The following is a 141,567-nucleotide window of genomic DNA, read 5'->3' on the forward strand; positions in this document are numbered from 1 at the left end:
GTGGATTAGACAAATAATCGTTGGATTATTGGGATGGACTTGTGTTGGGCTTTGCTTCAACATTTCCAATGATGGTTTGAAGTCTCAGTTTTGAGTCTTAATTCAACTAACTACTCTCATTATCTCAAAGATAATCCAATATTAGTTCTCAAACAACCCAAATGCTCAATGCTTATGGGCTTCCTGTACAAATAATAAACAAAAAAAAAAAACGAACACTTAGATAATACTAGTTAAGTGGTTAGTGATACGCTGTTAGTTAAATTTTTTCTAACAAAAAAAAATATATATATATTCAGGCTACACTAATATTTAAAAAAAACAAGAAAAATCTAAGAGTCCGATTATTAACTTGATAGAGTTCAATAAGCTCATTTAGTTTAGTAATATGATTAAAAAAAGCATCAATAATAAATAAAAAAAACAAAATTTTTTTGACAATAATTACATATAAAAAACAAGATGCTAATATCATGCTTAGAAAGAGCTCACCATCTCTTCGCCGTGGACTTCACCCTACCACTAGAAAAAGCTCACCAAGGCGGTTCTAACATTGTTGCAAAAGGTTGCACGACGACATTGAATAAATATTGAATGATAAAAGTGAAAAAACATGAGCAAAAAAAAAAGAAAAAAAGAAAAAGCAAAACTGGACGAACCATCTAAACATGGCCTAATCTCTCAAATTCGCAACCCATGAAATCTTAGACTCGGGTTGAGTCAAGAAGCTCAATTCCCAATCAATTTAATGTTGAAGGATAGAATGAAAAAAAAATCATTTTAAAAATTAGCCAAATAAAACTCAACAAAAAACGACAAATAAAAAGACCCGAGATGACTTAAGTCATTTTAAAAATTAGTGAAAAATTCCATAGTTCTTTAACCTGACTTGAGGTAAGTTTGGGTCACAAGTCAGGTGAGTTGACCCGGGCTAACCTATGTCAACGATTTTTTTTATTTTATAAAAAAGTAAAAATGATATCATTTTGAGAAATTAAAAAAAAATCAACGAGTTTTGATTGAGTTTTGACTCGATTTTCCCTAGGTTGACCAAGTCATATTGAACTAATATTTTTTTATTTTTGTTGAAACACGACCAGGCCTCTACCCTAAGTCACTTGGGTCACGGGTCAACATGCTGGACCAGGTCAGGTTTTAAAACAATAAAAAATTCCATAGAAAACAAATAAATAAAAATAATGGAATCCAATCTCTAATTGAATGAATGTTAAAAGATGAAACTGAAAAAATAAGTTTTAAAAAATAAGAGAACTTGGGCGAACCTCCTAAACCTAGGTTAATCTCTAAAATTTATAACTTGTAAAATTTTAGACTCGAGCTCAATCAAGAAGCTCAATTCTCAACCAATTTAATGTTGCAGGATGAAAAAAAAATCAATTTAAAAATTTTTCCAAAGTAAAGAAAAAAAGAATAATAAAATAAAGATCAAATCTGAAAGGAAAAAAAAATTTAAGAATGATGAAATTATAAAAAAATCAATTTAAATGATTATCTCAAGTAAAATAAATAATAACCAAAAGAATAATAATCAAATTTGAAAGATGAGAAAATTGAATGGGTATGAAATTGAAAAGAAATTTAATTTTATAAATTCTTTAGAATAAAACAAGTAATCATTAAAAGAGTCGAGATCAAATCTAACATAAAAATAAAATGAAGGGCTATTTTGAAATTTTAAAGGGTGAGGCACAAAAATTAAGGAGGAGAGAGAAAAAAGAGAAAAAACCCATTATTGCCAAAACAGAAGTTTGTTGGCCAGACACTCCACACGATCATATAAGGATCATTGAGACAATTTAAATGCCCTTGTGAAAAGCAATGTTCGGTAACAAAATAACATCACACGTGTTACTTATATGACCACACACTCACCAACAAATGTTTCTTATATAACATTTAATATTTATTAAAATATCAAAATATATCTACGTCAACTTAATAACAACCAAAAAACCAGGATGAAAAAACCAATGGAAGATGGTTTTGTAGATTTTGCTTTTAAGAGTAATTAAATATTTTTATTGTTAAAAAAAATGAAAAGACTACAAAGTTCTTGAATGTATTTTTTTTATTTCAAGGGTAATTAAGTTATTTTAATTTGTAAAAAAAAAACTAATCTATCCCCATATAATTTAAAAATAAAAATTATATCATAATAAAAAAGATCAAATTACTTTCAACATATAGTTGAAACAATGGTAATTCTTCATTGCATCATTCCAATTAAAACTAATAAATGAGTAGATACACAATAATTCCACAAGGAGTTTTAGATTTGTTTTTATAATGGAATATAAAAATATTTCTTAAAATTATTTCTTATCTAATTTTAGGATTAGATTAAGCCTATTTCATGACATGACCTTAGCTTGACATATACAAGAAACTAAAAAGTATGGTGTTTTTCCTACAATTTTTTTAACTATATAACTTCTCGTATTTCACCGTTGATTGGAGTAGTGATTTTTTATTTTATTTTTTTGTCATTGATTTCATTTTTTTCAGTTCAAAGATTTTTTTTATGTATTTTATTGAACAATGAAGGTATTTTATTAATTCTATAATGTAAAATTAATCATTTTGGAGTGCATATGGAAATGCTAGGTTCTCAGCTGGCTACAGCTGCAAACAACAACTTGAACCTGACAACTTGTGCAAAGATTCATGGTTTGGATTTGTCGGAAGGTGGAGTTAGCATGTGAAAATTTATCCTCATTCTCTTTGGAAGGCTTAAGAAATTCAGCATCAATGGCTGTAAAGAATGGAAGCTATCCTAGCTTTTTTTAAAATAGCTAGTGGCAGAGCTCTTACAAACACCCCTTTTTAGGCAATTAGCTAGTTTCCACGAGAGGACATCAGTGATTGGGCTGGAATTTAGCAATGCACTCGAAGTCCCTTTATTGTATAAATCATGAGTGAAGTCGTATGATTTTGTGTGGATTGCAATCCCGAATGGTAGATGGTCCTGTATTTTGTGAAGGTATTTTTTTTGGAATTACGGTTTATAATTAATTAATTATTTTTTAAATTAATATTTTTTTAGTTTTATCATTTAATATTTATATCATTATTAATTAAGTTTCGTTTTTTTATTTGTTTTCTATATAATTTTTTTAATTTTTGCTTTTTTAATTTGATCTATATATCAATTTTTTTCTTTACGGGTTTTATGTCCATAGTCATATTCTACAAATATTTTTTTAAAACATGTTGCAATAAATGCCTTTTTTATTTTATTAAAAAAATGTTATGGCCATAGTGCAGGCCCACAAATTAATTATCTAATCTAAATTGTGAATTAATGTAGATTAGATGAGTGTCCAATATATTTGTTTAAAATCATCCTTAATGTGGGCTCTCACACGTTTGATAATTTTACTTCATCCTTGCACTTGCTCAATTGATTTATACAAATAAATTTTAGAATATAATGTGAAAGAAACAATCAAAAACACAATTTTTACCATTTTGGAGGAGAGGTAGTTGAAAGAGCAAGTTCACTGGAGATGGACCCTACAACCAATCCACAATTTGTTCCAATTATAAACCATCTCCCTTTGATCAGAAGTGTGAACATGAACAATACTCCAAGAGCGTATCACGAGCCATTACAAGACAAGCTGATCCTTTACTCTCTCCAGTTTCTCAATATATTTTAATCTTAATCTTCTACGTTTCTTCCTTATTCTGCCCATATATTATTCTCTGCCTTTTAAGCAAAACCAAGCTTCATTTTTTTCAGTCCTAAAAACAATGGCTAAGGAGCACCAGTTCTATTCATTGAAGTTAGCTCTTCTCGTTTCTTGTTCCCTACTTGTCCTTCCCTTTTCATCTTTTTATGTCCAAGCGCTCAACATTGGAGTTCAAACAGCTGATTCGGCTATCTCCCTGGTTTGGTCGTTCGATCATCTCTCAAACTATTACATAAGCCTCATTGTAATAAATATTTGAAAGTTTCTTTGTTTTCCTTAGGGCAAAGATTGTAGTAGGAAATGTGAGTCAGAGTTCTGCTCAGGTATGCAAATTCTTTTCTTTCCAAGAAGTTACTGGTTCCGCCCAAAGGTGGAACTGTAAAATTGGACAGACACAATCACGTCATGAGCATTTTAGAATTATCCAGATTTATTTTTGGTGCTCGTGTTTAGTTATACATTTCATTGTGTTTTAACTAGAATATTGGTGATCAATATATACTTGAGTTTTATACGTTTTGTTCTATGGTCAAACTTTCTTTGATTTATGTGAATGGCAGTGCCTCCATTTTTGAGATATGGCAAGTATTGTGGGCTTCTATACAGTGGATGCCCAGGAGAGAAGCCTTGTGATGGCCTTGATGCTTGTTGCATGAAGCATGATGCCTGTATCCAATCAAAGAACAGTAAATACTCTTCCATGATATCTGATTTATCTAGCAGGAATATTTTGGTATACAGCAAAGTTTAGCTACAACTTTTTGGCTAGTAGTTGTGATTTAGTAACTGGGATAACATGGTGATTAGTGTCGATGGAGGTTTATATATAGAAAATAAGTTCAAAGTGGAAGCCCGATTTTATAGATGGGAACACCATTAGAGCAGGGATATGGGGCAACTATGAATTTGGTTGCCTGTGTGTGTAACTGATAGGAGATTTGCTGTTTTGTGTTGCTTGTGACTGTAGAACTAATAATTTTTTGTTTTGGTCTTTGTGTGTTGATGGTGCAATATTGCAGATAGCTATCTAAGTCAAGAGTGTAGCCAAAACTTCATCAGTTGTATGAGCAATTTCAAAACAGGTGCTCGGACGTTCAAGGGAAACAAATGCAGGGCTGATGAAGTTATTCATGTTATATCTGTAGTCATGGAAGCTGCTTTGCTTGCCGGAAGAGCACTTCATAAGCCATAAGACAGAATCAATATTCCTGCTGTCTTTTCATTGCAATTTTTTTTTTTAAAAGAATAAATTTGGCGTTTCCTTTCCTTGCATACTGCTTGAAGCTGTGCATGCAAACTTAAAAGAGCCATTAGGCATGTTAATCACCTGTTTATTTCATGTCCCAATTGTCTGCTTTCTCAATTGACTTGTGCTCTCACGGGTGGCCATAACATCTAACTTAATTATTTTTTTTTCTCTTAATTATAAAAATTATTTGTCCATTACCTGCAGACAAAAATAGAAATTGAAAACTAATTCAAGCTGCAAAACTTATAAAATTCAGGCCCCTCTTTTCAAATTCACGAATCCAAAGTCGCTTGGAGTATTGTTTTTTAATTCGGAAAATGATCAAGTATTCTGTTCTTTTTCTAGAATTAGTTTATTTTTGGGTGCTTCATCTCCTTCAGAAAGAAAAGAAGAGGGAAATCTGAAATTAGTTTTAAAATACTTTTTTTTTATTACATGAAAAGAGATTTAAATTCAAGACTTCTTAGAAGAAAGGGGGACATTAATGCTAGTTGAGTCCTTACAAAGTTATCCATATATCAAATGAGTCCTTACAAAAATAAACTATCAGATGAGTCCTTCAAGTATTTATCACTCTCAACTATACTCCTCAGTCCAGATTTGTTCATGCATCTCATCTGAAGTTTAGTTTTATAATGCAATAAAAACGATGGTATTTTAGTATATTTGAAGGTTTTTGGTATTGTTTGTTAAACATTTTGACGATTTTAAACAAAAGGGTATAATTGATAATATCTAAACTTTAGAGATCCAATTGAAGTTCTTATTTTTTTGGTTCTTTTGAGAATTCAATTGAAGCTCACTATATAAGTTGAGGGACTAATTTCAGATCTGCCCAAACACTATTTGAGCGACTGCACAACTGCACTCGTATAAAATACCATTATTTTATTAGAAAAATAAATTGTAATTAATAAAACACGAAATCAAGATTCGACATTGATACAAGTTTTATAACTTTTAAGTATTTGCTTATTTGTAAAGCCTAACATCTGACAAGTAAATAAAGAAATCTATATTAGTTAAGTAAGATGGTTATATAAAAAAATTATAAACCAATACAGTTTTTTTTTTTTTAATTATGGTGGGATAAATTATTTTTATATAGCTTAATTTTTAAATTTTTTTTCAGTTTGAGTTTATTTTTTTAATTATTTTTTAAAAATTTATATTTTGACAATGGATTTGTTAAGGACGGCCTTTGCATTATTTTTTTAATGAAGTGATCTAGTTCTGAGGACTCAAGTTGTAGATTTGTCCTGTTTACCTAGATTTATATGGGTTATTTTTATCTCTTTTTTCTTTAAATTATTTTTTTAAATATTTTTTTCTTGTTAATTTGTAATTAAACTTTTAAATCTGTTAGCTTGGGCCAATATATCACCTTCCAGGATAGTATCCAAGAGTATTTTCATGGCTGATAGGTTAATGCCCTGATTCCAGCAATGGATATCAATGGAATAATAATGCAGGTCGGAGGTTTGGAAAGGAGCAGAAGGGAGGGAGGGAGAGAGAATCTATTAATTCATCATTTCTACTTCATTATAGCTGGCAATCGGTCACATATAACACCAAATATGCTACCTCAGACGAGCTAGTAGTACCCTATGCTTAAGCCGACATGTGACTGTTCTCTTGACTTAATAAAAATAACAACTTAGTAAACGGTGTGTTTTAGATGAGTAAACAGTGTGTTTTTGAGACAACCCTACAATTCCTTCAACAGTCATATAATCCAAATGTCTTGATTCCTTCTTCCCCTGTTACTCATCTACTCATCTCCTCTTCGCAAGACCTGTGACATAGAATTTCAATTATGTTTTGACCCATTGGCTTATCAATCAAAAACTGTATAATATGCTTGTTAATGTTTGATAATAATTGTTTTAAGTTATTCTCTCTTTTTTTTTCCTAATAATTGGTGGGGTGATTGTGTTAATAGTCCAGCATAGATCATCACAGAGGGTGGCATGATATTGCTTACTCTTTTTTTTTATATTTAAATCTAGCCCTACAAAAGCAAAGAGCTCTTTGTAGATTACAGCTTAGGAAGTTTTAGGCCGTTTTGATTTCGGAATCCTTGGAAAATCTTCTACAGATCTAGTAGCCTGCCATCAATGTTGATTGGCATTTGGCAGGCAAGACACTGATGACTGATTGTTGTTTTCTGAAATTTGAAGTAGCTATAATCTGCTTTTCTGTGCTCTTGTCTACTTCTATGTAATATTATGATGGTAGAATGCCTAATTGCTGCAGTTTTATAATTAATTCTTAAGCATACCAGTAAGTATTTCACTTTGATGCATTTAACCACCACTGCATGCCTACTGCCATGCTTCTTGAGATTACAATATTGACTCTTCCTTTGGGATTGGGATGCAGCATCTTCCCACTTGAAATCCCAGTTATAGCAGCAACAGCAGATTGCGATATTAGCTCTTTATCTTCGTTTTACTAGACGGATATATGTCTGGTACCTATAAGAAACGCTATAGGATCTGTCAGGCACAGTTGCAGATAACATAAGATATGGACCCCAATTGAAGGGGAAGAGGCTTACCGACGATGAGGCTTACAAGTTGCTCTAGCTTGCGGACCTTGATACTTCCTTTTACAAAAAGATTATGTAACAAATCTAATAATTCAGGTTTTATTGAATTAAAAGAAATTAACTACAAAGATCTAATTAAAAAAATATATAAAAATAGTTTCTGAACATATTTGAGGTTGTCAAATCCTCGCTTAGAAAATCCCAATAAGTTTTTCTATAATCTCAAAATTCTAATTAACTAACACTTAAATAGAAAAGAAATTCAAACAAATTCAAATTTAAAAGATACTAATCTACTAACTTTGAATTAAATGAGTTATCTGTCGGGCAAGCTCAAAGAGTTGCACTTGCTAGGACTCTTAGCGAATGAACCAGAGGTAATGCCTATTGAAATGTACAGAAAATCTTGGCGATTTGAATGAATTCCTTTGCATCGTGTTTTCATGCATCGAATCCTCTGTTATTCCATGTCTGCATTTAATTTGCCAATAAATGCTGTTCTTCTGTGTTTTAAAAGGTTTTGCTGCTGGATGAACCAACCAGTGCATTGGATCCACTATCAACACAAAACATAGATGTTCTTCTGAAATTAAAGAAACAACAAGGGCTGACAGTTATTATGGTCTCTCGCAGCGTCAAACAAACTCAGAGGATTGCTGATGTGGTTTGCCTCCTGATGAATTATCTGAAGCCAAGCATCCCATGGCACAAAGGTTCCTTGAACTCAGTTCTTAAGACTTGTCTTTTGTTTTATGCTTCCTGATGCTTTAATTCAGGCGATTTGCCTACAAATGATAACTAGCAATGCAAGTACCATCCCTTTTCCTTTAAATACTGATGATCATGTTGAAACTATCAAAACATGTTTCTTTTAATTGCTTTTTGATGGATAATATCTTACCAACTAGTGAATTTACTTGGGATAAAAGGTTGAACCGGAAATTTACAGTGCATAGTAAGTAGCAGAAGTCTTAGGAATTCAGTTGAAAACATACCACGAGGGCTTAAACCAAAGTTTTACAGTCTGGATTATCCAGATAGAGAAAGTTGAGGGGTCAGCATTCCATTGACCGTAGTTTTCAAAATTTCAAAGGACAAAAGTTTCACTCACCAGGATCCAAGAGCTACGACTCTTCACAGATATCAGCACGACATGCCAACCTCAAAATCACTAATAATTATTCTTAATGGAAATGTGCGTGCTCAACTGAGTTCAATCCCCAAGTTCTCCATTTTCCAAAAGTTAGCAACTTTCTTTTTACACTTGTCATCCCTGCAAGGTTTTAGGTTCAGAACTCAACCCCCAGTCTGATTCTGAATGGCAAGTGCTTTCTCATCATGGACGTGCAAAACATTCCTGTTCTTAGTTGAAGAAAATGTTGATGGTACTACATATATAGATAGCCAAGGTCCAAGAATTTACCTATAAACTTAAGAATATGTAACCAAAGAAGAAAACTTGAGAGGTTGTAAAATACTGTAATTTTTATAATTCTGGTGAACTGTATTCCTGTGAGCATAAATGTTACAGAAAGCATATACCCCATTTCCCTTTTCTCGAGGAGCAAAAACTAAACTAAACACATGTACCCTACCCCTCAATTATTTCTGTATCCTTTTCTGCTGTGGTAATTAGAACTTGATTAAATGAAGTAAACGAAGCTGTAGTAGTAGTTGTAGAGTTGTTACACCAAAAGAAAGACCTCAAGGAAGGAGGCCCTTGGTTTTGCTTGCTGGTGGGTTTTGAAGTTGAAGTCACCGCTGCTGCTGCCATTTGCTGTCGATTGGATTCAATAAACATATTCCACATCACTTCCACATCTTTATACCCACACATTTGTACATCATCTTGCAACTTCAACAAACCACTAGCACTCCGACTAGTCGCACCACCCCTGCCACCTCCTGAACCTGCTTAATCATAAAACAATGACATCAACATCAATTCTCCTATTAGACTACAATCATGGGTTCAAGCAAGTTACATTTCCATCTACAGTGGACAAGACTCTGGTGTAGTAAAAGGAAATAAACCATGATAAGAAGCCAAAACAAACCAGCTTTATGAAACTTGACTCTTGAAGAGATAGCAAACCAAGCTTTCCTCATCTTATGCCACCAATTCATATTAGTCTCTTGTGCTATACGTACCTCTCACTAACAGAGCTCCAAAAGCAGCAGGGGTTAAACAGCGTTCCACTCGTATAATACTCAATCCAGGAGGATCAGGAGGAGGAGGAGGGGGAGGTTAAAAGCACACGCGGCAAAAAGTGCACCGAAATCCATAACACGTTTCTTGACGACCGTGCCAGGCGTCTCATCCTCTATACATTATATATAGTCCACGAAGAGACATGGAACATCTCCCTTTGCCTTGCCTTGTTAACTTCCAATTTTAACTCTTCTTTTTCCCTTTTGGCTGCTTCTCATTAAATGATGGCTAGAGTACTTTCTCAACGTTTGGCGCAAAAACTGTAAGAGCACACCATTGTAAATGCATATTGTTTTTGAAAAACGAACCAAAGAAAGAATAATGGTTGCAGCCTTTAGTCAACAACAACCTGGTCCCTAATTCTTTAAACTTCTGATAATTGGTTCCTATGTTCTATCTATTTCTTTGGAATGTCACTCCTTTTTCATGGTTGCGTCTATCGATCGGCGATGGCCAAGTTATGTTGTGATCAGTCATTTAAAGGAAAGGAGCCACTGTTTTATTGGTTTATGCACGAGGCTCTGCTAAATCTGTTAATGCATGGAAATTGAACCTTAATAGAGGGGTGCTAATCGAGATAAAAAAGAAGCAAAAGGGACTGAAATAGAAACAATTTAAAGGTGTGGACCAAATAGCCAAGAGAAAGAATCACAGGCTAACAAGCTTACGTTGTCTAATAATAAATGAGCTGCCGTTACATTCATCCATCTACCTTGAACAGGCTTGTCAAACTAGACAGGGATAGCTAGGAAGGATTATTTTGACTGCCTTAAATGAAAAGGGACTTCTCTATTCATGGAAACATAAGAAATTAAAATAAAGAAACAATATTTTAGATATATTAAAACATATAGTTTACCTAGATTCGGCTCTCCTCGAGCTAATTAATTAGGATGACACAGAACGATGATTTTTTATTCTCTTGGACTGTAGGATTTCCTTCTTCGTAGCACACAGAAACCTTTCAAAAAGCTATATATTATGCGTGGATACAATTAATTATTTTTTTCTAAAATTTAGTCAATTAAAATCTTTGATTGTTCTATAATACAATAATTAGTCTATAAGAAGATTTGTTTCTTAAGTAAAGATTAATGATTGTACTTACAGTAGCATTTGGATAATTCAAAAGATTGCCATGTGTTGGGCAACGAGAATTTCTACCATTTTTGAACGGCCGGAAATCATTATTCGATAACATAATCCATCAAACCTAAACCATATATTGATTTTTTATATTAATGGTTTTCCATTCCTTATAGAGAAAATAATCTTTATAATTCAAACCAATGATTTGAACTTCAGTACCAACGTAATAAATCATGTTCATATTCTCAAAACCCTAATTATGATTTAACGTACGAGGGATAGATTCAATTTAAAGCCCTGTGATTAATTTAAGACTTTATAATAGAATACAGTGTATGAAGGGCTCATATCAAAAGAAATGTTACACAAACAAATTATAAATTTTTCAAAAATATCGTATAAACCGATACCCATAGTTTAGAGATCGAAATGTTGTGCCAGAATAAATAATACAATAATATTGCTCATGGTAATGATGCCCATTTAACAACAATATTAAGGAAATAATCATAGCAAATCATTGTTCAAAAAGAAAGAAAGAAAGAAAAAGGCTTCTATCCCTTCCCACTCACTCATCTGCAATTCTTACAATCTTCTTCCCAACATTATGACCATGAAATAGTCCAGTGAAAGCTGAAGGGATGGTCTCCAGACCAACAGATATGTCCTCTAACACCTTAATCTTCGCACTACGGATATAATCAATTGTTGTAGTTATAAAATCTGAACGAAGGTTCGAGTGATCAGTGCCTATGAATCCATGGATTTTAATCCTCTTGTAGATTATGTCTATCATATATATTCGGTGCTGCTCGTTTTTCACTATCTGTATGTTAGAGAATAATATAAATTATATCCTGAGATTTTACCTAATAACTTAAGCTTTTGGGTTGAATTGGTTCTTTGATATGGTATCAGAGCCTTGATGACCAAGCGGTCACGAGTTTGAATTTCACCATCCCTATTTATTTGATAAAAATTAAGCACAAGGTAATGTGGGCCTGTGCAAGTTTCATGCCCAAAGGGCTTTCACTTGAGGGGGTGTGTTAGAGAATACTATAAATTATATCCTGGAACCTCACCTAATAGCTTAAGTTTTTAAGTTGAATTGGTTCTTTTATATTGTATACTCAGCAATTACCCCGCATGCTGCTACACTACAGAGCTTGTTCATATTAGCAACTGCTGCTTCTAGCATTTCTGCCCCAACGTTGTCAAAATATATATCGATTCCGTCAGGAAAGTACCTGTGATGTGTGAGAATAAAAAAACAATCACATGGGAAAAAAATAAATCCTTTAGATATATATATATATATATATATATATATATATATATATATATATATATATATATCTTAACTTGAAAAGCTGATTTAAAGCTCTATAATATAATGCTGACAACATAGCTAAGTAGAGGTCAAGACGCACTTTCAAGTAACATGGATTTATACAAGTTTCAAGTTTAAAAGATTTTTACTTGAAGGAGTGTATTAGAAAATAATATAAAATAAATCTTGAGAAATCAACTAACAGCTTAAGTTATTGGATTGAGATGGTTTTTTGACATGATATCAGAGCTTTGATAACCAAGTGGTCATGGGTTCGAATCTTATCACCCCTATTTATTTAATTAAAATCAAGCATAAGATAATGTGGACCTGTGCAAGTTTCAAGCCTAAAGGGCTTTCACTTGAAAAAGTGTGTTAATGAATAATATATATCTTGAGACCTCAACTACCAGTTTAAGTTATTGGGTTGAAATGGTTCTTTGACATGGTATTAGAGCCTTGATGACCAAGTGATCACAAGTTTGAATCTCACCATCCTCATTTATTTGATAAAAAATTAAGCACAATGTAATGTGAGTTTGTGCAATCATATCCTAAGACCTCATCTAACAGTTTAAGTTATTGGATTGAGATAGTTCTTTGACACAAAAGCTCATTTCTAGGGTTTTTTTTGCAATCTATAATATAATATTGATTAGTGATTTTTTATTCCTGATTTATCTATTTTCCTTGTCGACGTTAATATTGAAATAATTTAAAACTATGTGTTTGCTTTATTTTATGATTTACTAATTTTGGTCAACTAAATCATACTATTCAATCAACTTAATATAAATCTTTGATCACCGATTACAATTTGATCAAATTGAATTTTGTGAGTAATCTACTGTCATCTTTCATTTAATTGTTATTGGTTACTGTTTTTTCATTTTATTATTTTGAAAGTTGTTAGAAAATTATATAAATTATATCTTGAGATGTTAACTTAAGTTATTGGGTTGAGATGGTTCTTTGACATAATATCAAAACCTTGATGTCTAAGCGGTCTTGAAAAGGTGTGTTAGAAAATTATATAAATCATATCTTGAAACTTCATTTAACAGTTTAAGCTATTGAGTTGAGATTGTTCTTTGACACTAACTTGAATCTTTTCTCTTTTTTTTTTTCAGTTCATGAGCACATTTGTTTTTAAGTTTTAAATTATAGAAAAATTTTAATTTTTTTTACTTCAAATTAATTTTTTAGTGTTTTCAAATCGTTTTAATATACTGATATCAAAAATAATTTTTTAAAAAATAAAAAAATATTATTTTAATGTATTTCTAAGTAAAAACATTTTAAAAAACAACTATTATCATACTTCTAAATACCCCTACATCATAAGCTTAATGTTTACAGTCCAACCCTTCCTTACCTTTGGAGTGTGGATTTCAAATCAGTTTCTTCTTTGTAGTTGAATGCATCATCAAAACCAAGCTTCTCCTTTAGCAATGCTACCTGCATTTGAAGCTAAGGTGAGATCCTTCTTTTATCGCATCGAGTATGTTTCGTATTATAATAATTATTTTTTAAAGTATTTGTTTATTTAAAGATTTATTAAAATAATATTTTTATTTTTTATAATTTATTTTTGACATTAATATATTAAAACAATTCAAAAATAAAAAAATAATATTTTTTTTTAAACAAATAAATTTATTTTAAAAATACAAAAACAAACTTACAGTACGTGACAAATTCTAAAAAGGACCCAGACACTACTGACCTTATCATTGCTTCCAGCACTTCCTACCACATAGCAGCCCGATGTTTTTGCATACTGACCCACCAAATTTCCAACTGATCCACAAGCAGCAGATACAAGCACCCTTTCTCCCTTCATGGGCTTACATATTTCAAAAAGCCCAACATATGCTGTGAGTCCATTAAATCGTGTTAAGCCCAAAAGGGAGATCATATATATATATATATATATATATGGAAAAAATATACAATGAGCACAGGCAGAATGCTGGTAGATAATTTGATTACTGCTTCCAGATAAAAGAGAGATTGAGATAGGAAAAATAGAAGGAAGATACATATCTTTTTATACCTCATGTATGAAATGGTAAAAATTTACTTTAAAACTGTGAATTGTTATATGAACAAATTTATTTTATATATCTACTTGTTTTTTTTTAATTAAATATGTTTCTAACTCTTCTATATGTCATTTTTGCTTCGAGATATTATTAATCAAATGCAATACAATAGAAATTAGAGATCTATGATTTTAACAAATATTCAAGAGAGGAAATAACGTAGAACTCCAAGATGATAAGATAATGGGAATTCAATTGTTGGGTCTGGCTTCCTCAGCATTTCCACTTTTTGCACTCTATAATCTCCCCAGTGTATAAATCCCACAACCAGGTCATCTTTCACGAACTCAGGATGACGAGAAACCAAAACCTTTGCTACACCAAGGGCTTGAATATGCTGTCCAAAAGAAACAACCATGCTTAGGAAAGTAAAAGTACTGTGTTGGTTTTAATAACGAGTATATTTTAACTAATCAGACTCTATATCTGTTTTTAAAAGATTGTTAGTCCGAATTATATAAACCTCAGAATCATTAGAGACTTATATTGTCATTAATTTCAGAGTTCGTGAGATTAATCGAGGTACATATAAGCTGAACCAGATATTTATATTAATAATAATAAAAAAAATACTGCATTTTGGAATTTAAATCAGATGAATAATGCTTTGTCTATCAATGGTCATGCCTCCACTCAGCACCCTTTTTTATGTTTCTAACTCTTCTATATGTCATTCTATATAAAAGAATGTTTTCGGACAATTCTTTGGATATTAATTTGTATGATTTGTTTTGTTTTTTTTTAAAAAATGATAATGAAAGTATCAACTTATGCCAACCCTCTGCCTATTGTAAAAATAAAGTTTGAGAGGTTATTTCAAAATATTTTTATTTTATATTAAAAAGACATAATTTTGCTTATATTTTTTAAATCTTTTATTTTCAGCAATAATTTATTTTTAACCTTTAAACTGACACTGCAGTTTTTTTAAACTCTCATAATTAATTTTATTAGTTTCATAAAAGCTATTTAACATTTCTAATAGCTATTTTTCGAAAAAAATGTTGTAACAACAACCAATTACAAAACAACACCTTAATTCTACAATTTATTTTCTGACTAAATAAATTTCTTTTTCTAGATAAAAGCCAAAAAAGGGCATCCATGAAGTGATGATAATAAAGACAAGATGACAAGCAAGTTAGGCTTGCTTGGTGATAGAAAGGAGGCAGCAGGGAGGGCTGTTTGCAGCATCAAGTTGTACTGTGATAATAAACTGATGATATGCCTGACCAGGAATGATGCCAGATTCAGTTTTTACTGATTTCTGTGAGGAGCTGTAACTCTTCATGCTGTTAATCTGGGCAGGATCTATTGATACAAACAGGTTTCTTAGAATAATATCATCAGAACCAGGCTCCGCCGACAGTCCAAGTGATGCCACTTTGAGCTCGAAGTCAGACTCATAAGCTGAGCCCTGTACGTGAGTCTTTATTGTTATAGACCTGCTGCTCACTTCCATTTTAGTGTTCCTGCTGTGCTATCCAAAATTCCTTGGTCACTGCAACAGAGTTCATTAAGTCGAGTGATGACTTTTTTCTGCTCTAGTTTTCAACATAGCATCAGAGACGGTGACCACTTGAACCACTCATGACTTTATCATCACAAAAAAGCTAAAAGAGAGATACTGTGCAGTGTCATTTTTGTAACTTTCTCTTACATTTTTCCCCTTGCATGAGGCCTTTTTGTAACCATAGTTTCCTTTCTCCAACACCATGTGAAAAAGCCACATTCACTCAAGTCAAAATTAACCCCACCCCTCTCAAGAAAATTTGGGAAAAGTGATAAAGACAAGGGGAAGGAAGTAATGCCAGAAATTGCGATTGGAAAACCCAGTTCCAGCAATGATCATCGTTTGCAGTAGTGTTGCTGCTAACCATTTAGCTGGGGCTACTGCAGTTTGAACAGTAAACAGATGTCAAAGAACAAGCCTAAATTAACAAGGAGACAAGGCCAAATTTAAAAACTAAACAAGTCATCTAATCAGATGTGATCTGTGTATTAGGAGTTGGAACAACTAAATGGGATCGTTTGTTTAGTTTTCAAATTTGGCCTTGTGTCATTGGATAGATCTAGTCTTGCTGCTCAAAACTGTTTGAATGTTGATGCACTCCCTCCCTTGAAATGGAATTACATTTTAGAAACGTTCTTCTTGCTATGGAGATTATTGACTTCTATACGTTGTTCTTGATAATGGGATGCCATGCATCGAAAGTCTTGTATATCTTCTCCAAGAATGTTTTGCATTCTTCTCCCCATGGCTGGGCTGTTGTTTCAAAACGAGAAAATAATTTAAGCACAAGAGACACACAATCATAACACTCAAAATCAGCAATGGAATCGATGCCTACCAAAACCCACCTTGTTTAATTAATCAAAATTTCAAAGTTCCAGAGAATTTTGATCAAGATTTCAAAGTTACAATAATTTTTTTTAAAATTTCAATGTTCCAATCAATATTTCAGTTTAGCCCAATCTTTAAAAAATCAAGTTCCAATTGATTTGGGATCTCTTGCGGTTTCCATATAACCTTATGGCTTCACATCATCTTTCATCTTCAATTTCTATGGGTGCATCCTTGTCCTAATCGTCTGCTTCACAGCATCTAGATCTAGAACATGTGACATTCAAAAAACTTCGTTATTTGATTCAATTTACAAGGATAAATTGTTTTTAGATCAAAAGAGAGGAGAAAATATGATTCTAAAGAGAGAAAGCGGAACAAGAAAAAGAGTGCAAATTAAAGTATAATCTATAGGTAATTTCATATATTCTATATGAAGGTCATTTCATCTTTTGAACTTTTTTGCAATTTTTATTTGATCCATGTAAAGAGTAATTTTCAAAACTAGAAAGTAAAAACGTGATGAAACCTTAGGAGATTTTTTGTAATTATCCCAAAAAAATAATACTCAAAATATCATTCATCTCACAGGAGAAGAAAAAAAGACAACAATTAATTTGATCAACAATGTCGCAATATTCTTTGTAGTTTATTGATCATAAAAACAAAATGAGTTTTCTCTTCCTAATCACGCATCTGCAATTTTAACAATCTTCTTTCCAACATTATCACCTCTGAATAGTCCTATGAAAGCTGAGGGGATGCTTTCTACACCATTAGAAATGTCCTCTTGCACCTTAATCTTGCCAGTATGAATGTATTCAGTCGTTGTCGAAAGAAAATCTGAAAGCAGGCTCATGTGATCCAGGGCTAAAAATCCTTGGATTTTAATCCTCTTGTATATAACATCTAACATATTTGGTGCTGCTCGTTTTGCACCATCTGAATACTCAGCAATTGTTCCGCATGCAGCTACTCTACCAGAGGGATTCATATTAGCAACAGCAGCTTCTAGCATGCCACCTCCAACATTGTCAAAATATATATCAATCCCATCAGGAAAGTACCTGTGGAATTAATGTGGAATCAACAAGCAAGCTCAAATAATTTATCAGAAAAAAGCAAAAATAGTCAAACTTGACTATTTTTCAAATTTTCTTGTATGTTTTCATGTATTTGGACTGTCGAAGTGTCCATATTAGACATGGAATGCTCTGCAGCAACGTAGAGCATGCTCAACGTTCAACTTCCAATTTTTACTTGTTATAGTTTTCGCATTGAGTGATTTTCATGAGCTGAAGCTTTTTCCTTTTTCGTTGACATCATAACCTGAAATATTGATTTTGATGTTTCTAACCTTGTGAGAGCGGAATTCAAATCAGTTTCTTCCTTGTAGTTGAAAGCATCATCAAAACCAAGCTTCTCCTTTAGCAATGCTACCTAAATAGATGATGCTAACATAAGATTTTAATCCCAAAATGAAAAATCTTCAGATTGAAATACAAAACTAAACCAGATTCCTAACCTTGTCTCTGCTACCAGCACATCCAACTACATAGCAACCAGAAAGTTTTGCGTACTGGCCCACCAAATTTCCAACTGATCCACAAGCAGCAGATACAAACACTTTGTCTCCCTTCTTGGGCTTGCATATTTCAAACAGCCCAGCATAGGCTGTTAGTCCACTTAATCCTGTAGAGCATGAAAAGATCAGTGAACAAATCAAACAAATGTTCTTGATGATCATTACTATGCTGGTGATTTCTGATTTTTCCAAAAAATGAAGATAGGTGATTGATTACCCAGAATTCCAGCATGATAGGATAATGGTAGTTCAGTTTTTGGGTCCAACTTCCTTAACATGCCTCCTTTTACTACACTATATTCTCCCCAGTGAACAAACCCCACAACCAAGTCATCTTTCACAAATTCAGGATTGTCAGAAACCAAAACCTTGGCTACTCCAAGAGCATCAATAGGCTGGCAAAGAGAAAGAAATAACTCACTGCTCCACCTGAATAATCTCCAACAAGGATATTCATTCTGAAACTATAGTAAATTGATGTACGTACCTGACCGGGAGAGATACCAACTGCAGCTTGTATTGTTTTCTGTGAGGAGCTGTAACTCTTCATGCGATTAAGCTGGTAAGGATCAATTGACACACACAGATTCTTCACAATAATGTCATTGGAACCAGGCTCCACCGATAATCCAAGAGGTGCAACCTTGAGCTCGAAATCAGACTCCTTTGCCGAACCCTGTATGTGTTTCGTTGTTGTGATGTACCTGTTGTTCACTTCCATCTCAATGCTCCTGCTGTGGTGAGTCTAAGAATCTAAAATCAGTGATAGAGTTTAACAAAGAGAAAAGAAGAATAAAGAGAAGCCGTTCAAAAGGTCAATTTCTAAAGGTTACCTGGCCCGGAATGTTTGCTGCCTGTAGTTCTAGACAAAAATCAGATGGCTGTTGTTACTCCTATCATAAGTGGTAGTATTTATGGTAGTTATTAAAGCGGATCAACTAATTTTTTTTTTCAAAACTTATAAAAATGAATAAAATAGCCATGACTGGAGTTGACAGGGCGATTCGATAGCTTGAATTTTTAATCAAGGAAGATACTACACCAGCCGGGCTACTGTGATATTTATTTTGGTTGAGGGATGCGGCTCCATACAAGAAGAAAGGTTATGCTTTTCTCTCAAAGATTCCGTCCTTACAAAGCCCTTGACTTGGTGATGTCCAACCCTTGTCTTGTCTTTAACTGAATATATAAAATGAGTTCAAGTTGATCCGTGCTCGATGATTTCTAGAGATAATTAATAAAGAGCAATTAACCTAGAATTCAAAGGAGAAAGATTCTGTATTATCATATTAATTTGATGTCATTTTCCATGGTGAAAAGGAAAGGTATAAAGAAATTAATCATGGCCTGCTACTATCTTCCAAACTAGTTTCATGTGTATGCTAACTCACTCATCGTATAAGATTCCTAGAATGAGTCGAGGGCGATGGTAATGGGTTGGGTCAGATTTTCATTGCCGGCCTCTGATCTTAATATATTAAATGATTGTTTTTTAAAATATTTTTTATTTAAAAATATATAAAAATTATTTTTTAGTTTTTAAAAATTATTTTTAATATTATATATTAAAATGATCTTAAAAATATTAAAAAACATTTTAAAATTTCATCGACGCAGTACAAATCAGACTTATATATGCTGCTAGTACACAAGTGTAGCCCTGCCAGCAAGATTTTGCCTTCTATCTCATGACAGAAATAAGGCATTCTGTGCTTCTTCTTCTTTTTTGCAATAATATATGGAATTAATTATACTATTTACCAAAGTATAAATAGTCTACACCAAATTATTCCATATAATTAATTACTTCAACAAATTATGCCAAAAAGACTAACAAATAAAAGTCACGGTAAGCTAAAGAAGGATAAACTCGGGGGATTTGAATAAAAGGCCCACCATGATCAGACATGCGCCAACCATAATTTCCTCACTCTTTCAAATATACCCTACTCTAGCACCCAAAATTACAACAATTTCCCAACTATAAAATGTTAGAAAATTATTTAATTAATATGATTTAAATAAATTATAAGTAAATAAAAAATTAAGCTAAAAAAACTCTTGGTTTTTCTACTAAAAAAATCTTTAGTTTTTCTATATTTAATTCTAGATTTATGTTAGTTAATTAAAGATTGATAATGATGAGAATTAATTCTTTAACCTTTTAGCTTTTAAAATTAACTATAAAAAAAAAAAAAGTTTCTAACTTGAATTTTTAGATTTTTATATATTTTTTTCACCTCGTTTTTAGTGCTTTTTTTTCTTTTTTATGCTTTGATTTTCTCAAAAAAAAAATCTAGAGTTTAGGTTTACTTTGTTGAGAAATAATCCAGTCCTTTTAATTTGATTCAATGTAATGTCCCGCAATTTTAAATGCACTTATACTTAGTTACAACGATCTTTTATGTAACAATTTGAGTAATTTTTTTTACATAATGTACATGGATGTACCATTTATTTTTACACAATAGTATGTTTTCCAATATCTTCGATATTTCATGCTAATATCTTGATTATAAACTTTTTTTTTCCATTACAAGGATCTATTTGTTAAAGAGACTAAATAACTTGTCAGTCCTTTGAGAAGAGATAGCCTCCAATATTATTTCTTGATACACATGCAATATTATAGAATTTAATTGATATTCAAGTACTTATAATGTTTAGTATTTATTAATTTACATTAGCAACTCAACATCATTAACCTGTTTATACAAATTTCATAACAAACTTTAATATAATATTTTTTCATTCACTATTGATGAAATCCCTTTCTTTGTTAATATTTATTATTAATCATCATCATCCCACTCCTTTTAAAATTCCTTAAATTATAATCTATTTTCTAATAAATATATATAAATATACACTTCCTATTAGTTATCTTGTTGTATTACTTAATAAATATACATAATTTATTAAAATACAACACACAACTTTGTTTACTTTTTTTTTTATCTCCATATTAATTTTCTATCTCCATATTATTCACTTGAAGAAGGAATTTTGGAGATTTATGGGAGAAAATAAAAAGTCTTCATCTTTGTTTTCGCCACGGCTGTTCAGCCAACTATTATAAATGGAGAGAGTGATGGATTTTCACTTGTTTGCAAAAATGTCCCTCCTTCATGCCTTTAATTAAATTTCATGCATGATACCCTAGTTGCCGACCTATCTTTTTAAACTCTAATGGAGCTAAAATTTTAAACTAAGATAGATTAATATATCAAATAACTCCACGCAAAATTCCAGTCCAATCTGACATTTGAATTAAAATTTATATGTGATAGCGTAAAATTAATTATTTTATGATTTTCTCGTTAAAAATTTAAATTTTCTTATTATTTTCTTTCATAAATCATATCATTCATTGCTCTAAATCTATCATTTTGATATTCTCAAAATATTTTTATTTGTCTTTTCATCATTTATGAATTTGTTACCGTTTCACGATAACTTTATCAATTGTTTTTTTTAAATGGATGCTTGAACTATCACTTTTTTCTGTGCTCTTAAATCATTATTTCTTATTGTTTGTTATTTATTACCATGTTAATTTCTTAGAATCATTTTCTTACCTTTTCTTATTTTTTTATTTATCATAACTTGTTATTGGTTTCACCGACGTTACACATTTTAATTTAAGATATGTAACCCTTATTTTAACTTCAATAATATCATTAAATTTATTCATGAATATCATTCTTTTTATTCCACATCACATTAATTTTTTTTTTGTCATTTATTTATTTATTTTAATCCCAAACTTAAATTTCTCATCAATGTTACTACCTACGATCCTTTTCTTTTCTCCTTTAAAAATTTCATCCTCGAGAATTATTTTCCAGTTCAAATTCGACACCAATCTAAACTTATTTTACACCTATCTTGCCCTTACTAGTTTTTTGTATTCTTCTTCCAACAATGCTATCACGGTTTATACATCCGTAAGAATCTACTTACTCTAACCCTAGAGTCCCAGCCTTTATTGTTCCGTGAGAATGGGAGGAATGACCACCGAGTCTGGCCATGAAATAAGAACAGTAAAGGCTGGGGCTCTATTAATGCTGTACCAAAATTAATGTGGACCATTTTCATTTTCAAGTTATCGACTCTTACATTCACAATTATATCACAATCTTAATTGTGTTTCCAAACAGTGCACACAAATAAGGTTCACTTAATATTGAAGTGGAAAGAAAATGAATCCTCTTGGTGTTATTTCCATGCCTAACAAGAAGCTGGAAAGTCAGGACAGAGAGAATCAGTGTAGAATCCAATTCGAGGTGGATGGACAAGATCTAAAGAAGAGGTCTATTTGGTCATGTAAGGGGAGAATCCCTTGGATCCAGAACAAAGGAAAACTAGGCAATGGTTTACTGCTATATGAGACTTTTTTCAAGTCAAGCACCTGTTTGTGCATATTTTGTAAAGAGCATGTGAATTCATGACCATACATGTTTTGCAGTAGTAATAAAACCCATGTACATCTAACAAAATTCTACTGACTTGCAAAATACAGACATGTTTCTGCACAGCCCAAGAATCAATCAGTAGGAGCAGCATCTGTTTCCTACAACAGAAATCGACACGGACATGAGGGTGAGAGGGACTTCACTGTTGTGTGTGGTCTCTGCACTATGTAAGAAGGGCCGCCACATTAAATTTCAAGAGATAGCAATGGCTGCCTCTTTGTCTTCAAGAGACGTAGTGTGATGACAAATAGTTTGAGATCTGCACAGCAGGTCTCGAGTTCAAGTCAGGACGTGCACCTCTTGTAAGAGCCTGAGATAGCCGGGGTTTTATTCACTTACCTGGACCCACAAAATACGCTTTTCAGGGGATGGGGTTTCCTCGAATCCAAAAAAAAAATGACTGCCTCTTTGAAATTAAAATAGGTCTGCCACTGTAGCGGCAAGAAAAATACAACAGAGAACACGGGAGAAAAGAAAAGAAAAGAAAAGAAGGTAGCTGAATGGTCTGTTTTTATTTTATGTTTTTCAGCTCGTTAACCGTTGGATCGGGTTGAGATTTGAACAGAAGCTTCTAAACACGTTACTTTTCATTTTGAACGGTTGGATCGAAGATTAATGGTGTATAAACTGGTTTTTTTGTCTAACACCGGGGCTGTTAGTATTGTAAGTTTTTCTCAAATATTTCTCCCTTAATCTTGTTAGATTGTTCTTGATGATATGCATGTTATAGCCCTCAGTTAAATCCGAGAAAGAACAATTGTAAACCCATTACTTGTTGATAATGGAAGTTTTTAGGTGGACTACAGTCTCGTGGTTTTTTCTCATATCGGGTTTTCCACGTAAAAATTTTAATATTGTTTTGCATGATTGTTTGTATTATTTTATTTACTATTTGATTCTATTTTTAATTGCTTAACGAGGGAAAAAGATTGAGACATGTGAATTGTGATTTGGCAAAAATTGGTTTCTGGTTGTTCCTGGTTTTCCAACATTCACATCGTAGAGTAATAATTTAAGCAACTCATCCGCATATATACAAATTTCCATCATTGTATAATTTCTTGCTCTGATTTCTATAATTATACATGGAGTTCATTAACCAAATAGCCAGATACAGTTGCAGCTACTTTAAGTAATAGCAGAAGCACTGGAAAACTCTGGCATACCTTGTTGATACTACTGCACCAAATCTCAAACTAATTGCTGATGGTTTAACCTTGAAGCTCGAGCCTTATGATTCTTTTGGTCCACTAGTTTTTGAAGGACCAGCTCTCTCCACCATAACGTCGTAGAGTTGCTTGCCATTCTATTTATAAAAGAAACAGCATTGATCATAAATTTTGGACACCGAAACGTAATAAGCTGCTATGAAAATTGTATGGACCTGATCCAATTAACTCCCCTTATGGAGAAGCAAATAGATGCATTGGAGCTCTGATGTTTATTTTCTATGATATACTTACAAAAATTACTGGGAAGAAGTGCACTTGTCCTTCAGGTTTCGTCTGTGTCTCTTTAAAGTACACCAGAATCGGGAAATTTGGCCACCACAGTTCCCAATTAACAAAAGTCGAATACCTGTAGTAAACTGAGGGGTGAGTAGGCTTCATTGATCCTTCAAATTTGTAGGAAGCACAGAGAGACTTACTTCCAACGGTTTTTTCCGCCCACAAAGACATTTTCACCTGATTCCTGAAGCTGCTCACCTACTTTTACCTCCTATATGACCACAAATATCACGTCCTTGTAAAGCACAATGAAGTCTAGAGATGCCAGCTAAACGAAAAATCAACAACAACAGCATACAATGCATAAAAGATATGAGTTGACACTGACTGCAAGTTGGAAAAAAAAATTCATCGAGTTCCACATCAATCAAATTTCTCAGAAGAAGTTACGTGCATTTCCATTTAAGTAAGCCAAGATAGCAAGATTTATTCCTCAATTCATTCAAAAACTCACAGCAGCAAACCTCTTACACTTGATTTGAGTTTCATAACAAATGAATTCAGTAGAAATAGATTTCAAATATAAGCATCATTAATCCTTTTGCACTACCACTTAGAAACGATTTCAATGGGAAAGCAAAATTGCTACCCCAACAAACACATGCACTCATGTATTAACTATTAGTACAAGTAAGTCAACAAACCAGAGCTTTGTCGTCAAAAACAAATCTCACTCTAGTAGTCTGGAACAATAGTAGCAAGCCAAGGAGACCAGCAGGCGCAGCTGGCAATAGATTATTTGTATATGCTAACCCACCAGCTAAACCTGTTTGAACAGAAATATCACATCATATACAAGACTTTACTTGTCAAAGAAACCTCAGAGTTTCAGACGATGAGAAACTAGGAGAGACAGTGAACAACTTTTACTAATTCATATTTATCTTTTTAATTACACAAATGAGGCATTACAAAAACCTTTGAAAATCCAATCACCCTTGGGCATGGAGCATCAACAGAACAAAGGCCAAATCCAAGTTGACCCAATCAAGAAAAAATAAAGATAAGGCTAGTTAATAGGCATGAATGCAAGTTTCGGTATGCAGACTCTAATTGGTCCAAGCAAACCTTTCATCCAAAGACCACAAGATTAACATCCATACACATACAATTCATCATGTGAAATGCCACTACTATCTATACTGCTTGGTCTGGTTACTTTCCATCTTATCCACCATTAACTAAAAAGAGAAACCGGGATCAAAATACCCCACTTGCAAAATTCTTAGGTCAGTTCAAAGTGGAATCTTAATTGTTAATACCACAATGCTTCTCAAATCCTCCAAGCCATTCTCCTGATGAAATAATTTTCACAAGCAACATACTCTATGCGCACAAAATCAAGTGCTTATATACGTACCAAGCAAGACAACTGGGATTCTGTAATCAGGCTCAGGAACAACAGTCTTTCTCCTTCCAAGCTGTGTCAAAAAAATAAAACCATGGTAAACATCTGAAAAACAATAATGTATCTAAATGAAAGTAACCCATATCCAAGAAACACATCCACTAAATTACCAAGGAGCTAATGAATCAAACATAGAAAATTTCGATAGTATAATCACAAACCACTGAAGCAGCAACAAAAGGGTCTCTCCGTATACTTCCAGTTTCCTTCTTTATATGAATTTGATTAGCTATCACTTTGCCATAGAATGAACTCCTCAGGTTCATCACATATCCATTCACTTCCCTATCTGTTAAACAAAGAATAAAAATGAAAGATTCGAGACAACCAGCTTATAATTCAAAAACCCAGGGGCGTTTTTCAATGGATTTAAGGATAAAGGTTCTTACTTTGCGAAGGGAGAAGGCTCAAGGTCGATAGCGGAGCACTAGCCATCATTTTTTTAAGGAGAAAACAGGGGATTTTGAAAATTGTAAGAAACAATTGCTGTAAAACTGGTGTTAGAAAATATTTTAATGACGTTAATGCACTTGGTTAACGAAGTGCCAACCAACTACTACCTAGGCATGGATAGGAAGGGCATTGGAGTGAAATGAAAGGGAACTATTTCTTACATGTGAGGCGTTATCTGATGATATACACTTGGGCTCCTTACAGCCACCAAATAACTAAAACAAGCGCCAACAGAGAAAAGAAACTTCTTTTAACGAAAACATTTTCCAGCCATTTTTTCAGAAAAAGACACCCGAATTTCTAAAAATTAATTCAAGCCGTTTTAACAAATGCTCTTGCTATTTTCTTACTCTCTTTTTTTTTTAGGAATCAAGATATTCTAAAATAGTTTATATCTCAACTAAGATCAAATTTAAGACATTCAAAAAATTATTACTTTTTAAATACTCTTGAATTAATTATTTTTTTATTTTTCCATCTAGTTGTATAAAGCTATCAAGACATGATTTTTTATATTTATTTTGTTGAAACTTATTTTTCAGATCATGATAATCTTTTTTTCAAACAATATGTTTATAATAATAAAAATATATGTTTTCATCACAATAAAAATAAATAAATAAGGAAAATAAGATTTTGATTAAAAAAATATTTTTTTCTCATGAATTTAAATTATTTGAATTTTTATGAATAATTATTTTAATTACTCTAAGTTTTTATTCAAAAAACCATGTTGTTGATAAAAAAAAAAAAACGAGTTTTTTGTAAAAACAGGAAAAATGCCTAAATAAGAAATGAGAATTTTGAATAAAGAGGTAAATCTTTCTTTCAGAATTTAAATCATTTGAACACTTTTGAATATTTATTTTAATTATTGTAGAATAAATAAAAACTATATTTAACTTGAGAGAATAGCTCTGGTGTTAGCAGTTTTGCACCCGGAAAATCAATGGCAATGGCCTTCCCTCAATGCAAATTTCTGCTCTTCGAAGGACTTTCCTTCCCTGTTTTCCAGTTAATGATAAGAATCTAGTCTCGTTGCCTTCGTTCTTTCTTCTATTTCATAGTTTATTACACCTATTTTACCATTAATTAACCAGCGTGATTTGATTCTATGTAGTCTATAATTATAAAATATTTAGATATGTATTTATTTTTTACTTCTTATTATAAATTTTAACTTTTCATTTTTGTTTTTAATTAGCGTTTATAATTATTTTTTTATGATTTATCAGTTTATATATTTTTTAATTCACTATATTAAGTATAAATATAATCTTTTTACTTCTCAATTAAAATATTTCATGACACTAAATCTTGTATTAGAAATCAAATTGAAATCGTAGCGTGGTCATGTAACTAGTTTTAACTTTTAACTATAAATAAAAACTCCATTTTCTGGCAAGCATGCTCCTCGAGATTTAAAGAGTATTTAAAAAAAAATGCTAATTATATATAATAATCTTAAAAAATGATAAATTATTTTATTATCTTCATGTCACAAGGCTGCTCGAAAAGAGTCCAAGCACTATAATTAAATGAATTTCTTCAATTTACTAAAAATCAGGCTCCCGGTGCTTTTTTTAGAGGATTACATGAAAATAAACCCTTAAGAATAACCATGATCAACAAGGTCTTGGTAACTAGGTCAATCCTCAACTACATGACGAGCCCATTATTAGTTATTATCATAATGTGTTTAACAAAACACAACAACAGTCATGATCATGATCATATTAATCGTCTACATAATTGCCGTTGACAGAGATGCACGAACACAGACATTAAACCCATACCAAACCCCATTCGGAAGGAATTTGTTGTAGTTGAATTTAACAGTCTTGGTGTTTGGACCGTAGATCTTCACGCTCTCAGGTTTCCAGCCATCATATCCTGTTCTAAGCATGTATAGATAGCAGATATCATAAACACATGGTCCATTTATCTGGAATGTATCTGTTGAACACCTCTCAAATGTTCCTGAAGATGGATCGTCAAGCCTCTTCATATAGACCTAATTAAAAGAATCAATCAATCAATCAATCTGTTTTTTAAATCAGATCAGACCCTTTAACTAGAATTTATTTTCCTTTCATGGGTTCATTTTAGATTTTGGTGTCAAGATCTGTACGTAGCAATGAAAATCTGATTAGGCTAGAGATGTTCTGTTCTTGTGCTGCTGGTTTCTTTACATTTTCTTACAGCTCATTAGCAACTATGCAAACATGAATCCAGACCCAAGATTTATTAGATCTTATGTAGAACTAAACTAGGTTGCATACTAACCTCGTTGCCATAGGAATCACCAAAAGCTAGACTGATTTTGTCTCTGGTGTAAGTTGTAGAGGTGCAACTGGTCTTTATAACAAGTGTGTATGGACAGCTCTTTGCAGCCTGAAAAAAAGAAGGAAAAATAAGCAATTGTACAAGCTTTCTGAATAATGTGAATAAAAAATCATGTCAAAAGAAATGCTAATTTCGATTGCTCCATACCTGAATATTTTTGGGATTGAAGGATTTCGGAGCATGGGGCTGCAAGGTAAGAGAGAGAGATCTAGCATGTGAGAATGTAATGGAGGAGAAGACAAAGATGAGCCAAAACAATGAGATTTGTTTGACCATTTTTGTCCAGCTCTCTTTCAGAGAGAGAGAGAGAGAGAGAGAGAGAGAGAGAGTTGCTTCATTTAATATCTTCATTTAATATCTCTCCTACCATATATATGGAGATGAGAAGGATATTGATTCATGAAGTTACTAAACAATAGACAGCAATGAAAAGAATGTGCTAGGTCTACGCCTGAGTTTCTTGTTGAATTTCCAACTCGTACACGGCTACTTAATAATAACTCATGGATAAATTTCCATTTATTCCCTCAAAATTTATGTGTTTTCTTACTTTCATCTAAAACTTTTGATTTACTTTAATTATATCCTATATCTTCCATTTCTTCCTACAATCATTTCCATCAGGTTTGTAAAGTTCAATTTGATCATGAAGTTTATGAAATATCTCAATATCGTCCAAAACAAATAAACAAATTGAAGATATATTGGCGCGCGGTAGTTGTTTTAGTGAGCTTGCACTATATATAGCTAGAGGTCATCTTTTTTCCATCTAGATGTAGTAACAACACCAAATCTATAGGTTGTGCGTGTGGGCTCAGGAACACATGCCTTGAACAACAGTTGAGGCTTGAGAGAGATTAAAATCTTGAATTAATACCTCGCCTTTTTCTTTTTTTGTGGTATCAGGTATGCCATAAATAAAAGTTCAAGTAACGTTCAAAGGATTAGCATATTACTATTTCAGTACCACAGTACTGTTTCTAGGACTTGTTCTAGGTTGTATTATTTGTATAATATATAAGCTTCTCTTCTACAAGAAGCAAGATTCAAAAGGTCACGCGTTACAAAATCTTGATGTTCAGTTTTTTCAATCAGTGGCATGTAATAGATTACTAAATTGTCTAGTCTTAATTACTCATCTAATATCTTGGTGGGTTAAGAGGATCATCTTACGATTGTGATGTTCTGCATACTATGTGGCTTGATCAAGGATTCATCATCATAATTGTATGCAAATTGTACTGTTCAAGAATGCTTTTGATTCCTTCTTTTCTTACACACTTCTGTTCTCTCCCGATACTGTTGGGTACAGCCTATGGGTTCCTGACTCTTTTCTTTCTTTCTTTTTTGCACAGACAATAACCAAATTTTATACAGTCACTTTTTAATATTTGCAGGTAATATGTGAGTCAATATGTGCATGTGTATGTTGTTTGTTTACATGCTTTATTTTTATAATTATGCCATTAATTAACCCCGCAGCGAGGCACGGGCACGAAACTAGTAGAAACCAGAGGATTCGAGTGATTTGTTAGGCACCATAGTAAAGGGAAGCAGACAATGACTATTATAGAGTCCAAATGCATTACTCTCACACTCTCATGCTCAGCCTGCAATGAAACGTGAAATTGGGTGGTCACATGTTTAGTTCAACAAATTGTTCTTCGTCTTAAACATCAGCAACATTAATAAAAACCTAAAAGAGCTCGGAATTTCACTTAAACAGATACTCGACATATTATAAATTAAAATAGTAAAGTGATTATTTTGGCATTTTTTTTAAAAAAAATATTCAACTGACTATTAAAGGTAATATAATTTTTTATAAGGTTTATTAGTCATTATCAGATATCAAGGACAAATCAATCTTTTAAAATTTTTAAAGCACAATACAATGACTAAATTACTTTAAAAAAAATTAAACTAGCATCCAGGGGATTGTTCGTATTTTCATCATAGTTTTTCAATTATAATCAAATTAATTGAGAAGCAATTTGATATTTTAACAAATATAAAATATAATCTAAAAATCAAAAGTAACTAGCTCGTGCAACATATATGTCGGCGTGTGAAGAGCCTCTGCTTTCTTCAAACAATGTGTGGGGCATCATAAGATAGTGAAATGCCACCTTCCATGGTTTTGTTGGAAGTGTCGTAATGTGTTCTTATTGGTTGTTAGGCATATATACACAACGACACAATGATCGGAATCTACTATATATTTTTTCTTCTCATTTCTTCTTTTTTTTCTTCTCGGGTTTTGCACTAACTTGCCAATATATAAAAGTGTCCTATCATTGTTTTCATTCAATTTGGTATTCATTCTTTTGATTACTATTTGTTTTATTTTTTATCTTTTTTTATTTTTTTCTTCAATTTTATCCCTCATCATTTGGTTTCATTTAACTTTTATATTAAGTTTGGTAATCATTCTTTTGATTGTTGGTTTTTTTCTTTTCTTAATTGAATTTTGTTTTCAATTTCGTTCATCAACATCTGATTTCAATTTATTTTTATGTGAAATTTGATCATCATTCTTTTTACTGCTATTTATTTGATTTTGGATCCTTTTTATTATTATTATTTTTCAATTTCATCCCTTGACATTTATTTGATTGAGAATTTTGCTTCATTAATTTTTTTTGTTTTCTTTCCATGAGATTAGTTTTGGGTTCATGACCAAAGTCACGGATTTCGAAAGTTAACATAAGTTGACTTTGATCTTTTTAAATTTTTTTATAAATTAATTTTTTTATCAATTTTATTCTTCAACATTTGATTTATTGAAAATTGGTTATTATGCTTTCATTTTATTTTTTGTATTTTTATTTCTATAGGGTTATCTCAATTTTATATCCATGATCGTCGGCTTAGGTGGTTAACTCAGGTCTTTTTTATTGCTTTTTCAATTTTTTTTTTCAATTTTTCCCTTTAATATTAAGTCATTTGATAATTAAGCATCAAAATTTTATTCGATTTGGTTTCAACAGGGTTATTCTAGTATCATGATCATGTCATAGATTTGACATGCTAACTTAATTAGATTGTTGTTAGGTTTTTTTTCTTTGTCAGTTTATTTATTATTATTGTATTTTTTTTATTTGTATTATTAAATTAACTATATTGATTAAACTCAATCAAAGTGTTGAGTTTTATTTATTTATTTACAATTTCTTAAAAACATTTATGTTAGCTTAGCATTTTTTTCATGGTTAAAAAAATATTTAAACCGATTTGTGCTACAGGTCACCTAACTAGTAGGTCGAAATGGTCTCAGGGTATAGACCTGCTTCAGTAACTTGGCACACTCGCAGTGCAAAGCAAGGTTGTCAATTCCGTTTCGGTAGGTGTTTCGTTTTTTCAATTGGAACGGAATGTTTCAGTTTCGGAGTGTTTCGGCGTGCCGTTTCGGGGTTGTACTGTTTATATATATATATATATATATATATATATATATATTCAACAAACATAATTCAAATTCAAGATAAATTAATTATAAATTATGCAATACAAACACAATGCCAAACAAATATAATTTCAAAATTTAAAATATTTCTAAATAGTTAAGATTAAATAGATCTTTAACTTAAAGTAATTCAACTTAAACAAAATATCAAAATATTATGAAAGTAAAATGTTTTAACACAAATATTTTAAATATAAAGTTAGGTCAATGTTATTAAGGCTAATGAAATCTAAAGCATCTCTTATTTTGCTCAAATTCCTACAAAGTATAAACATGAAAAAAACAACATGAATATAAACCATATATATTAGTGATAAATCTAATTTTAAAAAATTAATATCATTATTAATGAAAATAGTAATAATAATTTTCAATGTTATTATTAATATCATTGTTATAGAAAATAGTAATAAAAAAGAGCTTTTTATAATTGGATGGTTTAATTAATTAAATTGAATAAGGTTCAATTTGATTCAATGGCTTTTCAAGAGCGGAACGGAACATGTGGAATGGAACAGGAACGTTTCGGGCGGAATTTAGCCGAAAAATCCGGAACGGACCGAGATTTAAAATGAGATGAAATTTGTTTCGTTTTGTTCCGTTTTTTGAATTGGTATGGAATGTTTCGGCCATTCCGGGCGGAACGGAACGGAATTGACAACCTTGGTGCAAAGGTCATAAGACCAGCTTCAACATGATGCCATCACCATCTCTTTCCCATGATATTCAAGGTTCGGGACCCGTTTTCAGCAGCAGAATCCAACTATCTCAAAATTCATTGCCCGAGCATCTACTCCACAATCTGATAATCAATTACTTCTACCATTTTTATAACACGAACACCATCCACACTTCAAAGAATTCTTCTGTAACAAAATTTCAAAAGTGAGGGAACGTAGCCCAACGCCAGAGAGTTCAAAAATGATCTCCTGCGTTTCAACACTACGCTTTGGCCAAAGTTAAGGTGATTGAATTTATTATATTGAATAAAGTACAACATAAGTTACATGATTTCATTGATAGTAAAGTTACAATGGAAAAAGAAAAGACTTCATCGTATACACAAATACTTGAGGCTTGCGCCTTTACACAAGACTACAAGTATGTCAAGCAATTATAACATCACTATAATATCAGGCGAAGAATCTCCCCTGAATGCTTGAATGATTTCTCTGTTTCTTCTAAACAGTGGTTCTTCTCCTCTCTGGTCCAGCTCTGAGCAATCCCAACAATCAACACATTATAGTTACGAGGTTGTAGAACTCATAACAGAATGTTCGTAGAAGTAAAGTGAGTCATATTAATGATACCAGGTTGAAATTAGCAACGAAATGAGATTAACAGGGAAATTTTGCGAGAATAGAAAGAAATACCTCCGCAACTTTATTCAATTTGTCCCTGACATTCTGCAACAGCTGGGAAAGGTCACCATCCCATTTATAGAATTCTAACTCTTTTTTCTCAAGTAACTGCTCAGCAACCTGATGCAAAACAAAATGGTAAAAGTGAATATAGCACCTCACAAACGAAAATATTATTGATATTATCTAGCTGCATTTCAAGACACATCTGAAAAATCAAAAGGTTGAGCTCATTGAAAAATGTTACCAGTGCCTGTATCAGGCACCGCAGTGGGTTATATCCACATAGCTGCTGCCAGACAACCTTTATGCAAACCAGACCATAATTGACAAGAGGAAAAGCACATTCCTAATTCATTACAAAACTGCTATCCTGTTGTGTTAACAAAAATTATCTCTTAAATGGATTATGTTACATAAGAAAATAAAGCTTAGGTCGCAGAGAAATCAGTATACAGATAAATGCTCTTGAGGAAAAAGAAAAGAGGCTTCAAAATTCCCTCACGCCCATGCCCAAACATCAAATAGTACCAAATATCAGCTAACCATGAAGCTATAAATATAGCTCCATCCATGTAAACACATATCATGTAGCATGAAAAATATTTTTGGCACATTTTCAAGTTAATAATATTTGCTTACCTTCCTCCCAATCATTCGACCACCAGCTGAGTGGGCAAAATATATATTGTAGAAGTGACAAATAAATGCTTGAGGATCCTTCTCTGACAATTCCTGCAGGATCTGTGAATAGGTAACACCAGGAGAAGAAGGTTCCGGAATGGTATACCCTTGCTCTTTGAACCACTCCAAATCTTTTGCCAACTTTTCAGATCTTTCCAATCCAGTGTTTCTGAACTCAGCATCTAAGGGAAAAGATAAAACCAGATTTAGAGTTTAAGCTCTCTCATAAGTGAAAGTCATTACACATATTGGACACCATGGTCTACAAAAATGTGCACAAGCTACAAAGAGTGCAAAAGGGAACTTGGGGATGCATTGATATAAAACAATAAAACCAAAACACCACCAAAGCGATTCCTCCCCATGCATTTTACAGACATGGAGTGGTAAATGTAAAAGCATGTCCAACTTTTGTTCATTATTATGATCATTATCCACAACAGACATTGATTTCCATCAGTCTCACTTTCTAAGTTCCATAAGGACAATTCGAGATGAAAGTAGTGGGGGGTGTTGGATTGGGAACCCTGCAATATGGCTGTTCTTCTATTCCACATTGCAAAAGGAGCACTCAACCACTAGAACCAAAGCCTTAAACTTAAATGAGAGTCTATGCTTTACCATAACTAAGACGAACCTCACTTTTAGCAGAAATATACCCCACCCCTCATACTAAAGGGCAATTTATGAATTACAAATTGAAAGTCAAACTTCCATAATAGAGGGCTGATTTGCCAACAATAACTTTGAATTCCATAATGCCTAGCAAAAATTACTAGTGCAGACAAATAAAAGCTAAATCAAAAGACTACAGTAACACAATCCTTCAAGCAATTCAATAATAATCACTGAACCAAACGAGATAACCATTCCCACACCTCAGGGACAAACATAAACAATATTAAAAGACAGGCAAAGAAATCATCCAAAACAAAATCAAACTAACAAAAGGATATCAAGAAATTCATAAATAAAAAACTTAAAAAAAGAATCAAACTTACAAAAAGGAAAAACAGCTTTTTCCACAATCCCTTCAAGTGTATCATAAACCAACTTGCTATCAACCAAAAACTTCAGGTACCCGTCAATAGTAGGCTCCCATTTACGCACAGCCTCTTCTTCTTTCTCTTTCACCTCCTTCTCTCCTTCCTTTGCTTGCTCCCTTGTATGCAACTTCATAGCAACAAACCTCATCTCCTCCACAAACCCTTTTGCCTCACCTGGATACCTCTTCTTAGGCTTCTCAGCTGTTGTAGCAGACACAACAGTAGCAGCTTTCAAAGGCATTCTATCAAAGAATGGAACTTTAAATTGAAAAGACAACCTTTTTGACACCAAACTTGATTGAAAAAAAGTTTCAAGACAAGGAGATGAGGATTTGAGGTGGGGCTTGTTAAATAAAAACTGGGTTTTAGAGATTGGAGTCAGAGAAGCCATGTTTGCCAATAAATATTGGAATTTGACAGTGAAGTTAGAAAATTTTATGAAGAAAGAAAGAGTACACGGCACCTTCTTTGATTAAAGAAAGTTTAAGAGAGGGCAATAAAAGAAAGATGTGTTGGCTTCAAATGGAGGTTTAAGTACTCTTGAAGACAAAGGGATAGACACGGACACAGTAATCTCTGTCTGTCTGTCTGTGTATTTGAGTGAGTCTAGGCTATGTGATAAAGGAAAAAAAATGGGAGAATTGAATAGTGGAGTATGGGTTTCCTCTCCTTTCCAGCTTTCCTTGTAGTTGTGCGCATCTATGGAGTTTTATGCTATTGGACCTGTGCTGATAGATATGGTCTGCGGTAAAGTGTGTTTTGGGACCTATAGCTTTAGCAATATTTCACTTTCACTCCTATTCTTTTAATGTTAGTGTGATGACATGCTACTACTTCAGCATATGGGGTTATATTAAAATAAATAAATTAAAAAAAAAAAAAAACAAGAGCATTCGTTAGGTATTCAACAACAAATGGCAATATTAAAATCAGGACAATTTGAAACAATAGAGATTGAAAGAGAAAGTCTCTGAAACTATAAGACCCAAAATACACTTTCCCATTGTTAATTTGAGACTTCGAGTTTTGAGGTTAGCAACGAATTTGGGCCTCTTTTGTTTGTGGCTGTTTGCGCTCCGTGCCGTGGAGAATTGTAGAACCAACACAAATTATTTTTCTTGCCCACCTATAACAGCTCTTTATTATATTGGAGAATGGTGGCCCTTTTTTTTGTAGTTTTCAAACCTTTTTTTCTTATTAAATAAATCTTTTTATAACCTCATTAAATTAAATGAAGCTAGATTTGCAATTGTGATAAACACTTCAAATTAATTGTAAACTACAGAAAAAAATACATGTTTAATCCTAAATTCATTATAATTTTTATTTATTGTAAACTACAGAAAAAAAGTTATTGAGAAATAGCATAAGAGAATGAAAGTTATTGTTTATTATGATTTTAGCAACCAAAATATTCAAATTTGATGTCAAAGATTTCCATTCAAGAAAAAAAACTTAATAATGATGATTTTCTTTACCTTCTTCTTGCTTGAAAAGATGGATTGAGTTTGAGAAAAGTCTTTAATTGTAATTTTAAATCATTTTAGAGTGTTTTGTGTTAATAAGTTACTTTATTGGAGTTTCTAAGGTGATTCTTAAGTGTTTTGTGTTAAAATAAATTAAAAATAAAATTTAGAATTTAAAACACTATAACCTGATTTTTTAGCCACCTTAAATGATTAGAATCTGAGTTTGAAAATAACATTTATTTTTTAAAAAAAAAAAAACAGCATGTTATCTGTTCTTAAAAAAAAACCAAACAGATGGGTCTAGCCTTCACACCGCCTAATATTTTTCTATTTTGGATCCAACACCGACCCTTTCAATTTTTTTTTCAATTTAAAAAAATTGTTGAGCTTGCTTTTCAACTTTAATATGATTCTTAAGTAATATTATAAGATGATAAGTAAATATAGTATCTGTTTTAAAATATTTTTTTATTGTTGAGAAAAATAATTATTAAAGTATTAAATATTACTATCAAAGCAGTTCAAAGCAATTGAAATCTGAATCACGTCCAACACCTTTATCTACAATTTAAAGCAGTCCATTGAACCAAGAAGCAAAATTATTTTTCTTACTAGATTTTCAACATTTTAATACAGTACTAGTATATGTTACACTGATTTTGTGTATAATTGTTTAGGTCACAGCACTCCTTTGATTGATTAATTGAACTTTGAACAGACTTTTCTTATCTCTCCATCAGTCCCAGTTTTCGCTTCAATGCTACTCATTTTAACCATAGCTTGCCTAAACTCAATATCAAACCTAAGTCCCAGTAATCCTCTTATGGTGCCAGCATATTTTTTCACAACATCACGTGTTGCAGCGTCATCCCAAAGTCTCTGGTCCGACTCCAAAACTCCATTGCCATCACGTACGTTCTTGAAGAAGCTTGTATCAAAATCTGCCTGGCTATCTTTGTCTAATGGAACTGGTTTTGTGCCATCGCCATTTTTGGGACATAGAGCTTGAAGTTGTGGTAGGAATGATTGGTTTATTGTCGGGTCTGCGTTGCCTGTTGTTGTGAAGTTGTATAGGCGATATCGAATGAATTGACAGTGCGTTTGGCCAATGGTATGTGCCCCTGAAACATAAACAAGCACCATAACAATATGCTACAAAACATGCGACAGTAAAATTATTTCTTGAAACCGAAGTCCAGCCTGATGGTTAAGAAGATACGTTTTTCCTTTAAAACTCATACTTGGTTACAAGAACTAGGATTTTCATGAGTTCTCTGGCCTCGGCATGAATATGTAGCAAGTCTTGAACCAGATCAAAGATATTGGCTTAGTCTCAACCTCTTAGTACTTTGAATTAACTTAGAATGGGAAAGAAAAGATTTATACCGACGAGGGTTACGAGATCGTGATCGTCCAGTCCTTTATCAGCAAATTTTTGCTTCTGGGCAGCTACGGTGTCTAGAGGTGAAGGTAAATTTGAGGCCTGGGATGATAAAGAGACCCTGCCATCTCTTCTACCTGTTGGGACTGACCAACTTGGACCATCACTCTGAAAATATTGCAATAAGCACAACCCTTAAGGAAACCATGCATACAAATTCACTCTTTCATTCAAGTCTTGGAAATTGAGGGTGAAGGGATCTGAATTACCAAGTCCACAGCATCACGAGCAGCCAAAGCTAGTATGTCAGCACATGAGACCACCCCAGGGCATAAGGCCTCAATCTGTGATTTAGCATCATCAATTACTTCAAAACCTCTTAATCCAAGATTCGGCAAGGCATTTCTCTCGGCAGAAGACCCCGCAATCAATACTGAACCATCGCAGCCCTGTAAAAGAACATTAATGTTATTAGTCCATGTAGATTATTGACAATTATACAAACATGCTAAAGGAGGTGGAGTATATATATATATAGGGCATGCAACCTGGACAAAGCAGTCATGAAAATGAAGCCTGAGCAATCCAGCAGCAATGGTGGGATCTTTTTTGAAGTAAGATTCAACAGTGGACCTAACAATGGCCTCAGCTTTCGAACATGAAGTAGAATAAAACCCTGTTTTCAATTGGCTTTGCACAGACAAAGCCATTACAAAAATCACCAAAACAACCAGCCATAATCCTTCCATTGCTCCACTCTTTCTCACTTATTAATGAATTACCACCGGAATTTGCATTATACATGGTATTTATAGCCAAATTAATAATTGCTCGATGCTTCTCAATCCACTTCCTTTGGTGTCCATTTCATTGAAATTTGGGCTGCTGATCTACCTTCTTTTGTTAGTGGAGACGCGTGGGACCAAAGAAATAGTAGTGGTGCAGCTCCTTTTCATCCTCGTTTGTTAGGAGTAGAGTGGATTTCACTTATGATTGTATATTTTTTGAAGGAGCAACAGGGCTCATCTTTCATCTTTGATTCTTTTGCTTTTTATATTCTTTAACGCGTCTTGTAGGTATTTTTCACCTTTATTATATATATACCCTTCTTTTCCTATAATTTTTTCTTTGCATTCACATGAGCTTAATTCCAACATTGAACAAATTATTTGTCTGCATGGATTAGGTAGAGAGCTTTGGTTAGCTTACATGCAATGGTAACCTTTTTCGTGTTATCATGACATTCCCACTGGCACTTGCATATGATTGTTAAGTGAATGCATGCATAAAAACAACCAATTAATGTGTTTGATTAATTTGTTATTAAGAATTTATACATGATTACTATAAAATTATTCTTAGAATTTCATTAACAGTTTAAATTTTTAAATTGAGATGATTTTTAACATGATATTAGAATCTTACTAATCAAGTAATCACGAGTTTAAATTTTATTATAGTCCATATCTTTACAAGTTTTAAATTTAAAAAACTTTCACTTGAAAAAAAATTAATATAAAACTATTATCGGGATTTTATCTAATAGCTTAAATATTTAGACCGAAAAGATTGCTTGAAAATACAAAGCATAACTTAAAACTTTCTTTGCTTTTCACTTGTCTGATTCCTTCCAAAGCTTGATGAGAAGCTGAAATTCTTTAGTTGTTTTTAAACTAGTAGGTTCATGGTTCACTCTCACGTTTGGCACATCCAGCTTGTAAGTATTTTGTCATTGAGTTTTCTTTGCTTGGCAACGAAGGTATTAATTCAAACATTTTCGCCAGGACGAATCTTCCGAAAATGGGCGTCTAATTCATACTCGATCAAGCAAATCCTTGACCATTTGGGAGACTCCACAGGGTTTTCCTTTGTTTTTTAATTAATTGTCTTGAACAAATATAAATATGATCTAGGAAAGCACATTGTCTTTCTAATTGTTTTCTTTGGATTGACACATCAATTAACCGATAATACTTTTTTGGGGGTAGATGATCAAGAAGGTGTTGGGTCGACAGGTTAGTGGCCAGCAGTCTAATTTCCATTTTTTGCTTGGAAGGTACCCTACCATTACACCACAAATTTATATCCCATGAATTAATCCATGGTTTCAGCAGTTTTCACATGCCTTTAGAGGCAGAATATATATATATATATATATATATATATATATATATATATATATATATTTCAACAACATTATTTGTGATGCAAAGTCGGAATTTCTAGTTCTTGAAGACGTGGAAATCACTTACTAATCCCAACCAATCTTCAGGTACAAGCATATAGTAACAATAAAATTAATGGGCAAAAAGACAACAAATTAAAGGATGGAAAACGTGGAGAAAATGGTTTTTTCAGGAAAAAGAAAAAGGTGCATACCTAATTAACCCAACATATAAGAATATCAATGCACAATTATATTTGAATTTTGATTGATCAAGTGCAGCGAAAACCAATGGAGCATTACATGCATGCATTAAATCCAATACACTTTGCTCAAGCAAAGGAGAAGGCTGATAATCAGAACCTGCTTCCAAAGAAACCCAAAAAGGTAGCTGAAGCAGCCTCAACACAAGGCTGGGCCAGAATCTCAACCCCACAACCTCTGCTCTGTTTTTCAAACATCTCTCTCTCTCTCTCTCTCTCTCTCTCTCTCTCTCTCTCTCCACACACACACACACACACACACACACACACACGCAGCACCACCTGCAGTCAAAAATTTTAACACACAAAAAGATGCTTATATTTATAAAAAAGTAAGAAAAACGAGTTATTAACTAGATTGGATTTAAGAAGTAGTCTAATAATTTAATTTAAACTCCAAGTAATGATGATGACAGATGAATTATAAAAAAAAATATTTTACAACAATCGATAAAAATAAATGAGTTATTGATATTATATTCAGAAGAAAAAGAAAAAGAAAATATTGATAACCCTGCATTATAGATATCGCTTATCACCAAAAAAAAAAAAAAAACAACTTGTTGAAATGGTTCAAATCCAATCATAAAATTTTGAACGGCAACATAAAAAAAGTCACATGCATTGCTAGAGTAATATACAAAAAAAATAAAAAAATCAAGCAAAATAAAATGAAGTAAGCATCAACCAATATCCAATATATAAATTCTATTTAATTTAAGGATAAAATGTATTTTAAAAAAATTGACTTAAGAAAGAATAATAAATAAAAAGATATGAGGTAAATCAATTAAATAAAAAAAACCAAGGTTATAGAAAGCATAAAAAAACAAAGCACAATTTTTAATTAAATAAATATTAAAAATAAACTAAAATACATTAACTTAAAAAATAATTAAAAAAAACTAAAGCACTCCTGGGCAAACTCTTCCGGATTTTAAGGTTTTAACGCACTCTAAATGGGTCCCCGAGCTTTCATCCATTACGTCCATGATTTCCAAGGCAAGCTCAAAACTGTGGACGGTTTACGCACATGACTCAGAACCTTCAAGGACAACGAAATCCAAATGCATGGGATCTCTATTATGCTCTAGAGATCTCTATTATGCTCTAGAAACCAGAGTGTCAAAAAGCAGTGGATCTTAATATTTATATATGTTCATGGAGAAGCTCATTTTGGCCTCATCCACTAAAGCATTACAGCTCGTAGCATTATCTTGGGGATTTTAGTCCTACTTGTGGTTTGTGGGGCTATATACTGGTGTTTTGGCAAAGGAGTTCGTTCCTTCGCTTAACTTCAGAACTGGAGCTCTCACCTGTATCGAATTCCGCACTCCCATCTTCCATCTATTAATTCAACCTCCTGAAGTTTGGACACATGGTTGCTTGAGCTTTTTACTAAACTACAGTTTCTTTTTATACTCAAAGGGGATTTAAAATACGAAAGGGAAAAAAAAAAAAGAGAGGAAATTTTACAAAATGGAGGGGGGGGGCAAGGCCAGTCCTGCATCCCTCCTCAAAATCCTGCTGCTACTTGGCTTCTTGTTCCAGTATAGGAACCTTTTTCCAAGTATCTTCCAAACCACTCATTTGAAGTGGTGGCAATGAAAAAACACTAACAGTGGAACTTTTGCTTCGAATTTCCTTCAGAACCCGCAATGCTGATATTGTGCTCTTCATATATGAACTCTCCATAAGTTCAATCTCTGCAAGTTCCTTGGGGAAACTGATTGTGGTAGTCGAAGAGGTTGAAGGATCACATAAGTCATCCCCGTCGGCTGCTTCAAAAGAAGATGGTGGTTCTCTCAATGGGAAAAGGCGGTCTAGCATTGCCTCGCATTCTTTAACAAGCTTGTAGAGCAAATCAGTGGTGAAGAAAGGCTGTCGCAAAACCCTCTGGATGAAGGGCAAGCGAATGAGAGCACCAGTTCTTTTATCATATTTCTTCAGTATTTTTACCAGTCCTGTTGAAAGCAAGCAAGATTAGCCATGATATATTTTTGTGCCAATATGATATGAGCAAGTTTAACAGCCAAGAGGAAGTATGTGAGTACCTGTATAGTTCAGAGCACTATAATTCTCCAGCAAAACCATCTCTCCATGGAAATCTACGATCTCCTTCCTAATTATTATCATCTCTTCATTGGAATTCTTTGCCTTTGCCACACTATCTTGCAACTCCTGCATCACAATCACAAGTTTTTCAATTTTCCTAGCCAAAGAGCAGATTCTATTTTTACTTAAGGTCCAAAAACAGATCACAAAAACCTAAGGCACTTTAGCATCTTATTCCTTTCTTGTTTAAGTGATCATTCAAAGCGATTAAACAAAGTATAAAGCGAACCCAAGTTTATTATTCTTAAGAATCTCTACCCACCATCCTAAATAAATACAGTCCACAGATTTGAAAAACCAACCTCAAACTCCTCAACTATGACTCTCTAAAGAATCTGTTTAAAATCTCTACACTAAGTCATAGCTTGAACATCTAGCCTAAACAAATGTCTTCTCACATCAATGTCTAGCCCAACACAAAATCTATACATTAGGTAATTAAAAGAAAAAACAATGTTCTTCATTATAATCACCACAAGAAGACATGATTAACAACTATTTAAGTTACTTCCAGGGGCAAATCAAAAGCTACAAATGCATTAAAATATCTCCTAGCACTTGCAGGCCATGTAGCTCTACAAGTGTAAAGCTTCAACAACATGATAAGTAGAGTGTGATATATTCTTCCAAATTTTGATCATCACAATTATAACATAAGAATTCATTGGTTGAAATATATTTTCTTACCAACTAATGTTGCCATCCGATCCATTAGCAAACACCCAATGGGTCCTAATATATATTTATGCTTCAACTTGTAGCGTTGATTAATTAGACGGTACAGAGAATATACCAAAGCACAATTCCCTGACTACCACTACTCCACATTTATTAGGGGGTGCGCGCCAGTTGTCGATACCACCACAGCTGGCAACTTACGGTTTTAACTGTACGTTACAGTATAAACAGATCCCATGCTAAAAACGACACCGTTTCATTAACGAATTTCACTAATCAACGCTGTTATGTTCACTAATTCATCATTAACAGTTTTAATTTTCTCTAATCGACTCGGAAAATAAGAGGTTTTCTCAGAAACCAAACAGATTGTATAAGAAAATTGAAAAAAAAAAAAGGTACCTTTAATCTGATGATGTACTCTTCTTCTTTCTCAACAAAAAAACTGTTAAACTTCTCAAGCTCATCTTCTAACAGCTTAATAAAATCAATCTCTTCCCTTGTCATATTTACTTCCTTGCTATCTGCTCCACCACCGTCCGTACAATCACCACCACCAGCATCAGCAGAGGCGGCAGACAATCTCGGTTTTTTCATTGGCCGGGAGTCTCCATTGTTCTTGCTTGTGTTGTTGTTTGGTTCGATGAGTTTCAATCTTTTCTTGAGTTCTTTGTAAGAGAGAAACTTGTCTCTCCATTCAGGTAATGTTTCTTCAATCTGATTGCTTAAGCTTTTTCCGAATTTCATTTTGAGAGAAGAGTATTTGGTTGCTGAGAAAACAAGAAAGAAAGTGGGAGAATGAGAGAAAGTGAAGGAGAGGGGGAGATATAACGGTAAAGAGAAGAATATTCGAGAGGTTAGTATTGGAATATCCGATTTTGAGTTTACATTTATTTTCTAGAAAAGGTATATCTCTGGTTTTATACTTTATCCAGAGACACCAGATTAATTGTTTATTTTATTAGTTGTGTAAAGTACGTGTTGGTCCCTGAGGTTTCAGTAATGGCCCACTTCATCCTTTATTGTTCCGATTCTTCCAATGCTAAATCTGGATTTTTCAAAAGATTCCAAATTGGTAATTTCCAATAGAAAGTAATGGAATGCCATAAGTTTTAATCATTTTCTTTTAATATTTCTTTATTTTTAGTTTTTTTAATACGAGATTCTATATAATCCATATAAATGTACTGTAATTTGTGAGTGCTGAAAACAATTCCATTTCTCTGCCATTCGTCGCATCATTCATTTTGAAGATAAAAGAAGAAAGATAATAATAATATATATATATATATATATATATATATATATATATATATATAATTGTAGCAGCTGGCTACTAGCCAGCCAGTAGCCGAAACCGTGCCCAAGCTAAGCCTAATGACCTTTGCTCATTTACGACGCATGGTATAATTCCAAGGGATTGAAGAATATCCATGCCCTGTTGATCAATAACTACAGATAATATTCTCTAAAAAGCTCAAAAATAAAATAAAATAAAAGGCCAAAAAATGCATGGCCCAGATCACTTACAAACTGCCACCTTCTATTACATGAGATGTTTTTTAGTGGAAAAGAGTGGGGAAATCTCGACCAATTGGAAGGGTAATTGGCTATAAGAATTTATTATATTTTAAGAGATGCATTTTTGAAATGGTTGGAAGAAAAATTTCCGTCAAAAATATATTTATAATTAAATTAAAACAAATATTACTATTTTTAAAATAAATGAGTATCATTGTTTTAAAATCTAACCTGAAATGACAGGTTGTCTTGTCATCCAGTGTCTAAACCGGATCAAGTTTCAATAAAAATAGAAGGAGAATTGATCCGATATAACTCACTTAAAAATTAAAGTTGATCTATAACCCAACCAGCTCAGAAAGACCTGGACAAACCCCGTTGTTCTTTTAATTTTTACTTAAAATGATATATTTTTATTTTTTTATAAAATAAAAAGATTCAAGCAACTAAAATTAACCAATCTAATTTTTAACTTGGAACTTACCACAGGCCAGCTCTCAGGTTCAAAAACTATATAGGTCATATCAAACATATATATTAAATACGTTTTATCTCAGTTTAAATTTAAATTACCTTTATAACCTGGCCAGTGAAATGTAAATTTAATAAATCAAGAAATTAGTGATTCGATTGGAGTTTAATAACTTGGAAAAATGGGGTTCAGTCAAACCGAAATCAAGAGCATGAACTGGACTCTCTATAGACGTTAAAATTGAAGAGTGTGCACGTGGCCACATGTGGAATTTAAGTTCCTGGACCGTTTAGCCCTTTGGAGGATTCGGATCTCTTAAGGGGATATTCCCGGCTTGGAATCCAAAATGGGTTGGAAGTAGCCCACACAAATGGGAAAAGTTCATTTTTGAAAAATATTTTCTTCTTTTGACCGACATTGATTCTCACATGTTGTCGAGTAAGGCACCTATTCTCTGTGGAATTTATAAAGAAATATCAAAGAATTATCCCAAGTGCGATTCAATTTTATTATATATATATATAAAAAAAAATATATTTCAAACAAGCATAAAATAAAACCCTTTTGTCATATGACATGAAATATATGCGTGTACTTGATAAACTAATAAATAAATAATGCTATGATTAGTTTAATTTTTTATTTATTCAAACTTTGAGTCCATATCAAGATGATTTCATTACAGTCCTTTAGATGCATAGGACTAATGTAAGAGTGTTATTTAAATACTAGTTTATTTCAAAGTTAAATACCTTTATATCTTGGGGCGGAGCTGGAATTACATAATAGAAAGAATCAAAATTTAAAATATAATTTATTATTAAAAAACTTATCTATTTAAAATAAAAATATATTATATTATTTTATATTTAAACACTAAAAATTTAAAATATTTTGTAGGGACCCGGGTCCTTACTCCCCTTCTCTTGATTCCGCCGCTCCATACATCCAACCCATGAAAAAGTACAAAATCTTCTTTTAAAATTAAATGATTAGTAATTTCACACGATTTTTCTCTTCCCTGAGATCGATGTCTCTTGAGAAATTATTCCGAGATAGTAATCAATCTCTTGGTAAAAGTGAAGCGAATAAAAATAACTACTTTTTTTTATTACGTATTTTGAAAGCTTAGGAAATGCCACTAGAAGAGGAAAAAGCTGAAAGCATGGCATATTCTTTCTTTGATGCCTTTGTGCTCCCATGATTCCTGGATTAGAAATTTATAATTGGGGTTGAATGTCCATCCCACCGTTGTTTAAATGGTAATTATTTAAAAGTATTTTTAAAGTGTTTTTTTATTTGGAAATGTATTAAAATAATATTAATTTTATTTTTAAAAAAATTATTTTTAACATCAAGATAATAAAAAAAAATTAAAATAAAAAAATTTTAAGACTTACCCAACCACGTTAAGAACGCAATAACATACGGTCTTGATCTCTTTGTCATGCTCCCTCGATAGGTAGCTGGGGCCTTTCGGTGGTTGAGAGCTGAGACTTAAACAATATTAAATTAATTATTATTATTATTTAAAAAAAAACAGCTTTATTAGTAAAAGTGTTTTTCATGAGATTAATTATCAGATCAGTTTTTGTGCATTCACATGGAATTTACTCTTCTAATCTCGTAAAAACAAACATCTTATTCATTTATGATTATAATTAGAATTAAAATTTATAAAAAATATTTATTTTTTATAATTTGATTTGAGATTTGAATTACAAGGATTAGGCCGTCGTTTGGTATTGTTTTCCATAGCAAAGGTTAATAAAAATATTTTTTTATAATCTAATTTGAGATTTGAATAATGAGGATGCCCTCGTTTGGTATTCTAAATTTTGAATTGTTTTTATTTAAAATTATTTTTTAAATTTTTTAGATTGTTTTAATGTATTAATATTAAAAATAATTTTTTTAAAATAAAAAATATATTATTTTAATATTTTTTCGAGTAAGAATTATTTTAAAAATTAAAACACGTTCCCTCAACCATCAGAAAAACCCATGTTAAATTATTTTAAAAGTTTTTTCATATATTCAAGTTAATTTATTGGATAATAATCGTTTATCAGTAGTTGTCTAGCCAGTACAGATACAACGAAAAACCAGAGCACTTGTCTTTAAGCTTTATCTTCATTTTCTTGTTAATTTTATCGGTTGTATTTTTTTTTTCTTTTGCCTATTAACATTAATGTTTTTCAATTGAATTTCAAAAAATAATCTACATTGAGATTAGTAAAAAAATAAATAATATTTCTCATGTTATCTATGATTTAGTGAGTATTTGGGAGTGTATTACTTTCTGTTAAAACTAGAACCAAATAACATATTTTTTTTATCAATTTTAAGGGATGTAGCTTAATTAGTCAGGTTTTAGGTTTGCTCTTTAGAAATTATTAGTTCAAGTCTTACACATCTTAGAGTCACTGAAGATTTACATGTTTGTTAACTTCAGAACTTGTAAAATTAATTAAATTACACATAAACTGGCCGAACATCTTATTAATAAATAAATAAAAAGGTTATCATGGGATTGAAGACAAACCAGTTATATGTTTTCAGTTTTCATTAGTGCACTCCTTTATCAGATTGTCTGATTATTAAATACCTTAGATCAATCGGTTCATCACAATCATCCATCGTCCACGATGGATTGCTCGTAAGTGATCTTTCTAGAAAATTTGAGATTTACAAGAGAAGATTTTAGGTTTAAATACTGTCAAAGATGGAAGTTGAAATTCAGGAATTGAGATAGGTACATATACTTCTCACTATATGATTCAAAACACATATGCTCTCCGTTGAATTACCAGTATATATATATATTAGTTGGTACATCCATATTAGGCTGCGGGTAAGATAATTTCAAGTAATTTATAACACAAAATAAAAAGAAGGTGACAACCTTTTAAAGGCATTTTTCTAGAATCATATTTTTTTAATTAAGAAATGGAAAGATAGTCGCTAACAATAATTTAAAGATTAAAGAAGAAAATTGATATTCTTTATAAGAAACAAAAAATAGATGCACAACATATATTTTATCTCAGCTATATTTTCATTTTATACATTTTCTTTTATTTATCTTTAGGGTTAATAATTATACTCGTTAACTATATATGATTTTTGTTCAAATAAATAAATCGTGCAAATACAACTAATTTATTTAAAATTTGAGATGAGAAAAATTCATAGATAAATTAAAATAATTTTTTAAGAATATTATAAAATTATATATAACAAAGATTAATTATTAATTAAAAAAAATTTAAACTAAACAATTTTTAAAATGATAAAAAATAAATAAGAGATGTGATATTAATTAAAAAATCAATTAAAAAACAAGAAAAATGAGAGATCACATATTACTAGACCTAGCAAACCAAGTCCACACACTATGATTTTTTATTTTAAAGAATCATACGTTCTATTTCTTTTATATATAGATGAAACGCAAACACTGTGCCATCCATTTCTGCATTTTCTGGTCATTTTCAATGATTAGAAAATCAAAGTCCAAGCATTTAGACATAAAAATAATATCTTAGAAACTTAACTAAATATATTTTGAGGCCTAAAACACCATTTAATTAGTTAAAAACTCAAAGTCAAAAAAAAAAACAAACAAATAGGTCCTTTTCTATTTTTTTACATGTTTATAGGGAGAAACCACCTCCTATGAATTTTCTTCTTTATAACCGACCCATTAACAACAATTTCGACTATTTTGGTTGTTAAAATATGACTAATCAATCATTTTTTTTTATCATTTTTCAATAACTTTCTTTTTTTTTCTATCATATTTAGGGATTGAAACATTATAAAAATAAAATATTAAACTAAAACGTAAATTGCTGACATTATAAAATAAATGCCCAATTGAATAATGAAACAATATCCTAGGTATAATTTTAATTACTTTATTATAATGATTTTTGATTGGGTCATTTGATTTTAAATAAAGTATTTTGTTGGTGTAATTCCTTATTTTTTATTAATATATTTTTCTCAACAAAAAAATATAGCTTTTTTTTGCTACGTTATTTATTTGATAAAGACCAAAAGCAATTAGAATAAATTTGGACAATATGAAATGAGGATAAAAATGGTATCTCTTTAATTAAAACCTTTTTATCTTATTAATGTGATTTTTTGAGATTTTTTTATCACTATAATATTTATTTTTTTATAAAAAAAATAATATCAAAATCATAAAAACAAGTTTTAATTGAAAAAAAAGCATTTTAATAATTCTAATGCAGATGTATTAAAAATATAAGAATAATACATTGCTCATGCTATGCAGTGAAGAAATTTATAGAGTTTATTTTTTTAATTTTATTTGAAAACTAAGTAAAAATACAACGGTACTTTATGCTTAATGTATTTTTAATTAATTTATTTTGATAAAACTTAATAAGGTTCTGATACTGTGTTAAAAATTTAACTATCTCAACTCAATAATTTAAACTGTTAGATAAGGTTTAAAATATAATTTATATTACTCTCTAGTATATTATTAATTTCTAAAATTCAGCCACAAATGATATCTTGATTATATAAGTTGTAAAATGTAAAACGAGCCCCAGCTACCTTCCATCTTGCAAGAATTGAGAATTCTCTGACAAGGCAAATTTTCCAGAAGATTTAAGTTAGATACATCTTTCCATCTACTTAATTCAAATGATTGAAAGTTTCCCATCATCGTACGATCGGTCTTATGAAAATTGGCGTTGGAAAATTGACATTAAATTAAATATTCCAACACAATTGAATTAAGTTATATATATATAAAACTTAATTCAACTGTGTTGGAATATTTAATTTAATGTCAATTTTCCAATGCTACTTAATTTGTCAAATGATTGAAAGTTTCTCAACATCGTACGATTCTATGAGAATTGGCATTAGAAAATTGACATTGTGGTTTATTGAAGACGGAAAATGCCATTCCTAGCTATTTGATTCGATCAAGTATTTGTTCTAACTAGCATATATGACAAGGATGCGTTTGAAAACTGACCTTTGATTTTTTTCGAAAAGTATTGATACCTACAATTCGATGTGACAAAAGGTATAAATATTCTTCTTTAAAATAACAAGATCAACTTAGATTAAAATAGTCAGTAACTATTGATGCTAGATAATTAATCTCGTTGGTGGAATTATTCAGCATTGTTTCAGATTATTTAATTTGAGATTCTATTATTTTGGGATGAAAGAAATAGCTGAATTAATTATATATTATGCTTTTAAAATTAAATGTTGTCTATAAATTCTAAGCTTCATAAGATATCGATCCATTATAATCAATATATAATAATTACGAGATGTTTTTTTTTAATTTAAATATTGCCCTTATATATGGGACATGATCAAGTTCCATGCCATGTCCTTCTTGTTGGAAAACTGTATAATGTCTGAGGTGGACTAATCGTTGTCTTGAAATCTTGTATGTTAGTTAACTCGTCCACATTATCATAGATAGATAGATAGATAGATATATCTTTTGATTAATTATTTTTTAAATAATTATCTTTTGATTAACGCACCTGATTATTATATATATATATATATATATCACTTGTTCTGTATCACCCTCTCCAAGACCGAAAATGATCCATTTGAATGAAATGAATGTGAACTTTTTTTTTCTTTTTAATTTATAGGATTCTATTTCTTTCCATTTAATTAAAAAGGAGTAGATATTGGCTTGAAAATAAGGGTAATCCTATTCTATCTTTAAAATTTTAAATTATGTATTTCATAAACTAAAACTCAAGGGTTGATTTTAATGTTAAAAAAATATAATTTCTTCTCAATCATAGATTCACAACATAAAGGATTCAAACATAAAAAACTGGTATGTAAATATTTTAAACAATTAAAAAAGTTTGAATATATAAAACCTTCATTTTAGAAATTCTCATCAAATATTAAAAACTCAATAAATCCATAGGTTGATAATAAATTTAATTCAATCAATCAAATTGGTTGTGTTTTGTGGAAATGATGTATTTCTAATAAACTGAATGTAGTAATAATTATTTTTAAAGTGTTTTTTTATTTCAAAATACATCAAATTAAAGTTTTTTTTTATTTTTTTAAATTATTTTTAATATAAGTACATCAAAAAATAATAATTTGAAGTAAAAAAAATTTAAACTTTTTCACAGATACTTTTGAAATACAAAAACAAACAAGATCATGTGTGTGCCTAAACTGAAACGTTGGTTTGATGAGTTTCGTTGCCCCTTCCCAATCTGCAATTGTTCTTAGTTGGCAAATAATAAAATCCAACATTGTCTATGGAGAAAAATGCATAGCTACTATATAAACTTCATTGATTTTTTTTTCTTAGTTGGGTACTCTAGCTTTTTTATATATCAATTTACTTGTTTGATGGAATAATTCAATTCTTGATTTTATTTTTCAGTGGAGTATTTTAACTCTTGATTTTCTTCAATCAAGCGGTAAAAATCTTTATAAATAATATTTTGGATATATTCTCTTTGTTCTAAAAGTGCCATGCATGTTATTGTTTAATTAATGGTCAATTGATCAATATTTGGAGAGTTTAAATATTATATTAAAAAATAAATTAAGTTAGAAATTTGATTGTAGAAGTTAAAAAAATAATAATAATCATGTACTGTGCATGCATTTTTCTCATACTTAACGTGATCTTTCTTAAAGTAGTAATGTTATAGGCACACAGTAGTGACTTCCCAAATAGTATATTTTAATAATTAATAATAGCAGTAGTAAAAATAAATATATGTTACAGCGAATAAAGCACTTTTGCTCTCGTATGCTGCTGTCTATTTTGCATTTGCTTTGTTGGGGCCAGGCAACTATATATCAACTGATCGATAGCTGGACACCCAGTAAGTATGATCCATTGATCAATCTCCAACCTTAATTTCATTCGTATCTCAAATCACAGAAAATAAGTATGAATTGACACTCTATAACAATAATCATATATGTTCATCATTTCTGCTTTTTAAAACACACACACACATTTATACGAAATTGAATCCTTTATTTTTCAATAAACACATAACAATACTTGTTAATTAATTATATAAACACGTAACAACTGGTTCTCCAGTACCCTTTCGTAATCTGACACAGAAATATTTATATATGTATAATTATTTGGGTTATACTAATTAGAATAATAATGTCACATGCAATCCTACACACACTTGATCACTTCCTTAAACCAAGCACACAAACTCACAGAAATCCCATGATCATAAAGACCATAGATAGCTAAAGAAAAAAGCTGCCATCTTCATGATCTTGAACCCCAAAAGGAGGGCTAGGACAGTTCCTGTTAAGAAGCTCTTCAACCATTTGCAGTGCCACTCTCTCTTCTTTATCCATTTCTTCTCTCCATTCTGGTCCTGATATCCCTCCTGGAGACTGATCAGGCAATGGCAATGCACTCTTAGAAACTTGGCTCTCATCTCTCTTTCCAAGCTGCACTGTCATGACCCAATTTGAGTCAGACCGCTGACCAGCACGCTTTTGCCAAACCCCAATGGAATTCTCAGTGTCAAGCCTCAAACAAGTCATTGATGGTGATGGTGCCTTGCTGCACTTTCTTAGCTTGGCATGGAGGATCTGGGACAAACCATTTGGTGGTGTTGTGAGTGAAGGTTGATGATCACTTGATTTTGGGTCATCTTCATTCGAAGTTTGAGGCATGGGAAAGTTAGTTTTCGCATTACGGCCACTCATCAAGATTGCAGCTTGATCATAGGCCCTAGCCGCCTCTTCTGCTGTTTCAAAAGTTCCTAGCCATACCCTCCTCTTCCTGTTCCAAACATACCACAAATTAAAAAGCAAGAGCATTATATAATAAGATCTTATAATATTTGAAAGAATTAAACAAAAGTATAAGTAATTTAGACTCAGAGGTAGAAAATATAAGAGAACATAGCTAGATGGGTTCGGTAAAGGAAGCTAGCTTACAATAAAGGGTGTCTAATTTCAGAAACCCAAGAACCCCAACGTCGCTGCCTCACCCCCCTGAACTTTTTTGATGGCACCATGTTGGGGGGGGGGGGGGATGGGATCGGAGAGGGAGAGGGAGAGAGGGAGAGACTTTTCACTGACAAAAGAAGAGAGAGAGAGAGAGAGACTTTTCAGTACTGACAAAAGAAGAGAGAGAGAGAGAGAGAGACTTTTCGGTACTGACAAAAGAAGAGTATGGAAGAGTTCAGAGATGATTGAAGTACAGCAAAGATTGCTTGAGATCCTGAGAAGATATAGAGAAGAGATATGCTATTCCATGCTAGAGAGCACATTGTAGTCGAACTAGAAGCTTTTCACCATGAAGCTTGGAGTATTGAATAAGATCACCTACAACTTCACTCAAGTAAATATACCTACCCCAATTTAATAACCGGGGCTTGCTTTGCATGCAATATAGTACTGTACTAGCTAAGGCTTTTATGCCAAAAGGAAAGCAAGATTGAATCTGATGATGGGATGATAGTACGTCAGTAATTATTTACTGATCAGTATAGAATAATATTTGCCAATTTCGATAAAACATCAATACCAATTAGACTATTATTTAGGATACAATAATTTAAATCCAATTATTTAACCAGCATCGGCATCATTTCACAGCTGCCAATATTAATACGGTGACCATAACGAGTTAATAATTAATATCAGTCATTTTAAGCAACGCAGAGTTCTTGGTCTTCCCTGATTCATATGCATCTGATATATATGATTACTGCAGATTAATGGCTAAAGTTATAGAGCAACATTTGATGCAAATTACAGTGGAGTTAGGGGATCATGGGTACGTACAGTGCTGCCTAGGGATCATTGTCATCCCTTTTATTTTGAACAATTATTGTCCTGCGTGCACAGACCACATGTAACTTCAAATGCACAACTAAAGAGTTAATGTAGGTGGTTAAAAACTCAGTAGATAGTAATGCTTCTGGACCCCTTCGATAATGATATGCACGTGTCCACCATTTATATATACGTGGAGCTAGCTAAATATAGAGCCCTTTTTTTTAAAATGTAACACCTGCCATGTTTTTTCTTTTTCTTTTTTCAAACTAGCACAAATGAAAAAAATAATTGGAAGAACAACATTGCATTATTCCTAAACTAGTTTTTCTTAATAGATTTTATATTCTATTAAAGAAACTTAATTATGTATTTTATTGTAGAAAAGAATAATTAAGAATCGAACTAACCAATTGCCCCTTGATTTTTTTTTTAATTACAAAAGAATAAACAGAAGTTTCCTAAATGTATAAGAATTTTTTTTATTTCTTAAAATAAAAAAATAGATAGATTTTGTTCACCCAAACGTTTATAAATTTTCTTAAAAAATAAAAATAAACATTTATTATCACCTTTATCATTATTACTAATATTAGCATCACCACCACCACTACCTACTACTACAACCACCACCACCATCACTATCACTACTACTATTATCACTACCACTATTACTATTATCATTGGTATTACTATTACTATAGTTATTATTATAAATGTTATTAATATTGTTGTTGCTATTGTTACCCATTTTTTACCCTATAAAAAATCAAGAAAAGAAAAAAGAAAAAAAAAGAAAAGAAAAATCCAAAATATAAGAGGATATACATGAAAAAAGCCTAGAAAATTATCCAAGTTGATGGTGACAGACCAGAATGACAAGTAGAAAAGTTGTCAAAATTAGCAATACGGAGGACCAATATATATAAAATTGACAAAATTAGCAACTCAATTCTGATTAATAAAGAGCCTATTTGGTGAAAATATTTTTATTTAAGGTAAAGAAATATAAATTTAAATAGATAAGGACTCAATGGGAATTTTTAAAGACTTAATTAATTTTATTAAGAACTTAATTGCAAGAAAAATTGATATTTGAAGTCGATTTAGGCTTAATTGGATAATAAATTAAACTCTGAAGGTCGATTTACAATTTTAAAGAGTTAGTTCGGTCAAATCAGGGGTTTAATTGCATAAATATTAAATTTTGATACGCAATTATTGACTTGATTGAAGAAATCCAAAATCAAGAACCAAACTAAAAAAGACATGTGAAAGTAGGGGCTGAAATTAACCAAATCATGGGTCAAATTAAAAAAAATTAAAAGTTTGATAGTCAATTAAGGGTCCAAGTACACAAATCAAAAATCAAGCAACAAGATAAAAATGATGGTAAACTTTGGTGCTAGTAATTGAGTCGGCAAGTGAGCAATCAAGAGTGTGAAGACAATTATGAGTGCAATTAAAAATAATTAGAATAATATTGACTAAAATAAAATATGTCACATCCTAATTTAAAAACCGTAATTTCTAGGATATAATCTTGACGACGTGTCGTTCAACTACTATTTAGCTTCTTCTTCTACAGTTTCGTGAGGTTTCTGACCACTTTTAGACCTGTAACCATCACCATTCAACTAAGAAACATCCCCTCTATAGAGATTAGTTACTCCCATAAATTATTTACATCTCATTTTTTCCAATGAACTCAACAACATCTTATCCCCGATCATCCATCACTGTATTTTCAGATTCTAAGCTGACCGGGTTGACACTTTCAAACGAATGAATATAGAGCTACAAACCTTCAAATCGAGTAAGGTTGAATCCAAATAAAAGATGTGCACCCCCTCTACCAAGATCAGGTGGTCTTCAACGATGATGACATTGTAGTTGCTCTAATGAAGCCTCGAAAGTGATTAACTCAGTCATCGATAGTTGTGATACCTATTTTATAAAACCACTAATCTTTTTCATGTGTTCACACTTCAAGTCTTTTCAATGGGTTCTTATCAAAAGTTGGTTATGTTTCTCTCAAGATCAAAAGGCTAGAAACAAGCTTCTTGGTCTCCAAGTTTGGAAAACCATTAAAATCTTCAAAAACCAAATTTGTTGCAAAACCACCATTGAAAAACAAACATAGGTATAGAGCTCATAATTGTGAAATGTACTTTAGAACCCTCTCATTTTGATCAAAGGGTTAAGCTTTGATCAATCTATGTTTAAACTTATAAAAAACCCTAGCAAAACCCTATAAATATTCCCTGGAAAATAAGAGGAAAAAAAAAGAAGAAAAGGTGGTGAGGAAAAAATTGATAAAAAAACTCTAAATTGTGAAGGTTTAAGAGCCTAACATAAGGATTTCCTCAACTTGAAGAGAAAGTAACAAACTTGGAAAAGAAGGAACCAAAGGGCAATAACCATTGTTTGAGCTTGGAAGGTATAAAACATTCACTTATATGAGAGTCCCTCTACCCTTTTCCAAAGTGAATGGATAGCCCACCAGAGGAATATCAATCAGGTTGCAGTTGTCTACAACATCTCTAAAACCTTGTAACAAGGACATAGGATAAATATTATCTTTCCTTTTATCTTCCAACCAAACCAAATCATTAAAATCTTTAATGCATACCCAAGAAAGATATGATCTTTTATTAAGAGCTATTAATAGGTTCTATGATTCCTTGCACCTATGTCATTCTGAAAACCCATAAAACCCTATTAATCTCTATAAAAAAAATCCATACCCACCACTTCTAAATTCACATGGTTCTGAGAGTATTTAATTAATATAACAGCCCTTGGACTTTTCCAAAACGAAACCAAACCACCACCTTGCCAATCTGTCAACTGTGAAACACCCATCAAACTTAATTTCCCCTCTATTAGATTCAATTCTACTACTATTAACTCTAGTCTCTGAAAGAAAAATAACATCTGGCTTTCTAGACATCATTAACCCTTTAAAAGTTTGAACTACATAAGACTTACCAAGTCCTCATGGCAGGCCTGGTCATCAGGTCCTGCCATTACTTTATGTTCATTAGATGTGCCCACAATCTCCATTGATGAGAAAGTTGGCCCAACAAAAGTAGTCTCATTTACAAAGCCCTTTGAACTTATATTATCATATCTTGAGCCCACTATTGTTTTCTTTATATCATCTAATAGTTGAGACCTAATGTTTTTGGCCTAAATAGCTCCTCTTAAACAACCTTAGCCCTTCCATATATGCTATTAATGTCATCTATAATAGATGTAACCAAAATGACTCATGTAAACATGGAATTAAATGGCATGCTTGATTATTGGTCTGTAACAGATGTAATAATTGTTAAGCTCTTCTCCCCTACTCTATTATTGTCCCTTAACCACTAGTTGTCCTCATCTCAAAACCAAAATAAAAAAGTTTAACCCTTTTTTTATTTAACAAAATTGGACAAAAGGACAACTTAATTTTATTAAGAAATCCAAAATATTAGGGATCCAATTACTTTCTTTTTGAGCTATATGATTCAATGTGATAAAAATCTAAACCACAAGGAATCTAGTGGTTTTGGAATGGACAATTGAATTCCTAATGTTTTGGTTTTGAGATGAGGTTAAACTCTGCCTCTCGATTAACATCTTGTTTGCACTGTTGGTTAAGAAATTTTATTATTATTTCTAGTACTTTCAATGTTTATGATTTTTATCTTTATTATAATGATGAATCCCGTACATATCCAACACGTAGACCCCATTTGTTTTTACATTTTAAAAGTATTTTTTTTAATTGAATTTTTATTTTATTTTACTTTCAATTTATTTTATTTTGGTGTTTTCAAATCATTTTGATGTGCTGATGTTAAAAATAATTTTTTAAAAAGATATTATTTTAATGCATTTCTGAGCAAAAAACATTTTGGACTATTCGGGTGTGGGATGTAATTTTCATTATTTGGATTTGCATCAAAACTATTTAAGTATGTGTTTGGTATACTGTGTTGCAAAATATATTTTAAAAGTATTTTTTTTTCTTGAAAATAAATCAAAATAATTTTTTTTCATATTTATTTTTTATGTCTGTACATCAAAACTATAAAAAAACAAAAAAAATCAATGTAATGACTTTTCTTACCAAAAACACTTTTAAAACGTGCTTAAATGCATTTACAAATACATTGCCAAACAACTCCAAACCATTCAAATATCATCAAATTCAAATTTTTTTAAATCCTTATGTTTTAAAATTATATACGAGGTTAAAAACAAAACCTCTTAAAATTATAAATTCATTGACTGTTATATTCGTAGAAAGTTATGGATTTTAGCTAATTAATCTTATACTAGAATTTTATCTCCCAAGATATATATATATATATATATATATATATATATATATATATATATATATATATATATATATATAATCGTGTGCACAAAATGCAGGGAGACTGCCAATATTGATATCACAATTCTAGGTGCTCTTCATGTCATGTGTTTAGTTTTTTGTTTTTTTTGTAAATAGGTTTAACTTGTAATTGATAGAATACCTTCACAGACAAAATTAATTAGACTTTAATGTTACCTTTTCAAGAAATTAATGATGAAACTTGATAAAGCTAGAAAAAACTTCATTGGATTTGTGTTGTTTTTTTTTTTATATATCAACAGGCTGAGTGGTGGGTGGGTATTACCTCAAAATAACCCTCCTTCTAGTGCTAAAGATAATTAGGGTTTTTCATGTAAATATTATATAAAAAAAGTGAGCAAAGAGAGTTATATATTTTTCTTTTGTATTGAGATGAGAAAAAAAATCTTTATTTTCTCCTTTAAACTTGGAAACATGTAGTTTAATTTAGAAAAAAAAAATTAAAGCTATTTATCTAGTAAAGTTAGTCACTGTTTTATCACATAATTAACTTACCTTGTCACAAAATAACTTATTTAGCTCGCTTATAGCATGTAAATAAAGTTATAGAATGTATAGTTTGATGTGGTAACCCAGAAAAATAAAAAAAGAATAATAAAAACAAAAGAATAAAGAAGAGAGAGAGAAAAAATGAAGGGTCGGGCGAAAATCAAGTCTTATAAAGCTTGGTTGGGCTGGGCTTAACCGATTGAAGAAAATCATACAAATAGTGACATGAGGCCCAGTAGAAAACCCGAAAAGACACATCATTTTCTATATTTCCTTTTATCTCCTCTTCCATCGTTTCCAAGAAGCTGCTAATTGGAGGAATCGAGAAGAAGAAGATAAATATAAGAAAACAAAAAAGAAAATTTCATGGTAGAGGACGGCCTGCCGTTGCTACCTAACTCCACCTATTAATAATATATACTAGCCTACTGGTCCTCACAAGTTTTAATTATAAATTTAAAATTAAATATATATTGAATAATATTTTTATTTAATATTAACACAAAAGTAAAATGAATTTACTGAGGTCAATGTATGTTTACATGCAAAATTTACAGAGATAATTTTGAAAAACAAATTTAGAAAGTTAAATATTTGACTAGTTTAATGTTAAAAAATAAAATTGATAGAAAAATAAAATTCAATCTAAAAAAAAACATATAAACTTTAGATAACTAACCAATCTCGCAATACAAGTTATGTATTCGTCAGTCTCAATAGCTTTTTTATACCATATATTACATTTCATTTATTAGATTTATATTGAAACAAAATGTAGGAGAATTTTCTTGTATGAAATATATATTTTTTTTAAAAAAATCATGATAGATGTGTGAGACTAAGATAGAAAAAATAGATTATTGATAACAAAAATTTAATTTTTTTATTTAAATAAAAAATAGATTATTGATAACAAAACGTGAAATTGTAAAAAAATCAAAGATAAAAAATATATTAAAACAAATAGATTGAATGTTGTGACATAACTTGTCGAATTTATGATATGAGTTATAAACTTAAGTAGGTTTATTTTGTTTAATGTGTTGTTTTTTTCTTTCTATCTTCAAGTACTATTTTGTTTCTTCGCTGGATTACACAAAATTTCTACTCCATGAATATCTTCCTACAAAAATTTACGACATTGGGGTTTACAAGGCATGTGTACAGTGCAAGTGACGAAAACAGGGTAAAAAAAAACAGTGTGAAAGGTAGGATATGATGTGGAAGATGAAGATGATCAAGAATTCCCATCACAAATTATTCTTTGAAAATGAAGAAATAAATTAATCTGATTTATTTCATACAGTGGAAAAATATGAGATCTCAAGTTTTATTAACTGGATAGTAATACCTGACATGGCAAGTTCCCATTGGTTAATAAGATCAACCCACAAAATCTATTATTCTATTGTTTGAACTATCAGTCAACCGTTATAACTTACTTATAACTACCAGTCTTCCTCAAATCCTCAGAAGAGAAAACTGAGTTCAAAACCGGGTTAATGACCCATCAAGACTCTCTCTTTTCTCCTTTCACTCATCTAAAACCACTCCAATGCAACACCAACAAAGACCCACTATCCCAACTCGCTCGGCTCACCCCCACTGACTCAGTCCTAACTCAGCTACCATGCTTAAGAAGGGCAAGCTCAAGCTCCCTGACAGGCTTGGTATTTTGGTTCCTGGTTTGGACGACAAAGAGGAGGAGAATGGAGGGTCCGAACCGGTTTTCGAGTCCGGTGAGGAGCTTGAGATTATGGAGCCTAATGGGGTTGAGTTAGGCCACAAGGAAAATGAGTATGAATTTGATTTGGGTGTTGATGATAAAGTTGGGGATAAAGTGGATGCTTTTAGGACCCGGAAGAGACCCGATAAAGATGGGCCGGGCCAGTTCACGGTTAGGGAGGTTATTGCAGCTGATGAGAAAAGGTCTGATCTTGAATATGAGGTCAGAGCGTGGAATGTTCTTTCTTTATTTTCTTCTTTAATTTAAAGTAGGGTTTTAGGTTTGAAGTTGAATTTTTGGAAGACTCTTTTATGGTTTAGTGAGGTTTAGGTTTTTGGGGAGTGTTTGGTTTCTAAGAAAATGGTGGCGAAAGGGAAGAAATGTATGTGTGGACTGTGATGTTCAATTACGCTTGATTTATTCATTGGGACAAAAATAGTTTAATTAATGGTAATAATTTATTGGGTTTGCATTCTTGAAATCTAATTTGTGAAAATTTTCAGAAATAACTTTCTAATTGGCATCCTTTTCCTGCATTTTGGCCGCAACAAAACGGGATGCTAGGGTTTTGTTGTTTATGCCATTTTTTGGTTTTAGGACCATGTTACTTTTTGGCTTTGTTTGTTAATTGATTGTATATCTTTCCATTTTGTTTTGTGGCTAGTTCTCTCAAAAGGAGATAAATTTGGAAAAGGTGAAGAGAATTGCTAGTATGGGGGTTCCTGATGGAGGAGGATTGAGGGCAACAGCTTGGAAGGTACATTGGTTTTCATTGCTGGATTATTTTGTTTGCACTTCTGGCTTGGAAATTTCATTTTTATTTGATGTGGATTCTAAGCTGGCTTTCAGAGTAGTTCAATAAGCTTTTAGTAATAATAATGTCACTTCTGTCATGTTGGATTGCACTGATTGCCAACAGAACTAAAGAAGTGCTGAAGATTTTTCTTCTGCTAATTCACAGGTTCTTGAAGAGATTTGTGATTAAAACCATGATTATTGTCTGTTATGCAGTGATGGAATAGTTCGATGCCTGGACGAGAACATGTTATTCCAACAACTTAACTTGAAAGAATAAAATTACTGGGTTATTATGAAATAATAGGACCACATGTTGAAGTTGCTTAAATCACCTATATTCTACACATCGTAGTGGTAATCAGTTGGCTGCATATAGAAATGACAGCTTTAATCATTCAATACTCCTTTTTATTTGAATATGACTCCTGAACATCCTTAAATCTTAATTTATGGCAGCTATTATTGGGTTATTTATCTCCTTCTCATGATGTGTGGGAAAAGGAGTTAACCGAGAACAGACAAAAATATGCTAAGCTAAAAGAGGAGCTTCTGCTGAGTCCTGTAAGTTTCCAACTGCTGTAGCCGCTTTGCATCTTAACTTAGTGTTTTAATTTAGTTGCAGGTGAATTTGTCACACTTGTAATCAGTTTTTTTTTCTTTGGTTACTGGTGTCAATGTACTAATCAAAATCTTGAATCTAGACAGTCAGAGTACACCAGGGTAAAAGCTGATGCAATGATTTCCGCTGAGCTGAGCAGTGAAGGTGATGTTGCTGGACCACTTAAGCGACAAGGAATTTCTCATGGAGATCATCCCCTGAGTGTTGGTATGGCTAGTGCTTGGCATCACTACTTTAAGGTAAATCTCTCCACCATTCTAAGGTGCCTGGAATTCCTTGTGCCAAGGGATAGCTGATGTTAATAAAAATGAACACTGCATTTATAGCATACAGAGATTGCAGAACAGATTGACCGTGATTTGCAGCGCACACATCCAGATATGAAATTCTTCTCAGGGGAGTCCTCGTTCAGTAAGAAGAATAGGGTATTTATCCACTCTTCTGCTCTTTCATTTTTATTCAATTTCATTTGGCTGTTGAATCTTTGTTGACACTATGGTTCTCAAATTCTCAGTCACTTGATGAAAATAATCTTTTGGAGAGTTGCAAACAAATGTCGTCATTGCAATTGTAACAGTTTTAAGAAACATGAATGAAGTTTCCCTGAAGAATGCTGTGATATATTTTCACCTGCAGGAAGCAATGAGGAACATTCTTCTCTTATTTGCAAAGCTAAATCCAGCTATTTGTTATGTACAAGGCATGAATGAGGTCCTGGCGCCAATACTCTATGTATTTAGTACTGACACTGATGAGCAGAATGCTGTAAGGAATATTCCATCTGCTTTTGGGTCTTCTATTGCTTTAGATACTTGTGTTCGTTGTTGATGATATGCTTTAGATACTTGTGTTCCTTGTTGATAATATGATCCTGAAACCAGGAAGACACAATGCCGTTTTCGACTGAATCCTTTCCGCATTGGAAGTTTTTTACCATTTAAACTGTCATCTCTTTGTTTTGGGCACATTAATAAAACTTGTTGAGATTTTGTTATCTCATAAGAACGTTCATATTTTTTTTTAATTGAAAGTTTTCTTAGTAGAAGATGAAGCTTTAACAGACACAGAATAGTTAAAATTTCTACTATTACATACAACAATTCATTTATAGGACATGGGACACAAACTTTATAGCATTGATCAGCTATACTTCCATATTTATTGATCTGTCTGATAATAAATAAGAAAGAATCCTGTAAAGGTGAAAGCATATGTTGTTGAGAAGATCAAACAGAGTCCTAAACAGAAGGCAATTTTATTCATGCCCTTGGTCTATCCTGCAGGTAAATGCTGAAGCTGATAGTTTTTCTTGTTTTGTTCGACTGCTGAGTGATTCGGTGGATCACTTTTGCCAACAGTTGGATAATAGTCCTGTTGGCATCCTCTCCACTCTTTCCCGCTTGGCAAAATTATTGAAAGAAAATGATGAGGAATTATGGAAGCATCTTGAATTCACTACCAAGGTAAATACTTTCTTAATGTGATTATAGTAGATGCACATTTAGATTCTTGATGGCTAAATTAAAAAAACTTTTTCATAGTTCCGAGTGCTTTGTGCCAACCATTGTAGTATATTTACTTCTGTTTAACAGCAAACAGTGCTTAAAAAAGGCCTCCTTCAAGTTTTCATCATATTTGGATCAAGCTAAGTGAATCATGGAAGCTTATGCCATCTATTCAAATGGGCAGGTTAAGCCACAATTCTATGCATTCAGGTGGATCACTTTGCTACTGTCTCAGGAATTCAACTTCCAATCCATTTTAAGAATCTGGGATTCTCTTTTGAGTAATCCTTTTGGGGTTCAGGTACCTCTCAAATATCTCGATCCAATCAACTTTTGATGATTTAAACAATGGTGTTTATGGAAACAAAACTGGTTTTGTGCAGGATATGCTTTTGCGGATCTGTTGTGCAATGCTGTTGTGCATGAAAAGCAGGCTATTGAGTGGTGATTTTGTAGCTAACTTGAGGCTTTTACAGCATTACCCTGACATCAACATCGAATACCTTCTCCAGGTAGCACAGGATCTAAGTGCCGATACATCATCCTACAGTTTGTCTTTGTAAATTAACGTGTTGTATACAACTGTTTGCATAACAAGTTTTGTATTTGACCAAACAAGAATTGAGGTGCCGCTGTGAGTTTCTTGCTTGAAGTTTTTCCCTTCCATCCTTTTCTTTCAAGGATGGAACTGATCAGCTGAAATGAACATCAACTATCTCATTTTGTTCTAGTCTTCAAGCTGCCAAACACCACAGTAAAAGCAACACGAATTAAGACATGAAGAATCAGGACTGTTGAATTTGTGAGACCCACAAGCAGGGTCCACAAAGTCAAGGGTTCAGATTGCTACCCACAATCAGGACTGTTAAATAACGACCTCAAAACTTGACAGAGATAACAGAAACTTGTAGGTTGGCAATGTGTTTTTCTTTTCTTTTCTTTTGTAGTTGAATAAAAAAAATAATCACTGCCACAGCAAACATCAAGTCTAATTTTGGGAGTTTTTTGGATTTTTAGCATAGTTAAAATAATAATAATAAAGTAATACAATGAAAAAAATATTTGGGAATATAAGATAGTTTCACGAGTCATAATTGCTATATGACATATGAGTCGCAAATACCACTTGCAACATGCGAGTTGCAGATAGAATCTGCAACTTTATTCTAATTTAATACTCAGAGCTTTCTTTCCATGTCTCCCTCCCTCTCTCTCCTCGTAGCCTCTCATCTTTTCCCTTTTTCTTCTGTCAACAATTTCTCTCTCTCTCCCCCCCCTCCCCCCAATACAAAACACATCCAAAACACCACAAGATCATCCATCTTTCTCTATCCTTCTATCCCAAGATTGCCACCCCTTTCTCTCTTCACCGTGAGTCAACCGATTTCCAGCCAAAACAACCACTACTAGTCATCATCTCTACCCACATTCTACATTTAAAGCTATACTAAACACTCCCTCTCTATCAATTTGATATAATTTATGCTAATATATGTTAATTTAATTTCATACAATGTTAGGGTTTTGAATTAAGAATTTTAGAGAAATTTAGGGGTTTTGTTTTGTAATTATGTTAATTTGAGTTGATAATTAGGTTATTTTGTAAAATAATCAATGATTTTGGGTTGTTGTTGATTATGAATTAACAAAATTATTTTGTTAGAGTTAGTGTTGATTTAGGTTAAATTATGGATTATACCGATTACATATAAGATAATTGGCTATGAAATATATGAATTCAATTAATAATTTTTTTATGGTAGCGAAATTTGCATCAAAACATTGATTTCTAAATATTCTTATTCGATGTTCTATTAAAATTAAATATTAATTAGAGTTGTTGAGATCAGTGCATATTATATTCTTTCTTTTATGAAAGAAAACAACAACTCTCATAAACTGGGGTATAAAGAATTTGAAAATAATATTTATCTTATATAGGAAGTGTTATGCTTTGATCCTAACCAGACGTTGTTCTAATCAATGGTAACAAAGAAGAATATATGGGGTATAACATAAACTTTATGAAAGCATTTGAGTAATCAAGAGACAATTTATCATCCTAAGTGAATTAAAAAAAATATGTCATCTATTCTCAAATAGTTTTAATTGTGAGATCGGTGAAATGAGTTTTGAAAATAATTTTAAAATCATATTCAAATAATCAATGACTATAATGTTGAGAACTAACATGATTTAATAAAAAAAAATATTTCATGCTATAATGTCTAAATAAGAAAATTCATGATGAAGGGATAATAATTACACTGAGAAACTGGTTACTGAAAGGTTAAGTCAAATTACTTATGACTTTCTGAATTTTAGGAGATCATGACAGATTGCTAGACGTTGTAATTGATATTCAAAAATAAATAAATGAATTGATAATAAATTAAATTATTTAATTTATTTAATCTTATTTTATTTTATTTTAGATTATGATTTGTATTTGGATTAACTTATTAAGGAATCTAATAGGTTGAACTCATAAAAAACTATTGTTTAGAAATTAAAATGAGATAATTAATCAAGTACGCGTTGAATGTAAATAAGTTTTAGAAATTAAAGACTAAAATGTAATTAATAAAAAGGATTATAATTTCAGACTTAAAAACAATCAAGTAAAAAGTTGATTGAATAAATTTATGAAATTAGACTAAAATAATATGTGTGATATTATTTAATGGGCAAATTGACATTTTATCATATAAAAGATTTTTAAGTTTCTCTATAAATAGAAAGTTATGTCTTTTATTTTCTAAGAGTAGAGTATAATACAAAAACATCTAAAACACAAAATAAAAGAGATAAGACTCTAAAGTAAAACAATCTCTCTCTTCTAAAATGATTTAGGAGATTTTTTATTAGTGGTTCGTGTGAATTACCGGTAAAGACTGGATATTTGGACAACTTGTAGTTTACGACAACTTAGCCTTAAAGCAATTATTTGAAGCAAAAAAAGACATTTGATCTTCAGGTAATCTTCGTATAAACCCTAAATAACTCTAAATATGTCTAACAAGATACTTGAAACTCTTAAAAAAAAATTAATTTATCAATTTTACTACTTATATGTATTTCAGAAAATCAAATAATATTCTCTCGAAAAGAAGACGGGCCTACAGGGGCAGTAAGGAAAGCTTATTTTCCTGCTGCTGAACTCCTAGATGGAAAAGAAGAAGATAAATGGCTTACATAAAAACCATAGACGTCCACATAAGGGTTCGAGGATTCATTTGGAAGTGCATTTCTTTGATGGCATTATTGGTCTAAAGGGATTACAGGTCCGAAGTTTCCAGGTGTCCCTTGCACATTTTTTTGTCAAAGAAGTGCTTGCAGAGTTGCACTTTACCAAGATGCTCATGTCCCTGATAATTTTTTTCCGAAAATCCCTCTAGCTAGGGGCAAGCATTATGAACCACATCGATGCAGGGAAAACATTTCCGATGCCATTTCTATCGCAAAGCATTTGTTTTACATCACATGTGGTGAGGGGCCCAAGCTCGCAAAATCCAGGAGGAGACATGATCTTAGGAGAGCTACTAAAGAAAAAGGACAACGAAGGTGTTAGGGTCCTGATGCTCGTTTGGGATGACAGAACTTCTGTGAAGTTGCTTAAGAAGGAAGGATTGATGTCTGCACATGATGAGGATACTATAACACAAAATTCCATTGTGTATCATGCCCCCGTAACCCTGATAATGGACAGAGAATTATACAAGACATAAAGATTTCTACAATGTTGACTCATCATCAGAAGACTCTAGTGGTGGATAGTGAAATGCCCTAGCAGCGAATTACGAATTAAGAGGAGGATTGTGAGTTTCATTGGTGATATTGACCTTTGTGATGGTAGATATGACACTCCATATCATTCGATTTTCAGAACTTTGGATACGGTACACCACAATGATTTTCTTCAGCCCAATTTTGCAGGTCCCTCAATTAATATTGGAGGAGCAAGGCAGCGTTTGCATGACATTCATTGTCGGTTGGAAGGATGCTTGGGATGTCTTCGTCAATGTCGAGCAGAGGTGAAGAAAGCAAGGTAGGGAGGACTTTCTTCGTCAAGTAAGAGAACTAGACGACACTTTAAACTTCCATCTCCTGTTATGCTCCATGAAGATCACGAAACATGGAATGTCCAATTGTTCTGGTCGATTGACGGCGGACCTGCTTTTGGCTTCCCAGTAGCTCCTGAAGATGCAGCCAGAGTCGGGCTCGTCTGTGCGAAGGATAATGCCTTCGACAGAAGCATTCAGGATGCTTATATCAATTCCATTAGACGGTCAAAGAATTTCATTTATATTGAAAATAAGTACTCCAAATGACATAAAGGTTGAGGAGGTTGGGTCTTCGCATCTTATCCCAAAAGAACTTTCATTAAAGATTGTTAGTAAAATTAAAGCTGGAGAAAGATTTTCCGTCTATGTTGTCATTCCAGTGGTTCCGTTCAAGCGATATTGAACTGGCGAAAGAGGACAACGGAGATGATGTATAGTGATATAGCTGAAGCCCTCCAGACTAAGGGGGTTGAGGCAAATCCAAAGGACTACTGATTATTTTCTTGCATTGGACATCGAGAGGGAAAGCAGACCGAAGAATATGAACCTTCAGAGAGACCTGAACATAATTCAGATTACAGTAGAGCATAGAAAGCTAGGCGGTTCATGATCTATGTTCATGCCCAGATGATGATTGGCAAGCTTTTCAATATCTGAAATTTCCTTTTCTTGGAAACGTCTACTTCCTTCCTTTTTTTTTTTTTTGCCTTTTAGATATCCCAGGTCCTGCCTCCCTTAATTTCTTGATAATTGATTGAAGTTGTGATGAACATATATTACATGTTTGTTTCTTCAAGGAAGTTGATGGGTGATAAACATGGAACCCTTTTTTGGTAAAAAGAAACTGAAAATACTCATGTTTTCCTGGACTTAACTACAGAATTCCTTTAAATTTCAGGAATTCGTTCATTTTTTATGACAATTACATGCCAAAATTGACCATGCTTGCACTTTGCAGTTGATAACGAATGCATATCCATCGGATCTGCCAACATTAATCAACGATCGATGGATGGGAGCAGGAACGCAGAGATAGGAATGGAAGCCAACCAACAAGCAGCCTGCTTATCACGTTGCTAAAAAAATACTGGCATCTCTAGTCATCCGAGATGTAATTAGACCAGGACTTGCTAGGACATTTGCTTGCTTATTCCATCGGAGTTACTAGTAATGGGGAGTTTACAGAGGTTCCTGGGACAGAATTTTTCCCAGGCAGCAAGGCTCGCTTTTTCGAGTCGGAAATCTGAGTGACTCCCTTCAATCCTCACAGCTTAGATGTTTTCTCTATTTCATGATCGTGTAGCTAGTTAACAGATGCATGCATAGAATTAATACTGAAACCCTGGGAAATGGGGTTGTATATGAAATATTTTCCATTACTTCTCTACCAAAACCAAGGTAAGCAAAGATTTGTGTTTCTTTTTACCGGCCCGTTGGTATCTCGAGGAGAGATATTTGGTGATTCATGTGAAATGTCCCGGTAGGTATAACAACCTTATTCTTAAAAAGCTGCAAAATCAAAGATATCGTTTTTCCAAAAGTTGTGTGCACACGGTGTAAGAGAGTCAACATAAATCAGTTCTCAAAGCTTCGTCTAATAATTTATATTTTCAAGTTAAATATGTTTTTGATATGATAGCCTAACCAAGTCTCGATCCTGGACCTCTAGATTATACGGTCCACAAATTATTCTGGCTATGATCTTGATAGCCATAATAGATTGATGGATACTACGTGTTTCTTTCTTAGCAACCACTACCCTCTGGTGAGGTTTTTGTATCTAACGTAGGGCAGCCCCGACCTGCAACATTTTCCTGGCAACATGTCAAGTGGGAACTTAAAAAATCGTGTGGAAAATTGTTCGTGCGACTCAATTTTGTCTACCCGTTCATTACAGGAATTTAAAGCACTCCCCTTTTCCTGATGTGCCTTTCTATCTATCTCAAAGGTCTCATATTTTCATTAATAATTCAACAAGAGGTGAGGTGTTCTTTCCTCGGATTTAGAAGAGTGCACGCATGAACGAAGCAATTTCCTTCTTCATGGATTATGTGGCTCTAAGTCCATGAACTAGAAGAATCAATCTTCTTTTAACAAAGTGTTGTTATCTTTATGTCATCATCATAATTGTCGGAATTCCTTCAAAGAGAAGAAAGGGACTAGCTAGCATGGTAACGATCAATTACTGTACGTAGAGTACTGTAGAGCCACTTGGATAGAGGATTTTCAGTGTCAATAAAGATGGGATTTTTCCTACTTGAAAAGTGGAAGACATAACTAAGTAATTAGCACTTAGGCTGTGTTTTTTTTAAATATATCATATTAATATTTTTTTAAAATTTATTTTTAATATCACTCTATTAAAACAATTCGATAATATTAAAAAAAAATTCAAAATGGAGTGGCAGTGACTTGATATCCTAATTACATGTTTTCTTCTTGAATCTTCACTTCTCAACGTTTAGGGGTGGCTATGCATCTAGCTCAGGTAGATCTTCGCCTCCTCCACCTCAAACTCAAGTTCTAATATAATAATTAGGTCTGTCCTGGGCCATTTCAAGTTTGGGACCACTCTAAGAATTAGAAAATAAATATTAATGGAATCTAAATGTGTGACTGAAGGGTATTTTTCATATTAATTAATTTTACCACCAGCCTTTTTTTCTTAAAGCATCTTAATGATGCGTTGATTTGGTCTAATTAAGGCAGCGGGTGTTTAACCTTAATGTGAGGTCATGACACTAATTAGAATCTAACCACTATAATTAATCAGTAAAGCACAGTGGGTTAAGGTATGTGAACCATGTAAAGTCAAACTCTGATCCCATTTGCTCCAAAGTTATCGTCCTATCTTCGACAGGATGATCAAGGCATCTAAGGGGGCAAAATAAATTAAAAAATTAATCCCCCTCTTATGGTATGGGATGATGCTCAGACACATCATGGATGACAAGGGCTGTGGCAACATTGCAGTAATTGATGGCTGCAGGCACCACCAACAATCGCTCCCTTTAAAGCGTGAAACCACTCTCTTTGCTTTAATTATTTAGAATATTAAGTCTTAAATTAGTCGTTCATGTTTTTTGTAATGGTCGAATTAATCCTTTATTATAATCATTATTAAGTTCTACTTCACATCTTCTTAATACTATCAATTAACTACTAATATAATTGTTAGAGAATAATATAAATTATATCATGAAATCTTATTTAAGAGATTAAGCTATTGGGTTGAGATGATTCTTTAACATGTTATCAAAATTTTAATGACCAAGCGGTCATGAGTTTGAATTTCACCATCCCTGTTTATTTGATAAAAATTAAACACAATATAATATGAGTCTGTGCAAGTTTCAAGTCCAAAGAGCTTTCACTTGAGGGTGTATATTAGAGAATAATATAAATTATATCTTGAAACCCTAAAAACTTAAGATATTGGGTTGAGATGGTTCTTTAACATATTTGTAAAAAAATAATTACTAGAAGATATTGGATATTGGGAGATGAAAGAGCAACTTCTTACATTCTAAAGGGACCATTATGCACGAAAATGTAATTGTTTTGGAAATGTTGTTTAAATGGGTTTTTTTCTTTATTTGAAATAATGTTGCTTGAATTGAACTTCATTGACATTAAAAGAGAAATAACAAGTGATAAGAAAAAAAAATATTTGTGACTATCATATAACTCAATCCTTAAAAAGAATGAATGTTCAATGAAAAAATGAGTCCGCAAGTAAAAGTAAAAATGGATAATATGCAGTAACTAAAAAGCTATTGTAGTGTAAAAAATGGCGAGACCTTCATACAATTCCGAGGATTTACTAATTGAAATAAAAAATAATAAGACATGATTATGATGTGTCATTTATTGAATCACAAAATTAATGATTTTAGGGTAAAAAGACAGACAAAAACCTACTCCAAATACAAAAAATTTATGGATGAAATCTCACATTCTATGGAGACTTATGAAAATTCAGTGGACTCACATGGAATATGAACACTAATTAAGCTCACTCAGGGACAAAAAGAAGACTAATTAAGCTGTTTCTTGCTGTCATTAGCCACCAATAATTGCCATCTTAAGAAACCCACAATTTCTAACAAATCCTTCAACTCCAAAGACACAGGATCTCTCCAATGTCAACATTAGGTACCACATATTACCTTGAACGAAAAACAAATTGCAACACCCACCACCTGTCTGTGACTGGAATGTGACTTCTACGCGCCGCCCACCATTTCTCCTTAGAATGGAGACCAGACAATAAGATTTTCCTTATCCAGTCCTCAATCAAAAAAAAAAAAAAAACTGACATCAACTGAAAAAACACTTTACACTGAATTTCTGTATTTTCATGAAAACATGAAGCATAACGGAGGCATGACTTTATATCCAATATTTAAATATATATATATATATATATATATATATATATATATATATTTTAATTTTAAAATTATCCAACTAAGACATATTAAAATAAAAATAATTTTTATTATAGTTTTAAAACTTAACTAGAGGGTCGATCTGGGAAAAGTCCGGGCATGATTTGGGACGACCCGGGTTGATCCAAGTCAGTGTAAGATTAAAAATGATTGTTATCATATTTTTAAAACCTGATTTGGAGGTCGACTCGGATCACGAGTGAGGTTTACCGTTGACCAGAGTCAATATAAGAATAAAAATAATTATTATCATAATTTTAAAACTCAACTCGAAGATCGACTCGGGATAAGGTCTAGGTCACGTGTTAGGAGGGTCATTCGGGTTGACTCAGGTCAACATAAAATAAAAGTGCTTATTATTATAGTTTTAAAACTTAATTCAGGGATCATCTTAGGGCAAGACCTGGGTCATGGATTAGAAGTGTCAACCTGGATCAATATAAAGATAAAAATTATTATTATCATAGTTTTAAAACTCGACTTAAGGGTCGATTGAGACAAGGTCTAGGTCACGGGTAGGGAGGGTCAATATTATTTGACCCGAGTCAATGTATAAATAAAAATGGTTATTATCATAGTTTTTAAACCCTACTCAGAATTCTATCCAAGACAAGATTCAAGTCACGGGTCGAGAGGGTTAACCTGGCTGACCCAAAAAAAATAATCAAAACAACCTTGTTTTGACAAAAAAAAATTCAAAAAAAATCAACAGATTTTTTACCCTTGTTTTAACTCAAGTCAACTTGGTTTTTTGATTAAGTCAGGTCGAGTTAATTATTTTTTATTAAACTCGAACTAATTTAAATCTTGGGTCAACCCCTCAAGTTAGTCTTTATTTTATAATTAGAGTTATTATAATATTATTAATTTTAACACTCAATATGAATAAAAATAAAAATAATAATATCTAATTTAAAAAAGATATGTAAATTTAATAACAATACATATTAAAAATAAAAAATTATATTGACACAATTAAAAAAATTATATTACCAATTTAGTTATTGTAAATAACATCTCCTTGTGAAAATGTTGTAAGAATAGGAATCCTCTGATTTTATTTTAGTATGAATATTTTTTTTTATTGAATCACCAAACAACACCTAATTTTAATACCAAATCAGCAGACAAACCTTATTTTTAATATAGGAAAATTGGTCCAAATACAGTATATATATATATTTGTTTAATAATATTAATACTTTGACAAATAAATAATGACCCCTCCCCCTCTCCCCTTCCAATAGATGATCAAAATCGTTATTTATTTTATTTACATCTTAATCACTCACCTTAGGCTACTATATTTTTATTTATACTTGTCATAAAGAGTAAAAACCACCACCTCCTCCTCCTCTTCCCCACCAGAGCATATTCTCTCAAATTCCGCAAGTCACATAATACACTTTTTTCAAGTTTCTTTCTTTCCTTCTTTCCTTTTCTCTCTTGATTCATCAACTATGTCTTCTATGCTTTGTTCACAAGGTGTGGTTCTTGCCACAGCCATGGCTGTTTCCGGCACTGTAATTCTCCTTGCCTTTCGCCTCCAAAAATCTCTGCTTCCTTCTGGTCAATTCCCTATTGATCTTCATCACCGAATTGCCCAGTCTTCACCACAAGCTCTAAGGTCTTGTATCTCATCAGGTAAAGAAACAGCAAGAAAATCTTGTCATGCATTGAGCCTGTGCAATTTCTCATGTATAAATGTTCTTTTTTAACTTACTTGGCTTATGGTTATTGGGGTTTTTTTATTCCTTGAAGAAGGGAAGAAGAAGGGGAAGAAGAAAAGAGTTCACTTTGCAGAGGATGTGGTGGATCCAAGAGGGGATGGACAGGAGTTTAGGAGGCAACATGAAGCCATTTTCCTTAGTCAAAACTCTTGCTCTTCTTCTTCATCAACATCAACAGAATTCAAGAAAAATGGTCAACAAAGAAGAATGCCTGCAAACAGAGCTGCTCTCTACAATGGGATTCTTAGGGATCGTGGGGTTCAAAGATTGGCCTACTGTTGTTGATTGACTCTTCTTGTGTATAACACCTTGTGTTTCATTTGTAATTTCCTCTTTTTTTCCTGTCTTTCCACATGATTTTTTTTTACTTTTCTAGTTCTTACGAATTTTATCAAAAATAGGAGGGGTGGGGGTGGGGGTCCACAAGGCTGGACCTGTTATTGTTTCTGATCATGCTAATTGGGTATATAGAGTGGATCTTCATGTGGAGAGGAGAGCATTTTGTTTGTAGATTTGATGAGGGTAGTAATCTCCTTGGATTTTGTTCATAAGATAAAAAGGAAGTTTCAAGAAAATATTACCTTGCTTTTCTCTGCTTCTCTTTATGATTTTGTGATATTTGTTTGTGTCTCGAAACCATGCACTGTTTGTGGATTTCACGGCTCAAATGGTAAGTTAAAGACCAGGTCAAAAGAACGGTAAATCAAAAGGAGAAACCCATGATTTCTTGACTAAAAACCTGTTGGGATTTTGAGTTGTACTGTGTATGATGAAGATTATTCAAACTCATCCTTATCCCAAATCTTTCTTGAATCGCTTGAGAATGTAAATTTAGCCTTGATTTTTTCTAGGCATCTAATTGCCGTGAAAAGAGATGGGAAAAATAAAAAAAAGTACTCGGCAAAAATACTAGCCAGACTTGTTAACACGATGTGCTCCAAATTTGGAGGCTAAAAAGTAGAATTTCCAATCCAACACCAGCCAGCCAGCCAGCCAGGGCAACACAGCACCATCCCATATGATACAGATTAATTAGCCCTTTGAATTGCACAAGTATGACAGCCCGTCCTGGGGCTGGCTCCGAAGCCACTCGCAAACATCCCACGCCGAACTCTTAATTCGGAAAGGAAGATTCCAATTCAATACCAGCTAGTTTGGTGTATCTAATTGTCAATACTAATCTTGCAAATTGGGAAAAGAGGAAACTTGTGGCCTTTTCGCTAAAATGTATCCTAAGTCAGTAGATGTGATGTGTGGATGTTTTCTTACACTAAGTATCATCTTCTTCTATGTTCAATAGATATTTACCTAAAACACGTATTTGTGCTGGAACTTCTGTTTTCATGTGTTTTTTTTTTAAAGTGTATTTGTTTTAAAATATCATATTTATGTTTTTTAGTGTTTTTTTAAGATAATATACTAATATTATAAAATAAAAAAATTATTTTAATATATTTTGAAACAATTTAAAAACAAAACATCAAGCACTACAATACCAAACATCTATAATCATCACGCATCAAACTCTTATTTTGATATACATGAATTAAATTTTTTTGATCGGATTTCAAATAAGTTGTCTATATGTTTAAATTGATATGTTTAAAAGATAAAAAAAACATGATTTCATGGATGGATTGTGTGGAGATTTTTTTATTTTTATCTTGGTTGAAAAGAAGAAAAAAGAAAACTACGTGTGTGCATAATAAAGTTAACAATCTTTTACAACACGAAGCAGCAAGTGTTACTAGAGATTTTTTTTAAAAAATAAAAATTAAACGTGATCAACACTTTATGGAGTGTGTTTTGTGGCCCTTCACACACTTGAACTAACCACATGTAGAAAAGGGTGCATCCAAGTTCTAGGAAGCTTCCTCCTTTTGATGTCACTCCATTCCTTTATCTCTCTGCAACCCATCAATTCATAGAAAAACAAAAAAAAAAGACCACGCCATTGACCTCGTAATTGCACCAGTTTGAAATTTTTAATTGGCGATGTACTTTGTGTGAGGGGGGGGGGGAGATATATGGAACGCTTGCAATGACTTTTCAATTCTTGAACTTTAAGCAAATAAAAGAAGTCAGAACCCAGATGAGAAAATTCAGCATTAAATAAAACTGAAAGGATAGAAACGAAGTTTGTTTGTGGTAATCTCACCAGAGATTTGTTTATTTCCTTGGTTTTTTCACATCAGCATTTAAGAGAGATTAGCAAATTAAAGATTTGATATGGGTTGGTGCGTAAATTAATTTAAGAACATCATTATAATGTGAAAAGAAAATATAAAGTAGGGCATTGTTGCAATACACATGGCAAAAACTTATTGGAGGTACAAGTAAGAACAGATAAACCTCTAGAAAACAAAAGAGAACATGGGAAACTGGAAATCTTGTTGGGGCTGCATTGATCTTGGAGCAGAATCTTTACATCACATATCAGCTATCTTGTCTTTACAATTTTATTTTATTTTTGTATTTTGGAAGTGCTGTGCCATGCAGATGTCTGGCTGTGGGGGCAATTCATCGTGATATATGTGCGACCCCAATATTTCTTTCCTTTGGCTCCTTTTTTTTATTTTATTTTCTTGGCCCTAGGCTGCTCCTTTGGAGACTCTGCCATGTTGTAGATTTCCAGAAGCATGTTAGCCAACCTACCCTTTGGAGTGTTTTGACCAAACATCCCAGAAACTGAAGGAAGGGGATGACAGTGCTATCATCTTATCCACATTCTCCCCCTACAAGATTGGATTGTGATTGGACAGCCCATGCGAGATCTGTAGTGCTATTGGCTAATTCAAGGACCAGCCATGTTTCTCTCATGGGTGGGAGTTGGACGGACAAGAAGGCTGCACTGTGCCAATGTTGTCATGTAAACCCCCACTCCTCATTTGTTGTTTTCTTTGCATGGGAAGACACTCACGAGCCACTTTCTTCTTGCTTTTACTACTAGAGAAACTACGGGTTTTTGCATAGCGTTTCCCGGATTATCAAATTAACAAAAAGGGGTGATGTTGTTGAGGGGGGTCTTGGATGGCTCTCCTCTCTCTCAAAAAAACCTAGTTTGTGAAGTGAGGTTTTCCTCGCACTCACTACTAAAAAATTAGTAAATATAAATGAAATCATAATGATCGATATTTATTATAAACAGACTAATCCACAGTCTATAAATTAACAACAAAATTTTTTTCAACGAATAATCATGCGTACGAACTGCTATTGTAAATACTAACATATATAAATTTATGCCAGTACAATTGTTAAATCTGGCAGTGACTTGTGTCCCTTTTTCAACCGATGTGAGATAACCTTAACAATCTCTTCTCATTCCTTTCCTTCATTGTAGGGTCTAGATTTGATGGCAAACTTTAGCTTTGCTATTAATATATATATTGTTACTGGTTCTTGGGCCTTTTTTCCCCTGAAGAACTAGCATGTGAAGCGAGATTTTCCCTCGCACTTATAAACTCTCCACCGAATCTTTTAATTTTAGTCTCAACTTGAACAATATAATGATACAAAACTTTTTATTTTTTTTTCAAGTTCATCTAACATATATATAAATGTAACTATTTGACTGCTTATAAGAAAAAAATGTGATATAAAAAGTGTAATGGTAGAAAAAAAAGAATTTATTATATCATTCATTAATTATATATAGTTTATTTTATAAAATATAACTATACATACAATATAAATATTGTAGGTATAATATTATAGACATATAACTATTTTTTGGTGTTTGGAGAACATTAAAAATAAATTTATTTTCTATGGTATCCTAATTTCATAAACAATTTATATGATTTAAAATGTATTATTATTGTATAACATAACATGTTTTGTATTTGAATGTATTTTCTAGCAATATTATTTAAATTAAAGTATTTTATACACTAATACATCAAATTAATATACTTTAAAGGAGATTTCAGGGCTAGCTGTTCTTCAAGGGAATGAGCTGGAAATTTGTTTCGAAATTAAGTGGTATGAGAAAAGATTCATGAATTTGAGACTGAGATGGTTCGTTTTCTTAAAAAGATTTGTAACTGTTGAAATAAATAGCTGTGAATTAGGCTGGGAAGATTTTTTCCCTTCTGGTTTGGGTCATTTTCACTGCGTGTTTGGGGAAGATTTTTGAACCATGAGACTGATCCACCTACCTACCTTTACAATTCAGCAAAAAAACAAATTGGGAAGGGAAAACCATCGAAACAAAGATTTTAATGTCGACGGCCCTCAAGATTCTTTATTCTTGAAGCAAAATTAAGATTTCCAATTGAAGTTGGAACCTGACTCGAAAATCCATTCCCGGAAAGATTTAAAATCTCCGGCGATTTAGGAGAAAAGGATAAAAGGTGGCGATTAAGGCTTTTTTTAAAAAAAAATTGATGTCAAAATTATAATATTTAATAAAAAAATCCTTTGGTTTTTAATTTAGATATAATAAAAATCTTGTAAATAATCCAATCTTTTATTATCTTGTTTTTTGGCGTGCATTAATGAGGATATAAAAAAGATTATACAACTTATAAACTGTAAAAGATCTCGGTGTAACTTTCTCTTAAAACTACTTCATGAATAATTATAAATAAAACCTTTTTTTTCATATAGTCACATAGGAATAATCAATAATAATTATTTTTTGTTTCTTGGTTGAAAATTATTTTACAGTTCATAATAAGGTTTTATACGAAGAACCAAATTTATGATAATAAAAAAAGCATTATTCATCAAAATTAAAAAAAAATTGAAAAAAAGAGAAAGTTTTGTCAAAATAAATACATTTTTCCCCTTAAATATAAATCATTTTGAATTCTTACAAATTGCTATTTTAATTGTTGTTAAGTTTGTATTGAAAAAATCATGAAATTGATAAAAGAGTCATGTCTATGTCAATTAAAAAAATAAAATTTTAACTGGATAAATATATTTTATATTTTAAATTATTGAATTTTTTTCAATAATCATGAAATATTAAATTATTTAATAAAAATAAAAATAAAGTTTAAAAATAACCTTGCAACATCGCACACAGTAAGAAAAAATTATTTTCACATCTACTTTGCTTTGCTTGGGCAGCCTGCACTAATATCCTTGATTTCCATGTTATTATTATTATTGAAAACAAAAATCTAGTTTATCTGTACACGGTTAAATCTAATTTTTAAAATGCTTTTGCTAAAAAAATTGTTGATTTGATGTTTTTTTATTAATTTTTTATAATTTTAATGTTATAATATTAAAAATAAAATAATATAAAAATATTATTTTAACATATTTTTAAATAAAAATTAATTTAAAAACATAACTTACATCGTTACGGAACACACTTCTACTCCTATTAACTATAAATAAATAGGAGATGATATTTATAAGATCTATTTTGTGGTATAATAAAAATTATATTTTAAAATAATATTTACTTGAAATATATATTAAAATAATAATTTTTTATTTTTAAAATTTATTTTTAACATTAAAATAATTTTAAAATATAAAAAAATTAAAAAAAAAACTCTTTAATGATGAAGTATTTTCCAACCAAATTTCAAAAGATAAAAAAAAGTCTCTGCATCAATCAAATCTATTGGCCTCATCATCTGTAGAGCATCGTACCGGTTAAATTGACGTGTGACAGACGAAAAGCCCATCTGGTTGTATAGTCGCCAGTGGTTAGTGTCCCAATCTTTGTACATTCTATTATTGCAGTGGTTCACTAGTTCGCGAGAAAACATCACATACCCAACAAGTTTAGGGCATCACTGACACCACTCACGAATATATTTTTCTATTTTCATTTTCCTCTTTGATTTTCTACTCTTGGAAGTATCATTTTCTTATTTTTTTTATTATTTTTAGTAATATAAATATTCAGGCCAGCTTATACGCACATCAACTAATTTTATAAATTCTAAAATTAACAACCATATAAGTTTTTAATAATCTTGAAATTTATAAAATTCAAACTAATAATTTTTAAAAAGTGAATTTAGAATCTAAAAAATTAAATTATACCTCTTCTTATGTTTTTATGGTTTTCTCTCTCCTTCTTTACCTCAGGTGGATAAATTACAGCGGCAGAGAAACTTATTGATATTTACACTATATACAGGTGTTTTTAACACTGTGAAATTACATTAGCAGTTTATGATTGTGTTGTTTATTGTATGTGTATATATATATATATATATGCTCAAGACAGAATCTTTGTAGGAGTTACTTTAATTACCCTACTCTAGACATTGTTTATTACATAAAAAAAGGTGAATTGTGTTGCAGAAATACATTAAAAAAAGGGCTGTCACTGATGATGAAGAACCTAATGGAATGTTTGACCCTTTTTCTAGACTTCACAAAGCTCTCTCATAAATTATCTAATCGTAGAGCCCCCGTGCTAAAACTTGTTTTACGGCTAAAGTAAACAAGTGCCCGGTTGGCCGTGGATGCCAATATAAGAAAATTACGTGCTTCTTGATCATCCATATCTCTCTCTCTTATGGCTTTCATATGCTATGTTTTCTTACCTTGTTAAGATAATAACAAGACACCCCAACACCTAATCAAGAATATTATCGAGACATCTTGACCGAAGAAGCAAAATTAATCTATCCGCTAAGAAAATACCACTATATATATATATATATATATCACCACGTAATTTTACCCTTTTAAAATGTATTTTCCTCAAGGATTACAAAAGGATGGGCTAGATCCTCTTAGGAGCATAGGGTTCCTTTTAAAGTGGTCCATGACCTCCCCATTAGGTCAACAAAAGAACCAATGCTTTTGCTTAACTGTAGCTGATCTCAACTAACTACATGGAATATAAAAAGAGAGAGTAGTCACCCGATAATGTTTCCCTCATCTTGGTTGGCATTGATAGAAAAAGCATTTCCTTTCGAAAACCAACCAATCAATCAATCATATGACACCATCCTTTCATTCCTGCCCTTCAATCATGTTTGCCGATGTTCTTTATGCCCTAATAACATAATCTAGCAATTATAATAACCTACGAACATGACCTCACTTGCCTGTCTATGGTGGGAGAGGTAGGTGCGTGTTGGGTAGGCTCATCCTCGTCTAATTAGTTTGCTCTCGATTAATTAGTTCATTAATTATAAGATGGTAAAAGCCGGTGCTGTGAAGATAAGGATTAGCTGGTGACGTGAAACATTTAATTAAGATTAATGTTGTAGTTCTTGTACTTCATTGGCTCCAAATGACGTTGCTTGATGGGGTTTGGTTAGATGTTGGAACTTCCCTAACATGATGAAGGACACCAATATTAATTAAGAATGCCAATGATGCACGCTTTTGTTTCTAATTTGCCAACAAATTTTAACTGCCAAATATCTAACTTTGTACGCACTTCTAACTACCTTACTATTTTAGGATGTAAGAAATTCATGTTCTTTATTAATTTCACTCTTTTTTTCTGGATCTATGTGGGATCATAAGGTGGAATTAATCTCTGGATTGGCAATAACAAAAGTAAGGGAGATTTGACGGAATTATTGATCCAGTCTACTCTTGCCCAAGTGAACTTTTGGCTTTATTGCTTGTTGAATCGCATCAATTTTATAGTTTAGAATTTTGATCCCTTAATTTTTACTCAAATGTTAACCCACTCCTTAGTCCACAATCTTTGAAGATCTATTGCATATTTACAGTAAATACTCATCGTTTGTACTGTAGTTGATGTTGTATGTATGTGGAATCTGTGTTGATCATAATTTATCTTACTAGATTTGTGCGACTCCATTGTAATAGACGAGAAGCATTTTCATTTTCTTTCAGGCCTCTGTAGGGGTCGCCGTGAACCTTGGGCCAACCAGAAGGAAGTTCTCCAATCAAGATTGGATTTGTGCCTGACAAGTGTTTTTGAACTTCAATGTGCTTATCTTGGCCCAAATTCAATCTTAGTGAGCCTTGAACCGAGAATACATGGGAAAAGGCTGCACAGCTTTAGGATGGCAATTTCGTGGACCTAGCCACAAGTCTCCATCCGTTTGGATTTTAGATTTTTGTCCCACGTTCTGCCACGGACCGACCTATTTTTTAAAGAAAATATATATTTAAAAAAAAACACTAAGAACAAGAAAAAAAATTTAAAAAAAATATTGATACAGTGACATATTAGATAACTCTGGTTACATACGATTTGATTCATGAACTTAACTGAGTTTAATAAAAAAAAATTAAAAATAATTTTTACTTAATTATATGATAAAAATTAGATATTCACAATTTCAAGTATCGATTCTAAAATAAATATTTATTAAAGACCGTGATAACCCTAAATAAAACAAGAAAAAAAATCATTTATATAAAATCTATTTCTCAACCAATCCAACATCAATGCATGAAATGAGGGGAAATAAAATAGTTTTTATAATTATTATCAACATTAAGTTAAAGATCAAATTGTGTCAAAGTTGATGATTAAGCCTCTAAAATCAAGCTTTAAAAGTGAATTTTTTATATATATAAAAAAAAACCTTAGACTCGTATTGTTTTCCATTTATGGGCGTTATAGTAATTTAACTTTGCAAAAAAGAATAAAAAATAGCAGTATCCTTGATCAATTAAAAAATTGCCAATTCACAATAATTGAAGTTGTGTAAGTATGAAAGCTATTATAGAAAAAACTGGTAAATTGATTGTTTCAACCCATACTAATTGATCCGGGTGAATCTTCTAAACCTTAGTTAATATTTCAAATTCACAACTCGTGAAATTAAAAACTGGGTTCAGTTAAGAATTTCAACTATCAACTAATTTAATGCTAAATGTTGAAACTGAAAAAAAATCCCGTATAAAAAAATTAACCAAAGGGAAAAAGAAAAAGAAAAAGAAAAAGAAAAGAATGAGCATTAAATATAAAAGGAGAAAAAAAATGAAGGGGTGATATTAAAAAAGAGATTTAAAAACTATCTTAAATAGAAAAAAAATTAAAATAATAAGGACTAAATCTAATAGAAAAAAAATTAAATGAGGATGCCATTGAAAAGAAAAAAATAAATTGATAAATGAATAAAAATAAAACAAATAAAAATAGAAAAAAAATAAGAGACAAAATCAAAAGAAAAATAACTTGAAGGGATAATATGAAAATCATGGAGGGCTAGGCACAGTTTCCCAGGTGGAAAGAGAAAATAAAAAAAAAAGATGTTGGCGATACATCAAAGGTTTAGGGACTACATGAGCTATATAGACAGAGAAAGAAGGTTGAGACCAATCAAATGACACAGTGAAATCAAAACTTTTACCATTAAAATTAGTAGCACGCACCGCTTTAGGGTAGAGAAGCGACGGACATGTTCATTGCACGCGTCAGTAACATTTTGCTTTTTTTAAAAAAAAATACAACTCTACCCTCAAGATTTCAATACCATTACAAAAAAAGTATCATGCAATAACAAATTAGCTCCTCAAGCCAAGCTTTTTAAATTTTAAATTCAAGGGTAATAGAGTAATTATATTATAGCAATTTTGCGTTAAATAATTTTATTTTTTTATGTGTAGCAAAATCATTTTACCATGTAGAGGTATAATAAAAAGATATTATGGCAATTCTCAAACGACAAATGAACTAAAGTAAAATACTATATTACCTCTAAAAAGGCAGAGTTTTTTCAAGGAAAAGATCATTATTATTTCAATGTTACAATCTATAATGAACAAATGCCTACAGTGATTTTTCCATATATTTTAGTTTTTCTCTTTAACTAGTCATGTTGCCCGCCGGCAGTCTCCATGTAAAAGGAAAAAGATGAAGAGGTCGTTGTCTTCCTTGTAAGAAGCTGAGAGAAGCAGAAGGCAGAGTCGTTGAAGTCCCAAAATCCATATATTTTAGTTTTTTTCTCTTTTAACTAGTCATTGATTTTTCCATACCATGAGGTATTGTTTCAGAAAATCCACTCGGCATCAGTTATCCAAAATCATGGTTTTGTAAAAGAAATCCCAAGCCACAGATGCCATCTATCATCTAGTGTTTGGGCAGTCACTAAAGCTTTTGAAACCAAACCATGGCAAGACAGACACTGGGAATTATGGCACAATAACAACTCACCAAAGAAACCATCCTTTTCCTTTCCTCTTGCAGCTCCTATGCGCCATTGAAAACAAAACTACAGCAACCTTTTGATAATAAAAAAATAGGCATGACAATACAGTCAAATGTGTAAAACCAAAGGGAGCTTGAAAGGTGAAACATAAACTCAAAAGCAAAATAAATACAAAAAAAAGTCCTAATTAGCAACTTGCCTGCCAAATTTGATGGTAATAAGCAACTTGCCTCTAGTTTTACAATACTCAACAGGATTGCGACCATCAATTCTAAGATTTGAAGCCAAAGTAGTCTCTATGAATATATTCCCGTTCACTGTTAATCCCCTTTTATTTGCCAATCTTCCATCCATGAAATTCTACGCATTCTCAAATCATTTTCATATAATAACCCAACTATGCAATGCATTTTCATATGATTCTATGATTTGTTAATACCCTTAAAATTAAAACAACTGATATAAGTTACTACCTTTATATTTTATCTTGGATTTTTTTTAAATGATATTCTTGTATAAAATCATGAATGCCCATGACTCAAGGATTAATTTGTTTTTATATAAAATATAAAAGATAGGCAGTACCCCGTAAGTCGAGTTAGATAAGACATATTTGAAACTTGGGTAATTAATTTGAATGGGTTTAATAAACTTGATTAATTTAATAATATAATTATAAAAAAACTAATAAAAAATAAAACATATTCTTAAAAGATCTCGACAATCTTATTTAATAATAAAATAAAAAATTAAATAAGAATAAGATAACCTCATAAAAAAATTATAATTATTAAAAAAACTTAGACAAATATTTTTTTTTTATAATATAACTAAATTAAAGAAAATATTATTAAATAGAAATTGATTCAAAAAAATGGATAAAGAGTTATTAAAATTGTTAATCAGTAAAATCAAGTTTAATGATAATTTTACACTTTTATTTATGACTTGAACATAAAAAAAAATTGGTACAATACATATACAGTAAAGGTAACTATTTAAACCCTAAATCCTAAAACGGTATTGGCGCTCTTGTCAGCAAATTATCTCAAGCTCTCTCATTCCCCCCCTCAACAGTTCCTTCTTCTTTGTGTCAACACGCGCGTTAATCTCCAGACTCCTCGCCACAACCCCACTATTGGTTCTCTCTATACTCTTTTTTCTAATGTAATATTTATGTGTGTTTGAATTTCTTGCTATCATTTTTATTTTTCTTAACTTGGCTTTTGGCATTGAGAGTTAGAATTCCAAAAACCAATGAAACCCATGTATTTTTTTCTTAGTAGTGTACGTAGAGTTATCTGCTTTGTTAATTTTAGGGTTATTTTAAGAGATGGGTTGGTTGCAATTTAATCTTGGAGTGCTGAAATTATAATTTTTTATTAAGGTTTTTGTAAATGGGTGCTTAATCAAATAATGGGCATGTTTATTTCTTAATGTTGGGGCTTAGGATCATATGTACAGTGAATTTGCTTGATAAGTGGCATGTTAGGTTAGATATGGTTTTGTTGCCTTTAAATCTTGAAAGGAGTCAAAAGTCAGTTTTTGTGATGCTTTTGGTGAAGTGGTTCTTAATCAAATGATAGGTTTGAATTTTTTTTGACGGGTTCTTGATTTTTTTCATATTCGCAGTACCTATGAAGGTGAGATCATCAGTGAAGAAGATGTGTGAATTTTGTCAGATAGTTAAGCGTCGTGGACGGATATATGTAATCTGTAATTCTAATCCCAAGCACAAGCAACGTCAAGGGTTCTCAACATTTGCTTATGGTGGACTCATGTGTGTACTCCCTCTATCTCTTTAATTTGGTTTATTTTTATTTTCAGATGCTTGTGATTTTAAATGCTTTCTTTTTTTATTGTATAGGTTTTTTTAACACTTTTAAGCATCCAATTATTTGATTTCCTCTTCTAATTAAAAGTCAGGTATTTTAAAGTTAAATGGCATGCTTGAGATGAATTTTGGTTAACATGTTGGTTAGCATATATTCTTTTGGAGATTGATTTCCCTCTTAAAAGTTCTGGCATGTTTATAGAATCTGAAACTGAAAGGGCTGTTTCCTTGTTGACCTTTTTTGTACTTGTTCTGTTTTGCCACAAATAAGCCATCTTGTCAATTGATTGATCAGTATTTCAGATTGCTGGCAATCCCTAGATATCATTATTACACAAAAAAAGTCCCTAGATATCATAAGATACTTTGTCCCTTGCTGAAGGGCTCTGAGCTGCTTCAAGTTACCGATGGCCTCCTGCACAAAATTTACGAGGGACACAACCATTTATCAATCATGGAGACCAGTATCTTGTCTCTTCATTTTTGTCTGTTACACTACAGAAATACAAACTAATTTATAAGCTGGAGAGTCCTGTACAGTCTTGCGCTAGTAGATATGCATGATTCATTAATTTGGTTTCATGCCATCGTGATGTTGAAATTCCTTTGCTATTTTTGAAGAATCTCGATCATATCATTCTGAAGTAATATTGGTCTAGTCTTGATCTCTTTTTGTGCTTGTGTATGTGTGTATGCGCTTGTGTTGCACTCATTGAGTAAAGGCATGGACATTAATAGTTCAGTTGAGAACAGTTTATGTTGACAAGTAGCTATCAATTTGGCACATTAGGCATTGAATTTTAATACGGATGCAGTATGAAAACACCTTTCTAGTTGAACACCTGTGGAAATTTAATAATGCCCTTGCTGATATATTTCCTAGATCTGCGGAGACTAGTGCCCCACAGAGAATTATACCCAGTCAAAGCACAGGGGTAGGTCTGGCTACTCTCATACCCAAAAAGCATGAACCATCAGCCATGTATGGATGGAGGGCTGCCCTTTCATCTTTCGTTTTCAAACAAGGGAATTAGCTGAAGAAGAATTGAAGTTGATGGTTGACTGGTAGTATCTGTTTTAGGCCTCATGAAAATGTTAATCACTCATCTTTTTTTTCCAACAATTTGTTTCATTACTTGGCTTGGACATTCACTTTTTTGTTGATACTCGTTTCAAATCCGGTACCATTGTCCGGCTAATACTCGTTGTTTAGATTGCTCTTTGTTTGATGCGGTATATGGTGTGTATATAAGAAAACTGAGAATGCCTTTGATGTGGCCAAGCTTATTTCACATGTACGATAACCAATAAATGAGATCATAGCGATGTGAAATTTTGGTTTGTGTTTGCACATGGGGTTATATATATTTATTTATTTGTAATTGCCTAATTGGAACCCTTCTGTCCTCTAAAGATAATAGCACGAATTGGAACTTAAATTTGAAATACTACGAGGCGGGAGCATGACTTGGGTTTGCATAATCATTGTGAAAAAAAGAAAAATGTCTACTAGTTTAGCAGGAGAAATATGTTCTGTTATTATATATATATATATATGGCAAACTAACTATATTAGATACTGGCCTTTTCTTTTCTTTTTTTTTCTTTGTGAAATTTTCTTATGGTTTAGAACTTAGAAAGTAGCTTTGACTTGGGCATTGGGGCGACAGGTTTAAAAGTTGCAGAGAAGTAATGTAGAAAATAAAGGAAAAATATGTAATTGGATATTTTTACTTTTTCTATGCTTAATACATGGGTAATCTGAGAAAAGCAGCGATAGTGAATAGATAGCTAGAATACGAGACAAAATCTCTTTTCGAGAAGGAAGTTGGAGAAGACAGTTTTCCGGACTTGATTCTCAACTCTACGCTAGTTTACAGAACCTGGAAAAAAGCACGAGAGCCTATATCGGTACTTATAAGAGGAACTGCTAGAAGTCAAATGTTGTCATTATTAAAAAAAAAAAAAAAAAAAGAGGAAGAAGAAGGCATGAGCATGGTGTAGAAAATAAGAGAAACATTCTTCTTGTAATAACAATTTTACCTCAAATAGAAATAAACAATTTTCTATGGCGATGTACTACATAAAGCCATGGATTTTGTCCTCTCAGTAGTCCGTACCACTAATCTCAAACACGCCTCGATTCTAAAACCAAAGGAATTGTTGGTTTTGCTGTGGAGTATGAGACAATTCGCATTGTAATCGTAACAACGCGCAATGCTTTTCTTCTTCTTTTTCTTCTTTATGTTCTTTAATGTTTTTTTAGTCAAATAACCTTTTTTTTATTTCATCATTCCACAATGTTGAGTTAATTCTTAACTTGACAAAATACAATTCAAATGTATTAATTAAAAATAATTAGAACTTTAAGGATTGAATTTTACCATGAAACAAAAATTTAATTGTCTTTTCTTTTCTTTAAGAGGCGTGCTTTTAGGTATTTTAGTCCCCCAAGTTTTTTTGTTTTTTATTTTTTGATCCTTGTTTCATGATGGATTTTACATTATGATTTAAAAGTTCATTTTGTTCAGGTTTCAATACTTGAATTTGAGAGATAAAAGAGAGGGTGGCTAAAAAATAACATAAAGAGAGAGAAAGTTAGATTCATATTAGCAAATTATTTGTTTCACCTTTAGTTAAATCATTACTATTTTTACAAAAAACAATTATTGCCATTTGATTAAATAAAAAAATTAAAGAGCTATTCTTAACATGAGATCAAATATCTTAATTTATATTTACCTTTTAATTTCTTCATTTAATCTTTTGGTTAGCATTAACAAGTCTTTTCATATTTATAATTGACATGCATGATTCTCTACTCTCTCTCTCTCTCTCTCTTTTATTATTAGACTCATACATTAAAATTTCAGTTTCATGAATTAAGTTCTTCTTGGTGCTGAAAAACACTTCGACAATGCTTTAACATTCTATTTTTTAGGGTTTTTTTATTAAAAAAAATATGATACAACATATAGAATAACACTGTACAATTATCTATTGAAGCTCTACTATTCTGTCTAATCCCATACAAGCCAATACTATTAGTTGATTAAGAACTAATTTGTTTAGCTTTTTTTGAGCTGGATGGACACTTTCTATAGACTTTCATGTGGATACATATAGTTTTTGGCATATATATATATATTAGTATGATCCAAGGCCATTTTATTACCATCTTCATCACCTTTCTAATTTTGAAAGAACAAGCCAAGGCACTTGAGAAAAAAGATATTCAAAAACAGAAAATAAATTTATTTTGTTTGAAGACAAGGCATCTCAATGATCACAAGCAATTTATACAACCACCTTACGCTTGTGCTTGAAGGAAGCTGCCAATGGCGGCTAAGAAAAAAAAAGAAATTATTTATAGAGGATAACAAATTATTGACATGAACGGAATTTTGATAAATATATGGTTATTAGTCCTTTTCATAACTCAGATGGTTTTCAATATTATCTATTGGTATTCTTGAGTTTTAAAACTAGTACAAAGAAATCTTCATAACTCTGGACATTTTTTAGATTATTAAAAAAAGATTTAATTTTGATTGACTTAACTATAAATTAGTTTGAGAATTAATATCCTTAAATTAGTTTGACAATTAATATCCTTAATAAGTTGGCTTAATTACACGAAAAAAGAAAGGCAGTGATAGTAAATGGAGAAAAAAAATTCACCAGGGGGGAAAACCTTTATCCAAGAGTAGAAAGATAATTTTATTTAATTTTTAACTATTTAAAGATAGAAGGGCTAAATATGATAAAAAAAAAAAAGAAATAAAATATTCTAGTGAGCCAACCTGAAATAGTATGATAGATATATAATATGGGCATTAAGGGGTGACTCACTCTAAATTAACCTGCTAAACTCGTATCCTAGATCATGAAGTTGAGATAATCTACAAATAATAAAAAACAATGTCAAACGAGGATATAAAAAAAAGATAAAAAAAATATTAACCCTAGTTAACTTTTCAAACTCGTGATCCAGGTTATCAAATCAAAAACATTATACATGAAAAAATCACGAAGCCCAATCCCAAAAAATGAAACATTGAATGATGAAATCGGAAAAAAATAACACAAAAATATTCAAAATAAAAATAGCAATTAAAAGAATTGGATGGTTAAAATCAAAATAAAAAATAAATTAAAGGGAAATAATAAATTTTTTCAGGAGTAACTTTTACTGTCTATAATAACAAAGAAATTAATTCTCTTCTTCTTTTTTCATCAAATCCCTTAATTTAAATCAAGAGCTACTACACCCATCACTTCCTAATTTCGAATAAAATCTGTGCACAAGGAAAGATATAGAAGCATAGAGAAAAAGGTCAAAGGGTCAATATTATAACACACCATCGTAAGCCGGCATATGTGACCTCAAGTTGCCATCCTTGACAATTGACAGAGCCAATATATATTTACACCAACAATAAGCTATAAATAGAATCGGAACCCACTGTTCTTCTCCACACATCAACTCTATCCAACAATTATCTTTAGCATAAACAATGGCTCTCACTCATAATTTTCTTCTCTTTTGCTCTCTTTTTCTTATTTTCAGTCCCCCTTCTATAGCACAAACAACATTCAGGCCTAAAGCATTAGTCCTTCCTGTATCAAAAGATCCATCAAGTCTCCAATACCTTGCCCAAATTAACCAAAGAACCCCTCTAGTGCCTGTAGAGGTGACTCTTGATCTTGGTGGTCAATATCTTTGGGTTGATTGTCAGCAAGGATATGTCTCTTTGTCTAAAAAAAATCCAAGTTGCAACACTGCTCAGTGCTCCCTTGCAGTCTATAGGCTAAAGACATGCACTGTCGACAAAAAATTCTGTGTTTTATCCCCTGACAACACTGCGACACGCACTGGCACTTCTGATTACCTTACTCAGGATGTTGTTTCCATTCAATCTACTGATGGATCAAATCCAGGCAAAGTTGTTTCAGTCCCTAATTTCCTCTTCAGTTGTGCTCCAACATTTATCCTGCAAGGTCTTGCTAAGGGAGTCAAGGGCATGGCTGGACTTGGAAGGACTAAGATCTCACTTCCTTCTCAATTCTCTGCTGCTTTTAGCTTTCCTAGAAAGTTTGCCATTTGCTTGACCTCTTCAAATGCTGAAGGTGTTGTTATCTTTGGAGATGGACCTTATGTTTTGCTTCCACGTGCTGATGATCTTTCTCAGTCCCTCATCTACACCCCATTAATTCTCAACCCTGTAAGCACAGCATCTGGTTACTTTGAAGGAGAGCCTTCCACTGATTACTTCATTGGAGTCAAGTCTATCAAGATCAATGAAAACGTTGTTCCATTAAACGCTTCATTGCTGTCCATTAACAGAGAAGGCTATGGTGGAACCAAGATTAGCACAGTAAATGCTTACACGGTGATGGAAACAACAATCTACAATGCTGTCACTGACTCTTTTGTCAGAGAGCTAGCCAAAGCCAATGTCCCTAGGGTGGCATCTGTAGCACCTTTCGGAGCATGTTTCAACTCAAAGAACATTGGCAGCACACGCGTTGGCCCAGCAGTGCCTCAAATTGATCTTGTCCTGCAAAGCAAGAATGTTTACTGGAGGATTTTTGGTGCAAACTCAATGGTGCAGGTTAAAGATGATGTGTTGTGCCTTGGATTTGTGGATGGAGGAGTGAATCCTAGGACTTCAATTGTCATTGGAGGCCACCAATTGGAGGACAATCTCCTACAGTTCGATCTTGCTGCTTCAAGACTGGGCTTCAGCTCTTCCCTGTTGTTTAGACAAACAACCTGTGCCAACTTCAACTTCACCTCCAAGTCTTAGGAGGATTTTATTAATTATTTAGCATGCTTTTGTTTGATTTTCTATTTTCTTTTTATCCTAATTCTATATGTTTCTATGGCTTTCTAGGTTTTGTTTGTTAAGAGAGATTAAGGTCTATTGACCAGATATAGTTATCATCAGATACTTTAGTTGCTGAACAGTGTGTTCAGATATGAAATAATAAAATAAAGATGGCCATATTTTCCCTTTCAATTTTCACATGTGGAGGAGACTCGGACATTTTTTCCTGAGAAAGAGATTCGAATAACTTAATTATGCATAAAAACAGTTGATTGAAGATACCTTGGCTCCATGACTAGGGATAAATAATTAAGTTTATCGGAAACATAGAAGAAAAATAGAAACTAGTCAAGAGAATTAACCAGATTAATCATAGAAGAAAAACTGAGAGTAATCAAGCAATTAGAAATCCTTGTACAAGGCATCATAAGGCTGACTGCATATGCAATAAAACCAACCAGCAAACCAGTTATGCCCGGTAAGAGAATTTTATAACCTTTGTGTGACAAAATAAATATGTTGACAGCAAAAATTAGTTCAAGCTAAGTCTTCCTAGCTTGCCTCTCAAGAAATTTGGCGGCTTTATAGATATTGATGTTTTCTAAAGCAAAATCTGCCAACAGAAACCCTTGAACCAGAAGGATGTATAACCTACTAGGCACGGTGAAGGAAAGCAGGACTTGAGGCAGCCAGGATACGGATTGAAAGAACAATATCTGCCTGAATTTTTTTTTTCTTAAGAAAAAAAAAAGGAATAATAGCAAGGTAGAAAGAAAGTACCTTGTGGCAAAGATTAATATAATCATCATCACCGTATCGAGACCTATTGATGCAGAAACACAGCAAAACTAGGAGTGCATTATTCCGCTAAACAAAAAGAATAACAGTCAAACCTTGTGTACACAGGAGCATCATTTGTTCCATTTCCAGTTGCAGCAACAACGTGTCCCCTCTTTTTCAATCCTTGCACAAGAAAAAGCAGGTCATTTGTAGAAGACCTCTCTATCACCTAATAAATATTGAATGGCAGAAGTTTCTATGAAATTTGGCTCTTCAAAGTGTACAAATATACAAAAAACACAAAACTAATAATAAATGGACAGACACAAATCTTACTGAGATCTTCCCTGCAATTTCTTCTCCTTCTGCATCTGAATAGTTACAAAACACTCTTCTTTCAATAATATTAGGCTCCACAGCATCTTCATCTGAACTCAGAATGCCACATTCCAAAGCAATTGCTTTAGTGGTTTGAGGGTTGTCACCGGTTACCATGTTTAAGTATTTACAAAATTTCCTTGTCAATAGTTTCAACAAATGGCATGATCAAATATATGCATATATTAAATATCTAGATTCAACATTCATGTATCTGTGGGATGACATCAAATTGAGACATGAAAATGGAATACCAGATGCCTATCATTCAACCCGATCAATCTAAAACTCCAACGTAGATAACACTTGTATTCAACCCAATCAATCTATCATTATATTTATGGACAAATAGAGGAAAACCAAAAGAGAAATACAAATTAGTTGAGCATTGAATGTCACAATGACATTACTCTTGAAAACTTTCAACAGGGGGGAAAACCAAGGCATAGAAAGCATTGCAATCAATACAGAGCAAGAAATCAAAACATGAGTACAAATGAGCACACAAAAATTCTGAAATCAATTTTGAATAAAAAAAATATGGAAAGAAATTAAAAGGACAAACTAAATGCTATTGATTACATAGATACAAAATTTGCTTTTCCAAAACAATCATCTGTACCAGGATAGAGATGAGTTCGGAGTTACAAAAAACCAGCATTTAGCATGCTGAAGAATCAATCCAACATAGTTTTTAAAATAAAAGGAAAAAATGGAGAGCCACAGGAGAAATGCAATGCTATGCAATAATGACTGGATAAAATTTATCTATCAAGAGACAGGTTTTCAGCATACAAAACTTCACAAGTAAAAGTACATTAACACCAGCATTTTGGCACAGTTAAGCAGCATCTTTCACACCTGGACGATATGGGTCCTAAATAATTTTATCTTACAATCGAGAAAACTCAATTGCATGTGCAAGTATAAACGTTAACAGCTGAGTGAAACAAAAATGCGTTGCATTAATCAACAAACTGAATGAGTTAGTTAGTTATATCTGACAATGCCATTATTAAATAGCACAGTGTTACAGAATTTTGATGGTAACACGCACCCTTTATGCCATTAATAGAAAGCAAAACAAGATCTCCAAGGCTCTATTTACAGGTAGAAGTATTTGTAAACATCTGAGGCAGTCTTCCACAGTGATGAGCTCAATCTTCAGCAATATCTTCCTTCTCAAAACAAAAATCTAATTTTAAGCTTAACAGTTTTCAAAGAGCCATATCTTGTAGCCTCCTGTACTGCTCATTCCAAAATATTCAAAAGAATGTACAACTTCCATCCCCCAAGAAATATCATCTGGCTTTGTGTCCAGGTGAGCTGACCAGTCAGGATAAGTTGAGATCTTTGAAGTAGTTTTATATTCCATGTCTCCCCCCTCAGGACATCCCCCACAATCCATGATGACACCTTGAGTGAGATAATACCCTCACTAGCAACATGCCAATAAGTCAAATCAATGTCTGTTCCTCTACTTACCTTCCCAAAAGTGACACGCTTTCCATCCAGAGGGAACTTTTTAGCTGCAATGAAAAAATGAGATGCAGTGGAATCTGGGCCTGTAAATGGATTCACCATTTCCTCACCCCACCTCCTTCCCCGTTGTCTCTATCTCTATACCCAACCATAAAAATTATGACAACCAGATACATTTCCTGGAAGAAAGCATTTCTACTAAATCAAGAGAAGCCCCAGCTAGATCAAATAAATTGGTTGGCATCCAAATAAAAGTGTACAAACTCTATATTTTCACCTATGAATAAATTTAATACACTATTGTGTAGAACTTCTTGTTTTAGAAAGCCCATCTATGAACCTATTATATGTGGCAAGATCAGGTATAAATTCCTTATCTAACATCTCATCCACCAAAGCTTCCCCTTCCTTTCTTTTACCCTCTCTTATACACCCAGATACCAAAATGTCATATGTCATCTCATTTACATCCAAACCCTTTCTAGAAGCCAATAATCTCAATTTGTTACCATCAACTGTTCTTCCCTCATTGCAAAGATCATGAAGCAGGCAATTAAAAGTCATAATATCAGGAACAATATTCTCTTTCAACATCCTTTCCATCAATCCAAACGCTTCATCTCTTCTACCAGACTTTCTCAAACCTTCTATCAAAGTGGTACAAGAAATCATGCTAGGAATATTTCCATTCCTCCACAACTCATCCAACACTTCCAAAGCTCTATCCGCCATTCTTTTCTTGCAAAGCATATCCACAAGACCAAAAGAATCAAACTTCCTTGGCAAAACTCCTTTCCTCGTAAAATCAATCAACAATCCACATGCCTCCGAAGCCTGCCCTTCCTTGCAAAGTCCATCAACCAAAATCTCAAAAGTCACACTCGATATCTCACACCCCAAATCAATCATCTCATACACCATCTTAACCCCTTCCTCAAATTTCCTCTCCCTAAAAAACCCTTTAATCAAAGTATTAAAACTAACCACATTAGGACTACATCCTTTCTCTTTCATTTCTCTAAACAATTCCAGAGCCAATTCGAACATGTAATTCCTACAATAACTACTGATCAATATATTAAAAGTAAACACATCAGGCTTAACTCTATCCTTCAACATCCTATCATAAACCCCAATAGCCCTATCATGTTCTCCACACTTCACGCACCCATTAATCAAAATGTTGTAAACAACAACACTAGGCCTTCCATCAATCAACTTCCTCATACATTCAAAAGCTAAAAAAGCATCGTCCAATTTCCTAGCTTTACAGTAAGCATTAATACAAAACTGAAATATGGGCTCAATTCTTGGACAAGAAAAAATACCTTCACTACAAGGACAAGGATTTGATGACATAAATTGAAGAAGCAAACCAAGTTCCTCTAACCTGTTTGTGATAGCAAGAGTCCTTGCCATCCATTCAAAAGTTTGATGATCATGACTAAAAGAGTCTATAGTAGAAACCCAGTTGAAAATATGAAAGTCATAGTGAGAGAAATGTGGGTGGTGGTGGAGTTTGGTTTTGAAGAAGTGGAGGAGGTTTTGAGGGGTTAAAGGTTGGATCTTTGTGAGATGGGAGTTGAGGAAGTGGAGGAGGTTTGTGTGGTTGGAGGTAGGTGTGAGAGTGAGAGTGGGGAGAGCGGCTAAATGGGTTGTTGGTGGTGGTTTTGGAAGAGGAGGAAGCGGTGGTTGTGGTGGCGGTGATGGAAGTTTATCAAGGGCTTTGATGATGGGAGGAAGTGTGAATTTTTTCTTTTTGAACGACATTTTGCGTGTCGGTCAATCGAAAACAGAGACAGTAATTATAGGGAGTAGAGACTCTGTTTTGCTGCTATGAACAACGTATTTGCTGGCAGCCTGGCTTCTTTTTGGGCTAACTTCATATTAGTCCCCAATCTGTTCTACATTTCTCAATTCGATTCCTAAACTATGACTTTTAGTAGGAATCCAACTTGATGCTTACTATATTAATTCATTAATCCAGTGATGTAGAGCTCTAGTATGATCAAATCCAAATAATTATGATAGAAATGATTTATTTTTATTTGGATTAAATACTTAATTATATGATAATAAAAATAGATACTCATAAAATCGAGTATAAACCAAGCAAAACTAAATATTAGGATATTTGTTAAAAAATAAATTAAAATAATTTATAAGGATAAATTTTAAATTAAGTAAATGTTAAAAGATAAAAATAAAAAAAAAATAGAGAAAGAGATTGGGTTAATATTAACAATGAAGTTCCACGTAGGAAGCTAAATTTTTAAGATGTGCAAGCTAATTTGATTTGTTCATTCGTTTGGTAGGCAAGGAATGACCAATACATGACAGTATAGGTTTCCAGTCATTTCCAATTTATTTATTTATTTTCATAAAATGGGTTTTGAATAAAACTCTTCTACACGAGCAAATGTGAAGAAAAATCATTGGATAACTGTATTGGTGAGTAAAATAACCGAATTACCCGAAATATTTATAAAAATTGATTCAAAATTAACTGAATCAAATATAGTTTTCAATTTTTTAGAATAATATTGGTTATAAAAACTTTTGAAAAAATCAGTTTGGTTGAATTCGGTTTCATATTTTAAAAACAAACAATGAATTCCATTATATAAAATATAAGGAGATTAAAAAGAACTAATAATTTTTTTAGCAACATAAATATATACATATAATGATCATTCATGATCTATAAATTTTGAACTATCTAAGATTATAAAAAATATCAATATAATTTAATTTTGTATTATATAGAAGAAGTTCTAATTGTGATTTTTTTCAACGAAAAAATATGGGTATTGATTAAGGTACAAGCTTATTATTCAATATAACCTAATCTAACTTAAAATTAAATCATAGTACCCAACTTTATTCAATGCTGATCAGTTAATAATTTATCATCAATTTTACAAAAAAAATTAATTTTAGAAATTACAATTAGCACTAAAGTTATTAAACCCAATGTAAAATCCCTAACCTCTTCATTAAAAAAAAAAGAAATCTAAGGGCTAAAAAAAAAAAAAGAGGGGAAATGTTTCCTTCAGACAATGAAGCGATAATTGTTTTTTTTTTTAAAGGAAATGTGGTAAAAACCTGAAATACTTGTAGCCTCCAAAGTATCATTGCAGGGAGAAAGGGGTGAGATTTCTAGAAATTCTTTCAAAAGAGAGACATTCATAAAAAGAAAACCATGAAGGTTTCAAGAAAAAAAAAAAGAAGCAGATGAATTGTGGAAGAGAAGAAGAATTGATAAATCAAGGTGAAATTGACACGAAATTAATTGGTAAGGCACCTTAAACACCCAATCTTGATATTACTGTAGGAAAGCATGTAAACACTAAAATATCATAAAATTAAGGTTTATGTAGAATTGAAAAATTAAAAGGTGTTTTGATATAATTGGTTGTGTTAGGTTGTAGAGAACTTGATTTGGAGGGATTATATGATTAAAAACATAAAGAATTGAAGAAAAGATAAAATCTTTAAATCTTGAGATTAAGGTTCTTGAAGAAAATTTAGGGAAAATTAGGTTTATTATGAAAATATATCTAAATTACATAAATATAAGGTTTGATTATTTAGGATAGATTGATTTGTTGAAAGAAAAAAAAAACCCACACCTTAGGGAGATAGGTTCGGCCAAGACAAGGATTTTTTTGTGTGTATTCTTTGTTGAAAATTTATGCATGTTTAATGAGAGGGAATATCTTTGATGAGTTATATGTAGTTATTTGCATGAAATCTTGTTGAAAGATGGAGTTTCTTGAATTCTAGGGTTTTGAATAAATTTTAGGAAAAATAATGATTCTTGATGAAGTTTTATAAATAAGGAATTGAATTAAGTATAATTTGGTGAAAGAAATGAAAAAAAAAATTTACGGATGAAGATGGGGATTTCGATCCCCATGAATTTTATGGGGAAAAGGGGGGATTTGTAGTAATTGAATGTGTGTCCTTAAAGAATTCATCATTTGGTGTGTCAAGTATGAAATATGCATAAGTATGTGTTGATCTTAAAAGAAAAGAAAAACTTAAGCTTTCAGAGATGACAATTCGGTTAGAGAGAAAGAGAAGATTTTTTTTTTTGAAAGGCAAATCAGGCTAGCCATTTTGAGAAACGACTAGACCGTTTCTTAAAATGACGAGATCATTTTGGCTACTATTTTATGGTAGCCTGACTTTGTGTTTTGGTTTTTTCTTGGTTTTTCTTTGAATTTTTTAGGTTATTTAAGGAATATGGGTGATTATTATGTCGAAAAGAAGATATAATTTGTTTGTATGCATGGGATTATCTTGTATGATAGTGTTTCTTGTATGGAATGTAAGAGTTGAAAAATGATGTGAGATGATGTAGGGGGGTACATGAATTCACGAGTAACAAGTGCCTAAATTTTTTAAGGAATATTGAGAAACACATTCTTAATATTTTAAAGTGTGAATGTGATGTATGGCCTGGTGTGATGCAAGAAAGGTATCGGTTACAAAACCCTAGGTAAGTGGGATAGGACTAGTGAAAGGAACAGTTTGCGCTTATCACCTTAAATCTTTTAATTTACAAAATTTATATAAGTCATTATTTTTAATATTCTAATTATTGATTTGTGTGTGTGTGTGTGTGTGTATGTTATAGAATGATAAAGATTCATGAAATCTCGATGTGGAGATTAATTTAGATAAGTGTTTTATGCATTAAGCTGACCACATGAGTGGAGCTTAGATTAATAAGTTGTCATTCATAAAATGTTTGAGTTGTTAAATGAAAAGTTAACCCCATTTTATGGGGTTTAGCTAAATAAATTTGAATTGTAAAAAAAAAAAGTACATATAGGTTATGTCTATTACAGTCGGCCATATATGTGGGGCTAAAATCAAAGTTTATTGAAGGGTAAGATGGATGCATTTTTATACATGAAAGTCGACCACAAGAGTAGGGCCCTAAAGTTGTTAACAACATTGGCTATGAAAAAATGAGGACTTAATCATAAAAATTAATGTACTGGCCACAAGTGCGGAGGTAGTGAGAAATTTGTAGCCATTCGCATGAGCGAAGACTAGGAAGGTGTTGGACATCACTTTAGGCACATAAGCCAATTAAAATAAAAATTTGGTTGTTGTTTATATTAATGAATCTCTAAAGGAGGTTTACGAAGGGTTAATTACGATGACCCTTAATGTTAAGTTACCTTTGGGTATTTTCTATATGGAAAACAACATTTCAAGTCTAATGCTACATGAAAAAATTAGCTCAGGGGTTAGGGCTTAAAGGCTATTATTGGAGTAAAAGGTTTGATTGATGAATTATTACTACTAATGAATGGGAGAGGAAATTTAATGTTGAAGAACTGTAGTAAAGAAATCGGTGGAAATATATGAAAGTAAATTTTAATATATGCCTGAATTGTTAATGTTGTGATGTGATAATATAATTTTATTCTAAATTCTTAGTATGTTTATTTTTTACTGGTTCTTCTTGTGCTCCTTATATGCGATTTTAACTATAGGATTATATCAAGCATTATTTAGTTGTAGGATTGTTACAAGTTTCCAATTAGCTATAGAATTTTGATATTTTATGTTATTCATGTTGGAAGATTGTAATAGACATATTTGTTGAATTATAAGGATTATTATGTTGTTATGGTAAAACTTTATTAATGACAATGAATTTCATCTTTTCATTTTAAATATAAGATTGTAACGTTTTACTCTTTTAAATGCTTCTATTGTATTAATGTATCACAAATTTGTATGTGATTGTTTGATTGAAAAATATAAATGAAATATTAAGGATAGGATAGAGCTAGTGGGTGGAAAAGAGTACATCTATGGTTGTGAGACACACACACACACATGTCGTGTATCCACATAGTGTGTATGTGGAGGGTGTTACACCTTGCCTAGGGTTGATCTGGTCAAGGGGTCCAGTCTTGGGTTGTTATAATAAAATATGATAAAGAACAAAAACAAAATAAAACTTGAGGCGTGTATAAACACTATCCTTAAAGATATTTCCTCATCATAAGGTTATTCTATAAAATTCAACAAGTTTCTCCTCTAAAATAAGGGTTATAGAAACAATTAGATCAAGATTGAAAGGAAATACCAGTAAAGTTTGCAAACACAAGAAAATACTATAGTTTTTTCAGCATACTTTAATTGTAAGAGTGCATGGTATATATAAGCTACTAGCATTTAACGGCTAGGCATGAAATAAATTTGAGAATTAAAAATTTGTTACAATAATTTAAAAAATAAAAGAGTTGTAGTTGTTAAAAATTTTTTAAAATAAAAGAGTTGTTAGGATTTTATGACTGTTAGAAAATTAATTCCAAGTGTTTAAAAAATTGTGGTTTCAGTATAAGGGCTAAAAAAATATTATTGCTAGAGACAAAAGATTCAAAAAGTAAAAGTGTTGCTTTGCGCGAAGGGGGACAATCAGAGATTTTTCTCTTGCTCGACTCAATATTATGCGCGCGAGCCCACTATAATTTCTTTATTGGTTACTATCACATATCAAAGTTTACTATATAAACACTAAATGAATGTTTTATTATTTCAATATGGGATATAAAGCCTTATATATACTCTATGTTCATAAGAAATAAGTTATGTTTTTTTAATGTGGGATAAAAACTTTTTGAAATAGTCTTCATTATTTACAACATGGGTTGACCTCGGGCAACTTGAAAAGATAGAAGAAAAATAATGTTTGAGATTTTAATATCACATGGAAAATTTTTGAAACAATATATATGGATGTGGACTAAAAAAGAAATGTAATGTATGAAGTATAATATAGTTATCTCACATCAAAGAGTTAAATAAACAATTATTCTACATCAAAAATTAAGAAGCAATTATCCTACATTAAAAAATTAAGAAACAATTAATTAGGATATAAGTTACATATAATTATTCCACATTAAAAATTTTAAAAACAATACATATTCATGTAGGATATAAAAAAAATGTAAGGCATAACAAAACAATTCATATAAATATAAATTATATAAAAAAAATATGAAATGTAGTCCACGTCAAAGAGAGTTAAATTATTCCACATAAAAAAAGGTAAGAAATAATTTATGTGTATGTAAACTATAAAAAAAACATGTGAGGTTAAATATTCATAAATTAATTTTATTTTTTAGGGTTTATTAAAAAAATTTAAAAAATTAGGTCTTACTTAAATTATATTGAGTCTTCCAAGTATTTGATTAACCTAACAAGTTGTAGGTTTAACCGGCCAATTACAAATCTAGATTTTTTATAATATAAAACCCAATAAACGTTCAGGATCATTAAGTCCTGCATCAACGTATCAGTTAAAGTCAGCTTTCATAACAATCATTAGCACAACTTTCTTTATTTTTGGTAGATAAAATGACTAAATTAACCTTTATTTTCTTTAAATCTAAAACCAGTGTCATTCCACTTTTCCAATCCAGCCGTTTCCATCACCAGTAAAATTTCTATAATGGAAAACCCGACCTCATCACCATTCAAATCGTCAAATAAAGGACACTTTTGTCATTTAAATCTAGAGAATATGGAAAGGTTGTGTAAAGCCTCCCCATATTGGGTGCCCTAAATCAATATCATTAAAATCAATGATAAGGTTAAGATAAAAAAAATAAAATAAGATAAGCCTGTCCATAAATACTAAATCATTACCATATATTAATCAACCACTATCACTTATTGGTATTTATGTTATTATTTTGGATTCAAATATTAAAAGAAATCATATATATATATATATATACATTAATTTAAATAAAATAATCTAAACAAACAGTAATAAATTCATACAATTCTTAGTATATCAAGAATTGTTTTTATATGGTGCTTGCTGGTACACTCAGTCAATAGATAGCGTCAGCTAAAAAACAAAAAACATTACATAAAAAATAAAAAGTAAATTCATACGAATTATATAAAAAAATATTATCCAATTTGAAATAATAATAATAATTACTTAATTAGCAGATTCAAAGTAATAATTAATAGAAATATCAAACACCACAATATTAATTACTTGACACATCATCCTCTTTAATACCAATCACTAATCCACACTTCTTCTGTCTCCAACACCAAGTTGAATATCAATTAATGGTGACATTGAATAGCTCAATTCCTGCTTGGATCGTTCACTTCCTTGCTTGTATGGGGTAAGTCCTGAAAAGCCCATTTCTTGTCTCTTTATTTGGTTGACTACTCTCTTTGTTTTCATTGGCTTTGATTTGTTGGCTACTGGGTTAGGGACTAATGTCTGTTCAGTCAACTGGAAGAAGGGTCAGATCTTGAGTTTGAGTTATGAACCTTAAAAGAACAACTGGGTTTGGTTTCTTTTTGGGTAATAATTATGGGTTTTTTTGCAACTACTTCTGTGTTTTCTCTATTTCTGGTGAAGTTAAGGGTTTTTATTTTTAGAGTGTGATTTAATGACGATTGGGTCAGGAGAAATTTTTGGGTTACTTGAAGTTATCATAAATTTGGAAACTTTAAATCAAATTCTACTTGAAGTTACAGGAAAAAACTAAGTGAACAAACATGGATATTTAAGTAGATAATACTGTTAAAACTAGAAGTAGCAAAGATGTTATATTGAAATTGTAGTTCTTATGTTTTTGTATGGAATACATTTTTGGTGAGTTAAAGTCAACTAAGAAGGCACCTAGCTAAGGACCTAAGGGTTACTAATGCATCTTAGATGATTTGTTGCTGGAAGATCGCACTTCTCGTAGCTACAGAACTAAAGATAGAACTGTTTATGACGCTATAGTTGTTCAAAGATTAAAAATTTATTGCCAGATATAGATGGAGGTGATACTGATAATGGCTCGTTGTGATGTTGCCATTTATTCCTATCCAATAAAATTGATCAAGCAAATGGTAGTTTGGATAAGAGGTTGTATAATTGTCAATTTCTGTACCTCAACCGTGTCTTAAGCTTCCATCTCAAGAGTGTACTGTTGATGAACACAACTGAAACCAATAAAGTCTTGCTCCAAACTACTTATTATCAGTTATATGAATGCCTTTTTTTGCCTTTCTGTTCTAGTTCTATTTAGATCAACTTGTTTCATTGGCTCCTTGGCAATGAAATAGAAAGAAACATGTGAACGTAAGTTTCACTATGTAATTGCTGCTCTGTAGGGAAACGTTTGTGGTGATGTTGCTCCTCAATAAATTAATGATTATGAATTGGATTGAATGATGTTTCCTTATCTCATTATGAACCTTGTCAATGCTAACTTTCATACATAAGGTGATAACACTTACTATTTTTCTGTTGTCGTGTGTTGCATTTGTATACATGCTTTAACTTTGTTTGCAACAGAACAGTGGCTGTTTTGGATGCTGTACTCAACCCACACCAATTATTGCTGTGGATGAGCCATCAAAAGGATTGAGAATACAAGGGCGAGTGGTGACGAAACCTAGCATATCAGATGATTTTTGGAGTACCAGCACATGTGACTTGGACAACAGTACTGTTCAATCTCAAAGAAGCATCTCATCAATCAGTTTGCCAAATCAGAATCCTGCTAGCAGCACTGGTGGCATGAGCAGCAATAGCGAATTTGTAAATCATGGTAAGTTGGGGCTTATCTGTTCTAGTTGACTATTGATGATGTTATGTGACACTGAGATTTTGTTATTTTCAGGTCTCCTTCTCTGGCAACTGAGCAGGCTTCAATGGATTGGAAGTGGCACATCTGGGAACCAAAATCAGCGAAGACGGGAAACCAGATTAAGGTGTTTTTCTTTCTTTTAGAAGTTCATTGTTTATTCAGATGCTCATGCTTTCCCCGTACCCCAGCAAAGACACCATAAATAAGAGGGTTCTCCAGCTCCCTAAGTTTAGGCTGCTGAGTAATGTTCTTCAACAACCCTGTTTTTTCTTTTCTCATTCCAAATCATCTCTACTGGTGATCACGTGCTGTGTGGCTACCATATATAACAACCATCACATGATGCTTTTTGGCCTTGGATAGAAGGGGGAGAACTTTTCTGAGTTGGATCTAGTAAATTCCTTGTGATTTGTATATGTGCTTTCTCATGTTGATTTGCTGTCTTTTCAGTTGGAATGCAACTTATGAAGGTTTACTAGGATCCAGAAATCCTTTCCCAAAGCCCATCCCTCTTTCTGTAAGTTAATGCAGCCCAGTCTTTTTCACAGTTTTGTTTGCATTTCATCGGAGCCACACAGTCTTGACATTTTGCTGGTTGGATTTTAACTCATCAGGAGATGGTTAATTTTCTGGTGGATGTATGGGAGCAGGAGGGATTGTACGACTGATGAATTTGAATTGCAAAGATTGTTTCAGCTTTTCACTAATGAAGAATCCTTGTCTGTTTAACTCTTAAGAAACTTCTGTAATTTGTAAATGTCCATGCACGAAAAGGAATATATATAAAAAAAAAAGAAGGTCCGAGCAAATGTTTCCACTCAATTGTAATTTTCCCAACTCAATGTCAATCAACGCTCCTTTTCTTATTCTGTAAATGCCATGCTGAAGGCATCTTTTGCACCTCATTGGATGAAATACAGTAACCGCCACGCATCTCTTACTTATAGCATGGTGGTGAATCCTACGCAGATGCTGCTGCCATGTTTCATGTGGAGTAAGATCGCACTGTTATCTGAGCATCCAAGTAAAGAGGTTCTTTGCACATTGTCATATGTAGTTGATGTCTGATGGTCTTGGAACCCTAATGTAGCAATTTGAAGATGTCCAGCTTGGAAATCATCCAGTAAGACACAGATAAATAGCACTGCACGAGCACTATGAAGCTGATCGGATGCGTTTCTGGTTCATTACAAACAAACCTAGCATGATTGACTAAGCTGCAGATGCCTTCCGATAACTTCATGTTAAATCCTCTTAATTCTAGTTATTAATGGCTAGGGTACTGCGCTATTGTGCGGGTAGTAGGATTCTAAGTTAGTTTTCAATGTATGAGAAGGAGCAGGCGTTGGGAATGTATTTTTCGGTATTATAAATATTTTTAATTAAAACTTGGAAATATAATTTCTGTGTATAACAAAATAAATTAAAAAATATATGAATAGATAATCCGTGAGAAGAGTTGTTAATGCTCATTAAAAATAAAAATATAAAATTGATTTTTCTAGTAAGGAACAAAAAAATAGAGGTGCATGCAAACATTTGATATTGTGTTATCTTTGATTTTGTTTTTATTTAATTACATGACAATTAAAATGGATATTCATAAGAAAGATTTGTATTTAAATTTTGTATAAAAAGCAATTTTTTAGTCTAAATTCTCCTTTTCTTATTAATATATATTCTTTAACAAAAACATACCTTTGTTATTAGCAATGTGATCTAATGAATGAAAATGAAAGCAATTAAAATAAATATTTTAAAATATTCTTGTAATAATATTTTAAATATTTTAAAATATTTTAAAATATTTTAAAATGGATATTCATAAGAAAGATTTGTATTTAAATTTTGTATAAAAAGCAATTTTTTAGTCTAAATTCTCCTTTTCTTATTAATATATATTCTTTAACAAAAACATACCTTTGTTATTAGCAATGTGATCTAATGAATGAAAATGAAAGCAATTAAAATAAATATTTTAAAATATTCTTGTAATTTAAAATTAAAAAAATATATATCTTTTTAATCAAAACTCTCTTCTCTTATTCATCTCTTATTCATGCGTCCTCTTTTTTTTTTATTATAAAAAAACATCTTTTTTTATTAGAAGTATTGTTTTTGAAATAAAAACTTATCATAATCTTTAAAAAATTAATTAAAAATCATGAATTGATAATTTTGACGCTAATGTATTAAAAATATAAGAATAATAAACTTGAGAAAAAATATTAAAAATTTATAATAAAAATAATAATAAAAGTAGATATTTCATTCCTATTGTATATTCATGAAATGTTTTTAAAACATTTTACATATTAGATTAATACATAATTATTCAAACAATAATTCTTATTGTTAACATAAAAAGCTCTAATATTATTTGAAAACTATGACATAATCAGATAATTATTTCAATAAATTTATTTAAAGATAAATTGATTATAAAATAAAATAAAAAAAAACTCAAGGGTCATTATAAGAAAAAAGGCCTTGCACATCTAGGTTGGGAGGATGGGTCGCATTCCTGCCCTATAATTAAAAAGCCTGGGCATGCTTGGGTCTGGAAAACCAGACCTGCTCATTTTTTTTTAAAAAAAATCAAATAGATAAAACATCATTTATATGTTATATTTTCCGGTTACTAAAATGGCTGTCATGATTGAAAAATCAAAGATAAAGCTTTTGGACCTCAAGCACCCAAATTTCAATATTTTTTCACCCAAAAACACACACAAAAAATCTCATTACATGAGCATTTAAAAAACTCATTTATAACCATAACACATATTTTAATTGAACTATAAACTCAAAATCAAAAAAAAAAATTTAGCTATGATTTACTCTTTCAAGCATCATTGAAGATAGAAACCACTTCCATTAAGTTCTTCTCTTAAAGATAAATATATATAAACATCAAAATCATAGTTATTAGTGGTTGAGATGTAACCACCCAAGAGCTTTCTCTCCTATCTTTATTTTCTAGGAACTTTTTTCTAGTGACTTTCTCTCTTTTTAAATAATAACCAAGGACTAAAATGCAAAACAAATGAAATTTTATAATTGAAATGTAGAAGTTAAAAAATAGGGACCAAAAATGCAAAAAAAAACTTGAGGGACTAAATTAAATTTTTCCACAACTTTTGAACAGTGTAAGGGGGGAAAAGGTTCTTTTTTTATGTTGATTTTTTAATTTTGTTTGAAGAACCTAAAATCCAATTTTGTAAAACTGATCTCAAGACATGGAACCATGTCGACATAACTTGCAAGAATGGGAGAGGGAGTGAAATGCATGACGGGTAGAAAGCCATAATCTTTGAGCTCATCTGTTAATTAATGTTAATGTTAATGTTAATTTAGGATAAATATACGAGGGAATTACAGATGGATTATCAAGATCCACAATTATTGGGGAGAAACGGGCTCAAAATTAATGAAATGGGACAACAAGGATCGATACTAGATAGAACAGTATTTGAAGGCCTTGAAATATGAACAAGCTCCTTAATTTTCTAGAATAGGATAGCCACAGCCGTTGTTTTTGAAAAGAATTGTCAGCTTCGCAGATTTTACACGAGCTTGCCAAGTAACCCAAAAAAAAAGGCAATTAATTTCTTGATGGGAAAGTGAAAGAGATACATGCATGCACTCCAACACAAGGGCAGCCTTATACAATGAATTTTGTCACAAAAAAGTAGACATCAAGTTGCATGAAAACCTTCACAAAAAACGATGGCTGTAAAACCCTAACTATTAGAACACACAAACACTAATTGAAAAATATATCAACCTAATTGCTTGGCAACATTATGACCACATGTACATAAAAAAATATCTTTTTAAAATGGGTTTTTGTTCTATTTTTCTACTTAAAATAATAATAATAATACTTCTATTTCTGTTCAATGAAACACTGATGATGAGGTACAGTGCTGTTACGCTAAATATAGTTTATAATTAATATCATACGATCGTAAAACATGCATGAATCTTTGATGATCGGTCAGATTTCTATATACCCAGAGAAGATCTCAGAGATTAACGCAAGAATTCAGCTTCAATAAATTTATTTTGATGACCCAGCAAATCTCCAAAGTTAGGAAGGATCTCGATGCTCCTTATAATTCGTTGTTTAATTAGTATACTTTTTGTGGCTCAAATTAATCTCAGCTTAATTAATTAATTCTTTTTTGGAATAAATTAATTTTTGGCTTTCTCTTGGCAACTACATTTTGTATTCTTGCTGGGAGCTTAATTTGGATTGTTCCCTTTTGCTTCAATATAATTTTATTTAATTAATATAGCTGCGTATATAGAAAATTATTGAGGGCCTTGAAATTTCTCAACGAAACTAGTTTATATGTTGTGGTGACAATGCCTCGATCGATTTTATCGGGAAAAAACACTAAAAACATAATCAATTTTTACCAAATTTAATTACAGCACTACAACGAGGCAAAGGGCAAAAAAGAGAAAATCAAGCCGTCCAAAGATGATGTTGCACATGTATATGTACGGCTAATTCAATGAACATTCCAATATAATACAAAAATGCATTAAGTTCAATATCAAAACCTTAATGTAAAAATCTAAAAGAAAGATATTATTAATAATTTGATAAATTATATTGGACTTATATAGAGTTTATAAAAGACATAACTAGTTTATTTGTTGTGTTGACAATGCCTCGACTTTATCGGGAAAAAACACTAAAAACATAATTAATTTTTACCACATTTAATTACAACACTACAATGTTCCCTCGTTCTAACTTCCTTCTGTTCCCATGTATTCATGGCTACATACTTTGTTTTAAGCATTTAAAATTTCATAAAATATATAATTCATGTTCAAGATATATATATATATATATATATATATATATATATATATATTGCAAACCCCCCTTGCCCCCTGCATATATTTGACCAGGCCCCAAATTGTTCTATTGTTAATTAAAAAAAAAAATAGTATAAAAAGGATGAGGGAGAGGACCTTTATTTTTTGCTTCAATCAATGTGGATAGGGAGGCATGCCGACATATGCTGAGTATTTATCTATTTATTTTTGTATGATGACATGCATGAACCGGGTGCATATAAATCCACAACCATACCATCTCACTTTTGAAAGAAAGGCCGTGTGAGATTTGGACCTAATCGGGGTTTGTTGGCTGAATTTTGTGGATCTTGCTATTGCTTGCTTGCATTACGGTTCATGCTTCACTCATTTGCCACTCAAATTATTAAAGAACCAATTATTGGTTGGAAGAACATATCTTACACCATTTATATTATTGATTATCTTTTTAAATAACCAGTAATTTCTTTAAATATATAAAACTAATGATTTGCTAGCTATTTTATTTAATCTGAATGAAATTTCTATTTATCTTTTTTTTTTCTTAAAAAAGCTTGTAACTTCAGGCTACGTTGCAAATGGTAACATTCACGCCAATGGTATTGCCACTCTTAGACTTTATTGCACTAGTTGAAAAGACAAATGAGTTGAACCCTAACAAAGAGTAAAAACAACTAGCGGCATAGAGCTCACTCAACTTGCATGCAAAAAGAGTTCCATTTAATTAATGAATTAAATGTTGAATAGCGTTTCGATTGAATGGATTGATTGGAACAAATTATAAATAGATTTAAGACTGAGTGGTGGTGCTGGCAGCTACTTTTTCTTCAGCAAGAACGACCGATTCTTTCAAATATGTTATTGGAGATAAATAAATCAAATCAATCATGATCATATATGTAATTGTCAAGAAGAAAACTATATTTGCAACAATGAAGACCACAGAGACATCCAACAGGAACAAATAAAGAAATGGTCGAAGATCATAAAAGTGGGCTCGTAGGCAAATTAACATAATTATAGAGGAATGGCAAACATTATAAAATGTGGATGTTAGATAAATTAAATCATTTATATTATTGTTTATCATAATAATTAAGCAACCCGGAGATGAATATTCCTTCTGATATATTACGGGGCACCGGATTTTGGGCATGACAACACCGGGAAGTCCTCTTCTTTTTTTTTTCCCTCAACTTGGGGCACAAAACTAGGGACGCATGCGGAAGATATGGCCGACCCAGCAATCAAAATGGCTCTTGGAATTTAATAATTATTTCATTCAAGTTTTAAAATTGTATGAATTACTGGCTTTTTAAAGAAAACAAATCACATTTTGGTCCATAATTCACAGCTTTTACTCTCTCTTTTTTGTGTGTAAATGATATTTGTATACACGGGCAAAATCCATATTCACGCCAGCTACTGCACCATGTGATAGGGTTACTTAGATAGCATTCACAAGATAAACAGATAATGCATGAGTAGGTAAGCGACAGCCGACAGGCACAAGAGATATATACCAGCTGGTATGATGATATATATAGAACAATAATTGGAAGTATTATTTTTGAAGAATTAATGTTTGAATGCATGGATGTAATTAGAAGACTTGAAAATCTCTAGATAAAACTTATACCTTGAAGTATTTGAATTCTCGCACTCCTGTATCTTCTTATGATCTTACCAAAGTTAGGTATGATCATCAGATATGCAATACGTGTAGAGGCAGATGGCCATGGATTTCAAAGAGTGGAAGAGATCCACTGATTATAGCCTTTGTATTGCTCTTTCTTACCTACTTCCTCAGCCACATTTTAAATTCCGCCCATACTGAGTGCTGAAGCAGCATATTTCATCTCATGCATTCCAATATTCAATGCACTTCATGGTCGGATATTTTTAAAACACCCCAAAAATGCCTTGGTGCGCCCCTTTTATCATGATCACTCTAAGTGTCTCTCTGCGCTCTTTTGGTCTAAACTCAAAATGTTTTGGTCGTTAGCATGTAAATGTAAATAATGTCATGGGACCCAATTCTACACAATATTCTAACAAGTTGCTCCATTCTTGCAAGGAAAATAGACTATGCTGTAGGATTCCATGAATATGATCTCTATTTTTGTGTGCTAGGATTCACTTATGATGTTTCGAAATTCATTATATTTAGGAATAAGTGTTTATTTTGTTTTTGAACAATGAGTAATCACTACAAGATTTAACAGTTTTACCGACGGAATTTTTTCGTCGGCGTAAGACAGATATTCCGTCGGTAATTAATTTACCGACGACATCACCGACGAAAATGCTCCGTCGATGAATCCTTCATCGGTAATTTTTTATCCGTCAGAAATAAAAAAATAAAATTACCCGCTTCATTTTATCGGTATATCCCTCGGTAAAAGAAATAAAAATTTCATCGGTAATTCCGTCGGTAATTATTTAAAAAAATAAAAAAAAAATTCATTTTATAAAATTATAAAATAATTAAATTAACATAAATCAACACCGTATAATATATACTCAAAATGCTTGAAAAAAAATAAGAAAATCAACTCAAACAAATTTGCAACAAATAAATAAAATGAAAAAATAAATTCAACTAAAAAAATTCATATGAAAAAAATGAAGTTGCAATTGCTAAAAATTTAAAAATCCTATAAATAAATCAACTAAAAATTAATCTCATATGAAAAAAAAAATCTCACAACAACATTTACACAATTATTAAGAACAAAAACAATTAAAAATAAAATAAAAAACAAATATAAAGGGTTAAAAAATCATGAAAAAAGAAGAAAAATCTGACCTTAATGTAGTTGCAAGTGAAGCTAAGGAGAGAAATTTTTTTTCGTAAAGCATATTAATTACAAAAAACTAAGAGGATAAAAGAAGAAAGAAAAAGAGGACATACCCAAGCATGGAGAAAAAGAGAAGGAGATGGGGAGAGAAAAGAAGAGAAAGAAATAGATATTGATGTTTTTTACATATAGTGAAGAAGAAGAAGAAGAATAAGAAGAAGAAGAAGTAGAAGTAGAAGAATAAGAAGAAGAAGTAGTAGAAGAAGAAGAAATAAGTCTGTCTCTTGTGAAATAAGGGATTCGGGCTTTTTATTGGGTTGCATTAGCGACAGATTTACCGACGGATAATTGAATATTAATATTTTTTAATTATTTCGTCGGTAATATTTAATTTAAATTTTCAATTTCGTAAAAAGTTTTCAGAAACTGCCAACAATTACCGACGATTTTTCAGTCCGTTGGTGATTCCGTCTGTAATATTTAAATGAAAATTTTAAATCAATTGAATTTTTTCAAAAAACCGCCAAATAACACCGACGACTTTTCAATCCGTCGGTGATTTTGTCCATAAAGAACAACAATTAACAGTGCAATTGGAAAGTGAACAGTTCTAGAGCTCTCTGGAAAATACCGACGAATTTTGTCCGTCGGTGATTCCCTTTGTAATTGACATGATGAACAGTGTAAACAAGTTTACCAATGGATTTACCGACGGATTTTACCGATGAAATTTATTCCGTCGGTAATTCCGTTGGTAAATCCTGACACGTCATCATTTTTTTTTGCTTTGTTTTAATTTTTTTGTCCCTCCATAATTCCTTCGGTATATACCGAGGGAATATGTTCGTCGGTAAAATCCCTCAGAAATTTACCGACGGAAATATTCCCTCGGTATTTCCGTTTGTATTTATCGGTTTTCTGGTAGTGAATTATATATTCATGTTAATTTTTTGTTCTCCAGAGCTTAGGAAGTGTATGATTGATGGTAGAAAATCTAACACCCCCAAAACAGTCTTTTTGATGAGGTTTAGAGATCCTTTTATGATAAAATCAGTAACTTTTAAGAAATGAATTGTAATAAATAAGAGAATGAATATTAAATTTCAAGAACAATAGTATTTGTTCTTTTGGCATGAAAAATGCTATGTGATTTAAAAATATTAGTCTATTAAGAGTAAAACTTATGAACTCTTTACCTGGATAATTCATGAGGTATTTATAGTTCCTAAACCTTGTAGTTTTGTTAGAGTGAAGGGGATGAATAGTTATTTTTTTCTAATAGCATTAACGAGGGATAAATATCCTTTACAAAAAATTAATGAGATGAAAATATAGTAAACCATATTAAGATATTTGTTATACAACTATGGGTGTAGGGAGACAAATATCTCCAAACATTTAGCCCTTTATGCTTGGCACAATGCCAAGCCCACAATCAATAGGTATGACAACAATCTAGACCCCTGCCCACTTGGGCTTGGCACGTAGATGAGCTCAAGGGTATAGGGTCTGATAGCACACCAAACCTATGCCTAATTAGGGTTGGCACGTAGCCAAGCCCCAGATCAATGGGTTGAGATGGTTATTAGACTCGTGTCTAATTAGGCTTGGCGCACAACCAAGCTTAAGGACAATGAATTTGCAGTTCGTTAGACTCATATCCAATTAAGCTTGGCAAGTAGCTAACGCCAAGAGCATTAGGTTTGACAGCTCATTAAACTCATGCCCACTTAGGCTTAGCACGATGCCAAGTTTAAGGGTGGTGAGTCTCACAGCTTGCTAGATCCATATTTGTTTAGTCTCAGAACATAGTTAAGTTCAAGGATATTGGGTTTGGTAGCATAACAAACCCATGCCTAATTGGGCTTGTCACGATGTGAAGCTCTAAAGGCGATAGGTCTGGCACAACTTGCGAGACCTATGTCTACTTAGACTTGACACGTTTTCGAGTCCAAAGGTGGTGGGTCTGGCATCATGCTAAACTCATGTCTAATTGGGCTCGACATGATGTGAAGCCTAAGAACGATGAGTTTGACAGCTTATTAGATCCATTTAGATTCGGCATGCAGCCAGACTTAAGGGTGCTGAGTCTGACAATTTGTCAGACCTATGCCCACTTGGACTCGGCTTGTAGCCATGTTCAAGTATGTTGGTTTGGAAGTGAGCTAGATTTACGTCATTTAAATTTAATATTCTAGAAAGTTTATAAAAGTTGGGTATCTACCTACCTATCAATAGATTATTACCATGTCTTTTGGATTTTTTAAACAAGAACTTAGACTTCAAACTCAAAACTTATTTTTTATAATGCCAAAAAATGCTGATCGAGCAACTTAGTCATTGCAAGGATGATTTAATAATTAAGATTTGAGGTTTGTGTTTAAAAGTCTCTAGCTGGTTTAAATTTTGAAAGAGATGAGTTGAACATCTAGCAAACAGAGGGTTGCATCCCATTGTAGAATATTAAATGTTAAAACTCGTTGGATCTTGTGTTTAATTAACACAAAATAGAAAAAGGAAAAAGTTCCCATCACAATTTAACCATTAAACTCAGAGGGGTCGGTAACTACATGGCAGCAATAATTAATCACGTGACTTGTTTAAAAGTCATGCTACAAGATTTTGTAAAAGTTGATACAACAATAACAATTATGTCTAAATACATGTGTTCATCATCGCTAATGGTCCCAGTAGTTTTCTGATTGGACCCTAAGGGAAAACATGAGAGCTTAATGATACGATTAGGTGATCTAATTAGCAATTAGTTGCTCAAACGTAACCAAACATCTAGAATGAATATTACTATTAACTAATGTTAGCACTCATGCACAAACAATCAAAGTAGACATTAAGCTCAAATTATATCTTCAAGACAAGGAAGATTGATTAGCCAAAAATGCCACCAACCCATTATTCTAGTTTGATTTAAATGTGTTAGGCCACACATAAAAATCCCTAATTCCTAGGTTATATTCACATAGCTCTCATGTTAATTAATAACAATAGTAATTCTTAAACATACATGCATATTGCTGAGTTGGGAGCCTAAAGTTATCGAGTTGGGGATAGAGAGAGAGAGAGAGAGGAGAGATGGTTATCATTTCTGAAGGAGAGAAGTGATCACTTAGAAAACTGAAAAAAGCTGTAAGTGGCCGAAAAGGTTTAGACGTTGGCTACTGAGCAACCTCAATTTGATGCCGTGCATGAGAAGAGTTCCTGTGTGCATCCCCCTCCAACCCCAAGTGGCCATAATATATCTATTTCTTTTGTTATAATATTTGCTTTACGTTAAATATTTATTCCAAGTATAATACAAATTAAAAAATAATGGGTATATATTCCAAGAGGGGGGAAGGGGATATATAATAGCAATAAAACTTTTGTCTCTTGAAAATGTTACTCTTTTATTGGATCCCTTAATTTACCTTTATTTATCATATGTATTTTCTCACTTTTTTTTTTTTAACTTTTCATGCACCCTTATATATTCATAATTTTTTTTCTAAATATAGTAATCACTTTTTGGACGAAAATGTCCCTACAACCATCAAAAGAAAATATTTTATTTTAAGAAACTTTAAAAAATAGAAAATTTAACTTTGAAAACTTTGAAAATCCAAGAAAAAACCAATATATATATACATATATATAAAGAGTCTGGAACGAAAGTAAAAAACTTGAAAAACCTAAAAGTAAACGAATTTTGAAATTTTATGTTTTTGAAAATATCGTGTCTATAAAGTCTGTAAATAAATGTCTGAGGTAATGACATTAAATTTGAAGGACGACGTGAGTTTTTCACATTTTTCATCATTTTCAATGATTTTATATTTTGAATCAGGGTTAGTCCAATATATTTTCTCTTTTTGCGATATTCCAAGTTTTTGCTTTTTTAGTTTTTCAATTCTCTAGATTTTTCAATTTTTAATTGTTATCTCTTTGAAAGTTAATATATCATTACTTTATGTTTTGATTTTTTTATGGTCCAAGGTTTTTTTTTTCTTAAAAAAGAAGTAACGAAGAGACATGTTGGATCGATAATAGAATACTCTTAGTAGACCAGCAGGATATGTTATATGATTATTTCAAGTGTCCTTTCATTCTCTTTAATGGTTATTATATATATATATATATATATATATATATATATATATATATATATATATATATATGTCAGATTGTATAAATATATCAGAACTAAATTATTTTCAGATTGAATTTTAGATATTCAATTCGAATTAGAATCAGTGCATTCATTAAGAGGTTATTTCCCTATTAATTCTCTTAATCCCTGTAATCACAATGCTCAATACTCCATAGTTTGATCCATAATCGTTTAGTATAACACTAATTAAACAGGTTTAGTAGCTAATTAAATCAATACCTTAAATTATATTGTTCTTTATGCTTAAAAGAAAAGTACATAAAATTCAACAGAGTCACAGTCCGAGGCTTGGACTTTTTATATATTCCATTTCACAAGCCGCAAGGCAGCAGGAGGCTCCATGGAAATCCATTGATCATAACCATGATCCTCCCCTTTCTTGGCTTTTTGAGTCGGATTTCCATATTTTTCTGCTAATAGAGTTGGTCCTGCATTTTAATATCCACAAATCAAATTCATTGCACATCTCTATAACTATTGTCCAAGAGAAGAGAACCAAAAGGATCATTCACCCGTACCTGACAACATGGGCCCCCTTGTCTCGACTCTCTACCTTTTCTAGGTTTTTTTTACATGGTCAACCCTCTGCTTTGATTCTTACAACCTCTCTCTCTCTCTCTCTAAATTGACCAGTGCCGATGGGCTCTCAGGTTGCTCTAGTTGACTTGATCATGTCTACCATTTTCTCGGCAGCAATACATGAAAGTTCCTAATAATCTCGTTGAGAATTTAACCTAATTTATTTATTTAGTTCTCAGATCAATGAAAGTTCAGAAACTTTTTTAAGAATAAAATTGTGGATACATGGGAATAAAGCTACCATAAGTATCATGGATTTATTTTGTTTTTTCACTGAAATGAAAAATTCTCAAGAATACGACAAATATATATTGACTATGGCCACCGATTTATTTGTTTTTAATCTCAAGTGGATAAGAATTTAGTGGAGATTCTCTAGAATTAGAATATTTCAATGATTAAATGTTTAAAGTAATTACCACTTAAAGGCTGGTTTCCTTCTCTTTTCGGTGCCAGTGAATTATTAGTGAATTGACTAGTATTTTTTTTTCCCAGTAAATGAAATGACTAATTGGGAATCTTGAGTTCATAGTAAAGCACGGATTTATAATTAAACTTGATAAGAATGATGCTTAAGATTAATCGGCAGTGGTAATCCTTAAAAGGAAAGCTTACCCCTCAGCATCCCTCGTATAGTAACTCCATAACGACAACCATCAAATGATTGCAGGGATGCCATGAACATCCATACCATCGTTTGAATTGAAGATTTTTTAACTTTCCAAGAAAGCACATGCATAAATCATACAAGCTTAACCTCCCTAATCATCCTTTATGTCTCCATTTATTCTTAACACCAAGTGCTAATCCTATCCCAAACAGTGGACATCATGCTTAGAGGCTAGTTGTCAACTCAAAAACAGTAACACACACTAAAAAGCTGTTTATATTTCTTAAGCAAGGCTGATCAGGGAAAAGATCAGTAAAGAAGGGAGACAAATCCAGTTGTATTTTCCCAAATCCCAAGTCCCATTGTCCAATAAATACGATCAGAAGCTGGAAGAAAGGTGACAGCAAACTGTAACTAGGTACTGGCCATGGCCATATACAATGATTCCAGTTCTTGGAAACTTGCAAAAAGCGTGCTCCTGCACAACTTGCTCCATTAAAGCCCAAACCACTGCATCCAACCTGTCTTTTTGAAGTTCTGAACAACTCATAATTTTTAATCCATTACTACCATCTCATTTTCTATACATGGCAAGAAAATAATTTGTTTGTTCTTTGCACTGCGTGTACTCTTGTAAGCTTGTCTGCTCTAGGGAGAAAAATATAAATAGATACATTATTAAATGCAGCAATCTTCTTCACATCACACATGACATCCCTTTATGAAATTGTTTTGATTGATATCTATATGTAAAACATTTTATTTATTTTTTTTACAATTATTTGTGAAGCATTTTTAAGATGGCAATATCATCCAATTTCACTACACCTTTCAAGTGTCAACTATTATATTAGAAACAATAGTATTTTATCTCCAAATAGTACATGACAACAAACTTCCATCTTTTTGTATGAATTTTATCATAATTTTATACCAATAAAATTTTCATACAAAATTCACAATTATTTCATATATATATATATATATATATATGAAATCAATAATCCATAAATCTCCATTTTATCATTCAATGGTGAACAATAATTTTCTTTTGTAAATCTTAGCATTATTAACAGTACTTTTATTCTACATGTGAATGAATATTTGTTTTTGTGTTATAATCTATTTATTAAATTATTTGTTTGCATGAAATAAATATTAAATAAATATTTTTTAGATATTTTTAGATGATTTTAATGTGTTTATACTAAAAATAAAAATTGTAAAAAATATTATTTTAATTATAAAATACTTGTAAAAAACAGTCTCAACTGTGATACCAAACACGTGGAAGAAAATAGACAGAAGATGTGGAAAAGAATGGTTCAAAAACGATAATAAAGGAGGCATGTCATAATTTCTCAAAACGACGACGACAAGAGAGTAGAATAATACAAGAATGGCAGAGGTGGACCGTTGGGACCGAAAAGAAAACAGTAAAGAGGAAGGATACATTGCATGTTGGCAAAAGCCAATGAATCTCTCTCTCTGCTAAACATTTCTTGATTTCTTTCGTACTATATTAACACACCACTTGCACTTTTCTTCTCAAACAACAAACCAAACCAGGAAAGCCAAACCAAAAAAACCAGAGCCTTCTCTTCTTTAATTCTCTCCTTTGTTTTCTTTTTTTGCCCTACTCTGTTGGGGTTTCAAGTTCTCTACTCTCTCTCTTTTTTCACTCTTGGTGATGCATTTAAGCTTTCTTGCTTCATTTCTTATCAGTTTCTTGGTACTCGCTGTCAGTTTGTGTACTTTTTGTGCTGTTAATCAACGAGGCTTCTTCTTCGTCTTCTTCTTTTCATTTCAGTTGTTTCAGTCATGCCTACTCTTGTTAACTACAGTGGTAAGTTTTACCTTTTCTATTCTTGGGTGTTTTTGGCTTTCACTTATACGTTTTAAGGTTTAAAAGTGGATTAATGTTTGTTAGATTTGAGGTATATTAAAATATGCTTGTTTGGATTGGAGTCTTGTTTCAGTATGAAAATAGTAGGTAAAGAAATAACCTTGAAGTGCTGTTTTTATTGGTTTTGTGTTCTGTTGTGGCTAAAACATGACCTGTCTGCATATTAGTTGAATTTAGTTTTGTCTTTGAACGAAAGTAATACGAGGATAGATGGAAATTCAGGAAAGGAAGAAACTTTAGGAGATTCGTTAGATTATTGGTGGCTTAATTGTGAATTCTTATTTGAGAGGCCTAGATCCTTTAAGGGTTTGTCTTCTGTTGGAAATTCTTAAGAGGCTGTAATTTTTTGAAATAAAAATCAAAGCTTGAATTTTTATGAGTCTGCTTGCTTCTAATATTGTCTGCATGAATATTTTCTGGCCTCTGTTTACTATATTGAATCTTTTAGAGAGCTTTAGCTTATTGGTGTTTGTTGATGGGTTTTTTAGGAGATGATGAAATCTATTCTGGGGGCTCTTTCTATACAAATCCTTCCGACCTTGGTCGATTATATTCAATTGTATCCAATGTGGATGTATACAGCCCTGCTTGCAAGCGAGCTCGCATTAGTGCTCCTTTTCTCTTTGAATCATCTGGGTTTGAGCAGAATATGCGACCATCAATTGAAGTTCTTCCAGATGAATGCCTTTTTGAGATCTTCAGACGCGTTCCTGAAGGCAAAGAGAGGAGTTCCTGTGCCTCTGTGTCCAAGAAATGGCTTATGCTTTTGAGCAGCATCAGGAGGTCTGAATTTTGCAACGGCAACCCTGTAGCTGAAGAAGAAAAGGAAACAGCAGCTCCTGTTTGTAATGATGTTGAAATGGTCTCTTGCGAAGACAACGGGGAAGTTGAGAGTGATGGTTACCTTACCAGGTCCTTGGAAGGAAAGAAAGCAACAGATATGAGACTGGCTGCCATTGCTGTTGGGACAAGTAGCCGTGGGGGCCTGGGCAAGCTGTTGATCCGGGGAAGCAACTCTGTTCGTGGGGTTACCAACCGTGGTCTATCAGCAATAGCACGTGGTTGCCCTTCTCTAAGGGCTCTTTCTTTGTGGAACGTTCCTTTTGTTGGGGATGAAGGTCTATTTGAGATCGCCAAAGAATGCCATTTGTTGGAAAAGCTTGACCTTTCCAACTGTCCTTCAATTTCCAACAAGGGTTTGATTGCAATTGCTGAGAACTGCCCTAATTTGAGCTCTTTGAATATTGAATCTTGTTCTAAGATTGGTAACGAAGGCTTGCAAGCAATCGGAAAGCTTTGCCCTAGGTTGCATTCAATCTCTATTAAAGACTGCCCTCTTCTTGGGGATCATGGAGTATCAAGTTTATTATCTTCAGCTTCTTCTGTATTAACAAGGGTGAAGCTTCAGGGTTTGAACATCACAGACTTCTCTCTTGCTGTAATTGGGCACTATGGGAAAGCTGTTACGAATCTTTCCCTTAGTGTTCTCCAGCATGTTAGTGAGAGAGGCTTTTGGGTCATGGGTAATGCTCAGGGTTTGCAAAAATTAATGTCTTTGACAATTACTTCATGCCGGGGGATAACAGATGTGAGTCTTGAAGCTATTGCAAAGGGTTCCTTGAATCTGAAGCAGATGTGCCTCCGCAAGTGCTGCTTTGTGTCTGATAACGGGTTGGTTACTTTTGCCAAAGCTGCCGGATCTCTTGAGAGCCTGCAATTGGAAGAATGTAACAGAATTACCCAGTCAGGGATTGTTGGTGCACTTTCAAACTGTGGAACAAAGTTGAAAGCTCTTAGTCTTGTGAAGTGCATGGGAATTAAGGATATGGCTCTCGGAATGCCAGTGCCCTCTCCTTGCAGCTATCTTCGATATTTGTCAATTAGAAATTGCCCAGGATTTGGCAGTGCGAGCTTGGCTGTGGTAGGGAAGCTGTGCCCTCAACTTCAGCATGTTGACCTAAGTGGGCTTTGCGGAATTACAGATTCTGGGATGCTGCCACTGTTAGAGAGTTGTGAGGCAGGTCTTGTTAAGGTGAATCTTAGTGGTTGCATGAGTTTGACCGATGAAGTAGTTTTAGCCTTGGCTAGGCTACACGGTGGAACCCTTGAATTGCTGAATCTGGATGGTTGCAGGAAGATCACTGATGCTAGCTTGGTAGCAATTGCTGAAAATTGTCTGTTTCTCAGTGACCTAGATCTGTCAAATTGTGCAGTCACTGATTCTGGCATTGCTGTCATGTCAAGTGCAGAGCAGCTCAATCTTCAAGTCCTATCCTTGTCAGGATGTTCTGAAGTATCAAACAAGAGCTTGCCTTGCCTAAAGAAAATGGGCAGGACCCTGGTGGGGTTGAACCTCCAAAAATGCAGTTCAATTAGCAGCAGCACAGTTGAGCTGCTTGTAGAGAGCCTGTGGAGATGTGATATCCTTTCATAATCAGGGAGGAAAAGAGATGCTCATTCACTGAATCAAATAGTTGGAATCAAAGGCGTTGAACTGGATAAGGAGATTCATGTACTCCAGTTTGTCTATACATAGTAGAAGGATATTTCATATAGTCAGCTCACACGGGTAGTAGCGTTCAGCATAGTTTTTGGCCCATCCTCGGTGGGTCTGCTAATAACTGGGTGGCTTGGTTGTTTCCATGGAACTTTGGCAGATCACTTCTCCATCCTTTTTTGCAGGCTTTCTTCAGACAGAAAGCCTGTTGTAAATGTTCTGCCCCCATTGATGAGAGGCCTCCTCTTTCATGGCATGGTTTCTTTAGAATACAGTTACCAAAGCTCTAGTAAGAATTTCCACTTGTGGCTACTCCATTTCCTATACCATCTAAGGTCCTTGTTATGTTTTGCTGGATGTGACATACCCCGTGTTTTAGCTCTTGTCTTGCAATCCTTTGATAGTTTGTGATGACTAAGCTTTCTTTATTCCGATCTTACCAAGTGGGTTGCTTTTATTATTAAAAAAAACTCTCTTGTTTTATTCAGTTCTCAGTATCAAGTGTCTTTCAGTGCTCGAAACTCTCCTGTGTTGGTTTCGTGGTTCTCGCGTGTTCCTCTGTTGTTATCGTGTGTTCTCTTTCATTCCAGTTTGTAAGAGTGGTTGCTTTGGGCAGTTCTATACCAGGGTGCTTCAGATTTGCAGGCTTTGGCAGTGGCAGCTGGATCGTCCCCTGCCATGACAACTTGATTTCAGTTGTTTTTGTTTTTGACAAAGTCCTGGTATTTCTGGCCTCTTTGTATATGAATTGTACTGTGTAACTGCTTCAATAAAATGTAATATTTCCATTGTGTTGTATAATCCATTTCTGTTGAAAAAAATGTCAATGCAGAAATCTCCACTACAGATTCCAGAATTTGACTACAAGAACTTTAATCTGGATTAATTACCGCAGTTATCTTAGGAGTTAGGACTGGTGGTGACAGTTCTGATAGTAGATTACCATAGTATGTTAGGACCAGTGGTTGCAATGCTTGCATAAGCAGAAACTTGATAAGGTGGTCTAGGGTTTGATATGGAGTGAAGTTAAGGCAGTCATGGTGGAAGCAGCCACGCCACGAGAGAGAACACTGTTTATGCCATCAACAAAAGGATTTCATGACTAAGGACATGTTTATTTATTGAAAAATAGTTTTTTTTTAAAAGAAAATTTTGTAAAAGAAAATTTTGAAAAAATAAATTATTTTTTGATATTCGGTAGTGTAATAAAAAATAAGTTAGAAAATATTTTACGGTGTTTGGTTATGTTATGGAAAATAAGTTGGAAAATAATTTATTAATGTTTTATTTTTTTCAAGTTTATTAAAATAACGATAAATAAATCTTACAAATTAAAAAGTTGAATAAGAGTGAAATTGAAAAAAATATAATTTAATAAATTATTTTAAATAAAATAAATAATAAAAAAATAAAATCTAAAAAATAAAAATTTGAAATTTGAAAAAATTAAAATAATAATAATAACCATTTCATAAATTATTTCAAATAAAATAAGTAACAATTAAAAAAATAAGTATTAAATTTGATAGATAAAAATTTTTAATTAAAAAGTGATAAGGGAAAAGTAAATAATAATTATAAAAATGAAGATCAAAGTTAATATAAAAATTAAATTCTAATGGATGAAATTGAAAAACAAATATTCATAACAATATATATATCAATAAAAAATTTGAGGATTAAATTTGATATAATAAACAAATAATATAATATTTTTAAATTTTTCACAACTTTCAGAAAGTGTTTTCCGCCTAAAATAAAAAAAACACTTTCCTCAAAATTAAATTAAATTTTTTTTTATTGGAAAGTGTTTTCTATTGACCAATTTTTTTTAATGACAAACAAACACAGAAAAGTTTAAAAATTAATTTTTCAAAAATTATTTTTCAAAAATAAACGCATCTTAAAAGTGTGTTTCTGCTAATGATTAGTAGTTGCTATCACATTTATTTGAGAGATTGAAAATACATTGTTTTGAAAACTAGCACTCTTTACCAAAGAAAATTGGAAAAATAAAACTAAAATTTTGGTGAAATTATAAAGTTTTAATGAAGCTGTGAATGAGAATCGTGACTTTGGACGATATATAAATGTCCTGAACTCTTTTTCCTCCTCACATTTCCGTAAGCCTCTCTCCTCCAAAACCATCAAAAAAGGCCTTCCACAGCCTCCCCCCTCTGAACTCCAGAAAACAGCCTTCCCTCTCGTGAAGTAACAAATCTAACTTGATGTAGTAAATAAAGGAAAACATCATCGAATTAAATCACAATTAAATAATAAACAAGTTAAACTCGAGTTCTCAAAGGGACAGCTAATTAAATTACTATGGTCATTAAATAATCTTAGTATCATTTTTATCCAATCCAATTAAAATAAGTAATCCTCCGACTTAAGGGGTGCTGATAAGTGAAAATAGCCTACATGGTATGGAAGAGAGGATCAAATTAGTAACCATATACAATGACTATTTACCAAAAATATATAGTGTTTCATTGTACCACTAACACGTGAAATTACCTTTCAGCTATTGGGTGGGGAAAAAAAAGGAAGCTTTATGGGAGGGGATGCTTTGGTTTTTTTTACTGGTTTATTGGTCATTATAAGATTGTTAATAACATGTTGTTTTTTTTCAGTTTTTTATATAGTAAAAATATGCTTTTACCCTTAAGGTAAAAAAAGATTTAGAGTTGTTGACCAAGGGTTTTTTGACTTTTCATAGGTTTTTAAACAATAAAAATACTTCTTTACCTCTAAGATAAAAAAAAAAATATTGGGCTGTTGGCCAATAGTTTTTTCAGTTTTTCATTTCTTCATGTATACTTAAAATGCATTATTGACATTAGAAAAGACAAAAGACAAGGTTTGCATTGCATGTGCTTCTGTACTTTCACAAGGGTTTTTTGGTAATTCCTAAGGTCATTTTTTGCCATGTCTTTGAAAGCATCATTGTACTCTCTTTCTTATGATGCGGTGCATGATGACGTATGGTAATCAAATTATTGTTGGTGGTCGTTTCTTCTCTTTTTTTTTCTTTTCTCTTTCCTACCAGATAAAGTGCATGATTGTCCTCTTTGTTCTTATTTTTTAAATTTTAGTCCTTATTCTTTTTTCTTATTACATTCTTATTCATTTTATAAAAGTTTTGTTTGTTTGTTTTCAATTTATTCCTTAAATTATAATTTTTATATGTATTGTTTTTCATTTCAGCCCTTTTGTTAAAGTTTTATTGACTTATAATTTCATCACTCAATCAAAGTATATGTTGTTTTATATTTTTCAATTTGACCCTCATTCTTTTGATTTGTTTTTCATTTGTTAAAGCTATTTTCATTCAAATTAACCCTCTAATTAAGAATTTTTTTCCCCTCTAATTATTTTTTTCACCCTCATTCTTTTAATTACTTTTCTAGATCGTTTTGTGTAATTGATTATTTTTTCTAGTTTTATCTTTTGATATTTGATTTGTTGGGGATTCGGCTTCGTATGTTTTCTATTTATAGCGCTTCCGATCTAATGACTCGGGTTAGAGGTTTGAAAAGTTAATGTTATTTATCGTATTTGTTTCTCATTTTCTTTTATGATCTTATCGTTATGCATTAGTTTTTTTTTATATTGGTTTTGTGATTATTTTCAATTTTTTTCTCTATGAATTTATTTTGGTCTTATAACCTAGGTTTTGCATGTTTGGTTTTTGGATAGAAATCTTTTTAAAATTGTTTTGTTTATGTTTGGTTTTTGAAGATATTATTATAATTCATCTATGTTTTTTTTTTGTTTTATAGCAATGAACTTTATTTTTCAAAATAAAAAATATTTATTTTTAATTAATATTTCTTACATGTCCGGCCTTGCATAATATTTTTTTGAGGGTGTGAGTTTATTCAATCAATTTTATTTGTATTTGTATTTTTATTATCTATTATCGACTTAAATAAATAAGTTCAGTAAACAAAATCAAGTAAATATCTATTTTTATGTGATTGAATATCTTAATCTATATCTATCTTTTAATTTTTTCAATTTTTCTTTTAGTTATTATTAATGATTTTTTTTGTCTATTTACTTAAATAATTATTAATTTATTTCATTAGATGTTTGCATATGTTTTTTTTATTTAAACTTTAAATCTTTTTTATATAAAAAAACACTTTAAAATAGTTAGCATATCTAGTAATTGTTTTTTTTAAAAAAAAAAGATTAAAACCCGTTGTAGATTGTGGGTTAAGTATCTTAGCGCCTATTTGAGATTGTGGTAGTGGTTGCGGTTCAAAGTGTTTTTTCCTTAGAAATACATCAAGATGATTTTTATTTTATTTTTTAAAAATTATTTTTAATATCAACACATTAAAGCGATTTAAAAATATAAAAAAATATTAATTTAAAAAAAATAAAATTTTTAAAAACACAAATAGACCACGTTTTCAAATAGTACAAGAATCTTAAACTCTCCATGGATGACAACTTGTTAAGTATGCAGGAAAGGCCTCACTAATGCATATTTAACGAGGACTACCATTGCTATCCTCACCAGCGCTATCCCCTGGCTAATGTCTTGTCACCATTTATGCTGCTTGCCATTTACAATCAGAGAGGATTCATTTCTGGTGAAAGATGGGCAAGGCAAGTGAAGAAGACATTACAATGCCAGTACAGTTCGAATACACAAACCAAAAAATGTTGAAAAATGGTGGCCCTAACGGTACGGTGATGTGTTATGACGAGGTTTCAGGTGATTCCAGAGTTTTTTTCTCTTGTTTTTTTCTAATTAAATGTTGTGTTTATCAAATTTATAATTTAAAAAAATCCCAAATAACATTTGTACAAGTATCATTTATGATTCTTTAAATTTTGTTATTTCTTTATATTTTTTTTTGCATTGTATTATTTTTATTATATTTTTTTTACTACGCTGGAAAAAAAAAAAAAACTCCTGCTATAAGTCATGTTCTCTTATTTTTTGGATAAAGACATGGAGACCAGTAGACGCGTGTTAAGTCCTCCAATATCTTGTCAAAATTACCTAAATTCAAAATGTTACTTAGACAGTGGGGTTGGACAGGTCCTGTTAAGATCACTACTGTTTAACCCTTGCATATACGTATGCATAAAAACTTTCACATATTTTTAGTATATTTTTAAAATTAGCATAGTTTTTTAAGATTTTTAGTAAAATAACACTTTTAAAAAAGATTTGGTAAAATAATACATACTTTCACATTGTCATACTTTAAAAAGATGATATATACTAAATGTTATTATTCATAAACACGACAAGATAAAATTGCGATATTTAATAAATATCATATTTCTGAAGTACAATAAAACTCTATTAAGATGTAAATAAGTCATAACTAAATAAGAATTTGTTTAAGCAGATTACATGGATGACCTAACAAATACATTTATAAACTGGCAGGCCAAGTCTAGGCCTAAAAGAAGGTCTAGTCGCGCCGAATCACAATAACGACTCAAAAAGGTCATAACTTTTGATCCGATCATTGGATCGTGCTTAAATTTTTACAGAAATTTCTGGAGACCTTTTTCTCTATAATAGCTACTGAGTCGCTACATAGATCATCAAATCTTTAAATATTAAAAATATCATCAAGGCCCCTCTAATTTTAGCAATTTTGATGTTTTTCTCGTTATTTTCAAAACCAATCGACTAATTTCACTTACCATTATGAACTGATTGATTGATTGAGTTAGATAATTAGAGTTTTACTTTGTCACGCTTCAGAAGCGTCACATTTACTAAATATTATTATTCTGAAGCACAATAACTATCTCGTCACGCTTAAGAATAATAGCATTTAGCAAATGTCGTGTTTCTTAAATATAACAAGGTGAAAGTACGATATTTCACCCAAACTTTTTGCTCCTATATTATTTTGTAAATTATTTTAATTTTATGTGCTAATTTCCCAATTTGTCCAAAACTTTCATCCAAGAGAATACCAACTTGTCTCCTCAAAACAATTGCGAAAACTATATAATATTATTTATAAAGTACAAATTTGAAGAGAAAGGAGAGTAGGAAGATAGAAGACAAGGTTAGTTAAGAGCCATGATCATGGCAAGGTAAAGCTAAGATGGGCATGGCAGGCAAGCAAGAGAATAATGCAATGTAGAAGCATCTAACGCGGCTGAAGAACCAGCGCGCAGTGATGGCGATGGAGATAAGATATTATTGAACTCAATCTAAACTAGACATAAATAACCCGGGATATATATATCCTGTTAGTTGATAAGATATAAACATCTAAATTTCTATAATAAAAACCATGATAATTCCATTGTCATCCCTTGTTAACAAGTAATTGATGCTCTCAACTCTCAAGTTCTACAACACAATAGATTTCACCGCAGATAATAAATTATAATATACAAGCACTATAATATATGAACCAGAAACAAGTAACACTGCCATGCCATCAATGCCTATTTCTAGAAATTCTTGTCGGGAAGAATACCTTCCTTTTTTCCCTTTTGGTCACTGATTTGCTTCGCACCCAAAAAACTGGATCAGGAAGTCATTGTATGAAGCAGGCTGGAATTTTATCACCCTTCTGGAGGTTTCCAGATGATATTTTCTAGCTGAGCGCAGAAGTTCTTGTAGAACTGAAAAGGGGAAGGAAGCCAATGATAAAGGTGTTGCCAGCGTTGAAAGATAATAGCCTTGCAGGCTATTACAAAATCTGGACGTCTACAATAGCAAACCGATGAATTCTAAATCACCATCAGATGCTATTAAGACATCTTTTATGAGTTAGCTGATCCACCAAAATCAACAAATCAATGACCCTTACAACTTCCACTATGAGAGCAAACACTCAAAATCATGCTAGCTATCTCACTGGAGATACCTGAGTGAAGGAAAAATTCTGTAATACGTGTAATGCCCAACACTATCCAGTATCATTAGAGTAGCAGTTAAGAACATGACGATTTTATATGTTGAAGGAGGATTCTTAGGATTTATTAGCAAACCATAAGAAAATGTGGTTGAACCTAGTCAAATAGTAGGAAGTCAATATCAGATCTTCCAATGATCCAAAAGTGAAGAACAGGCTGTGAACACATTTTAACAATGAAAGACCAAAAATAATGTGCTGAGGCCATGAGACAAGACATGTAGCAAATATGATCCTTGATGCCTGGAATCACAAAATTAAAAATGAACATCATAGAAGATGCCTGCATTTCCCCCTTTCAGAGCTAACCAAACCATATTGCTAAAGTGGGCTTTTATCTGAGTTGCCTAAGATTCAGCAGGTATTAAATTCCAGTGACCTACTATAACAAAGTTACTTCTGCTCATACATATGATTGCACGAATCTAACTTCACCCCTCCTCTCTCTTCTCAAGGTTAGATGGGTTCTTAGCACTGCTATTATGCATAGTAGAGTTGGGCAACATTATCATATTCTTAAAAATAAAGAAAAGAGAGTGTGTGTGATTTCTAGATGGCAGGGAAAATTTTTCAGGATTTAAATGAATTCACCTTGTAATATTCAAGAGTTTCCCCAGATGCCTTCCGTGCATCTACCATGAAAAGTGATGGAGCAACTTCATAAACCTGAGCATGAATGACAATATTTTGGTATAGTTCTTGTTCTGAAACCACTGACACCTTAGTTTTTGCAGATTAAAAAATTTGAAGAGGAATGAAATGAAATCTAGGAAGTTACCTCCAGAACAACTGCAAATTGTCCAGCCTTATTTTCAGATATTCCTTCGAGTCTTGTCTACAAGAATTACTTTCCACAATCAAAAGCAATGAAATGGAGATAAGCTCGTTATATCTTATTCAAATCCTACATATCAGAACCTTCAGTAGCTGAATTTTCTGGCAATTATTTTTCTGTAGTAGCATGAGGTTGCTTGTGTAGTTAGCTTTGTTTGCTAATTCCTGGCTTGTATTTGCTCTTTATCAGTAACATTTTCCACTCTTCTCTTATCATACAAAGCCCCATTTCAGACAAAAAGTGGGGGAAATGTTACAAGGAAAATTCATGGAAATTTCTGCACCAAACTTTGCAGTTTTGCGCAGAATATGTTATTTAAGAAATGCAGGCAACTTATTAGTGGTTTCTACCAAACTGGGGCATATGCAGATCATGATCTGTGGCAGAATAACAGCACAGCACGCCAAGAGGCATGAATGAAAATGTTAAATTGGGATTTCATACAAATATAATAAGTTATACCTTGTAATTATGTGTATGGAACTTGAGATTCATTGATTCCGCAACAGCTTCAAATGCTGAAATTATAACTTTTGCTGGTTTGCGGGATACAAAACGAGTTTGTTTTTTTACATAATCCTTCCAGAGGAAAAGCGCACCATCAGCCAAAACACATAAAGGCACTTCGATTTATTATCACATACTGCTTGTACCAAGGGAAAGGATCTAATAACCACAGCAACTACAAAGAAACTAAGTAAGGCACTACGAGAAGCAACAAGATCAATATTGTTCACCATTACAATGACAATGGTGTTGCTGGATATCATAGATAACATTCTAACTGATGGAAAGTTCAGGAAGTTGATCACATGACTCTTGATCGTGTCTCCACTATCTTATTCTTTGCTTTTCTTTTATCAAATAATCTTAGCCTCACATGAAATTCGACTCCAGAACCTTGAACTACAACAGGCTAGACACTAGTTTTGGTCATAACTGGCAGCATAACTCTGAAAAATTTACTGTACCTGACGTCTATCGAACAATGCTGATAGATTCAGCCCTTGAGATAGGGTAATCATCTCAAATGCATTCATTACCAAAGGACCGCCCTCACTGTTCTCCAATTGCTCTGCTACATAATGATCCTGTAGCTCCAAGAATCACCAAGTAGAGAGAGAAGTAAGAAAGCTTAAAAGGCAATAAAATGATGTCTGCAGGCCATCAGGGAACATTACAGTACCACAAGAAAGTAAAACAAAAGAAAAAAAAAGAACCCACCAGAGAACAAGGGGTATCAGATGATGCATGTTACAATGCATTGGTGATGGTAGCATGCATTCAACTGCAGAATTTAATGCTTGCATTAGTATTTTAAAAGTGATGATACCAACCTCGATGTCATCAAAAACTGCATGAACATCATCCAAATTCACTTCCTCTTCTTCACTATGTCCAACAGGCTCATAGCTTTTCCGAAACCATGGATGTTTTTTAATTCCCTCAATCCCTATACGCTGCAGCAACAGAGAACCACTTTTTTCAGATGAAAAGATTACCATGAATACGAGGTGTACTGAACTGATATTCAAGTCCTTTCTAATCATAAGTTTCAGACATGATGTGATCCAGACCACAACAGTTTTGCATGTGGGCATTTAATTTCCAGGACAAAGTCCCAGATCAGTTATAAGGTTAATATAATGAAGTAAAGAACTCACAGTTTTAGGATTGGGATCGAGTATCTTATCTATCAATGCTTTTGCCACAGGAGAAAACCAAAATGGACAAGAATACTTCCCAGCATTTATCTATGCATCAACAAGAAAAACAGTTAGGAGTGTCCACATCATGCTTGTGGAAATTATAAATACATATATAATCCAACGTAGTACAAGGAAGGTTGTGTTTTGAGGAATAGAACAAGGTGTACAAAGGCTTTACACCATTTCCCCATGCATGGTTAGGAGAAATGCAAGGGTATCAGTGCCTGTTTGGAACTGAAACCTACAAAGACAAGATATATAATGCTAATATCGGCATACACATGGGAATGAGTACCCAGAACAACCAACAAAAAGGAACAAAAAAAGCTGCTCTTGCTATGTACTTGTACATGCAGAACTGCAAGTGAAGAAAAAGAACAAGTGTGGCTGCTCGAAAAGCTTTTAATTTACAAATAGGAACCCTTTGTGTTGAATAAAAGTGCCCTTGCTGAACTTGATAGTAAGACAGTGAATGAGTGTACAATTGAGATTTTGAAAAAATAACTAAATGACATACACGAAGCACTTCACTTGTTCACTTCCTCCAAAAGAAAAAAATGAAGCAGCTAACCTTTCGGCACAAGGTTGGAAGGTCTATCTCCTCAAATGGAAGATATCCAGCCATTAGAACAAAGAGGATGACTCCACATGACCACACATCAGCAGCAGCTCCATCATAACCCTGGTGACCAAGTACCTGATAGGTAGTGGTTTAATGTAAGAAACTGTGTTAAGAAAACAGAGGAACAACACTACACCAGGAAATAAATGGAGAAAGTTGCATTCATGATTGGACTACATGGAAATTCCAAAACTACAGATGACTTGCTCTAAGAAACAGTGAAGCTGCAGATGAGCCATGAAGAAAAGTTCATGTATAGCAGATGAGGAGGAATAAGTTCCACAAAGTACATAGATTAAATTCAAAGGATGAGCAACCAATTCAAACATATTGACGTTAATTCTCCATCCTCCAATATGATCCTCAACCCAATGCCGCATTAGACTTATCCATGTCCTCAACCAGCAACCCCTTTTCCATAACAAAGAACAAATTAAGAAAAGCAGAGAGAAATAATTTGTGAAAACGATGCATCTCATGTTGGAAATCATACAACAGCGCAGGGTATCAAATGCTGGCATAGATGGAAAAATTATTTAAAATAGTAGAATGCAGATATGGCACGAGAGACCAAATCATATATTTCCACTGTCTTTTGAGAATATACCTCAGGTGCAACATAATTTGGTGTTCCACACGCTGTATGAAGAAGTCCAACCCCCTCCATTTTTAAGTAGAAATAAACACAGACAAAACACACACAGTTAGAGAGAGATGGATAAGAAAAATCGATAGTATGTATATGTGTGTGTTTATTCGAAGTAAGATAATCATATGCTTACTTTCTGGCGCAACGCGCTCAATCCAAAGTCTGAAACCTTCAAATTCCCAAAAGCATCAAGAAGAAGGTTTTCAGGCTACACAGAAAAGAAAAAAAAAAAGAGAGAGACTTAATCAGAGCAGGGCCAATCAGAAAATCAACAAGTCAAATGCTCAACTACACAATCTGTTGGTTGTTCACCTTCAGGTCTCTGTGGTACACACCCTTCCGGTGACAGTGAGCAACAGCATCTATAAGCTGCTGAAAATACCGCCTCGATTCATTTTCGGAAAGTCTTCCTTGATGAACCTGTACATCCGTCCATCCACATCAAGAAGCAACACAAAAATCCTTCACTAGTATATTTGCTAAACTAACCACTAGCATTAATAATAGTTTTACTTAGAAACTCTCAGCATTTCCTCAACATTTCAAGACAAGAGAAGCTAAAAACACTTACAATTTTATCAAACAATTCTCCTCCTGTAACAAACTCAAGAATTATGTATATCTTCGTCCGGCTTGACAAAACCTATAATTCAATCAATCAATAAATCAAAATAATTAAGCAATAATACCACAAATAAATTTAAAAAAAAGGTCATAATTACCGGTAAAAAAGTAATAAATAAATAAATAATAATTACCTCATGCAGCCTAACTATGTTAGGATGTCTCACAATCTTCATGATTGATATCTCTCTTTTTATCTGCCAACCCAGAAAATTAACCTTACTTACCTCTCTAACTTTCAAATAAATAAAAAATGATAATTAAGTTAAAAGAGAGAGATTAAGTGGTGATAAGCTACCTGATCAACCATTTTGTGCTTGAGAATGGTTGATTTAGCGAGGATTTTCATGGCTACACTCTCTCCAGTTTCTCTATTTTGAGCAAATTTGACCTTGGCGAAGTTTCCTTCGCCAATTGTACGGCCAACTTCATATTTTCCTACCTTTCTCGTTACTTTCTTCATCATTATAATTACAATTAGTCAGCTCATCTTTTCTTTTCTTTTCTTTTCTTTAATCTAAAACTCAAAACAGCATGAATCGAATTCTGTTTGATTACAGGAGGAAACATATTGAATTTTGAATTTTTGAGAGGAATTAACGCTAATGATGAGAAAAGGTAAAAGATATATATATATAAAAAGAAAAATAAAAAGTAAAAGATATAGTGAAATTACTGTAGAGTGTAATGTAGATATAGACACATTCAACTTTTGGATTTTAATAGTGAAGTGACTCTTTCACACTTGGAGCTTATTTAGATCGTGGTTTAACCTATATTTTAAAAAAAAAAATTTAAATTTTTTTTGTTAAAATTTAATATGGTTTGTACGTTTTGAATCATTTTGATGTGCTGATATCAAAAATTATTTTTAAAAAATGAAAAAAAATCATTGGTATGTATTTTAGCACGAAAAGTTATTTAAAAAATAGTCGCAACCACACTGCCAAACAAGCTCTTAATTGAACTGCGAGAAGGTTCGTTGTGTTGGTTTATATAGGAAAAAAAGACTAAAGGGAAAGGTGAACTTATGGAGTTGTGTTGGTTTACAAAGGGAAAAAGACGGGGGAAGGTGAACTTCTACAGAGCTCGGCTGATTTAAAGTATGTTTGGCAGTGTAGTAATGATTATTTTTTAAATAATTTTTTGTGTTGAAATGCATATCAATGATATTTTTTTTATTTTTTAAAAATTATTTTTGATATCAACACATCAAAACGATCTAAAACATATAAATTATATTAAATTTTAACAAAAAAATCAATTTTTTTAGAAACGTGGTTTGCACCGTGTTCCCAAATGGTTTCTTAGAGTACAAGACACCTTCTCTCTTTTTTAAAAAAAATTATTTTCAATACCAAACATGAAAATGATGGTGGATTTAATTTAAAGTTTGTAAAGAAAAGAGGAATGATAATTTATGTATCTTTATGCAAAGATTAATCATAAACCTTTTGAATTGTGGCTACGAAAATAACATTGATGTTACTAGGAAAGCAAAGCATTATATGATTAATCTGCCTTTTTTTGTTTTATTTAATTTGATGTTTCTTCTGTACAGGTCGATGCTGCTGTAAATGGAGGATATATATGAAGGTGAAGAGTAGCCTGATTATAATCGTAGCCAGTAGAGTAGAGAGGTTGGTGTTTTTAATAAAAAAATTAATATGAATATCTGTATTAGTTTATGCATATTTTAATTAATCTTACGAGTCTTAAAATAAATAAATATATATATTTTTAATAATAATGGGGGGACTCGAACTTCACTTGCCAGTAAGGATTATGATTGTGATAAAGAGAAGAAGGTGTGTGAGGAGCAATATATGGCATAAGAAAGAGATTGAAATTAAAAAAAATTATATATATGTCGATGAAAAATCCACTCCAAAGGAAATTCATCTTTTAATTTATAAACTATTAAATTTTTACCTCAATGTTAACTCACCTGAAAAGTATTAATATTCTTTTACTTCATTTTCAAATTATTGATGAAAAATCTACTCCAAAGGCTAGAGCAATATAAGCTAGAGAGGTGAACTCTTTATGGTGACTAATGAAACTTATTTACAAGGAGAAATGATTTGAAAATTAAACATGTCAATTTTATGACTGGTTAATAAACATTCTTTCTTCGGAGACATAAATTGGGATACGCTTGCAAGGAAAAAGATTGTCTTAGTGTGTGATATATTTTTAAATAATGAGGTCATTTTTTTTGTTTGATTTTTTTTATCAATATAGGTGTTCGGGTCAGCTTGTACGTACCTCGACTAATTTCATAAGCTCTGAAGTTAACGATAATATAAACTTTCAGTAGTTATCATATTAACAATTATAAGGCTCGAATCTTAGACCACAAAGGGAGCAAAATTAACGGAGTGATGAGGATGCATTTAGGTTAATCCTGTGTTTCTTAAATTTGTTAATTTATCTAAAGGTGCAGCCTCTGCCTCGACATAATCAAGCTGAAAAAGAATAATTAAGGCGATGTTACGAATGGAATGGACCTTGGAGAGTTAAATTTTTCTGAATTTAATTGGGTTGAGTGGTTTTTTGCACATTATGATTTTCCACTACAAGCTCCCAACTTTGTTCTCCCAGTTTCTTTCCTAAGCTCTCCCCTCCCAATGTATTTTATACCTTTTCTTCTCGTGTCTGATATTTTTTTTGTTGTTTTCAGGATACAAGCTGCTGTAGCAACATCTCTGAGATATTATTTATTTATTTTTTTTCATTTTTATATGTTGATTTCTCACATCCGTTTTCCTCGGCTATGGCACATTATTGCATCTCATTAACCGACCTTTCATGCTTTTGTTAGTTGATCTCTTTCTCTCTTTTTTAGGACATTATTCTTTATTTCACGTGCATATATATATTTTTACTAAAATATGCTCCTTCCTGTTTTGTGCAGACTAGATAGCCACATTCATTTCTCAACTAGCATAGTTCGGTTATTTTTTATATATTTTATTTTTTGCACAGGTGGTTTGCTATATATGCATGAACATTGAAAACAAAAACAACAAATGACTCTTTACCTTTTCTTGCTTTGAACCAGGATGTTATGCATAAGGTGACAGCAATGGAATTTATCAACACCAAGCAAATGGTAAAATTGTATGGGTTGTGCATCGAGTAGATAGGAAGAGTTTAATGGTGGTTGGTTCAAGTGGTTCGGCGCTTGTTTCTTTTAAGTAAGATCTCGAGTTCGAGTCTTGTGAATGGAGTATACCATCACTAGAAAATCTTTATCTTTTAGGGGCCGACCCGGCTCGACTAGATTGGTTGGGGTCCAATAAACTTCTAGATACCTGTTGGGTTTGTTGCCATTGCATGTGCAGCAAATGGACAGCACCAACCATTGACTATTGGCAGCCACCATTGTTGAAGAAGAGCTGGAGTTGGCAGCCACCATTGTTGAAGGAGAGCTGGAGTTGGCAGCCACCATTGTTGACAAAAAAACAAGTGGAGTAACACCATGGATGCCTATAAAAGAGGCATGATTTTAGAGAGCAAAATTGTGAGAGAGAACATGAGTATGTGCAAGAGAATGGAGAGAAAGAGAGCTGCAATGGCAGCAGCCTTGCTGCCATTGCAGCAGCTGCAAGAGCAGCAATGAGAGTTGACGAGTTGAGTAGAGTGGATGTAATCCTCCTCTACATGTATTTATTATAACCCTTTCTCTATCTCTAATACAATGACTCTCTCCCGTGGATGTAGGTCGTTTTGCCGAACCACGTTAAATATTGTGTCTCAGTGTGCTTCTAGCCTCCTATGAGCAACTATCAGTACACCACCGGTTCGCGCATGGGGGTGCCGGAATCCCCAACAATTGGTATCAGAGCATATGGTTTAAGTGGTGTTTGATATTGCTCAAAAATGAAAGTTGTCAAAATTGTGTTTTGACCATACCACTGTGTAGAGGAGGAAGAGACAAAGCCACTGTTGAAAACCGCGTCGGAATCGGACTTCGGAATCGTCCTCACGCGCCGGTGAGGAGACTGCCCACGCGCACAGACGCGCGCCACGCGTCACACGCGTCTTCTCCACCCGGATAAGCCGGCCCGACCCGATTACCAGATGACCCGACCCACGTGCCAGACCCGGATAAGGATGACGTCATCATGACGCTAGCATACACAGTCAGCATGTCATGTCAGCGTCCAGTCAGCAGACACGTCAGCACAGTGGAACCCACCTGCCACGTCACCAGCCGTGAGCTTAGCCGAGCCGAGCTGTTTTGGAGCCGATCCGAGCCGCGAGCCGAGGGATAAGATTCTGTGCAGCAGAGTCTACGTGCAACCAGATCTGAGATTGAATCTGGGTCGTTTATCAGGCCAGAATTATTTTGATCAAATCTTAGCCATCTGAAATGTGATTTGGACAATTTCAGACTTGTTTCCAGCTAATTTGATCGTTCTGGATGCAATGGTATGGTCCGATCATTAAGATTTGAGACCAAAGTGGTGTTGGTGAATTATTAAAGAGAGATTACCCGATCAGGAGGCATTCGATGGTCTTCATGGTGGTTGATGAAGATGAAGAAGAAGGTGCATATGTTTACCTAATTACATGTGCTAGACTGCTAAGTGGAGAGAATTTTAACTGCCTTGAGGGAAGGCAAAATTAGGACACTCTGGACACCCGATCAAGTGGACAATTAGAGGTGTAGAGTGAAATTGACGAAGACCAATCTTGACGAATCTAAGAACTGGTAGTCTCGCCAGATGTTGAGAAATCATGTATTAAACCAGTATATTCCAGATCACTTGTAAAGGAAAGCCGCAACAAAGCTAGCAAATGGTTGTATATACGGAAAGACAGTATGATGGATAGATATGGCCTGAGAAGTTCTGTCTAGGAGATTGGGTTTTAAGCGGGACCAGTGTGACCCCTCTAATCTTTCCTGGGAACTTGCTTAGTGGAAGGATTATCCATACGGTACTATTTTCGTATATATAGCAGTTTGTAATGAAACGGTTGAAGACTAGCAGGATGACGACACAAGGGAATAATTGGGTTTTCAAAGGATCAAGGATCTGATGGAGTGGTGATTTCTCTAAAGAAGTTAGATTCGGTGACTGTAATTTCTCGATGGGAGAATTGATGAAGACCCTGATAATGGAAGAGAAATACAGCAAGGGGATAAGATTGGCACCCTATTTTGACTTGGATAAATGTTGTGACAGGATGAGCTGCTGTCAAACATAAAAGCAAAGAATAGGGAGAATTCTGGAGAATCAAAATTGCACGAGAGCATCGGAGATTGTGCAGGAGTACCCGTAGGATCCAATGAGGTACTGTAATGAGACAACAGGTGCAAGGAGAAAAGGAGTTCCCAGATGAAGCTCAGAGCATAGATAATGTGCAAGAAGTTGTACAACAAGAAGTCTCTTGTGCTCTTGATAAAGGCAACAAGCGAGGACCTTTCCAATGCATGCAAGGATGGAAAGATGAGCTGTTGCAGAAGCACCTAATTGAGGGGGTGCAAATGCCTGTGATAAAAGGCGACCGCCTATGATGAAAGGTGAAGACACCAAAGAGAGTTGGTGTAGGTGGAGCTGTTAAGCAGAAAGGCACAGAAGCTCCAAACATAGAAATCGAGGTGGAGGATTGCGAGGAGTATATCACAACTTTCTCTTTCTATGTAGTCAGTGGCAGTAATCTCTCCCATAGTGCACATGGTGGTAGAGAATTTTAGAGCCACTTTGAAGCATCTCAGTTGAAGGAGGATGCGACCGTCCCATGACAACGAGCGAAGACACCTTAGAGAAGGTGTGAGGGCCGTGATAGGAGCCCTAGTTTAGACCGCCTCATGACAACAGGCGAAGACACCTTAGAGAAGGTGTGAGGGTCATGATAGGAGCCCCAATTCAGACCGCCGCATGATGACGAGCGGAGACACCTAAGGAGAAGGTGTGTGGGCCACGATATGAGCATAGTTCAGAACGCCCCAGAGCCAATGTGATGGCTAAATATAAGTGGACAGGTGTATAGTCAATGAAGTGGCTATAATGAGTATGAAGAAAAATACAGGATTGACTTTCATGGATATTGCCCCCATGCTAAAGATCAATGAGCTAGAAGACATTTGCCTTGGACAATAAGTGTGTGACTTGTGGAGCATTAAGACGCGACTGCTATGAAGAAGCAGAGGGCATGCGCAGGTTTCGAGAACGAGTTGACTCTTGTCAAAGTGGTGAGCTTTGTGAAGGCATTGTAATACTCAGTATCAAGACATATATGGATCAACCTTTAATGGGCTGCCCTCATAGGTGAAGGTGGAGAGCTACCTGGACTCTTACGACTAAGAGCAAGAGACTCACGGAGAAGTAAGGCGTGGTTCCTAGGGTGGAACAGAGGGCAGACGCAACTCCTGGATGAGTAGACTCCTGGAAGAGTGGTGAGCTCGTGATCACATTAAGATACTCAGATAATGACTGTAGCACTTGGAAATAGAAATTTCCAGTGCGACAGTCATTATCTGAGTATCTTAATGTGATCACGAGCTCACCACTCTTCCAGGAGTCTACTCATCCAGGAGTTGCGCAGTGTGTACTAGAGACAAGCATTAACACTCTTCAGATGTGATGTGGGAGACCATCTGGTTGTAGTGATCCTTTTGTGTGAGAAAAGGTGTGCTTTGGTGACTCTGGTGATTGAAAGGTATGACGAGTACCTGTAAACTCGGCCACATATGCTCTCAGAATGGAAGAGCTGCAAGATGCAAGCCTGTGCTGAAAAAGCAAGAGGACAGTTGCCCCACATGAATGGCAAAGGGGGTGATTGTTGGGTTTGTTGCCATTGCATGTACAGCAAATGGACAGCACCAACCATTGACTATTGGCAGCCACCATTGTTAAAGAAGAGTTGGAGTTGGCAGCCACCATTGTTGAAGGAGAGCTGGAGTTGGCAGCTACCTTTGTTGAAGAAGAGTAGGAGTTGGCAGCCACCATTGTTGACAAAAGAACAAGTGGAGCAACACCATGGATGCCTATAAAAGAGGCATGATTTTAGAGAGCAAAATTGTGAGAGAGAACGTGAGTGTGTGCAAGAGAGTGGAGAGAAAGAGAGCTGCAATGGCAGCAGCAATGAGAGTTGACGAGTTGAGTAGAGTGGATGTAATCCTCCTCCTCTACATGTATTTATTGTAACCCTTTCTCTATCTCTAATACAATGACTCTCTCTCGTGGATGTAGGCAGTTTGGTCGAACCACGTTAAATATTGTGTCTCAGTGTGCTTCTAGCCTCCTATGAGCAACTATTAGTACACCACCGATTCGCACATGGGGGTGCCGGAATCCCCAACAATACCAGGGTTTAGATAAAAAAAAAAAAAGAAGAATTGTTTCTAAATCAACACGATAAATGTTTAACTTGCAACGCTATTTCTTTTATATAGGTTCTTTAGCTCTCTTATTACTATTCAGTTATTCACCTATTGAGATTTATATGCTGTCATGAGATGGTATTATGCCTTTTGATTTGAGGATTCTATAAATGATTAAATTTCAGATGCCCCTTTAAATCTATGGAAAGGGCCTGCCTTTTTCTTCTTGGCTTTTTTTTTTTAATTATTTGTATGCTGCTCATAATTATCTTAGTATAATTTTCACCAGTTGATTTTATTAGGATTGAGAATCATCTGATTAAAACTAATTAACACCCTATTTATTTTATGTTAATGTTATTCGGATCTCAATTTTGTTAACTGAAATTCTAACTATAGAAAGGTCCCTGGGAAAAATCATGTCTTGATATCGTAGGGTTTGACTGTTGCACGTACAAAATTCAAAACACAAAATATGAGATGGCAACCTGAAGTGATCATATTTCTTTTTTCTTTTTCCCTTTTTCTCCATTATAAACAAGGAACTTTTTTTTTTCTCTTTTTCTAAACTAGGAAATTAAATAAGGAATTCTCTTGGTAAATTTTTTCCCTTGCTTCTACGTACCATGAATCTTCAATTAGACCATTCTTTTGTCCAAGGAAACAATGAATTTTTCCTAATTTCTAGTGGAAAATGGGTGGTATCCGAAAGTTTTTTAGTAGCAAATTTCTATTATCATACTCACAATCAAGTCCTGAAATAAATAAAAAATAATCAATTATCCCAAACATCTCAAGTTTTTTTCAAGTTAGTCCGGATCTCCATTTAACAATTTTTAAAACCAATGTTTTCTGTGAAGTTGCCTGGCTTTTTCTTTTAACTATATCTATACTTTGTAATTTTGTTACACCATCAATGCTACTATCGTTAACTTTTCTTTCCCGTCATCAATGTTGTTATCATTAACTCTTACTTCTTTTTCTCATAAATTATTGAACTATTATAATATTGTGCAAATAGTTTTTGGTTTCATTTAAACAAAAATGTTATTTCTTTGATGTTTGTTTATTTTCCAATTGGTATCTATTTCATTTTGATCATTAAATTATATGCCCTTTCACACCTTTTTTCTTGCACTCAAATAATAATATTTTGTCCAAATTGAATTAATTTTTTTTGGTGCATGCACCCAAACTACTAATATCGTCATCTCAATATATTTTTAAATATATATATCATCATGAGATATTTTTAAAAACATAATTCTATCATGTGAAAAGATATTCATTACAAATTAGTGGAGGGTTGTTGATGTAGTTTATAAATAAATAAAAAATAAAAAGATGTCTATCCAACATTAAAAAAAAACACTCTCTCCTAAATGTTTATAAGTGTGAGTTTCTATTTTATAATAAATTAAATGAAAGTCATGGTGAATAGACTCTCACGGTGGGCTTTCTAATGCTATTATATGGATATTTATAATATCAAAAGATGGCACTTGAAATTTAATATATTAGTAAGATTAATTATTATTTTTTTGAATTAATTTCTTTAATTTTTGTGATTAATTTTAATATTTGTGACTATTGGGATAAAACTGAATAGCAGTTATTTAGTTTAACTTAAAATATAAATGTTTCATTAACAGCCATAATATTAACAGACATAATGTTTCATTATAATATTTCAAGTCTAATAAACATGTTACTACACAGAGAAGACATATACAAAAAATATATTTTATTTCATTTATCTTTTTTTTTCATTCTTTTAGAGGTTTAGATGGCTTAAATGTATCATGGAAGTATTGTCTTTGTGTAA

The 141,567-nt window shown here is 32.5% G+C and overlaps 16 protein-coding genes and 2 pseudogenes across 25 annotated transcripts; 8 read left to right on the top strand and 10 right to left on the bottom strand.

The window, feature by feature from the left end:
- The first annotated feature begins 3,584 nt into the window (after nt 1-3,584).
- Nucleotides 3,585-5,076, top strand: LOC133690061 (phospholipase A2-alpha-like). The gene is made up of 4 exons (XM_062110211.1): nt 3,585-3,912; nt 3,994-4,036; nt 4,274-4,399; nt 4,733-5,076. Exons 1-4 carry the CDS (start codon nt 3,775-3,777, stop codon nt 4,903-4,905), a joined length of 480 nt encoding a protein of 159 aa, XP_061966195.1. The 5' UTR covers nt 3,585-3,774; the 3' UTR covers nt 4,906-5,076.
- Nucleotides 5,077-11,382: 6,306 nt separating this feature from the next.
- On the bottom strand, nt 11,383-15,876 carry LOC133688207 (2-alkenal reductase (NADP(+)-dependent)-like; annotated as a pseudogene).
- A 1,310-nt stretch (nt 15,877-17,186) lies between these two features.
- On the bottom strand, nt 17,187-19,354 carry LOC133688982 (2-alkenal reductase (NADP(+)-dependent)-like). Of its 3 annotated transcripts, none has more exons than XM_062108668.1 (6): nt 19,012-19,354; nt 18,666-18,912; nt 18,396-18,573; nt 18,119-18,285; nt 17,951-18,033; nt 17,187-17,660 (listed from the first exon to the last, which is right to left on the bottom strand). In XM_062108668.1, the coding sequence occupies exons 2-6, from the start codon at nt 18,897-18,899 to the stop codon at nt 17,282-17,284; spliced, it is 1,041 nt and encodes a 346-aa protein (XP_061964652.1). In that variant the 5' UTR covers nt 18,900-18,912; nt 19,012-19,354; the 3' UTR covers nt 17,187-17,281. The 3 variants fall into 3 exon arrangements, with proteins under 3 accessions (XP_061964652.1, XP_061964651.1, XP_061964650.1); XM_062108667.1 differs by having other exon boundaries at nt 18,666-18,923; XM_062108666.1 differs by having other exon boundaries at nt 18,666-18,931.
- A 4,310-nt stretch (nt 19,355-23,664) lies between these two features.
- On the bottom strand, nt 23,665-26,181 carry LOC133688574 (uncharacterized). Of its 2 annotated transcripts, none has more exons than XM_062108096.1 (7): nt 25,959-26,181; nt 25,731-25,858; nt 25,522-25,582; nt 24,836-24,927; nt 24,302-24,372; nt 24,117-24,231; nt 23,665-23,959 (listed from the first exon to the last, which is right to left on the bottom strand). In XM_062108096.1, exons 1-7 carry the CDS (start codon nt 26,005-26,007, stop codon nt 23,885-23,887), a joined length of 591 nt encoding a protein of 196 aa, XP_061964080.1. In that variant the 5' UTR covers nt 26,008-26,181; the 3' UTR covers nt 23,665-23,884. The 2 variants fall into 2 exon arrangements, with proteins under 2 accessions (XP_061964080.1, XP_061964079.1); XM_062108095.1 differs by having other exon boundaries at nt 24,806-24,927; nt 25,959-26,176.
- A 1,305-nt stretch (nt 26,182-27,486) lies between these two features.
- LOC133690127 (embryo-specific protein ATS3A-like) lies at nt 27,487-28,784 on the bottom strand. Its single transcript, XM_062110322.1, has 3 exons — nt 28,516-28,784; nt 28,309-28,416; nt 27,487-28,036 (listed from the first exon to the last, which is right to left on the bottom strand). The coding sequence occupies exons 1-3, from the start codon at nt 28,717-28,719 to the stop codon at nt 27,767-27,769; spliced, it is 582 nt and encodes a 193-aa protein (XP_061966306.1). The 5' UTR covers nt 28,720-28,784; the 3' UTR covers nt 27,487-27,766.
- Nucleotides 28,785-32,782: 3,998 nt separating this feature from the next.
- On the bottom strand, nt 32,783-35,638 carry LOC133687952 (heme oxygenase 1, chloroplastic-like). Its single transcript, XM_062107309.1, has 4 exons — nt 34,881-35,638; nt 33,838-34,061; nt 33,208-33,315; nt 32,783-33,049 (listed from the first exon to the last, which is right to left on the bottom strand). Exons 1-4 carry the CDS (start codon nt 35,314-35,316, stop codon nt 32,960-32,962), a joined length of 858 nt encoding a protein of 285 aa, XP_061963293.1. The 5' UTR covers nt 35,317-35,638; the 3' UTR covers nt 32,783-32,959.
- Nucleotides 35,639-36,975: 1,337 nt separating this feature from the next.
- Nucleotides 36,976-38,761, bottom strand: LOC133689140 (peroxidase 25-like). Its single transcript, XM_062108911.1, has 4 exons — nt 38,324-38,761; nt 38,045-38,224; nt 37,781-37,943; nt 36,976-37,515 (listed from the first exon to the last, which is right to left on the bottom strand). The coding sequence occupies exons 1-4, from the start codon at nt 38,522-38,524 to the stop codon at nt 37,094-37,096; spliced, it is 966 nt and encodes a 321-aa protein (XP_061964895.1). The 5' UTR covers nt 38,525-38,761; the 3' UTR covers nt 36,976-37,093.
- A 2,564-nt stretch (nt 38,762-41,325) lies between these two features.
- Nucleotides 41,326-43,796, bottom strand: LOC133688840 (SPX domain-containing protein 1-like). The gene is made up of 3 exons (XM_062108461.1): nt 43,398-43,796; nt 42,257-42,383; nt 41,326-42,166 (listed from the first exon to the last, which is right to left on the bottom strand). The coding sequence occupies exons 1-3, from the start codon at nt 43,740-43,742 to the stop codon at nt 41,733-41,735; spliced, it is 906 nt and encodes a 301-aa protein (XP_061964445.1). The 5' UTR covers nt 43,743-43,796; the 3' UTR covers nt 41,326-41,732.
- Nucleotides 43,797-52,031: 8,235 nt separating this feature from the next.
- On the bottom strand, nt 52,032-53,340 carry LOC133690233 (ethylene-responsive transcription factor WIN1-like). The gene is made up of 2 exons (XM_062110461.1): nt 52,972-53,340; nt 52,032-52,813 (listed from the first exon to the last, which is right to left on the bottom strand). Exons 1-2 carry the CDS (start codon nt 53,049-53,051, stop codon nt 52,267-52,269), a joined length of 627 nt encoding a protein of 208 aa, XP_061966445.1. The 5' UTR covers nt 53,052-53,340; the 3' UTR covers nt 52,032-52,266.
- Nucleotides 53,341-60,170: 6,830 nt separating this feature from the next.
- LOC133688377 (uncharacterized) lies at nt 60,171-64,095 on the top strand. 2 transcript variants are annotated; one of them, XM_062107846.1, is made up of 9 exons: nt 60,171-60,665; nt 61,108-61,200; nt 61,698-61,802; nt 61,947-62,099; nt 62,187-62,285; nt 62,497-62,625; nt 63,144-63,323; nt 63,550-63,666; nt 63,749-64,095. In XM_062107846.1, exons 1-9 carry the CDS (start codon nt 60,348-60,350, stop codon nt 63,926-63,928), a joined length of 1,374 nt encoding a protein of 457 aa, XP_061963830.1. In that variant the 5' UTR covers nt 60,171-60,347; the 3' UTR covers nt 63,929-64,095. The 2 variants fall into 2 exon arrangements, with proteins under 2 accessions (XP_061963830.1, XP_061963831.1); XM_062107847.1 differs by lacking the exon at nt 63,749-64,095 and having other exon boundaries at nt 63,453-63,590.
- A 1,253-nt stretch (nt 64,096-65,348) lies between these two features.
- On the top strand, nt 65,349-68,789 carry LOC133689454 (phospholipase D alpha 1-like; annotated as a pseudogene).
- Nucleotides 68,790-73,171: 4,382 nt separating this feature from the next.
- LOC133688915 (uncharacterized) lies at nt 73,172-74,185 on the top strand. 2 transcript variants are annotated; one of them, XM_062108561.1, is made up of 2 exons: nt 73,172-73,524; nt 73,645-74,185. In XM_062108561.1, exons 1-2 carry the CDS (start codon nt 73,341-73,343, stop codon nt 73,893-73,895), a joined length of 435 nt encoding a protein of 144 aa, XP_061964545.1. In that variant the 5' UTR covers nt 73,172-73,340; the 3' UTR covers nt 73,896-74,185. The 2 variants fall into 2 exon arrangements, with proteins under 2 accessions (XP_061964545.1, XP_061964544.1); XM_062108560.1 differs by having other exon boundaries at nt 73,177-73,524; nt 73,642-74,185.
- Nucleotides 74,186-84,668: 10,483 nt separating this feature from the next.
- LOC133689099 (uncharacterized) lies at nt 84,669-86,865 on the top strand. 2 transcript variants are annotated; one of them, XM_062108835.1, is made up of 3 exons: nt 84,669-84,821; nt 85,316-85,460; nt 86,398-86,865. In XM_062108835.1, exons 2-3 carry the CDS (start codon nt 85,318-85,320, stop codon nt 86,546-86,548), a joined length of 294 nt encoding a protein of 97 aa, XP_061964819.1. In that variant the 5' UTR covers nt 84,669-84,821; nt 85,316-85,317; the 3' UTR covers nt 86,549-86,865. The 2 variants fall into 2 exon arrangements, with proteins under 2 accessions (XP_061964819.1, XP_061964818.1); XM_062108834.1 differs by having other exon boundaries at nt 84,671-84,821; nt 85,313-85,460.
- Nucleotides 86,866-89,962: 3,097 nt separating this feature from the next.
- On the top strand, nt 89,963-91,537 carry LOC133690142 (probable aspartic proteinase GIP2). Its single transcript, XM_062110350.1, has one exon. It carries the CDS (start codon nt 90,032-90,034, stop codon nt 91,322-91,324), a length of 1,293 nt encoding a protein of 430 aa, XP_061966334.1. The 5' UTR covers nt 89,963-90,031; the 3' UTR covers nt 91,325-91,537.
- Nucleotides 91,538-93,448: 1,911 nt separating this feature from the next.
- LOC133690141 (pentatricopeptide repeat-containing protein At2g36240) lies at nt 93,449-95,786 on the bottom strand. Its single transcript, XM_062110348.1, has one exon. It carries the CDS (start codon nt 95,753-95,755, stop codon nt 94,283-94,285), a length of 1,473 nt encoding a protein of 490 aa, XP_061966332.1. The 5' UTR covers nt 95,756-95,786; the 3' UTR covers nt 93,449-94,282.
- Nucleotides 95,787-102,015: 6,229 nt separating this feature from the next.
- LOC133688849 (uncharacterized) lies at nt 102,016-104,504 on the top strand. The gene is made up of 5 exons (XM_062108471.1): nt 102,016-102,171; nt 103,349-103,599; nt 103,672-103,762; nt 104,089-104,155; nt 104,253-104,504. Exons 1-5 carry the CDS (start codon nt 102,113-102,115, stop codon nt 104,304-104,306), a joined length of 522 nt encoding a protein of 173 aa, XP_061964455.1. The 5' UTR covers nt 102,016-102,112; the 3' UTR covers nt 104,307-104,504.
- Nucleotides 104,505-118,094: 13,590 nt separating this feature from the next.
- On the top strand, nt 118,095-121,854 carry LOC133688959 (EIN3-binding F-box protein 1-like). Its single transcript, XM_062108628.1, has 2 exons — nt 118,095-118,496; nt 119,045-121,854. The coding sequence occupies exons 1-2, from the start codon at nt 118,472-118,474 to the stop codon at nt 120,988-120,990; spliced, it is 1,971 nt and encodes a 656-aa protein (XP_061964612.1). The 5' UTR covers nt 118,095-118,471; the 3' UTR covers nt 120,991-121,854.
- Nucleotides 121,855-127,297: 5,443 nt separating this feature from the next.
- LOC133688960 (CBL-interacting serine/threonine-protein kinase 24-like) lies at nt 127,298-133,020 on the bottom strand. 4 transcript variants are annotated; one of them, XM_062108629.1, is made up of 15 exons: nt 132,705-133,020; nt 132,541-132,603; nt 132,354-132,425; nt 132,095-132,202; nt 131,916-131,990; nt 131,741-131,794; nt 131,083-131,208; nt 130,467-130,556; nt 130,140-130,262; nt 129,774-129,893; nt 129,265-129,381; nt 128,886-128,966; nt 128,746-128,802; nt 128,559-128,633; nt 127,298-127,674 (listed from the first exon to the last, which is right to left on the bottom strand). In XM_062108629.1, exons 1-15 carry the CDS (start codon nt 132,870-132,872, stop codon nt 127,615-127,617), a joined length of 1,389 nt encoding a protein of 462 aa, XP_061964613.1. In that variant the 5' UTR covers nt 132,873-133,020; the 3' UTR covers nt 127,298-127,614. The 4 variants fall into 4 exon arrangements, 3 of the variants coding, with proteins under 3 accessions (XP_061964613.1, XP_061964614.1, XP_061964616.1); XM_062108630.1 differs by lacking the exon at nt 128,886-128,966 and having other exon boundaries at nt 132,705-133,019; XM_062108632.1 differs by lacking the exons at nt 128,886-128,966; nt 129,265-129,381.
- Between the last annotated feature and the right edge of the window lie 8,547 nt (nt 133,021-141,567).

The sequence above is a fragment of the Populus nigra genome, chromosome 3 (genome assembly GCF_951802175.1).
Source record: "Populus nigra chromosome 3, ddPopNigr1.1, whole genome shotgun sequence".
NCBI lineage: Eukaryota > Viridiplantae > Streptophyta > Magnoliopsida > Malpighiales > Salicaceae > Populus > Populus nigra.

Bases quoted from the DNA above. Each gene is read 5' to 3' on its own strand.
- LOC133690061 (XM_062110211.1), top strand. From the start codon at position 3,775: ATGGCTAAGGAGCACCAGTTCTATTCATTGAAGTTAGCTCTTCTCGTT. The intron at 3,913-3,993 runs GTTTGGTCGTTC...TGTTTTCCTTAG, and splicing joins CTGATTCGGCTATCTCCCTG to GGCAAAGATTGTAGTAGGAA. The intron at 4,037-4,273 runs GTATGCAAATTC...TGTGAATGGCAG, and splicing joins TGAGTCAGAGTTCTGCTCAG to TGCCTCCATTTTTGAGATAT.
- LOC133688982 (XM_062108668.1), bottom strand. From the start codon at position 18,899: ATGGAAGTGAACAACAGGTACATCACAACAACGAAACACATACAGGGT. The intron at 18,574-18,665 runs GTACGTACATCA...TCTCTTTGCCAG, and splicing joins TTGGTATCTCTCCCGGTCAG to CCTATTGATGCTCTTGGAGT. The intron at 17,661-17,950 runs GTTAGAAACATC...TTAATTCCACAG, and splicing joins TTGAATTCCGCTCTCACAAG to GTACTTTCCTGATGGGATTG.
- LOC133688574 (XM_062108095.1), bottom strand. From the start codon at position 26,007: ATGATGGCTAGTGCTCCGCTATCGACCTTGAGCCTTCTCCCTTCGCAA. The intron at 24,928-25,521 runs GTACGTATATAA...CTGTTCAAACAG, and splicing joins AATCCCAGTTGTCTTGCTTG to GTTTAGCTGGTGGGTTAGCA. The intron at 23,960-24,116 runs GTAAGTATATCA...TTTTATAAATAG, and splicing joins ACTTCTTCCCAGTAATTTTT to AATGGCAAGCAACTCTACGA.
- LOC133690127 (XM_062110322.1), bottom strand. From the start codon at position 28,719: ATGAAGATATTAAATGAAGCAACTCTCTCTCTCTCTCTCTCTCTCTCT. The intron at 28,417-28,515 runs GTATGGAGCAAT...TCTTTTTTTCAG, and splicing joins TCAATCCCAAAAATATTCAG to GCTGCAAAGAGCTGTCCATA. The intron at 28,037-28,308 runs GTTAGTATGCAA...TCTTTTAATTAG, and splicing joins GTGATTCCTATGGCAACGAG to GTCTATATGAAGAGGCTTGA.
- LOC133687952 (XM_062107309.1), bottom strand. From the start codon at position 35,316: ATGGCTTCTCTGACTCCAATCTCTAAAACCCAGTTTTTATTTAACAAG. The intron at 34,062-34,880 runs GTAAGTTTGATT...CTTTTCCCTTAG, and splicing joins AAAAGCTGTTTTTCCTTTTT to ATGCTGAGTTCAGAAACACT. The intron at 33,316-33,837 runs GTAAGCAAATAT...GTTTTGCATCAG, and splicing joins GTCGAATGATTGGGAGGAAG to GTTGCTGAGCAGTTACTTGA.
- LOC133689140 (XM_062108911.1), bottom strand. From the start codon at position 38,524: ATGGAAGGATTATGGCTGGTTGTTTTGGTGATTTTTGTAATGGCTTTG. The intron at 38,225-38,323 runs GTTGCATGCCCT...GTTCTTTTACAG, and splicing joins TTCATGACTGCTTTGTCCAG to GGCTGCGATGGTTCAGTATT. The intron at 37,944-38,044 runs GTAATTCAGATC...CAATATTTTCAG, and splicing joins CTCGTGATGCTGTGGACTTG to AGTGATGGTCCAAGTTGGTC.
- LOC133688840 (XM_062108461.1), bottom strand. From the start codon at position 43,742: ATGAAATTCGGAAAAAGCTTAAGCAATCAGATTGAAGAAACATTACCT. The intron at 42,384-43,397 runs GTACCTTTTTTT...ATTGTGATGCAG, and splicing joins AGTACATCATCAGATTAAAG to GAGTTGCAAGATAGTGTGGC. The intron at 42,167-42,256 runs GTACTCACATAC...TGCTTTCAACAG, and splicing joins TAGTGCTCTGAACTATACAG to GACTGGTAAAAATACTGAAG.
- LOC133690233 (XM_062110461.1), bottom strand. From the start codon at position 53,051: ATGGTGCCATCAAAAAAGTTCAGGGGGGTGAGGCAGCGACGTTGGGGT. The intron at 52,814-52,971 runs GTAAGCTAGCTT...TGTTTGGAACAG, and splicing joins GAAATTAGACACCCTTTATT to GAAGAGGAGGGTATGGCTAG.
- LOC133688377 (XM_062107846.1), top strand. From the start codon at position 60,348: ATGCTTAAGAAGGGCAAGCTCAAGCTCCCTGACAGGCTTGGTATTTTG. The intron at 61,201-61,697 runs GTACATTGGTTT...AATTTATGGCAG, and splicing joins TGAGGGCAACAGCTTGGAAG to CTATTATTGGGTTATTTATC. The intron at 62,626-63,143 runs GTAAGGAATATT...TCTATCCTGCAG, and splicing joins ACACTGATGAGCAGAATGCT to GTAAATGCTGAAGCTGATAG.
- LOC133688915 (XM_062108560.1), top strand. From the start codon at position 73,341: ATGTCTTCTATGCTTTGTTCACAAGGTGTGGTTCTTGCCACAGCCATG. The intron at 73,525-73,641 runs GTAAAGAAACAG...TATTCCTTGAAG, and splicing joins AAGGTCTTGTATCTCATCAG to AAGGGAAGAAGAAGGGGAAG.
- LOC133689099 (XM_062108835.1), top strand. From the start codon at position 85,318: ATGAAGGTGAGATCATCAGTGAAGAAGATGTGTGAATTTTGTCAGATA. The intron at 85,461-86,397 runs GTGTGTACTCCC...TATATTTCCTAG, and splicing joins TTTGCTTATGGTGGACTCAT to ATCTGCGGAGACTAGTGCCC.
- LOC133690142 (XM_062110350.1), top strand. From the start codon at position 90,032: ATGGCTCTCACTCATAATTTTCTTCTCTTTTGCTCTCTTTTTCTTATT.
- LOC133690141 (XM_062110348.1), bottom strand. From the start codon at position 95,755: ATGTCGTTCAAAAAGAAAAAATTCACACTTCCTCCCATCATCAAAGCC.
- LOC133688849 (XM_062108471.1), top strand. From the start codon at position 102,113: ATGGTGACATTGAATAGCTCAATTCCTGCTTGGATCGTTCACTTCCTT. The intron at 103,763-104,088 runs GTGTTTTTCTTT...CTGTCTTTTCAG, and splicing joins AGACGGGAAACCAGATTAAG to TTGGAATGCAACTTATGAAG. The intron at 104,156-104,252 runs GTAAGTTAATGC...TTAACTCATCAG, and splicing joins CAAAGCCCATCCCTCTTTCT to GAGATGGTTAATTTTCTGGT.
- LOC133688959 (XM_062108628.1), top strand. From the start codon at position 118,472: ATGCCTACTCTTGTTAACTACAGTG. The intron at 118,497-119,044 runs GTAAGTTTTACC...TGGGTTTTTTAG, and splicing joins TACTCTTGTTAACTACAGTG to GAGATGATGAAATCTATTCT.
- LOC133688960 (XM_062108629.1), bottom strand. From the start codon at position 132,872: ATGATGAAGAAAGTAACGAGAAAGGTAGGAAAATATGAAGTTGGCCGT. The intron at 130,557-131,082 runs GTTAGCTGCTTC...GTTGATGCATAG, and splicing joins TTCCAACCTTGTGCCGAAAG to ATAAATGCTGGGAAGTATTC. The intron at 129,894-130,139 runs GTTGGTATCATC...TTGGAGCTACAG, and splicing joins CAGTTTTTGATGACATCGAG to GATCATTATGTAGCAGAGCA.